At 46.3% G+C, this 135730-nt stretch overlaps 29 protein-coding genes and 1 non-coding gene across 34 annotated transcripts; 17 read left to right on the top strand and 13 right to left on the bottom strand.

The window, feature by feature from the left end:
* Window positions 1–1101: 1101 nt before the first annotated feature.
* Window positions 1102–3072, top strand: E1B28_006907 (uncharacterized protein; the record flags this gene model as incomplete). The annotated part of the gene is made up of 4 exons (XM_043151611.1): window positions 1102–2328; window positions 2381–2507; window positions 2560–2988; window positions 3053–3072. 4 exons carry the CDS (start codon window positions 1102–1104, stop codon window positions 3070–3072), a joined length of 1803 nt encoding a protein of 600 aa, XP_043009691.1.
* Window positions 3073–4409: 1337 nt separating this feature from the next.
* Window positions 4410–6704, top strand: E1B28_006906 (uncharacterized protein; the record flags this gene model as incomplete). The annotated part of the gene is made up of 4 exons (XM_043151610.1): window positions 4410–4549; window positions 4612–5467; window positions 5522–6091; window positions 6165–6704. 4 exons carry the CDS (start codon window positions 4410–4412, stop codon window positions 6702–6704), a joined length of 2106 nt encoding a protein of 701 aa, XP_043009690.1.
* Window positions 6705–7824: 1120 nt separating this feature from the next.
* On the top strand, window positions 7825–8511 carry E1B28_006905 (uncharacterized protein; the record flags this gene model as incomplete). The annotated part of the gene is made up of 4 exons (XM_043151609.1): window positions 7825–7892; window positions 7943–8027; window positions 8083–8293; window positions 8375–8511. 4 exons carry the CDS (start codon window positions 7825–7827, stop codon window positions 8509–8511), a joined length of 501 nt encoding a protein of 166 aa, XP_043009689.1.
* A 1131-nt stretch (window positions 8512–9642) lies between these two features.
* E1B28_006904 (uncharacterized protein) lies at window positions 9643–10576 on the bottom strand (the record flags this gene model as incomplete). The annotated part of the gene is made up of 3 exons (XM_043151608.1): window positions 9643–10065; window positions 10118–10317; window positions 10369–10576. The coding sequence occupies 3 exons, from the start codon at window positions 10574–10576 to the stop codon at window positions 9643–9645; spliced, it is 831 nt and encodes a 276-aa protein (XP_043009688.1).
* A 5001-nt stretch (window positions 10577–15577) lies between these two features.
* E1B28_006903 (uncharacterized protein) lies at window positions 15578–15847 on the top strand (the record flags this gene model as incomplete). Its single annotated transcript, XM_043151607.1, has 1 exon — window positions 15578–15847. The coding sequence occupies one exon, from the start codon at window positions 15578–15580 to the stop codon at window positions 15845–15847; it is 270 nt and encodes an 89-aa protein (XP_043009687.1).
* A 3678-nt stretch (window positions 15848–19525) lies between these two features.
* On the bottom strand, window positions 19526–20033 carry E1B28_006902 (uncharacterized protein; the record flags this gene model as incomplete). The annotated part of the gene is made up of 2 exons (XM_043151606.1): window positions 19526–19743; window positions 19796–20033. 2 exons carry the CDS (start codon window positions 20031–20033, stop codon window positions 19526–19528), a joined length of 456 nt encoding a protein of 151 aa, XP_043009686.1.
* Window positions 20034–21245: 1212 nt separating this feature from the next.
* Window positions 21246–21622, top strand: E1B28_006901 (uncharacterized protein; the record flags this gene model as incomplete). Its single annotated transcript, XM_043151605.1, has 2 exons — window positions 21246–21390; window positions 21444–21622. The coding sequence occupies 2 exons, from the start codon at window positions 21246–21248 to the stop codon at window positions 21620–21622; spliced, it is 324 nt and encodes a 107-aa protein (XP_043009685.1).
* Window positions 21623–26142: 4520 nt separating this feature from the next.
* On the top strand, window positions 26143–28149 carry E1B28_006900 (uncharacterized protein). The gene is made up of 5 exons (XM_043151604.1): window positions 26143–26532; window positions 26589–26935; window positions 26996–27400; window positions 27462–27639; window positions 27710–28149. Exons 1-4 carry the CDS (start codon window positions 26172–26174, stop codon window positions 27621–27623), a joined length of 1275 nt encoding a protein of 424 aa, XP_043009684.1. The 5' UTR covers window positions 26143–26171; the 3' UTR covers window positions 27624–27639; window positions 27710–28149.
* Window positions 28150–33616: 5467 nt separating this feature from the next.
* E1B28_006899 (uncharacterized protein) lies at window positions 33617–33922 on the bottom strand (the record flags this gene model as incomplete). The annotated part of the gene is made up of 1 exon (XM_043151603.1): window positions 33617–33922. The coding sequence occupies one exon, from the start codon at window positions 33920–33922 to the stop codon at window positions 33617–33619; it is 306 nt and encodes a 101-aa protein (XP_043009683.1).
* Window positions 33923–45964: 12042 nt separating this feature from the next.
* E1B28_006898 (uncharacterized protein) lies at window positions 45965–46892 on the bottom strand. 2 transcript variants are annotated; one of them, XM_043151601.1, is made up of 4 exons: window positions 46575–46892; window positions 46334–46511; window positions 46198–46276; window positions 45965–46135 (listed from the first exon to the last, which is right to left on the bottom strand). In XM_043151601.1, the coding sequence occupies exons 1-4, from the start codon at window positions 46844–46846 to the stop codon at window positions 46122–46124; spliced, it is 543 nt and encodes a 180-aa protein (XP_043009681.1). In that variant the 5' UTR covers window positions 46847–46892; the 3' UTR covers window positions 45965–46121. The 2 variants fall into 2 exon arrangements, with proteins under 2 accessions (XP_043009681.1, XP_043009682.1); XM_043151602.1 differs by having other exon boundaries at window positions 46198–46240; window positions 46366–46511.
* Window positions 46893–50627: 3735 nt separating this feature from the next.
* Window positions 50628–52927, top strand: E1B28_006897 (uncharacterized protein). Its single transcript, XM_043151600.1, has 11 exons — window positions 50628–50855; window positions 50926–51136; window positions 51213–51318; window positions 51405–51467; window positions 51528–51540; window positions 51609–51680; window positions 51741–51790; window positions 51858–52001; window positions 52062–52220; window positions 52284–52667; window positions 52732–52927. The coding sequence occupies exons 1-11, from the start codon at window positions 50652–50654 to the stop codon at window positions 52790–52792; spliced, it is 1467 nt and encodes a 488-aa protein (XP_043009680.1). The 5' UTR covers window positions 50628–50651; the 3' UTR covers window positions 52793–52927.
* Window positions 52928–54908: 1981 nt separating this feature from the next.
* On the bottom strand, window positions 54909–55547 carry E1B28_006896 (uncharacterized protein; the record flags this gene model as incomplete). Its single annotated transcript, XM_043151599.1, has 3 exons — window positions 54909–54986; window positions 55044–55218; window positions 55276–55547. 3 exons carry the CDS (start codon window positions 55545–55547, stop codon window positions 54909–54911), a joined length of 525 nt encoding a protein of 174 aa, XP_043009679.1.
* Window positions 55548–57948: 2401 nt separating this feature from the next.
* On the bottom strand, window positions 57949–58995 carry E1B28_006895 (uncharacterized protein). The gene is made up of 4 exons (XM_043151598.1): window positions 58617–58995; window positions 58385–58559; window positions 58202–58327; window positions 57949–58133 (listed from the first exon to the last, which is right to left on the bottom strand). The coding sequence occupies exons 1-3, from the start codon at window positions 58886–58888 to the stop codon at window positions 58250–58252; spliced, it is 525 nt and encodes a 174-aa protein (XP_043009678.1). The 5' UTR covers window positions 58889–58995; the 3' UTR covers window positions 57949–58133; window positions 58202–58249.
* A 910-nt stretch (window positions 58996–59905) lies between these two features.
* Window positions 59906–60161, top strand: E1B28_006894 (uncharacterized protein; the record flags this gene model as incomplete). Its single annotated transcript, XM_043151597.1, has 2 exons — window positions 59906–60023; window positions 60073–60161. 2 exons carry the CDS (start codon window positions 59906–59908, stop codon window positions 60159–60161), a joined length of 207 nt encoding a protein of 68 aa, XP_043009677.1.
* Window positions 60162–61943: 1782 nt separating this feature from the next.
* Window positions 61944–64181, top strand: E1B28_006893 (uncharacterized protein). Its single transcript, XM_043151596.1, has 3 exons — window positions 61944–62115; window positions 62173–63559; window positions 63632–64181. Exons 2-3 carry the CDS (start codon window positions 62195–62197, stop codon window positions 64055–64057), a joined length of 1791 nt encoding a protein of 596 aa, XP_043009676.1. The 5' UTR covers window positions 61944–62115; window positions 62173–62194; the 3' UTR covers window positions 64058–64181.
* Window positions 64182–65293: 1112 nt separating this feature from the next.
* Window positions 65294–66749, top strand: E1B28_006892 (uncharacterized protein). Its single transcript, XM_043151595.1, has 4 exons — window positions 65294–65498; window positions 65548–65691; window positions 65752–66187; window positions 66254–66749. Exons 2-4 carry the CDS (start codon window positions 65667–65669, stop codon window positions 66681–66683), a joined length of 891 nt encoding a protein of 296 aa, XP_043009675.1. The 5' UTR covers window positions 65294–65498; window positions 65548–65666; the 3' UTR covers window positions 66684–66749.
* A 705-nt stretch (window positions 66750–67454) lies between these two features.
* Window positions 67455–68589, bottom strand: E1B28_006891 (uncharacterized protein). 4 transcript variants are annotated; one of them, XM_043151592.1, is made up of 3 exons: window positions 67820–68589; window positions 67646–67770; window positions 67455–67587 (listed from the first exon to the last, which is right to left on the bottom strand). In XM_043151592.1, exons 1-3 carry the CDS (start codon window positions 68532–68534, stop codon window positions 67567–67569), a joined length of 861 nt encoding a protein of 286 aa, XP_043009672.1. In that variant the 5' UTR covers window positions 68535–68589; the 3' UTR covers window positions 67455–67566. The 4 variants fall into 4 exon arrangements, with proteins under 4 accessions (XP_043009672.1, XP_043009671.1, XP_043009673.1 ...); XM_043151591.1 differs by having other exon boundaries at window positions 67646–67748; XM_043151593.1 differs by having other exon boundaries at window positions 67824–68589.
* A 125-nt stretch (window positions 68590–68714) lies between these two features.
* Window positions 68715–70721, bottom strand: E1B28_006890 (uncharacterized protein). Its single transcript, XM_043151590.1, has 6 exons — window positions 70643–70721; window positions 69834–70591; window positions 69658–69782; window positions 69465–69596; window positions 69325–69411; window positions 68715–69269 (listed from the first exon to the last, which is right to left on the bottom strand). The coding sequence occupies exons 2-4, from the start codon at window positions 70564–70566 to the stop codon at window positions 69576–69578; spliced, it is 879 nt and encodes a 292-aa protein (XP_043009670.1). The 5' UTR covers window positions 70567–70591; window positions 70643–70721; the 3' UTR covers window positions 68715–69269; window positions 69325–69411; window positions 69465–69575.
* An 870-nt stretch (window positions 70722–71591) lies between these two features.
* Window positions 71592–72856, top strand: E1B28_006889 (uncharacterized protein). The gene is made up of 4 exons (XM_043151589.1): window positions 71592–71656; window positions 71707–72474; window positions 72534–72658; window positions 72727–72856. Exons 2-4 carry the CDS (start codon window positions 71739–71741, stop codon window positions 72736–72738), a joined length of 873 nt encoding a protein of 290 aa, XP_043009669.1. The 5' UTR covers window positions 71592–71656; window positions 71707–71738; the 3' UTR covers window positions 72739–72856.
* A 728-nt stretch (window positions 72857–73584) lies between these two features.
* Window positions 73585–75665, bottom strand: E1B28_006888 (uncharacterized protein; the record flags this gene model as incomplete). Its single annotated transcript, XM_043151588.1, has 3 exons — window positions 75476–75665; window positions 74066–75423; window positions 73585–73986 (listed from the first exon to the last, which is right to left on the bottom strand). Exons 2-3 carry the CDS (start codon window positions 75374–75376, stop codon window positions 73585–73587), a joined length of 1713 nt encoding a protein of 570 aa, XP_043009668.1. The 5' UTR covers window positions 75377–75423; window positions 75476–75665.
* Window positions 75666–78093: 2428 nt separating this feature from the next.
* On the bottom strand, window positions 78094–80375 carry E1B28_006887 (uncharacterized protein). The gene is made up of 9 exons (XM_043151587.1): window positions 80242–80375; window positions 79840–80185; window positions 79692–79769; window positions 79398–79617; window positions 79249–79347; window positions 79022–79178; window positions 78718–78962; window positions 78574–78663; window positions 78094–78515 (listed from the first exon to the last, which is right to left on the bottom strand). Exons 1-9 carry the CDS (start codon window positions 80305–80307, stop codon window positions 78170–78172), a joined length of 1647 nt encoding a protein of 548 aa, XP_043009667.1. The 5' UTR covers window positions 80308–80375; the 3' UTR covers window positions 78094–78169.
* Window positions 80376–84080: 3705 nt separating this feature from the next.
* On the top strand, window positions 84081–85515 carry E1B28_006886 (uncharacterized protein). Its single transcript, XM_043151586.1, has 5 exons — window positions 84081–84153; window positions 84200–84305; window positions 84363–85092; window positions 85161–85285; window positions 85348–85515. Exons 2-5 carry the CDS (start codon window positions 84270–84272, stop codon window positions 85366–85368), a joined length of 912 nt encoding a protein of 303 aa, XP_043009666.1. The 5' UTR covers window positions 84081–84153; window positions 84200–84269; the 3' UTR covers window positions 85369–85515.
* A 61-nt stretch (window positions 85516–85576) lies between these two features.
* E1B28_006885 (uncharacterized protein) lies at window positions 85577–87625 on the top strand (the record flags this gene model as incomplete). The annotated part of the gene is made up of 6 exons (XM_043151585.1): window positions 85577–85800; window positions 85854–86286; window positions 86338–86567; window positions 86625–87372; window positions 87437–87561; window positions 87608–87625. The coding sequence occupies exons 3-6, from the start codon at window positions 86532–86534 to the stop codon at window positions 87623–87625; spliced, it is 927 nt and encodes a 308-aa protein (XP_043009665.1). The 5' UTR covers window positions 85577–85800; window positions 85854–86286; window positions 86338–86531.
* Window positions 87626–87925: 300 nt separating this feature from the next.
* E1B28_006884 lies at window positions 87926–88020 on the top strand. Its single transcript has one exon. It is a non-coding gene; the product is annotated as a tRNA-Gly (tRNA).
* A 2443-nt stretch (window positions 88021–90463) lies between these two features.
* Window positions 90464–92967, top strand: E1B28_006883 (uncharacterized protein; the record flags this gene model as incomplete). The annotated part of the gene is made up of 10 exons (XM_043151584.1): window positions 90464–90534; window positions 90594–90802; window positions 90860–90948; window positions 91005–91137; window positions 91203–91271; window positions 91330–91411; window positions 91463–91557; window positions 91621–92288; window positions 92349–92375; window positions 92425–92967. The coding sequence occupies 10 exons, from the start codon at window positions 90464–90466 to the stop codon at window positions 92965–92967; spliced, it is 1986 nt and encodes a 661-aa protein (XP_043009664.1).
* A 1211-nt stretch (window positions 92968–94178) lies between these two features.
* E1B28_006882 (uncharacterized protein) lies at window positions 94179–95940 on the top strand (the record flags this gene model as incomplete). The annotated part of the gene is made up of 8 exons (XM_043151583.1): window positions 94179–94263; window positions 94322–94536; window positions 94591–94684; window positions 94742–94792; window positions 94861–95145; window positions 95209–95364; window positions 95419–95551; window positions 95631–95940. 8 exons carry the CDS (start codon window positions 94179–94181, stop codon window positions 95938–95940), a joined length of 1329 nt encoding a protein of 442 aa, XP_043009663.1.
* A 1090-nt stretch (window positions 95941–97030) lies between these two features.
* E1B28_006881 (uncharacterized protein) lies at window positions 97031–101231 on the top strand. The gene is made up of 12 exons (XM_043151582.1): window positions 97031–97415; window positions 97480–99257; window positions 99319–99488; window positions 99546–99685; window positions 99749–99997; window positions 100062–100138; window positions 100200–100303; window positions 100363–100498; window positions 100574–100650; window positions 100718–100814; window positions 100867–100989; window positions 101067–101231. The coding sequence occupies exons 1-11, from the start codon at window positions 97055–97057 to the stop codon at window positions 100948–100950; spliced, it is 3273 nt and encodes a 1090-aa protein (XP_043009662.1). The 5' UTR covers window positions 97031–97054; the 3' UTR covers window positions 100951–100989; window positions 101067–101231.
* Window positions 101232–118969: 17738 nt separating this feature from the next.
* On the bottom strand, window positions 118970–122136 carry E1B28_006880 (uncharacterized protein; the record flags this gene model as incomplete). Its single annotated transcript, XM_043151581.1, has 7 exons — window positions 118970–119898; window positions 120033–120568; window positions 120683–120713; window positions 120996–121481; window positions 121560–121925; window positions 121981–122036; window positions 122111–122136. 7 exons carry the CDS (start codon window positions 122134–122136, stop codon window positions 119684–119686), a joined length of 1716 nt encoding a protein of 571 aa, XP_043009661.1. The 3' UTR covers window positions 118970–119683.
* Window positions 122137–130905: 8769 nt separating this feature from the next.
* On the bottom strand, window positions 130906–131505 carry E1B28_006879 (uncharacterized protein; the record flags this gene model as incomplete). The annotated part of the gene is made up of 2 exons (XM_043151580.1): window positions 130906–131264; window positions 131331–131505. 2 exons carry the CDS (start codon window positions 131503–131505, stop codon window positions 130906–130908), a joined length of 534 nt encoding a protein of 177 aa, XP_043009660.1.
* Window positions 131506–133148: 1643 nt separating this feature from the next.
* Window positions 133149–133942, bottom strand: E1B28_006878 (uncharacterized protein; the record flags this gene model as incomplete). The annotated part of the gene is made up of 3 exons (XM_043151579.1): window positions 133149–133596; window positions 133653–133790; window positions 133860–133942. The coding sequence occupies 3 exons, from the start codon at window positions 133940–133942 to the stop codon at window positions 133149–133151; spliced, it is 669 nt and encodes a 222-aa protein (XP_043009659.1).
* Between the last annotated feature and the right edge of the window lie 1788 nt (window positions 133943–135730).

Genomic DNA, 135730 nt, shown 5'->3' with positions numbered 1-135730 from the left:
GGAAGAAGAGTTTTATTCTTTTGAACTAAACCCGAGTTTGTTTCTTGAAAGACCGTTAACAAGTATGTCCCATATATCGAATGACCCAGTAGCAGCAGGTGCGCCAGATGAAGAAAGACCGATAAAGAAGTCCTGGACGGAGTTCTCTAAAGGTGCTTTGAAAGAATTAGACAAGGATACGTCGAAACAAAGGCTCCCCACATTCAACCGTCTAGATCCTGGAAATCTACGGGAATGGATGGCGGCTATCCTACAATATGGGAAAGTTAAGGGCTGGAAGTTAGATGAATCTTTTATCATTCTAGCAATGATTCAAATGGAGTTCGAGACCTCTCGACTCCTGGCACATCATTTGCCATCTACGAGAGGCTATAGTTGGGCCGCTTTTGAGAAAGAGATGTTTGATTTGTTCCCGTCGATTAGGGATTTAGAAATAGGAGCACTGGAGAATTTAGATCTGTTGAAGGCTAGGTTCTCTGGTATAGGAGAAGAGCAGCTACAAAAGCTTACTTCGTTTAATATGGAGTTTGAGTTTGAAGCAGACAAACTGGCAGGAAGTTTGTCAAATCGAGAGAAGGTACAGAAGTTTGCGGAATGTCTAGACCCGACATTCTGGCGAGAGATCAGTATATCCGAAGAAGCGCTCCACAAGCCTTCCTGTTCACTTAATGGGAGCTATCGGTTTACAACCATCAATCTTGAACACCTTCGTCGACCATTCGTCGTCCTTCACCGAGACCGTGAACATTCGGGCTTAACAGAACCTTCTGAGGATGGCTTGCGCCATACATCCGAAGAAGCGCTTTACCGGTCTTTATGTTCACAGACTTTCAAGGGTTCTTTAAGGGGAAATTTGGACCCCAGTTCCCAAAACGGCCTCACTCTCCCAATCATTTCTGCCCATTGGTCAACACGTGACAACAATTTTCCTTTGTATGACTTGTTCCTTACACGACCCAAAGCTTTGTGAAAGAACCATCCCTTCTCGCCGTTCGAGATATCAAGCGTACACCACTCTATTCTAATCGACTTGCCAGCTAGAGCTCACCAAAGCGATAAGCCCACTTTCATCTAGCCACTCAAGTCCCATTATCACTACCGATGGTCAGCTCAAACAGCTCCCCTCACCCGAAACCAGAAGCACACCCTTCGGTCGGGATGTGTCGAATAAAGGAGAAAGCTCGCCTGGTTGGCAGAGCCACCAAAGTTTTTGCACTGTCCAGCCAAGTCCTCGGATTTTTATCCCTACTCAGGGATGTGGGAGATCACGCGCGTACGGAGTACCTAATCAGTTGGGTGGCTCAAGATCAGTGGATTCAGTTCTTTGAACCCTGGCTGAAGAATTGCTTAGAACACCTCATCATACATCCTACATGCTCGTCATCTGATATGGAAGTTGCACGGGAAACCGCAATCCAAACGATTCCTCAGTTCCTCATCAACATCGTGTACAACAGGTCTATGCCCAGTCTCTTGAGCGATAGTGCCCATCGTGTCGTCCCCGACTTACGGGTCTTGAAACAGATCCGAGATCCTCTGAAAGAACTCATCCTAATCTCCTGGGAAAAGGTCGCTGAAGACAAACCTACTATCCAAACCTGGGGGGCATGGTCACACCTAGTCTTATTGGTGAAGCCAGAAATAGCGGAGCCCAACAGTACTGGCTGCACGCAAGCTAGGGCGTTCGTGGCTCTCGGCACCGATTCTCACTCGAAATTTGCATCAGGACTCGAGCAGCTGGCTCGGGAAATCCCCAGGATGAGCTCTACCGACCTGACTAACGTCAGGGATATCTTTCTCATCCTGGCTGGAAGAGCCTTCGCTGCGAGCTCACAAGGGTATGACGTTATACAAGGAAGCATTCCCCCCCTCGTTCGTCTCATCAGAAAGCTATTACATGGCCACAAGTCTTTCAAGGAACCATATGATATCGAGCTTGCGCTCGAGATTGTAAAAGCTGTCACGTCCTGCTTGACTTCTTACATTCAAGGCGTTGGGTGTGAAGGTGTCCGAGCTGTTGTAGACGCAGGGATCCTGAAGACATTTCTCGTGGCCCATCCATCGTTCACTAGTAGCACACTCTTTCAATCCCTTTGGGCCAATCTACTTGATAATATCACTCAATTCCTTGTTTATCCAGATGTTCTACGCCGGTTTTTACAAGCCAGGAGAAGATTGGTAAAGTGTGGGTTGGACGATGACACGGACACCGTTACCAAGCCCTGCACCCCCTGGGACTGGGCGAAGGTGAAAGCTTTTGGCGTCCATCAGGTACGCCATACAATGAAAGCCGAAGGTACACTGCACATTTGTGCAAATCATACAAAGGTACCTTCCGACTGATCTTCCTTCTGACTTGCTGACACTTTACCTCCTCCAGTGTTTTACAGGAGATTCTCCGATAACTTTCAAGCGCTGTTCACGTTGCAAAAAGGTCAGCTACTGCTCTCGCGCTTGCCAAAAGTCGCACTGGAATGCAATCCATCGAGATGAATGCCCGAAACTCCGTGAGTTGAACCGTCTCGCCTGGCCTGCTCTCTTCCTCACTACTGTTTTCAGGCGATGGGTTGTATCTTACACTGGACAGCCGTCGCTTCTTGAGATGCTTTGCTGCTAGCGCTCTCACACTGCATATGTCCACACTAACACAGCGCATGGTCACCTACGCCTCTACCATGGACCCCACAGTCAACGAAGATCATGAACGTATTCGAATGAGGACTGCGAACCCCTTCCTCTTCATCAACCTTGACCTACCCAGGTTGCCTACAGAAGAGGATTTTGAGGTCCTTAACGCGCGTGGCTTCGTAGATCTGATGGCGAAGATTTTAGAATCACAAAGCCTGCCCTTTCTTCAGGATCTTGTAGCCGAATGGCGCGAGACCACGATTGAGGACGTATTGGTCCTTGCAAGATTTCCTTTGACACGGGAGTTGACACAGGAAGACACTGATGCCTCCTTTGTGGGTTTCATCTGGAGATTGGATGGTAGGTTTCTACCATATTCCGTTCCACGTAAAATCCAGAGAGACTTATTATTCGCCTTATCCAGGCCACATCATATTCTTGTAAGTGACTGGCCTTGTGCGTAGGTGAAGTCATCAAACAGTATAGATATGTAGGAATATTGGTCATGATAGTGTACCAAAGCACGTTTACTGTATGAGTGTTTCATGGAATATGAACTAAACCGTTGCGTTTCGTTTGTGGGCGTGATCACTTCCTTCTGACTATCACTGGGCAGGGGCATACGGTAACAATGCTCATTTTTCACCCGTCCCTTTACTAGTTATTCCTCCTCATTTTGAGTGTAACAATAAACCCTGTGATTCGCCTGCAGGAGAATCGTCGCATGGGATTGTGGTTGCAAGCACTTGATCCAGAATTTTCATCCCATCCTGGTAGTGATTGACTGTGTGTCAATTTACAGGATGGCGGAGTAACAGGTGCATATTCTGCAAGGTCTCGTTAATCTTGTTGGAATATTGAGTGATTCCAAATAAAAGACTTCGCCAGCCGTGAATAGTGAATTAACGTACATATCTTCAGCTTTAGACTGACCTCGACCTCTGGGAAGCTAAGTCCGTTAAAGTCCGTGTCTGATGTGTGACATTCATCACAACTATGACAAACCCCACCGCTTCCTCTCCCCTCATACCACACTAGCTTGCCCTTTATCTGTAGTTTCTCTCTGCGACAGAAGTTGTGCGAGAGTCCCTGGTAGAAACCAGGGACGTTTTCAAGCTACTTCCCCACTGCTTCTTCACCCAGATTTCGACTCGTGCTCGAGTTATCAGTGCGACCTCAGCAGCAGCTGTGTGTTCCTTCCTTGGCAGTAGTCGAGGATTTCCTTCCTTTCGAAAACCTCCTCGATGGATTGTCCCTACTCTCTGAGGCTAAATCAATCTCGAATCTATCCATCACTCCATCAGTATCCCATGTTCCCCAATATTTGTGGCCTGCAACATGTACTCTTCGCTGTAGCACAAATACAAGCCTGGAACAATGTCTTTGCTCAGTAAACGAGGGGTTATCATCTGGTGAGTTCAACTATCGGTAGCCTCTGAATCTTTCTCAAACGAGCGTATACAGGTGTATCAATCCCATCTTCCCAATTACTCTCGTATTTTCGCCACGAGTTCGTGCATACCACTAATTCAATCCGTTGAATGGGGATTATCATGGCCCGACAAAGGACCGCCACGGACCGCGATCTTGGCATCTTTCTTTGTCAACGCTGGTGGTGGCGAGGACAAAGGAGGGGGATATAAAGGACAGACCGGCACTCCGTATGCCACTCGCGTACTTCCTCTTCTCTCCCTCACGTTCAGTCCGGTACTGAGCAAATTCAAGTCTCTTTCTATAATCCAGTCACTCTAATCTTGTCCTCACTCCAAATCTTCCTCGAGATGAGTTCTCAATTGGCACCTGGAGCACCCAAACCATTCGGATCGACCACACAGAATCCTAACTCCAATGGTCCTATGCACCAGCCTCCTTCATTTGGGCCTCACCCAGGTTCATCCAGTGATCCTCAGATTATGTCGATGTATGTATCAAACTTGGTATAACCGATATCGAAAGTTAACTGATGTTTCAATCGTTACTAAGTGGTCATAGTAATGTGCAACAACATACACATCCTGGGGTTACCTTACCCGTACACCACGCTCCTTTATTTGCGAATCTTCCTTCCTCATCTGGCGCTTTTTTCCCAAACCGCAATCAGCCTGCACGTCCCACCCCTTCTCTTATACCTAACCAATCTGAACCTTGGCATTCCCGTGATCTTCCTCCGATCCCTCCTCCTAGTCCTTCTGTCGATAGCACGATGAGCGATGGATCAAACGACACTATCACACCAACACACACAAGCGACGCAGGACAAACAGCTGGTTCTGGCCAATATATGTCACCCACACATTCAGGCTCGGCTCCTCTGTCACAACAACAGACGATATCTTTCCCCTCTCAGTCTCTCAATGCTCAGCATGCACCATCGCTACCGGCTCCCGCCTCTCATCCTTCTCACATACCCCCAAACCAACCTCTCGGCTCCAATGCACAGTTTCATGACCCCTCGAACAACCCTAGCGCCCACCAAAATGGTTCTGCGCCCTACGATCCAAACGTGGGGACTAGTGTCCCTCCCTCTTTCTCGCAGCCCCACCAGACTGCGCCGGAACCGAATGTCCAGGCTGGTCCTTCTGGTTCCTCCTCCAATCAGGATTGCGCCTTGCCTTCGGACCAAGGAAATCAAGGAGCATCATCTTCCAGCAACAAGGGGAAAGAAAAGGAATTGGATCCAACAGAACTGCTGAGAGAAATAGCAGACTCATTCAACCGCCGTCAAAAAGGTACCGGCAAGAGGTCCGAAACCCTATCCAACAAGGTTACGAAGAAAAGTCCAGGCGAACCCTATCGCCTTGTGAAGGAAGATCTCGATTACAACCAAAAGAAGCTCTTGGTAGGTTCTGCTAGCTTGCCTCAATTCAAATCTTCGTCCTCATTATGTTCCTAGGTTTGCTTGTTCCTTTGGGTGCGAATCTTATGGGGACTCTTGACTGTTGACCAATGTCCTACAATCCCTCTCCCCGCTGATTTGGATGTGTTTGATTCCCGATTCTCGACCAAGCGTGAGGTTGAACAGGCTCGTAGTTCTGCTCCCCTTATTGATCCAAGGCTTGTCTCATTGACATCACGTGTCGAATTGATTGCGCGACGCCGTAAAAACTCGACCTCCGTCCACGCAACCACCATTCCTGAAACCAACTTTGACCACATGCGAGTTTTACTTTCACAATTTGGACTCAAGCACTGGCGTGTTCATCTCGCCTCGACACCCGATTCCCTTTACAACAAGGCCTGTGAACTTATCGTGCTCGACTCGTTTCGGCAAGCCATTCTAAGCGGAGCTTTCAAACACATGGACTATCCGTCGAAACTCGCTTCAAGTCGGGACCTCCATCAAAGGTTGTATTATCACGTTGTTTTTCATTACTTCTATGGGATTTGGACGTCGGAGCAGAGTAGCCCAGGCAGGAATAGAACGAGGAATGAGACTAATGCCATCATCAAGAACCGGTTAAGAGTGCGTAATCTCGAGGCTTACACCAGTAATCAAATTTAACTCTTCCCGCTTCCCCACCTTAGCTCGCAAAAAGTTTCTGGTTGACAACGGCTACCCCGAGCGGTATCAAATTCTAGCCGATCCTAAAGCTACGTCTGACGATGAGTACGATCCGTCGACGGAGGAATTCGAGGTCAAGAAGCGGCCAGAACGCTCACAAGCGGCAGTGATTTGGTATCGACACCTTGACGAGGTAATGGGCTTAGGTGGCCAGTTCAAAAGATCGAAACGAAGGCCTCAACACGCACCCCTTGTTCAAAAGCCCACAGTCTTGCAAATGTACCCAACCGGCATGCCCCTTGATTATTTCCACCCCGAGTACTACAACCAACTGCCTGTCCATGCGAGGAAATTAGCTGTCCTAGGCGGGGAAAATGAGGATAACAAGTTGAAGGGAAAGTTACGCCTGCCTTTCCTCGAGGATCCTCGACTCTCATTTGCAACCCAGGATGCACAAATTGAATTCATGGAGAAAAAGATGTCGGACGAAAAATTCTTTTCCGAGCGATTCATGAAAGTGCTTGGTTCCTATGCTTTGAACGGCGAGTATGATTCTGATGTGGAGATGTCCTGATGATGCCTAGATTACATGTAGTTCTTTGAAGTAGCGTCCGACATGAAAGAGACAATATCATTATGGAAATGAAATCTACGCAGTATTGATATCGGAGCTCAACTTTATTGCGCAGAGGAAAGACACCATGTTGAATAAAGGGCTCTTGAAGAAAGCATTCGTATAGATCGGAGCTCGACATGTTGTGCTCTTTGTGATGAAGAAAGATGGGGGTCCTTGGAGAAAGGGTTTGTATTGAAACCGGAGTTCAACTTTCAAAGGCATGTTGCGCTCTCATCAAAGAACGACATTGTTGAAGGTCTAAAGGGTTGGGTCCTAATTGGGTGGAAGAAAGGGATCGTATCAAGACCGGAGATCAACTTCCAAACATGCGCTGCGCTCCTCTAAACACGTTGCGCTCTTTTCAAAGACACGTTGCCGTTACATCGTATCAAAGAAAGGGTCCTTGGAGAAAGAAAGTGGGTGGAAGAAAGGGTTCGGTTCTTGGAGAAAGGAATCGCTTTGTAAAAGAGAGTCAGGTCGCAAAGGAGTTGAAATGTCTAGAAAGATTTAAGGTCTGCCGAAAACTTCATATACACCCTGTTACTTCCCTCTCTCTCCACCTCAGGCTAATTGTTTTGCGCCACTTCAAGCGTCAACTGTCCTTGATCACCGCTCTCCTTCACCCTCTAAATTTCTCTCACCACTACTATGGTTCGGTTGGCTGCGAAGTCGTGCGAACGCAGGCGTTGTCGCAGTCTAGCTCAAACGCAGCAAAGGTCTAGTGGACCTTTATACGTGCACAATACCGGTACGTGTTCCTGTTAGAAAGAATGTTCTCTTCACAGCTAATAACATGAATCACCTTTGAAGCTTTTTCACAAGGGCTGACACACACATCATCCTTTCATGGGTCCGATTGTCCGTGCTGTTGCAAAAAGCAGTGCTCCAAAAAGTCCACCCGGATAGGGGCGGTATCTCTAAAATTGCGGGTACGTTTTCACATCTACTATAAGCTATTCAGGTTGATTTAAATACAACAAACATTGGAAAGGTTTTGGGGTCGCAGATCCGAAATTCCGAATTAACCAGAACCTCATTGCAAACAAGAAAGCGGGGGGTCCGAAAAGCAGGAGAGCCTATGGATGTGGATGGCGTGCCCATGGATGTCGACCAAGAAAACCGGATGGATATCGATCAAACCGATCTGTATGTTAACCAACGTCCGCTATACACTAATTTCTGACAGCTCTCTGCAGCTCGCTAGATGTGTCGTCATTCTCATTCTGCAGGGAAACGAAGCCTTACAAAGCCGTTCCCAACCCTGGCGTTCATCCAATATATGTGCGTTACTCATTGAAGGTTTCTTCCTACCAGCCCAGTCTGATACTTGTTATAGCAAACGATGATCTTGGATAGATTCATGGTGCAGTTTGAAGCTTTCGTTGAGCAAGCTCGACGAGAACACCTCCACTCTCTCTTTCTCTTAACGCAATGTAATAAGAACGTCCGCGAGCAACTGGGTTGCCTCGCAAACAGTCTCCAAACCCTCCCGGTAAGTATTCTCAGTAGGAATTTGTCGAACATGAGCGGTGCAGATCATACTCAATGTGAGTTTACAGGTCTTTTGAAATGATTCGGTGACCCTGCCAACTCGAGTGTTTCACTCATGTATTTCGATCGTATAACAGTACTACAAACCGCCAATTTAATATATTTTGTCTACTCCCACCCTACTCGCCCTTACGGCGGCGCCTTCGAGATCTACACATACGATGATACTCTCAATTATCTCATAAGGTACTCTTCAACTTTTGCATCTTTATGAGGAGTTCGATTCGCAATGGTTGACAACTTGTAAGTGTACATTAGGTCCCTGGCCACTTGGTCCGAAGGGGTTTGGACATGTAATTCCTATCTAATCTAATCTAATCCACACTCGTCCGACGCGCCGAGCCGAGCCTGATTTGTGACATTCGTCGCTAATGTGACAATACCCCGATCTCTCCTCACACCACCATTTTTGCCATCCTTGTAGTTCATCTCTGTGACAGAAGCCATATGAGAGTCTCTGGTAGAAACCAGGGGCGTTTTTAAGCTACCCTTTCACCTCTTCCTCTCCCAGATTCCGATTCCTACCCGAGTTATTGGCACCTTCTCAGCAACTGCAGCAGAAGTCGTGCGAGAGTCTCTGGTAGAAACCAGAGACGTTTTCAAGCTACTCTTCTACCTCTTCCTCTCCCAGATTCCGATTCCTACTCGAGTTATTGGCACCGTCTCAGCAGCTGCGGCAGAAGTCGTGCGAGAGCCTCTGGTAGAAACCAGGGACGTTTTCGAGAGTATAGGTTGTGTCAACCACATCGTCCAATTCTCTCCTACCTCCGCCACAAACCTCGTGCAAAGGTTTAACGGAGTCTTCCTAGGATGGCTTGCGCCATATATCCAAGGAAGTGTTCTGTAAACCTTGATGATGTCCGTTGCTTGTTGTCAACGATCGTCACATTCACTCCATGGCTACCATCTCTTCCCTGAATCCAGTACTGAGAACCTGCGAACATTGAGGCTGAATGGAGTTTCTAGGATGGCTTGCGCCACATATCCCAGGAAGTCTTCTGCAATCCTCCATGTTCTTACGCGTTATCTCAGGTGGATTATGGTCTCTACTTATTGTTGCTATCGAGAGGGGTCACTGAAGCCTTTCTGACTGAGCGTCTGCACTGCAATGCATCTTCGAAATAGTTACGAAATAGTTATCATGGAGCCCAGTACTATCAGGTTCGAAACAGTTATTCCCAGCGTAAATTTAGAATATACAATTAACAGGTGAGCTAAGCGTGATATCTTGTGAGATGTTCCAGCATAATTGACATCTTGTTGACCAACAGCTTCCATATCTCCTTCTGGTCCACTTCTTTCTCCGCCACACTATCGTTCCGCCATTTGAGACATATCAGAAGAGTTATCCATCCGCTGGGTCCCCATCCATCAAGCGTGTCAGGTCTTCATACAAAAACTGAGCCTGATTCAGGCTTCCCTCACCCACAATCTCTTCCCTACGCAAGGGCTGTAACGACTTCCACCATTTCTGGACTTGGGGAGGGAAAGACATCGCAAAGTCCTTATCGATGTCGGGGGATCCCGTGTGGAACCAATTCTCGATTCGTCTATTGATCCATTTCTTGACTTCCGCTGGACATTCGTTGTTCGCAGGGAACCCGCGTCGACCTTTGACGATCGCCACCTCCACTTGGATCCAAACTTTGATAAGCTTTTGGTATTCACTATCTTTCCCAGCAATGTCCAGATAATGGATTGCCTGCAAGATCCATATTTTATTGTGCGGGAGAGTGGCCGCAACAGCTAGTTGGTGTCTGACGGATCCCTGGGTAGAGTGCGTCTTAAGTCTCATACTTGATAGCTCCTGGATTACTTACCAGATTTTCACCTGACAGCGGAGCCGTTACCATCTCCTCGCTATTGTTCTCCGCAGACTGGGGAGCGTGTGGGCTGGACTTGTCGACAGCACCATCCGATGCGATAGGAACTTGCCTGGAGACTTCGTTTTGGACGGGAGAGACCGTCTTCTGCATCCAGTCGTTTCTAAGCAACTGAATGTCTTCTTTCGCCGTATCAACTGTCGCATATCGATACAAAGGGCCTATTATCATATTGTGACTGGTTCAACAAATGTTCTTCCCGTCCTGCACAGTGGCGTGTTCCAGCGTTGAAGCATCCGCTGCTTGAGCTCCATAAATTTCAGACGGAGAACCGTTTTGGACTTCGGCTCCATCGCTGGAATTTGCCTTGAGGTCTGGCATGGGAATGAGAGGATCTTCCAAGGTTACTTGAGTAACAGAGCCGTTCTCGAGGTTCCTCTCGCTGGGATTTGGCATGGGAGTAAGGATTCGGGTCGAGCGATTTGGCATGAGCGTTGGCTCAGTTGAAGGATTTGACGGCGCGGGGGTCAGATCTTCAGGTGAAGAAATGGTCTCTCCAGGCTGCGGTGGAGTCCCTACGGTCTGAAGAAGCCCACTCTTGAGAAATCGACAACAATGCGAGAGAGACTTCACATTACCATTTTATCGTCAAAGTCTTCTATTGTCGCTAGATTTGCTCAGTATCTCAAGTCTCCTTCCACTCGTATGATCCATTCCTTTTGTTTCTCAACGACTTGCTCGAGATAGTGCAGCCTTTCCTCTGCTTGCATTATGTTCCACCCCATAGGCTTCTCGATAAGTTTCTCGAGATACCTCACTTGTTCCTCCGCTCGCAGGCATCTCTCGTGCTACTCGGTTGCGTTGACCGAGTTTTGGTTCACTCTCTTGCTATGGTAGACGATCCTTTCGAGGAGTTGGTTGATGTATCGGGTGGTAGCTGGCACCACTCGGACCTTCTGTTCGAACGCGCCTCGAGTTACACTGTCCACGCCTCAGCGATAAAAATACACTTACATTCGGATGCACAATTTCATCTTTCGGGCGGTCGTTCATGTTGTGAGGGTCAACGGTATAGAGATCGAGTTGTGGGAGATGGTGAATCAGTTCGTCGTGGTTAAATACGGAGAAGATGATCAGGGACTTAAGTCTTTGTTCTTTGATACTCGTGCTCGGAGCAGCGTGACTTCGGGGCTGCAACGTGGTCTGATCAGTAGCCACCCAGGGTATCCCTTTCTTCTCTTTCTTCTTCAGCCCATTCGAAATATCCTTCATCAACGTTATACACACCTGTATGTCTATTCCACTATCTCTACCTGACCGTGATAAATGACATAATTTCTTTTCTTTAACGATATTTCAGCGGACAGACCTCACTGTTTCTCGTAAATCATATGTATATGCGATTGTCTAAAGGGCCCGACGTTAACACCGATTTTCTTCACTGTCTAGGCTTCTTCGTCGATGCCAAAATCAAACAAACACCCTTTGAACTCAAAAAGATCGCCTTCAAACTCCACGAATCCTTTGCCGGACCATGTAGTCTGTGACTGTCCGACATGCATACAGCATGGGACTTGCAAAGATCCGGTCAGCGGTGAGGAACGCGCTGGACGTCTTGTGGTGAAAAAGACAAGGAAGTGACATGCCGCGAACATGTTAGTTTCTGGCATGAATACTTCGGCAGCTCCTTGCACTGGCAGAGAGGTACAAGAGTCTCTACCAAACGTGAGAATGCCCCAATGTAGGATAGTGGACGATGTCCCTGCTCGCGCTGCTGATATCTTTGAGGAGAAAATGGAGGCAGACCCGGGAAATGACCCTGTTAACGGGCTTCAGCGTGCGTCATACCTTAATATTTTGTACAACGTTTACTAATCCGACCTTCCAGACGTGGCTAAAACCTCTACAATGATTGAAACCATGATACGTGTAATAGCTGTTTGGTTGCATCTCGTCTGCAGAGTTAGTCGGGACAGTGTCAACCGACTCCTGAAAGTCCTGTATATCGTCATTCTCGTTGCCGTTGCCCTCGGTCGTGCTACAGAACGCCTCTCTTCCTCAGATGCTGCATTTGTTAGCTCACCACCCGTTCGTGTGCCACGTGATATTCGCCCTGCCATGGATGGGCTGTCCATTGAACCAAAAATAAACAGGACAGTCGTTTGCCCAAAATGTTTCACCTTCTACGCTATTGAAAATTTACCACCGAAGTGCACCCATTATGAGTTCCCAGCTTCACACTCGGCCAAACCATGTGGAGAGACACTTTACCGAGAACGGCAGACTACAGGGGGCACCCTAGTTCAAGTGCCTCGTAGCCTCTATTCCCATCAGGATTTCAAATCCTGGTTGGCCCACTTCTTATCGAGACTGTATATCGAGGATCTAATCGATCAATCCTACGCCCCCCGAAATAATACCTCCGCTTTCGTATCATCTCTCTGGGATACTCCTGGATGGCAAAGTCTGCCAGACTCGTTCACTACGCAGACTGGCAATCTCACATTTGCATACTACATCGATTGGTTCAATCCATTCCATAACAAGATCGCTGGCAAGAAAGTCTCGTGTGGCGCAATCTATCTAGTATGCCTTAACCTCCCTTACGAATACCGATATCGGCCAGAAAACATTTTCTTTGCTGGGATCACACCACCTCCAAAAGAACCCACCACGATCAGCTTAAATCGACTCTCAGAACCCCTCGCCCAGCAGTTCAAAGAGCTTTACGACCCTGGCATGCAACTTCATATGTTTCGACATCGGGAAGCAGAGACTCGCATCCGTGTTGCCATACTAATTGGTATTGGGGATATGCCAGCTATGCGAAAGGCATTCGGTTTCGTGTCTTACACGCACAAAACTTGGTTTTGTTCATTGTGCAACCTGCCTTACTCCAGGTTAGGCGAACTAGACCCCAATCAGTGGCAGCCAAGGCTTGATTCGGATGTCAGAGAGGCTGCAAAAGCATGGTCTCTGGAAGAGCTACCGACAAGACAGAAGAGCATCTTTGACACATATGGTGTGCGATATTCTGTATTGAACCATGCACTTCCTTATCGTGATTCGGTCCAACGCACAATGTTCGGAATGATGCATTACTGGCACGAGGGAGTTCTACAACATCTGACTAGGTACTATTGGGGTCTCGGCAGGATTTACTCATCAGGGCACAAGGACGAAGGGCGGGACCCTTCGTGGCGCCGAGAGCCAACGGAATATCCAACGCCTTCCGAGGATGCGATGGATATTGATGTTAGCGACGGCGAACGTAGTTCTGGAGATGCCACTGATAGCGAAGATGTCATGGCGCAGGAACGGAAGCAGGACAAAGAGGAGAGCACGAAGGCCAATAAGTACTGTGTTTTCACCCTGCAGGAAACGACAGCAATTCGACAATGCCTTGCAAATACTGCAATTCCCTCATGGATAAACCGGCCACCCACCAATCTCAGTGAAGCCTCGCATGGGAAGTTGAAAGCAGACAATTGGCAGAAGTTGTTCTCTGTCTTTCTCCCTATGATCTTGCCAGAAATCTGGTTGTATAGGAAAACGGATCGTGGATTTGCTTTGCTCACAAATTTCTACAACATCGCCACCTGTTGCCAAATTATTGATTCTTACGTGACCTCGAATGAGATGGCAGATGGCTTCACTGAACATTACGTTGCATTCCGATGTGGTGCTAGAGAGCTGTTTCCTCACATCACCGAGCGACCCAATCACCACTTCGCAATGCATACCGGGCAGCTATTGAAGTTTTGGGGGCCACTCGTGCTCTTGAACGAGTATCCCTTCGAACGGTTCAATGGCATGCTTCAGAACATTCCGACCAACAAACGCTTGTGTGAGTACATATAGAGAGATTCCTTGCTGTCGCAGTTGCTGACATATCTGGGTCATAGATGACCTTGACTTCACTATGTTACAACAAATGTGTCGTCAAGCCTGGTTAGCCGCTTTCGCAGCTGACCTTACTCAGACTCATTCCTCTGATAGCAACTTCGGGAAAGTGTTCAGTATTCTATACGATGATTCCCCATATCCTGTCAATGCCTCGACTGAAACAAACATCGTGCTTGACAGGATGCAAATGCGACAACAACTTTCTCAAGAGACGTACGAACTTCTCCTCCAGCGTGTCAACCATGGCCAGACTCCCAAAACAGCGTTCGTCAATTGCCATCATCTCCCAATACCGCTCAGTTCAGAGCAACGTGTATTGTTGAATTGGGTAAAGTGTCGACATCATCTCGAATTTCGCGGATATAGTTATTCGGAGCGGTCTCATGGAACTCTCGCAAACAGCACGATCTCTTTCCTTAATCCGAATACTCATATGCAACAAACGGGATGGATCGACGAGATTTTTACCATTATTCTTCCCGGAATGGTTGAACAAACCTTTCTTGTTATGTCGCCTCATCTGTCGCTCTCTGTTTTGGACAACGGCAAAGGCCCTTACCACCACCTGCCTAATCTGCGGTGTCACATCATCTCCTGCCGGGAATCCTCAGAACGTATCCTCATAACGGTGGAAGAGGTCACGTTTCATGTGGCGCTTTACCGACGACCGAAAGGAACATTTTCGATATCCAAGGATATATACATTGTCAATGATTCCCTCAACCGCAATAGAGTGACATTCTTAAGTAGATAGTATCATATAGGATAAAACCTGAGGGTACTTCTCAGGTTCTATTTACGCCCCATGAAAAATGTAATAGCACCCTCGCTAGATGGAGACCCCAAGAATATGAGAACACCCATGTCCATGTTGTTTATGACCAAAGTGCACCTAGGAATCTGCTCGAACTTGCCAGATCAGCAGGAGATTGCAATACTATCCGTGAAGTCGTTTGTGGTGACATTCTCAACAACATATGGAGAGACATTGTGAGTTGTCCTATCCCTCATGCGGCTATCACACTATAATCCTACAATTACAGGACTATGCGATATCTATTGCAACGATTCACCACCTTGCAACACCTACACGATGCAAGGAGTCGCTTCAGGAGATTTCTTTTTCTTCTACAAACTAGAGTCTTCATCAGAAAGGGGATTGTCTCCAGCAACCCATCCCCCGACTTTCAGCCCCATAGATCGCGACAAGTGCTCTAAATATTTCCACCGCCAGTCAATGGATACTACTCAAATACTGGGAAATATGGACTTGTCCACGGACGATCCAGAGGACTTGGCTTGGATGGACTTGTGGCGAAGGACCCAGAGAGGGGGGGGCCTCGTTAACTCTGATCCAATGATCGAAAAACATCAATCTTCCGAGTCGCTACTTGCCTCGTATTCGATCTCACAACTCCCAGTTAACCGCGTACAATGAAGCTGATGTATCGTTGGCCAAGTATGAGGATGATCCACGTTTAGAATCTACCATACATTCGACGCCATTTGAATCTCAATCCACAGAAACCAAGTTTTCCTACCGATTCAACAATGCTTCAGAAGAAGTTTCCTTACTCCTCCCCAATCCACCACAATCCCGATGGCGCCTCTGAAGAAAGATCATCGTTTTACCCTGAATCTCCCTTATCTTCCCAGCGCAGAATACCCCAAGATCTTCCATCACTAGACATCCCCTCACCGAAATCGAAACAAATCACTGTTGTTAGTCCCGTACCCTCACCAACACCTTTGTCTCCCCCCTCTGCGTACTCCCAAACATCTGCTACAACGCAACTTCAGCGAACTCTGACCGGACTATAGTTGGGGACAGTCAAAGACGACAAGTTCGGTCAAAGCTATAGTTTGGGCTCATAATGTAGATGGTTCAAAAGCAGTCCTACGGGACATGTTCGTAAATATTTTTTAGCCCGATCTATCGAGCGGTTGTTGAGTTGGGAGTAGGGACAACCCCCAAAATTTTGGCCGGTCCCTCAAACATATAGAAAAAATCCGAAAAAATTTAATTGAGCTTCTCTCGACAAGTAGAGTCTTTTCTCAATAGATGGCGAATTTGTGACGAGCTGTTGTGCTAAAAAAAAATGGACGTCACAACTATGTCACACGGTACTCAAGGTCATCCGCTGGCGGTGACGCGTTTTTCATAACACCGTTCTCCATGCCACCGAAGAAGAAACAGAAGAAGAACACCTCTGGTCTCAAGAACCAAGGTGCTTCATCAAATTTATGCCCAGTAGATCGTGCTGAGACTTCAGGTCAGCCTCAGATGCTGCCGCCGAGAGAACCAACGCCGCCTGTGGTTACTGTAACCAACGACAATGGTGACGGCGTTTTTGAGCCTGAGTGCACCACTCAGTTTGACAGCCTACGTGTCGACTGGTGGAAGGAGGATGAAGCTGTTCATTCCTCTGATGAAGATTCTGAGCTGGATTCGGATGATGACTTTGACTTTAATGATGAGAACGGTTTGATTTCAATGATTGAAATGGCCAAAGTTTTAAAAGAAAAGAATGATGATCTGGAATGGTTGCCCCCAAGACAGTCTCGGAAGCAGAAGGAGAAGAAAGGTGAGGTAAACTTCTATGACAAAAAAGATAAAACTAACTGGCATTGAAGAACGACCCAAGAATTACTTGCGAGGACCAGATCAAATGAGCAAATCTGAACGCACCCAACGTCGTGTCTGCAAAGCATGGGCAACTCAAACCCACCTCGACGTTTGGTTACCTGCAAGTACAGCACCACCTTCGACTCAAATATCAACGTCTATGATTGATGTCGATGAACCCGCGAATATTGAAATGATAGAGTCAGAAACACGGTACGGAGAAGTTGGTGATGAGATTTTCGATGAGAATGAAGTGGGACGTGCTGTGGGGGAAATTTTAGAGAGGGAGATTGTGGAAATGGATTTGGATAATGAAGATATCGAAGTTTGGGAGCAAGAGCTGGACGACAGAGTTGCAGATCCACATCATGGGGTTCGTTCATGGACTGAGTTGCACAAGCAGATTCTTGATGATATCAAGAAGGGTCGAAAAAGTTTGCCACTCACTCAACTCAACAAGCTCATGATCCTGTCCAATTTCACCAACCTCATGATCAAAGGCAAGAAGCGGATTGAGGCGAGCGAGATGATTGCTGAGTCGTGGCACGAGAAGAGAGGCATATATTTTGCACGACACGTACGGGAGCTTGCTCGCCATTACCAAATATTCGAGCAACTTCCAAAAGAACGTCGAGGTGGAAAGCGAATATCAAGATCATTCCTTCATCGCGAGGAAGTCCGTGCACCGCTTCTCTCTTTCCTTCGAGATCTTCCGACTGGGGAAGTCACTCCTCGCACATTGCTTAAGCATATCACTGAGGTGATCTTCCCAATTGCTGATATCCAAAACACAAAACCTTTGACCCTGCGAACCGCTCGCCGGTGGTTGATTAAGCTTGGCTGGAGGTACTCAAAGGTGAAAAAGGGTGTCTATATTGATGGACATGAGCGTGCAGATGTGACGGAATACCGACAAACAGAGTTTTTGCCCCGCATGGCCGAGTATGAGAGGCGAATGGTTCAGTACGACGGACCTGAATTGGAGAGGAAGGAGCCGAATTTATTGCCAGGAGAGAAGGAACTTATACCGGTGTTTCACGATGAATCATGTTTCCACCATAACGACAACTCTGAACAAATGTGGCTTCAAAAGAATGAACAGCCACTGAGAAAGAAAGGTTTGCTCACCTTCAACCCAGTTCCCAGCCAAACCTCACATAATTGACAGGTCGTGGTCGCCTCATTCATGTGTCTGACTTCATAAATCCTGAAACTGGCCGCCTCATCGTTTGCAACGAAGATGGTCAAATCACAAAGGAGGCGAGAAAAATAATCTATCCAGGGGCGAATGGCGATGCATGGTGGGACTGCGCACAATTTTTAGTGCAGATGAATGAAGTCGTCAATGTGTTTGAGGAGGCCTTTCCGAACAAACAAGGCTTGTTTGTCTTTGACAACTCTTCGGCGCATGGGTCCCTCTCGCCAGAGGCTCTGAGAGCGTTCGAGATGAATAAGGGTGATGGTGGCAAACAGCGCAAACAAAAGGATACTGTCATCCCAGACACAAACCCGGATCTGCGTCGTCGTGGCAAACTGCAGACAATGACAAATGATAAGGGGCAGCCAAAGGGTCTCAAGACTGTTCTCGAGGAATGTGGGTTTGATGTGAGCAAGATGCGGGCAAAATGTAAACCAGTTTGCCCCATCGAGAATATGGACTGTTGCATGGCACGATTGCTGAGTTCACAGGATGACTTCAAACATCAAGTGTCAATGCTGGAAGAATTGGTCAAAAGCCGTGGACACGAGTCAATTTTTTTACCCAAGTTTCATTGTGAATTGAATCCCATTGAGATGGTAGATTATTTTTACTCCAAGTTTATTCAATACTGACTACAGAATTTTAGTATTGGGGATGGGTAAAGTATCGCTACCGGGAAGTGGAGAAGAAATCTTTTGCCAGTGCAAAAGCTGCCATTATCAAGTACCTTGATGCATGCCCGGTGGAGGTCATTTGCCGCTTTATTAACCGTTCTTGGCGGTTCATGAGTGTGTATCGGCTCGGCTTGACGGGAAGAGCAGCGGAATGGGCCGTGAGGAAGCAGCGCTCACATCGTTCGGTGTCGCAAAGGGCCATGATGGCACTCGATGCCATCATGAATTGAAATTTTGGTCCGGGCATCCCGTCAGAGGGTACCTATACTCTCATTTTCCGACCCAAAATTTTTGGCCGGCCCGAAATCCTCGATAAAAAATCGGGAAAAAATAAATTTAAGCTCTTCTCGATAATCTGAGTCTGATTCTGTAATTAACTAAGCTCTGTTATTGGTTATTTACCGTCTAATGAATATTGTCGTCTTTGACTGTCCCCAACCGTAGGTGGCAGGATGTCTCCACCACCAGTTCCACCTCTTCCTCTACTTCCAGCTTCTCCCACCTCACCCTCCCCGCTTTCGGTACACCTCTCTCCTCTTCCCGAACGCGGAGCAGAATTGAGCCAGAATTGGATCTTCACCAAGTGCCCACTGCGGTATTCATCGGGGGCAGGTCATGTTTGCGTATGAAGAAACCAGTGCCTCTTCTCCTTCACAACCTACGTCCTGTAGAAGACTTTGACCTTCATGTTGTTCCGTCCATATTTACATCCTATCGACCAGGTCATGGACTGCCCCCGAGGTGGATACTTGCCTTGATCTCATCAGGCTCCTTTTTCGTGACTGATTCGAGTTGCAATGCAATGTAGTACAGACGAAGATGATAAAATATTGGTTTTGTTATCTTGGCATATCACCGAACACTCGTAAGGTTTCGGATCGGAATTCATTTCTTGCTGCCAATCATGACAGTGACTACGCAATATCTACAAAGGTGAGTCCACGATATCGGTGTAGGATAAGGACCACAGAAGTACGCTTTCCCCCCCCCCCCCCCCTTCACTCGTTCCTAACTTGATCGATTAACTCCTTGATTTTCCCTACAGCTTCGTCGACCATTTCCCGGGAGCAAATGTATCGTTCGACATGTCCTACGCCGCCTTCCGTCACCCGAATGTCAGCAGAGGGATCTACAATGCTGGAGCCTAACGTACAGGCACATTCGAGCTCGGAGATATGAAAACCGGCCATCTTCAGTTTGATATGTAACAAGGATTCTAAAGTCTGTTCAGAACACGAAGCAATGGTAATCAAAGCGTTGCAACTCACCTGCGCGATTCGCCCACGGAATTTCCACTTTATAAACCTCTTTCAACTGTGTTTCATCTAATTTACACTTTCTTCGATGTTCTTTAATCCGCCGTTCCGGGTTATTCGTCCTGCCGCATTTCAGAAACTTTTCTCCCTCCAGAACATAAAGCCAGCCCTCCTTGTCGCTTTCCGAGATGAGTTGGGCTTTCCAGGCATCGTACTTTGCTTGGAGGGCGTCTTGGAGGGCGTTATGCATGGACTGAGATGCGGGGCGGGCTTATGTCTGTATTTGGGTAGCGTAGCCACTGCAAACAGCCTTCTTCACTCCCGTCATCACAAACAACAACGCGTGCATCAACTTTGGAGCCTCCCTCATATGTTTTTATCCTTGATATGCCCTGTATCTCTTTACAAATACAGCATGTAGGAGGTGTTGAGAATGACATCTACATGCTTAGTGCAAATCTGTCCCGAAAAGGCCATAAGGTGTGTGTACTGTGCCGTGGATGGTAGACTACACTCACTGTATTTCAAGGTAATTGTCATCACCACAGCCAACCGCCAGATCGCGTTGGTATTCGTTGGCTTCTTCCTGGGGTCAAGGTCTACGATCTCCCAAATATCCCAATTGCTTCAGGCGCCACTCTTCCCAACTTCTTCGCTTTCCTTCCGTGTCTGTGCGCTATTCTTATACGAGAGCATATCCATCTCATTCATGCTCATGCTAGCCTATCTTCCATGGGTCATGAAGGGATTTTGCATTCCCACTTTTTGGGAGTACGCACCGTTTTCACTGACCATAGTCTTTTTGGCTTCGACGACGCCGCGAGCATTCTAACCAACAAGTTGTTGGTTGGAACACTCGTTGATGCGGTGATATGGGTCTCACATACGAGGTGGACAATATGGTTTATACGATGTATTTAACAACTTATCTTCATCAGCCGTGAAAACACAGTCCTACGAGGAGAGCTATTTGAGCAGTCGGACGATAATCCCCGGGATTGATGGTGAGGAAAATTGTGTATGTTATTCCGAATGCTTTGGTCGCGGAAAGATTCCAGCCGGGACATCTGTTATCCTCCAACACTAGTGAGTTATGGTCAATTTGTTAGACCTTGGAACCTGACTGTACCCTGCAGTTACCATCGTTGTTTTATCCCGACTCGCGTATCGAAAGGGTATCAACCTCCTTGTTGCTACTGCTCCCCGGATCTGTCAAGCTTTTCTCAATGTCAATTTCCTAATAGGCGAGTGACCTGGCTGCTGCTAGTCGGACCAGGATTATGATTGCATTTACCTTGCTCCAGGTGGCGATGGACCAAAACTCATTGAACTGCTTCAAATGCGTCAAAACAAGATTGCAGGACCAATTCGACATAACGATGTCCGCTCGGTAAGAAACCTGACACTCTTTGCCACAACAACCTACTTATCCTCTCAAGGTACTTATTCGAGGTTCATTTTCATGAATACATCCTTGACCGAGTCCTTCGGGATTGCTATCTTGGAAGCAGCATGTGCAGGGTTATATGTAGTATCTACTCGTTTGGGAGGGATCCCAGAAATTCTGCCACCGGATATGGTCAGTTTTGCAAAGCCAGATGAGGACGGTTTGTTAAGTCTACCATCACTCCAGCTGTCACGCCTTACTCAAAATCCATAGATGTTTTCCGAGCCATCTCAGAAGCTATTCAAATAGTCTCCAGAAATGGACACAATCTGGTTCTTGCCCATGAGTGCGTCAAGACGTTCTATGACTGGGAAAAAGTCGCCGGGAGGACAGAAAAGGTTTATAACACTGTTATGGAATCACCACAACGTGATTTATGGGATCGCATCTAGCGGTGAATACACGAAAACTTTGGACATTGGTTGGCTTATGTTCCGAATCCTTGGAATCCCTAGTTCCTCACTGTTTCAGTCATATTTCTTGGATAAAGTCCTTTTTATTATGCTCAACGCGCCATAGCAGCCTCTATATTTGTACAGGTAGATAATAATACAAAAATGAGACACCGTTCTTTTTCTCGCCTAAGCCCTGTACATGTACATAACCAACTATAACCAACTCTTGTTCTCCAGGCTCAACACCAAAGTTGACGCCAGTTTCTGCGCCAATGAAAAAGAGACCTTCACACCATTGCACCCCACCCATTCATTGCACAACCACAACTATGCTAGGGCCTAGAGATGGGAGGACGAGTCTCTGCCGTGTTCTGTATTCTCCCAGATGTTATCTTTCAACGAACGGCTGTCTCACAGCCGAAGCTCTAGGCATCTCGGCCGCATAATAGGCAGGTGAAAGTCGAGGGGCCGGCGGTCTGCAGGATTGCGATGCGGTAACGTTGCCGCCGCTTTTGTTCAACTTTGGAAAGGGCCTTTGTGCTGGGTTCACATTCTTGGTCTCGCTTATCTCGCATTGGGATCTCGGGTCAGGCGGGTCACAGCATTCCCAATTGATTTGAATGGTGGCTGGACTTCATTATGCCAGATACTTCATTACAGAATTAATACAAAAAACATATTTAATACGAAACTGAACCTTTGTTCCCGTCACATCAAACGTGACGGGATCCGTGTAGGGTCCATTCACTGGCGGCATTTTGCTGTCATGTGGGAACTGTCTTGTCTATGTCATGTAAGCCGTATGTGGAAATGCTTATTGTGACCAAAATGTGACTCAAACAATAAACATTGATGAAATTTAACCTAAAGGAGATTACAGTTTTGTAGTAAAATGTATTAGTTGTTGTGGCCAATGCAGTGATCATTTGTGCAAAAGGTGCCGGAATGCTAACTCAATGCAGGGTCTTTGTCGCTTCGACGTCGATTGTGAAGTCACTAAGTCACGTGAACAGTGACCTTATGTAACATTGAATCAGCATTACAGCGGCTTTTGTGCAAACAATCACTTCATTAGGAACAATAACTAATATACTTTAGTGCAAAACTATTATCCTATTTAGGTTAATTTTTATGAATTTTTATTGCTTGAGTCACAATTCGGTCACATCAAACCCTTCCACATACGACTTACATTACTGCCACATGACATAGACAAGACAGCACTCACATGACAGCAAAATGCCCCCAGTGATTCCAGTTGACAGCAGTGTTGTCAAGGGCGGTGGCATGCCACTGCCTTTGTCAAAAGGCAGCAGGGCGGTGCCTTTGAGGCGGGCACCAGGTGGTTTAGTGCCCCTGAACTGCCTTTCCCACGATGTATGGTGGTCTCCGCGAGTCTGTCTGAGAAAGTACGATCGGTGATGTCAGAGTTCAGAATATCAGATCAGATAAGACTAGATTAGTTGTCATCACGAAAATGCCGGACTCGGCAGGGCACTAAAGGGCAGCTGCCTCAAAATGTGCCCATAGGGCGGTGCCCAAAAACCACCGCCCACGTTCAAAGGCAGGGCACCAAGGGGCACCGCCCGTCCAACACTGGTTGACAGGTACTGGACAGGTTCCTGATGACATCAAAATGTCCCCAGTGAGAGTAAATGACTCTGGAAAACGGCGGCCCGACCAATTCACTTTTGCTGCAAAAGGCCAATTATAACGTTTTTAGTCGCAGATGTCGTACCTCAAGTGACCCAGTTGAGCTACTGTGGCTATCTCAGCTTCGGGAGTATGGTGTTTAAGAAGCTATCTTTGATGCGACAAGCAACCGGGAGATGGTTAACAAGTTTACGGGGGAGGCGGGCTTGATCAGCCCATCAGCCCAATTTATAGAATAAATCATGCTTAACTCACGGAAAACAATGAGTTTGACGCGCCCACTAGTGGCGCCGGGATATTTCCGGTCAAGATGGGAATACGGCACGCTTGTGGCGAGCAACGAAAGTTAAATATATCTCGAAGCTTTCGCCGTGTTGAATGTTTCAAGTTTGATATTGCGTCGTGGCTATACCCTGATCCCCACCCAGCTCCATACACGCTCTCTAATTCAGACATTTAGCACGTAAATTCTGGAGTACATGCTTGGAAGCCACGCTCAAAGTACGTCAATACCCGTGCGAGGTATCACCGGACTTTTGATTCAGAAGACGCGACGAAGGGATTCCCCCTTTCTCCATATCATGATATGGAACATCTGGCACCGTTCATTCTATTGAAGTTGTGGAAGAGCTGTTCGGTGGTCAGTGCCTTTTTGAGTCGAGTCATAAAAGATCCCTAACGGGCTCAAGCAAGCCGGAGTCCGGCAATCCTACATATTTCACATAACCGCCGCGCGGGGGGTTGCGCGGGGGCGAGCGGAGATTCAAAGTAATTTTATTATTTATCTGGATAGAAAGCTACTGGCATGAAAGGGTATATAAGTTCTGAATGGGAAGCGAAGTAAATGACCGCAAGCAAGAGGAGTGACAGTAGCAAAGCAATGGGATGCGACATCAGAGCCAGACACAAGTACAACAATCAAGTCCTGATGTATTCGGAGAAGGAGTCGCACATATACCGTTGGGCACGGGGCCGGAGTTTCCCACGCCCTACTGCACGGGAAACATTAAACTTTATTCTCTTTATATAACCATGACTGCAAGCAACTAAAGATCACTTGCCCCACGTCTGCCCTACCGTGCTTGCCAAACCGCTCGAAGTCATCCTCTGCTTCGATAACTTTTACAAGAGGTATACATACACTCTGAACTTGTCGCTTCTTGCATTAACTCACTTGATCTCAGTTCTCCCGCCAACACCGACGGTCACCGCAACAGTTGCATCACAGGTTCAACAAGGAAGAAAAACAATGGCCCAGGAATACGAACGGGAACCAAGGCTAGGCACCGGGATCAACCTTCTCAATCTCTTTGGACTCGACTCCACCGCTGCCAGAATTTGTGGTACATCCATCGTTATCTTTCTCATTACTTATTCCGTCATTCGCTTTCGATATCCTTGTCGTTCACCCTCGTCACTCACGGACATTGTGGACCAAGCTTCCAAGCTGTTCGACAAGTGTCATGCTACGCACGCATTCAAGGAAGGAGAATATGATGGATACCAAGTGGTCCTCCAGCGGTATGTGTTCTCTCTTTAGCTTAATGCCAGATCGAACGTTTATCATTCAGTTAATCAAACAGAATTACCGCTTGCGCTTCGGAGATTGCGTCTAGAGCACGTCCCAACGAGTCAAGTCCCCGGGCCCCACGGCCAAACTCGAGCCTCCATCGTGATTATCTTGAAAGGGCGTCATTCTTCTGGAAGATACTGAGAGACATCGCCGAGTGTCACTGCGAGGCTCAATTATTGATACGTAACCTGGAGGCGAGTCCTTCCTATCGTTCAATCTCTACATCTTATTTACTGAGGCTAATCAATCACAGATTTGTTTAATGCGGGCCTCTCGTTTCCGTGCGGAAGATGAGCTTCTACGCAGGACTCCGGACCAGGCAGCCAGTCCCCAAGCTTTGACACGCTCAAATTCGGAATTTTTTCGCGGTGGCGATGGGGTTAGTGTTGGTAAGTCCTTCTACCTGGTCTTCTGATTACACAGCATGATGTTGACTTGCCGGAATGCGATAACTTAGAAGCGCTTGTGTAGGCACCCACCTTCGTCTTTCGTCCAATTTTTTCTTCTTCATGTTTTCTCGGATGTCTCAATATTTTTGTTTTTGCTCTGGTAGTCGTCTCACATCTTTTACTAAGCTTAATCTCGCGTTCCATCGTTTCGTTGCTGTAGGCTTCTCCTCTCTTGTTTTCTATTCTTTCGGAACTTATATATCTATGGCGCCGGTGCTTTCTGCTCTGTCAATCTCTCTTCTGACAGGATTCAATGTAAAAATACAAAGTGTTGTTGAAATGTTGATTCGTTGAACTACCAAGTTCAGTATTAGACTGCCGGAGCCCTGATTCGCACCATCAGAATTTCCGATACGATCTGCTTCCTGTTAGGGTTTTCGGCATTAAACGGCGTCAGTGGCGGTGAGAAAGACTTTCGGCCTTGTCCGATCATCCTCGTAAGAAAGAATTTGTCCGAACTACCCGTGATTCTGATGTTCCTGATGCCAAGTGAAAAAAAACTCGGGCCGGACCGGGTAGGGAATCTACAGTATACTTTGCCTTCTAAAATCTAAAAACCTGTTTCTTCTTTCACTGGATAGTCGACATCGCCCACCTTAGTTTCACCATCATCTGACTGATCATTAAATTTCTTCTTTCTTCTTGCCGGGGAACGTCTTCGGCAGTAAGGGAAGTCGAACGCCTGTCGGTGACGGGCCGGGTAGCCGTGTCCCACATGCCGTTGTAGCTCCGGACGGAACTCTTCCTTTCACTATCGCGGACACCTCCCTTTTCAGGTGAAAAACTTCCCGTCAAAAGCGAGGTGACGGCGCAGACGGCGTTCCTTTATAAACCCCGTGAGTTCCTTTTGTTATCTATCGCACCCACCACAATGTCCCCACCCACTTTCGACGTCCAGAAAGCCCGCTCCCATTTCCCATCTCTCGCCACAGGCTACATCTTCGGTGATAACGCTGGCGGCTCTCAATGTACCAAAGACGTCGCCGACAGGATCCACGACTATCTCTGTAACACCAACGTTCAACTCGGAGCAGACTATTCTGCCTCTCAGATCAGTACGAAAAGGGTGATGGTGGATGGACCTGAACATGCAAAGATTCTCTTCAACGCTGATTCGTCTGATGAGATCGTGTTTGGATCAAGCTCGACGTTGAATATTGAGAATTTAGCTAGGGGTTTGGAAGGTGGAATTCGAGGAGGGGATGAGTTTGTGCTTACTGGGGAACATGAGGGTGCGTGGAGGTTTCCTTTGCTTTCTAATAGCTTATTTCCCTTTTTTTTTCCCCAGCCAACGGTGGCCCATGGAAGAAATTGGCTGATCGTCGTGGTGCCATCACCAAAGTCTGGAGACCTACACCCATAAACCCCAACAATCCTTATTCAGTCGGATACAGGATCGATGATCTGATCCCTTTGATCACGGCCAAGACTAGAATCGTTGCGTTTTCTGCGACATCGAACATCCTTGGTTCTGTTATACCGGTTAAAGAGACGATCAAGGCGATACGGAAAGCTGCGAAAGAAAAAGGGGCGAAGAATGTAGAGGTGTCTGTCGATTGTGTAGCGTATGCTCCACATCGTCAGATGGATGTGCAAGATTGGGATGTTGATTTTTGTGTGTTCTCGTTTTACAAGGTGCGTTATTACCATCCTCTGATCTGCGTGTTCTGAAACGGGTTCCTTTCAACCACTTAGGTCTACGGCCCACACATCTCATCTCTCTACGTACGACACTCTTCGATCCAAAACACGGTATCTTCCATCGTCCATCACTTTTTAAATGTCCACAAAACATCTTACAAACTCCAACCCGGTGGGCCAGGTTATGAAGTGGTATACGGAACAACAGGAGTCGTTCCGTACTTACTTTCCTTAACCGATTCAAACGATCTCAAAGCGACTTTCGGAGCCATCGCCAAACACGAACAACAGTTGATCAACCCGCTGTTAGAGTACCTTACTGCGCCTAAACAGGTGGAGAAGGGTGTTAGAGTTGTAGGCGATGAGAATGCGGGGCCGGATAGGGTGCCGACGATTAGTTTTGTGGTGCTTGGAAGGAAGAGTAAGGATATTGTTAGGGTGTTTGATAAGAAGGGTGGGGTGAGTTGGGGGGGTTTTCCTGTTTCCTCGTTCTCTGAGAAGTCTGATTGTCTGTCTATAGATTGGAATTCGCTACGGACACTTTTATGCTTGGGAATTGATCGAAAAGCTGGAACCCAAACTCGATACGGACGATGGTGTGGTGAGGATATCGTTGGTGCATTATAATACAGTAAAAGAGGTGGAAAGGATCATTGAAATTTTGCAAGAGATATTGGATTAAGGTTATTTTGCTTTGGGTAAATAAGTCTTCGATTGCTTAATGTTACTGAACCCGAGTCGATTTTTGATTTTGATTTTTATGAAAAGGCTTTCCAGATTTCTCAGAATCGTGCCGTCTTCAATTTTCCAGGTTCATTTGGGGAGCTGGCGCGCACTAGACAATTTTCAACGGACTCCAGTGAGATTTCGTTTCGACAACGGCAATATCACTCGGCATATCATCATTCGGCATTCGGTATCTAAATCTCAAGCGCAAGCGCAACCAGGCTGACAATCACTAGCATTCGTCGTGGATATCGAGTACAGCAAGCCTCACCACAACTTCCGACGTCATAACGACGCCCGTTCCATACTCTTCCGTCCATCACCTTATCCGAATTACGGTACTCGCAAACGAACGGAGCGAATTGCCGTGTGTTATAGATTTAGGGATTTGACTGGCATCAAACCTAGCGTGTCGCTATGCTTGAACGGTTTCTTTGATTTCGAGTACCGTAAGACCATGAAAACAGGAAATGGGAACCGACAACCGACAACCGTTGGCCGTTTGGCGCCATCGCACACCAAACCGGGTTTTGAGGCGATAGCGAACTGCGTTTTTGGGACTGGGTGGGTTAATGGAACTTACACCGCACACAAATTCGAAATTCCCATCTTTCAATTGAATTCCTGGAAACGAGCAAATAAATAAATAAAACAGACGATATGAAGTTTTGATTTCAGTGTTCGATATGGTCGTTGGTGGGTAGTCCCTATTCCGGAGATTTCCCGTGAAATGTGGCCTCTATGTAAGAGGGGGACTCGGGAGTAACCTTCGGACAATACGATTTCGGTTTATCTGAGGCAAAAGAGAACACTAAACAGGAACCCTGTTGCGCACCAATCCACGAATTTTTCTGATCGGCGTGAAAAATGAACGGTAGAGGTTCTCCATACCAGTGGCTGGCCGATAACGGTCTCCGAAGGCTTCGGGGTGAAGTAGGAGCATCTGACGGTTTAGCGAGCAGGATAGTTGAAAGGTGTGGTTGTCTCGAAAAAGGCGTAGAGCCTGGAATTTCAAAGTTATAAGACGTCTGACACGTCGGATATGGATAGCCAGTGGGATTATCTTTCGGACGTAAGCCGATATCCCAGGATGACCGTTAGTTGAAGTGTTCGATTTATTAATTGCGAGGCCTCTGGACATTAGGAACATCCAAACCCGATGGGATGAGGTTCTGAGCACATATAATGCTCTTCTGGTGCGTAGCTTCTCCTTCAAATCCTAGTGCTCGATACGCGCCGTTTGTGTACGATTTCATCCCACTCGTCGGTTGTTATCCCGGAGCGGAAGTGGGAGGCTAACCGGCAGCAGCGTCTAGGACTTCTCGAGAATACTGGAAACACCCACAATACAGCTTGAGAATGAGTTCGAAGGAGAGAGATGGAAGGGTATAAAGGGCAGACCGTGGACCTTACAAACAGTGCTCGTCTTCTCCTGCTCTTCTTTTGTAAGTATTTTGTAAGTATCTTGGCGGGTGCACTCCCAGGGCACAAAACCCGTAGTCAAGTAAGCGATGGCGTCCCCCACATAACTAGGCCGCCGAAGTTTCTCCAAAATGATTCTTCATGTGGACAGTACATCGGGTGGATGGAAATCAGAAAATTTGTCAGTGAGGATTCGAAGGAACCCGGGGGCCAAAGATATTGACTCACGAATCCTCCCTACGTCTCTCTCATCAACGACAATCCCGCACTGGCTAATCCGTGGATGACATCTCTGTTTTCTCTGTTCGTCTTGGTACTTAGAATGTTGCTCTCTGAACGGCTTTGACTGGAGGGAGATAATAGAGTTAGGCTAAAACCGCGATAGCGAGCAACAAGGAAAGGTAAGAAGAGAGAACAAGCTCAACTCGCTAAAACTCCCGAATACAGGGAGACGATGCTTTGATTCCTAGCCTAAAGAACGAAAAAAAAGGAAAAATTAGAAACATTGACTATTCCTTATCGAGCGCCGCATTCGGAGATTGATACACATCGAGTTTCGACCGAAGACGACCACGGTGCTGGTGGGTGTGGAGATGGAACAATAAAAAAACAAACACCGTGCACGTGGACTCCCACGAGGTGGTTGTGAGAGATGCCGAAATAACTTACAACCGAGTTCCGAGTTCCGGGATGACCTTCTAAAAGAGACATAAAAGGTACAAAGACTATAATGCACCAATGGTATAAACGACTTACTTATTTCCATTCGAGATGACAGATTACCGTTCAAACATGAAGAGCTTTGGCCACGCTCGGACAAAGCCGAACGTATTTCTCACCGCCACTGACGGCGCTTAATACCGAAGCCCCTAACGCGATGCAGATCGTATCGGGAATTCTGATAGTACGAATCGTGATACGCAATATCTCAATTATCGCAATAGATTATATTTTTGATTTTGTTTGAAGGCCATGGGGTCAGGTCGACTCTTGCCCTCTATCAGATTTGTCTCTCTTTGACGGAAAAATGGAAATCATGATAGTGACAGCTTCAGCCTCAGATTTGCCGGTGTACGGTTAGTGTACAGGGTTCAATTGAGTCAGTGCATCATATTTCCATCATGACCGCGAGAAGAACGTGGTCCTATTCAACAACTTACCTGCATCACGTCGAGGGGTTACGACCGGTTACGTTTAAGGCCACCTGTTAAGTCTACACCTACAGGTATCAGATGAAAGGGCAGTGTCCGAGTTTCCCGAGGAATCACTTCGGGAGAAATTAGCGTGAAAGGCTGATGGTTCAATTAAACCCTCCTTACATCGCGACAATTTGTCAGACAGAGACAGTTTAGGGTAGTAATCGTTGGACCAAGCTACACGGTCAGTATTGAGTGCAATTGAATAACCCCACCTCCTCGAAGGTAATAACCTTTTGATGTGAACACCAGGGCGTTCCCGCAAGTTGCGGCGAATAAGTCCAGCCGAACGGCAGTTTGCTTACGGCAGTGGTGAGGATGGGGATGGAAGGCCACAGAAGACTGTTTTCATTCGGAGGTTTCGGCCTGCATCCACCGAGTGCCTACAAACCGTGACTCGGAATAGGTATATTGGGTTTGATGTGAGTGGCGCAAAGGTAGTGGACTCATTAAGGTTTTGGTATGACTAAGATAGTCGCCATCGTCAGACCGCTTCCCCGCTCCAACGGTGAGGCACTAATAGTTCCACGGCCGTCCCGAATTCCTTTTCTAGGCTTTGCTGTAAGCTAGGTCCGAGCCACTGGTCTAATTTTACTGGCCTATAGGACTTGTGAGTGAAGAGACAAGCAAGACCCCCGGCGGCCCAGAACGCCACCATTATTACTAGCACAACGGCTTGGAGCCTGACTTGGACTCCAGGCGGATGATACTGAATTATATAAGTGACTCCTTTGATGGCTGTTGTTCCGTTCGCTCAAATCTTCGACGCGTGCTTTTGGCTGTGGTCAAGTATTTTAGGTCGGTGTTATACATTGACGCTCGTCAAGAGGGTCTTGTAGAAATCAACAAAGCAGTGATGTAAGAAAGTAAAAAGGCAGAGTAAGAGCAAGAGAGAAGGCTAAGACCAATAAAACGATGGAACGGGATACGAAAGTTGAACGCATGTACAACAGTTACTAAAGCAAGTGGAAGGACAAAACATAGTGACAGCAGATTCAACGAAGACGAGAGAACGGGGAACGGGAAAAGGCAAGGACGGCATAACTTCGGAAGAACAGAATACATATTCATGCCTACACGGCGTCTACCACATTCAATCCTTAGGTGAGAATTATAGAGTCAAGCAGAAAGACTCACCGACATCATATCCATCAGCGACACGTAAAGTCTCTGTGTTTGAGTGTGGCAAAGCCTGCGGACTCGCTGAGACAGAAGCCCGCTGTAGAAGCTGGTACTGTGCGTAGGAGTGCGACGCCCGCACTAAACACACCTATCATTCGTCCCGGTGAGTCAAATGTGAGGAAACCAACACCAGTACGGGCTCACCTCTAAGCTTCGTATAAGCAGCCGAGCTTCACGGTGACACTTGACGATATCTTTCAGTCTCTCCCACAAGAATGACGTCTTCTCGAAATAATCACGATGGAAGCTCGGCATTTGTCTTGGGGCGTCGTCAGACTGGTCGGTATATGTTCTAGATGCAATTTCCGTGGCACAAGAAGTGACTCTGTTCATGAGCTTGATATGTAAATCATGGAAGTTCAATCTAGAAAATAGAAGAGAAACGCACAGCTGGAGAATCATATGGTATCTATCATATTCTCCTCCACGAAAGGCGCGCATAGTATGACACTCATCGAAAAGGTTTGAAGCTCGGTCCACAACCTTAGCGAGCGACGACGTCGAGCGACAAGGATACCGAACGCGAATAAAAAAATATGTAATGATCAAGACAGCAATTGATGCACCCCAAACTCTGGCGGTGGTGGAGTCGAGTCCGAAGAGATTGAGAAGGTTGAGGCCGGCACCTAGCCCTGGTTCCCGTTCGTATTTTTGCACCATAGGAAGAGCCCGCTAGTGAACGAGGTGCAGTCGAGACCCTCGATTTCTCCGTAAACAACGGGGGGCGAGACTGTACTTTGCGCAGTGGGGAACTGAGAAGACCAGCTTTGGGAGGGTAGTGGTTGGGTGTGTGGTAGTGTTGAATTACCAGAGCGAAGGAAAGTCAGATGTCGTTGATCCTAGGGCTGCTCGCCGTTACCGTTTGTGACGGGTGACGGGTGCCGTTTAACGGCAGCCGGGACCGTCCCGTCAAGGAAATTTGAGGAATTAAGTAGTGCCGTGCACGGGACGGCCGTGTACCGTTGCCAGGCCTGTAAAAACGGTAATAAACGGCCGTTGACGGACTCCACGGTTGTATCGGCGCTAATCAGGCACTAAGGCATAGAAACCACCCAATGCGGCGACCGTGGCAGGTAGGAACAGTCTCCATATGGTACACATCATATATTTTTATTATTTTAAGCTACTTTTGTTGCTATTTATGCTCAAATGAGAACTTTCGGATCATAATCTGACACAGATTGACAATATTACCTACTTTTGGACTGATTAGAGAGCTACAGTCCCAATTTAGAGCCAACCACTAAAAAGGAGCTGTTTACTAGTATTATTATAAGTTGAATGCATGCAAAATAAATCGAGTTAAAAAGGAAAAAATTAGTACATAAGGGCCTTGCCGACCGTATAACCGTTGACGGCCATTATTTGCCGTTAATCATACCGTGCCGTTCCGAGGCCATGCTCCAAGTACCCGTTCGGCGGGCAATTTATTACGGCCCGGGACCGTTACTGACTTGCTACCGACGGCCGTTTACCGTCGACGGCACGGTGAGCAGCCCTAGTTGATCCTTCCTGGTGGAGAACAGGGACTGCTCTGGAGACGATTAAAAAGAGGTGACAACCAAAGAAATAGCAACATACATGGATATTCTGGTCAATCCAGATACACTGAGAATAACGTGACGGAAGAAGGTAAGCCAGGGCAGGAAAAATCACGCCTCAGACTAGGTGAAGTCCATTATAAGGATGGCATGTTTGAGATCTAGATTACTTCATATCCAAAAGAAAACAAACCATATTTATTGCTAGTCTCGAGCCAGACCTTATGAGTGGTGCATTTGTGTAATTTCCTTTTTTAGTGAATTCAATTGTTTATCTTTTATTTGTACCACGCATCTGGATACACACACTCCTATAAGGTCTGGTGCAGTTTGAGCAGGTGACCCTCCCTCGGTGACCGTCACAACCACCCGTCCCACTGACCGCGCCGCCAACGCGCTTGGTCGTCTATCCTGAATGCCTGAGAATGCCATCCCAATGACCAATTCACGACATCCTCACCTGGCAGAACAATCTCAGAGAAGACTCGACCAAGCACGAGAAACGGCGCAACAGAAGACTGGATACGACTCCGAGGCGACGCGTCAAGCCCTCGTCAATCGATATGGAAAATTGACAATTGACAGGGAACACCGCGTACAGATGGCAACTAGACGTTGCCGAGGGCTTTAATTCTCAAACTCGACTGTGTCGTATTCTTCATCACTCTCACTGCCGCTCTCAGCAACTTCCATTTCCGAGCCCTCTGCATCTTCATCGTCGGTATCACTAAGGTCGACATCACCAGCCCTGTCATCCCTCTCAACTGAGCCAAAAGTTTTGCCCATGCAAGTCCATCATCCCAATCAATGTTGTGTTCAATTTCGTCTTCATTTGGCGGGTCGTGGTGGTATATGTTGGTCCAGTCAAAGGGTTCTTCAAAATCATCTTGTATTTCAGTAGTAGGTAGTGACATTGTGGTGGGTATGATACAGCGAATACATGTTGAGGAACGCAAGGAAAATGTGACAAGCGTTACCGAGGGGGGGTTCCTGGCTCAAATTGCACCAGACCTTAGTCTCGAGCCAGACCTTCTAGTAGAGTGGCAGTGTAGTTTCCTTTTATGGTGAATTAAGCTTGTTTATCTGTTGTTTGTATTATCTGTCAGGACGCACACTCTAGAAGGTCTGGTGCAATTTAGGCGGGCGACCCTCCCTCGGTGACATTTGTCACATTTTCCTCAGCCTTCCATGCAAAAACTGTGTCCAGCTGAAACATCTATGAGTAGTTGGTCATTATGACAGCATTCCCGGGCATTCAGAACTGATGAAAGGTACGACTAAGTGCAAACCAAGAGCATTGGCGGATGGGAGGTTGTGACGAATGTCACCGAGGGAGGGTCGCCCACCTAAATTACACCAGACCTTCTAGAGTGTGCGTCCTGACAGATAATACAAACAACAGATAAACAAGCTTAATTCACCATAAAAGGAAACTACACTGCCACTCTACTAGAAGGTCTGGCTCGAGACTAACCAGACCTCCTGGAACCGATGGTACCCCTGGTAATGAACAAACAAAACAAAACTTGGTCAATTTTCCCAAAAAGGTATCTAGGTTTCACACGGAGGTCTGGATCGAGACTAATTTATTGCAAATTTAGACACAGCTTTTTCTGTGTCCCTATGAAGCATATGAAACATGACCGCTTTTCCCATTTGGAAAATGCTCCCGGCACTCTCAGGCTGTGGGGATCTGATGACGTACACGAAAGGCATTATATCCGAAATATCCACTCCGATGGATATGGGTGGCGAAAACGGAAATTTATTTTTATTTTCCGCACTCCTTACCTGCCATTTTCTGAGGAAAGATTCCAAAATAGTAGCGAGGCTAACATTCATGTTTATTTGTCAATTTCTAAGTTCAAGAATCCTCCCCGGGATGAGAAAAAAGGAAGGAATCCAAATGTCAATCCGTGGAAGCTTCATAATATTGTTGATGGTCTGTGCGTTTGTTTGTGCTGTACCAACGTAAGTGACCATGTTAGGTATAAATGTTGTGTTGGACTTTGAATAGTTGTTTTCTTCATGGTCTATCGAGCGCTGTTTTTTTTTCTGGCTTCCGGTTTAGACTCCCAGAAGCATTTGGATATCAAGCTTGCAGGATCTGTGATACAGAGCAGACAAACCATAACCTACAAAGTGCTTGAATTGTACTGTCGGCTTTGTGCTTGAAGTTGTGCGGTAGGATGCGGTAAGAGTGCGGCATGATCAAAATACTACTGGATAAGGGATGCCTAGGATTGATGACTGATGCGGCCAATCATTCAAAGCTCATGCTATCTTCAGGTGTGTGAGGCAAAAAAGAGCCATGGTAGACATGTTCTGAATGGCATATATGGTACTTAAATGCGTCAAAAAATAAATGTACTTTTTTTGCGTGTATTTTTCTTCCGCGGGGTTGACTTGTGATCACACAGTTGGGAATTTAAGCGCACAATCGAAATCGTCTCGCAGAGTTGGGAATAAGAGTCACAAAGTCGGAAATTCTCATCACAAAGTTGGGAATAATAGTCGCACAGCTGGAAACCTTAGTCGCACAATTGGGAGTGTGGTTCCATCTGCACAGTCCTAAATTTTGCGCAAAGTCAAACATGATCTCGGATTCTTGATTCAACTAAGTAGGTCCTCACTGCTGAGATACCCCAGCCAGCTTGATTTCTTCGGAAAACATCTGACATTCTTATTCAAGCTGTATATAGACAGGTATTCTACTACACATGTTTTACACTGAAGGCATAAAAGGCACAACATGTCTGATGCACTAGAGATATATGATTACTGGCTGACAAAGGGCTTGAGCTGAGGTGCCGGTGCAAGGTGAGGTCTTGATGGGTTACAGACATGTCTGGTGAGCCGCGACACTGAGTAAAACTTGAGTCAGAGGTGGAACTTGTCTTCAAAGGGTGACGACGTGTCTATGATTAAAAACTGGGACTGTACACAGTTGAGACATGGATTTTTTGAGAAAATCACATAGAACTCACCTCAAGAGCCCATGCCATTGCTGCAAAACTAAACTCCTGCAAACAGTTTTCTGCCCTCTACACTCAAATGAATCCTAATTCGGACACGTCAAGAGACCTCGAGATGACTAGTGAGCTTCAGAAAGCAATTGATTCAGTAGGAAAAAGCGGTTGAAATTAGAAAAAACTGGCTTACTCTCCGTGTTTTTCTAGCCTGAACACTGCTGAGTATGGTGATGAAGGTGGAATGAGAACATATTGAGAAACTGCCAACGAAGCATTGTTGTGAATTATTTACTTTAGAGAGCGGTCCGCTGCTAGCCGGTTATGGTGATGCCGGGTACCGTTGATGCCCACATGTTGTGGTGACGGCCGAAGACTGCCGAGATGCTGATCACAGAAAACGTGACCGGCTGGACCGGAATATGATAGCCGGACAGTCCAGACCCAAAGATTCAACATTGTGACGACACAAAGTTGCAAGTGTGCGAATGACAGCGCACAATCCCGACTGTGCGCTGATTTTTTTTTGATTGTGTGATTGAGTCCTGAGGTTCCGACTCTGCAAATTTTAATTTTCCGACTCTGCGACTACTATTCCCGGCTTTGCAATGCAATTTTCATTGTGGGACTAAATCCCCAGCTGCACAATCAAAAGTCAATTCTGCGGAAGAAAAATACACGCAAGAAAATTACATTTATTTTTTGACGCTTTTAAGTACCATAGGCATAGTAAGGTGATGGAGCGGAGAAGACGTTGAAAACTGTGTCCATATAATACTAAAGACGATTATAAATTAGTACGACCGTAACCAGAGCTAACTCATGCAGAGAGAATGGGTAGGGGCATAAAATCAAACATCACTCATAAGGAAGCAGCAGAGAACTCGAAATATTGTGAAAAGTATATTCCAGAAAGACATAAATAATGAAAAAAATGAAAGGAGAGAATCAGAAAGAGTATACAGGAGACCAAAACACAATATTATAGCAAATTAAACGGAACAGATCAGGAAAGCATTCTTGAACATAAAAATGTAGAACGGACTTGGGCCGTTATACAGATTTTTCTGCCGCATTTTGGTGTATAAGGAAATTTCCGGTGCGTAAATATTAAGGACGAATAATTACCGATATTATACCCCACGATGGGGCCGTAACTTGAGTGAGTTAGGGCACTCCCCGCCGGACTCTCTGTAACTCGTGTTCCGCACGAGAATGAGAGGCTCGCATCAAGCACGTCTACCATTCATCCACGGTAAGTTATATGTGACCAAGCTAACGGGAAGTTCGAAGATCAGACTCACCTCCAAACCACCAATGAGCATTTGAGCCTCTCGGTGACAATCGACAATATCTTTCAGCCTTTCCCATGAGAATGACGCCTTATCGAGATAATCACGAAAGAAATTGAATATTAAGCTTCGCCTTGGTAGATCCGACTCCTCCGGACGAGTTCTGTAAGCGATTTCAGAGGCACGGGAGGTAATTCTGTTGATTCGGAGGTCGTGGTCAGAATTCGAAAACAAAATAAGACCAAATAACGGACCACGCACCGTTGGAGTGACACCTTGAATCCATCATATTCTCCTTCCTGAAAGGCACGTGAATACAGGCATTTGTCAAATAATTCTGAGGCTTGGTCTATGATCTGCATTAGAGATGAAGGCGAACGACAAGGGTATTGGTAACGGATGAAAAAGTAAGTAATGACCAGAGCCACGACAAGTCCAGCACAGATTCATGCAGCAGTGGAGCTGGGGCGAAAGAGATTGAAAAGGTTGATGCTGGTGGCCAACTTTGGTTCCAACACTTGGGCCATTGTGCCCTGGGACTTGTGGGGGACTTAGAAGGCGTCAGGAGTCGCATTTTGTTACGAGTTGAAGATGTTGACTTTATTGACTTTACATAATCCAAAAAGGTGATTTTCGTTCGCATTTGACTGTAGCGTAGGGGGTGCGAAGACACCTCACTTCTACAGCGAAAAATCCAATTCTGGAGATCCGACTGCATGGATTGAGGGTGAATTACTTGGTTTTCTGATGAATGAAGGGAACTTGACTGCGCCATCAAATGTCCTGTCGTTCTTCACTCCCGCGAAATGATGTGAGGACAAAAAGCTGTTGAGACTTACCCGTGAGTAAAACCCTTCAACAGCTGGAGATCATCTTGCCTACAGGCCGTCCTTGGAGAGGTAAGTCTGTTTTTCCAACCATGATCTGCATAACTGAAACTTCTGAGCCGTAAATCTCGGAATACCAACACTATGCAGAGATATCTCACCATATCCAACCCATTGATTAAAGCGAACGATTGAGAAACCCAACAACTGAATCCTCAACCAATAGAAAAGACAAAGCTAACGAAGCCCGTAACCCAACTGAAACCAGTAAATGCACGCATTTTGATTAATGATCTCATGTCGCGACATCGCTCTCATCTGGAGACATCTTGAGATCTTTGAGATATTCTCAAGAGATCTCAAGATGTCTCGAGATGAGAGCGACGTCGCGACTCCGTGAGATCATTAATCAAAATGCATGCAACGGCAGCTGAAACCACGACCGCGAAGCAAATAACGAGCGTACAGCATGCCTAAAGGAACAGTATGAAGTTTAAACCTGATTCAAAGAGCAACAATTCGAATTTTCACGCACTTGCGCCCATGATGTTTGGTACAGGAATCGCGAATTTGATGAAGGCCTAAGAGAGAGGTGACACACACAAACGATGAGAGAAAGTAGCAAATATCAGAAAGCTCACCTCCACCATACTAGCGATCCACGGCCAATACTTCCGTCCAAACAGTGGTCTTTTCTAACGGCAAAATCGAGCCTGGTTGACTCCGATGTCTTATGCAGCCTTCTATCTACTAGCGGCATGAGCATAGAAGAAGCGAAGAAAAGAGTTCTATGAGAATATGGTCCCAGCTGTACATGAAGGAAACTGACGTTGTGGATAATGGGGTTATATGTCTGGGTGTGAGGCGGGTCGAGGTACAATTTCACGTTTTGTTCGACAGTCATAAGAAGCGACCAGTCAAAATCAGCAATGTATCAACGGTAATTGCAAGGCGAAGTTCAATGAGGAGCGGCGGATATTGAGGAAATCATGACCAAGGAGGAATGATGGGAGACTTCGGAGAAAGTAGGTGTCGTCAGGATCAAAGGATTTGATGGGGACGTCGCAAAAACCTCTCAATTTTTGAACTGGGAGTCCCGAGAGAACAGATTGTTTGAAGCGCTCATATCATGTAGTAGTGCCAGTGACTCGTACCTAGTAGAACCGACCACTTCTTTCCGCCTAACAAACACCCGCAGTTCCAACATCATAATCAGCCCGAATTTTCATTCTGTGGAGTCCGATTTCGGAAATAAAGACTGGGTATCCATTCTAATCAGAATAAAAAATATGGATATGTTACCCTGATAGGACTGACCAAGAAACCGCTATGCCAGAAAGGTTGGATGTAATCGCCGTCATTCGAGGGGACACATATTCCCAACCAAAGCTACAAATATAGTTCAGTAAGGTCAGAGTTTCAAGATTAGAAGCTCTGTTGAGGCTAAGGATTGCACCTTTACTCACCCCACCATACGGGACTGTCAGCTGAATGTTGAAATAGTACTTCGTACTGTCCAGCTAGTGGTTGGCGTCCATACAGCATCGGAGCGCAGGGCGCTCATGTTTCCTTCCGTCTCCATTCTACACTCCTAGTACACACTCCTATTTATCGTTTACTTCCGTCTACGATCTCGCTTATATACTTTCTGATTTCTCGGGGTCACCTCAGTTGTCGTTTACGCACTGAGGTGAGCCCCATAGTTTCTGTTACTCATTTTCTTTTTACTTATTCTCTTCTTTAGTCTATTGCTTAACAGGTAGTTTATATTGAATATGAGTTGTCGTTTACGCACTGAGTCTATTGCTTAACAGATTATGAGACCTGTGTTCTAATAGGAGAAAAGAACGAATACTCAGCGTACAAGATACAAGTACACCCCGGACCTACAATGTCATCTTCTATTACCCCAGCAGTCCCAGCATTCGATACAGAGAAACGTTTGGATGGCTGAAAGAATTGGGCCGTCTTTAAGCGTGAGGTAGTTCTCCAAATTGGAGCGAAGGGAATGGGAGGCTATCTCGATGGAACGATAAAGAATCCGTCAATTGCCGTCGAAACAGCGCCATCAATTCCTGCTATTACTGTTACAACCACCGATACTACTGGATCCCCACTCCAAACAACGTCAACTACCACACCTCAACCACATGTCCCCACTCCGTTATACAGCATTACGCCTTCACTTGAGGAATGGCGAGCTTGAGATCGTTACGTCGCTACTGTCATTATCTCCAATACAGTTGACCCAGTTGGACTCGGAATAGATGAGACGAAATGGGCAAGCATAATCTGGAGGAAACTTTGCTCAGACTTCGACCAACACTCGGAACAACTTATTTCTATTAGAGAAAAGTTGCTACACACGAAGAAGATGGCTAGTGGTGAAGACTTCGATGACCACGTCAAAGCCATGCGCAACCTCTGGAAGGACGCCCGTGACGTTGGTGCTGCTATCTCCGACGCCCAGTTTCGATCCATTATCCTTGACTCTTTCCCTGTTGATTGGGACGATATCACTACCAATGTTCCGGGAACCACCGAAACTTCGAGTACGTTGAATCCCCCTGCCACAAAGGTACCTCCTCCTGACGCATACAATCCCAGGTGCGACTTCCAGCATCTTGCCTTTCTAGACGAAATGGAAGATGTGATTCAGGATGGAAAAGGGGTTGATGTAGACATACCTCAAGTAAAGATCGTAGCCAAAACTAGTTGTCTTCTCTGTGTGCCGAATCCTGTCCCCATCACAACCTCGTTCACTTCCAGAACATTCATGGATTCTGGAGCTTCAGATCACTGTTGGAAGGATAAGGAGTCTTTTCAGACTTATTGTAAGTCAGAAGGGATGGGACAGACAGCTCAAGCAGGTCCTGCTGGAGAATTTCCGATCCCTGGTATCGGAGAAGTGACACTTCAGTCGAAAAATGGTATCAAAGAGTTGAGCTTGAAAGGAGTAAAGCACACTCCGACCCTTGGGAGTAACCTTGTGTCCATGTCTTCGCTTGATCTGGAAGGATATCACGGCACTTGGGGGAATGGAAGAGTAACGATATGTGCACCTGGTACGAACAGTGTGTTGACATCGGCAGAAGTCAATGGGAAAATGTATGAATTCTTACCGCAGGATCAAGAAGTCTATGCGAACTATTCGAGGTCCCTTGACCGGCCAGTGGGCATCATGACATGGCATCGTAGATGGGCTCATAATGGGACCAATCGAATTCTTCGGTTATCGTCGAAGAAATTGGTTGACGGACTTAACATAACTTCGAAGGAGGTTGTTGGTATGTGTGAAGATTGCCTCTATGGAAAGGCAACTCGGAGACCTTTCGATGAGAAGTTAAAGCACGAGATGAAGGTTCTGGAAAGAGTGCACATAGATTTGTGGGGTCCTTCACGCACAGAGAGTATTGGGAAGAAATCATATCTGATGCTATGCACCGACGGAAGGTCTTCGTACAGGGTTCCATTCTTCCTAGCAAATAAGGAAGCCGTGACAACGCTGGATGCTTTCAAGTCGTATCACAAGATGGCCGAGCGTCAAACAGAGCGGAAATTGAAGATCATCCGAATAGACGGGGGAGGGGAACTTGACAATCACTTGATGCATGAGTACTGTCGAGAACATGGGATTGTGATCGAAAGGATAACCCCGTATTTGTCGGCAGCAAATGGCATGGCTGAGAGAGCGAATAGGACAGTAATTGAAGGGACACGCACCATGTTGGAAGACGCAAATTTCCCTCGCTCCTTGTGGGCAGAAATAACCTCCACTTTCTGCTATGTCGACAATTTTATGCCTTCTGATAGGTTTCCAGATGATGTTCCAGCGCAATTGTGGACCGGGAAATGGCAAGATGTTTCACATTTAAGACCAGTCAGTTGTGATGCATGGGCGAAGTTACCGGAACGACATAGGGATGGAAAATTATCGAAACAGGCTGTTAAGGGAAGGATGCTGGGATATATGGGAAGGCGGGGATACCAATTGTGGATCCCAGAAACTCGGACCATCATGGAGTCGCGGGATGTTCGTTTTGAGGAAGGGACACCTCATCGAACGTTACCAGTGATTGATAAGCGAAGTGATGGGGTCCAAGCTGATGATGATGTCGAGTTTGGAATCCCCCCACAGCATATTGCCGACGTCGATATCCCCGTACAACATCAGTCCCACGTACCCGAAATTCCAGTAGTACCACAACTGCCCCAGCAAGTAGATGATGCTTTAACGAGCCATCGCGAGAAACGTGTAGTTCAACCTTCAAGAGCCCAACGGGAGATGGAGGAGAGTAGAGAAAGGGAGAGGGACGCTAAAGAAAGTGGGTCTGATTGGGCAACCGATACGAGTCAACCACGTCAAGGTGTACTGTACAAACCAGGCAGCAACACCGACACTGAGCGAACCCATCTCCTTATTGTCAACAGCCCTCGGGCGTTCGTGTCAGTCGATAGCGAACACTGGATCCCATCAAACTATGCGTATACAATGAAATTCCCACATCTATGGAGACCGCCGATGGAGGCAGAGATCAATATGCTGATTGAGAAGGGTTGTTGGGAACTGGTAGAGCTTCCACCAGGAGCGAAAGTGATAGGGAGAAGATGGGTTTATGCAATAAAATGGAACGCAAAGGGTGAGGTCGTGAAGAGAAAGGCGAGATGGGTCGCGCAAGGATTTACACAGGTTTTTGGAGTGGATTACGATAAAACCTATGGGGCAGTGGTAAGGATGGAATCCGTACGTATGACGGTTGCCATTGTGGTCATGTTGGGCCTAGTGATGTGCAGGCTCGGGCTTGGCCTGAAGCCCGGGCTTGGGCTTGGCTTGAGAGGGCTTGGGCCTGTAAATTCTCAAGCCCGAGCCCTGAGCCCAAGCTCCGGGCACTAAGCCCACGGCTTGGGCCTGGGCCCAGGCTTACTGTACAAATTTTTAAAAGAAGTATGGCTGTAAAAATATCAAATTTTTAGTACATTCTATGAACCCAGAGCCACCTTCCTTTGTGTCTGTTGAACTTAGTGCCAGAATTTGGCAAAGAAAGCCGTTTGGAAGTAATCGGCAACAGTGGGGCCAGCAGCCGGCATATATTTACGGCAAATTTACAGTCATGTGAATTATTTATATTAAATTCAGAGCCGGCCATTAATACTTCGGTGTAATGGACCATTTTGGTAACCTGCCAGTCCCGAAAAAGATGTACATTGATTACATATTAGAAGCCCGGGCTCAGGCCTAAGGCTTGGGCTTTCCAAACTGCAAGCCCGAGCCTTGAGCCCTTCAAAGCCTTATCCCGGGCTCGGCTCGGCTCGGGCCGGCCTAGGGCCTGAGCCCGAGCCTGCACAACACTAGTTGGGCCTCAAGACCTTCCAAATTGATTTCAAAGGAGCATACCTCAATAGTCCTATCGAGCACGACGTTTACATGCGACAGCCAGAAGGTTTTGAAGTAGCTGGGAAGAAGAACCTGGTTTGCAAGCTGAAGAAAACCCTATATGGTATGAAACAGGGCGCGTATAACTGGTACAAGACACTAGGCGAAACTTACAATGAACTTGGTTATTACCAATCGCGTGCAGATCCATGCGTACGAGTCCGGGATGTTAACGGAGAGTTCACGATCACAAATACATATACGGACGACGTATTCGGGGGGTCTACGACTGGGGACGGAAAACAGAGGGCCAAGGATGAGTTGGCAAAACGTTGGGAAGTTACAGAGCCAGGGGGGGGGAATTTTACTCGGAGTGGCGATAGAGCAGAGCTTGGTGGATGGGAGCATTTCTCTTTCACAAAAGGCCTACTTCGAACGGATGCTGGAGCACTTCCGTCTATCGAACAACAAGCCCAGAGTCATGCCACTGCCATCAAATATCATACTGGTTGAATCTCCAAATCCATTGCCGTCTGACCAGCGACAGTTCATGGCCGACAAACCTTATAGAGAGCTACTGGGTTCTATCCAATGGGGACAGATCTGCACAAGACCTGATATTTCATTTGCGGTCAATCTGTTGGCAAGATTTCAAGTGAACCCGGGGAAGTCGCACTGGAATGCTTTAGTCCACGTTGCGGAATATATTAAAGGGACATTGGACTATGAAATTCGGTATAAAAGAGAAGGGAATCTGAAGCCTGTTGGGTGGGTGGATGCAGACTGGGGAGGTTGTAGAGATTCAAAAAGGTCGACTTCTGGTCACGTCTTTTTCATGGCAGATGCACCAGTTTCATGGGGTTCAAAGCGACAAGCTTAGGTTGCGTTATCGACAGTTGAAGCCGAATATATCGCGCTGGCTAGGGCAAGCCAACAGGCGGTATGGATGGCCTCATGGCTGAAAGAAATTGGGATGGAGGTGGATGGTCCTATTGCTTTGCATAGCGATAACGAAGGTTCTCAGAGCCTAACCGAGCACTCGAAGCACCACGGCCTTGTCAAACACATTGATTTACGCCATCACCATGTTAGGGAGAAGATCTCGAGAGGACAGGTGGTTTTAATCGACGTCAATACAGGTCAGAATGTTGCAGATATATTCACGAAACCATTAGGTGGCCCACAACACCGGAAACTCGTTGGTCTTTTAGGACTGGACAGTATGAAGTAGGGGGAGTGTTGAAATAGTACTTCGTACTGTCCAGCTAGTGGTTGCCGTCCATACAGCATCGGAGCGCAGGGCGCTCATGTTTCCTTCCGTCTCCATTCTACACTCCTAGTACACACTCCTATTTATCGTTTACTTCCGTCTACGATCTCGCTTATATACTTTCTGATTTCTCGGGGTCACCTCAGTTGTCGTTTACGCACTGAGGTGAGCCCCATAGTTTCTGTTACTCATTTTCTTTTTACTTATTCTCTTCTTTAGTCTATTGCTTAACAGGTAGTTTATATTGAATATGAGTTGTCGTTTACGCACTGAGTCTATTGCTTAACACTGAACGATAAAAATCTTCATTCGGCTGAAATTTGTCGGATTGCCCATGAGGTTGGCAGCTTCAGGACGTCCGTTCTAGGCGTATTACTTGAAGATGAGTTCGGGTCGGGTGATGGACAGATGGAACACCGTGACAACACCGTGACATATACGTGGCTCGTGATCGCGAAAACAGTACTTGACCGGCCCTAAAGCTATTCTGCCGCTGTTCGGTATAACGGGCCGGAGGCCAATAAATGAGCGAAAACATTGAAAAGCTGAATATTCGATGTAAGTACTGACCATTGGAACATAGATACATGACTCGTCTTCCCGGCGTAAACCATGATACTCCAGGGCCACGGCTGTTCTGTGATCCAACCGTTACGATGAATCAGGCTTTCAAGGATAGCAAAAGGATAGTTCATAGAAGTCGAGAGAATGTCAGAGCGAGGTTGAATGAAACTACAGATATCGAAGAAACATTGATCAGTACTGACATGTTGGGCTTTGACAGAAAAAGCTGTTGATACCGCTGGTACGCTTTGCAATTGTATCGTGCACGTGGATCACGGGCGAGCCGCGACTCGATATTTATTCGGACAATGCCAAAATGGCATGCTTGAAGCTTGATCACCCAATCGCAAGAGCAGAATGTAACAACAGGTAGGCTATAAGCTTTTTCAGCTTCTATCATGCATTACACCGGAGCGTTTTGTGGTACTAGCCTTATTGGTGTTCCACTCCCCGCCCTGCAGGCGCCACTCCCGCTTGCCCCAGGAAAATTCAAATTTCTAGTTTGTGATACCGTATGCTTTGATACTTCTGATTAAATTAGGAATTGTTATATTGTTACATTTTCAACGTAGCAGATTTTTAAGAACAGAAGAGAAAGAAGTGGCATCAAAAGATAGGTATATAACTTCCGAATGGGAAGCGAAGGAAAATGATCACAAGCAGGATACTAACAAAACAATAGGACACGACGGCAGAGCTGGACACAAGTACGAGATCAAGGAAGAGAACAGAACATTGTGACTGAAGATTTGGCCAAAGACTGAGATCGGGAGAGGAAAAAAAAGAAATGTCAGAGACTCAATACACGGATTGACGGCTACACGACCGCGTCTATTACATCCGTTAGGTCAGGATTATTCTGTGCAATCATCAAAGCAAGTGGAAAATCTCACCAACATGATATCCTGGGACAGGAGCCCTCTGTAGGAGCTGGTACTGTGCACGGGAGTGAGATGCCCGCATTAAACAAACCTATCGTTCGACCTCGGTGAGTCCTGTGTGCCGGGAGTGTGAACGATGACGGCCCACCTCTAAGCTTCGTATAAGCAGCCGAGCCTCACGGTGACAATCAACGATGTCTTTCAGTCTCTTCCACAAGAACGATGTCTTTTCGAAGTAGTCACGATGGAGGCTCGACCTTTGTCCCGGGGCATTGGACTCGTTAGGATGTGTTCTAGATGCAATTTCCGAGGCACAAGAGGTAAGTCTGTTCAAGGAACCAGCATGTAAATTATGGAAGCTTGATTTGAAAAATAAAAGAGAAACATACCGCTGGAGAATAATGTGGTATCTATCATAATCTCCTCTACGAAACGCACCCATAGCATGACACTCGTCGAAAAGTTTTGAAGCTCGGTCCACAACCTCAGTGAGCGACGACGGCGAGCGACAAGGATACCGAAATCGAATGATAAAGTATGCAATGACCAAGACAATGATGAATGCACCCCAGACTCTGGCGGTGGTGGAGTCGAGTCCGAAGAGATTGAGAAGGTTGAGTCCGGCACCTAGCCCTGGTTCCCGTTCGTATTTTTGCGCCATATGAACTGTGGTTGGAACGAACGGGAAAAATCACGCTCTGAACCAGGCGAAGTCCATTATAAGGATGCCATGTTTTGGATCTAGATTATTTCATGTCAAAAGAAAACAAACCAAAATTATTGCAAATTTAGACACAGCCTCGTCCCTAAGCATGTGAAACATGCATTTGGAAATGCTCCGGATGTACCGGAATCCGGCCTTCCCCGCTCGATGACGGGTGTTTATATCCGAAATATCCGCTCCGATGGACTGGGCGCCTATGGACCGAGATGGGTGACCAAAAAACAGAAAGTTGAAATTGTTCGCACTCTTTCGGGCGAACCGTTTCTATTTGTTTTCGTTATTCGCAGGTGAAGTACTTTGTGCTCCACAATCATCCAGACTGACCCATGCTTATTATTTTTATTTACAGGAAGTGAGCGTGTTGGAAGACCTAGGCAATAACGGTAATGTTTATCTCGTTCTTGTTGGTTGCCCCATTCCCTAATATACCTAGTCAAAAGTGTCACTTTCTGTGTTCACGATTGAAAATTTGAAAGTATCACTGATTCCGGCAAACAGCAGGCATCGCGACGTGGAGAAACCGGTGCTCGTTTCTGTTAAGCTGTCACGTTCTCTTCGGCATAGGTAGGGGACCGGTGATTGCTTACCGAAACGTCTGGGTTTGATGTTGGACCCCTGGTCCCTGCCTGACTCGCTTTCCTGAAACGCCAAGCTCCGTGTCAGGAAATAAAATACATTTAGCCTCATCTCACTGCGATTAATCATAACTGGCCACCAATGCACGCTGCAGTCAACGGGTTCGACAACGGACCACACTTAACGAGTATGCCAAGTAGTCTGGCGTTGAAACGCTGCCACCACCGTTTCTTACCCGTAGTCTACATTTAAAATTGTCCATTCAGTGACGGTTTCGACGGTCCTTAGACGCGATTATTTTATGTCTACCGTATAGCTCCGAGCCCGAGTATGGGGCCGCACCCAGAGCCTCAGAGCCACTTCGTTTACAGTCCTCTTTGCTTGCCGAAACCTCTGCTCTGGCGGGGAGGGTCTATTCATGAAAGAAATGCATTCAGCCTCATCTCACATTACAACTGGTCGCTCAATGGACAGCGCTTGATTAGTGCCCCAATGCAAATGGCCTGGTGTTGAAACACTGCCATCACGTCATTGCTATTCCTTTTCCGTCCGTTTTGGGCCCCGGATGTGATTGATTCAGTCTACATATAGCTTCGAGGCTGAGCGCTTGAGCGCTGAGCACCCACACCGAACGTCATTACCCTCCCACCTCTAAGCACCAGTGGTCATTCCGGTTCACTTGCCTACCGGCCGCCTTTACTTCACTCCAGTTTCTGATGAACATGGGCGCTACCATTAACCCAGTTATGTGAGCCCGCCAACTTTTATGGTAAGTGATATGTTTCGGCTAAATATTGCTGTTTAAATGTCAACTGAAGTCAAGTCAAAACATAGTTCGTTCTCGCCGATACTGCGCAGTGTTAGGTAGACTCTGGAATTTGTTCCCATGGAATGCTTCGTAGGTAAGAGCGGGATCAAATGTGAAGCTTTAGATGATCACTTACAGATAACGAGTGTGAATGATCATCAAAGCACTCCGTCCGTGAAGGAGTCAAACGTAATGTTATGATCTAGCGCTTCTTGTTATCTCATTACGGCTTCTTCACTTTTTACTGGTTATACGACTCCTGAATAGAATCCGAGTCTCTACTAAGTAAATGAAGGCTTTCAATATGTTTTTACCAGTCGACGATGGAAAGTTCCTTCGCCTTTCCAGTTCCGGTCGCTGTCAAAATCAGGACTGGACGATGGTGAAAGATTAAACTCGAAGGTAGGCTGGAGCTTGACAGGAAAGCATGATGTGAACCATCTGGTTCGAATGCGAGGCGGGTGATAAAAGCCACTTCCTTTGATGGTCGCGGTGGGCCGAGAATTAGAATCCGTTCAGGCACGAGAAACCAACGGCATTCTATTATCCGCTCGACGATCAAATCCGGTTTTGATGACGGAATACGTTTTTCACCGCCTGGCAATTCGGCCACTAGGCGAGTTAAACATATCGAGCTAAAGATTCATGACGACCCATCGGAACGCCTAATGCAGCTTGCGAGTTTCTAATATTAACAAGTCTGAGGAGCCTTTTGGGAGCGTTTTCCGAGCCGGACGGATTCTAAGACTGAAAGAGGTTCGGGTTTGGGAGGTCACGGGTATGGGGATTCTGGTCCAACAGCTTTTGTCCGCGAAGGAAAAAGTGTGACCATGCTTTGGCACTCGAAGCGACAGCACTGTCAAATGTGTCATCAATATCATTTTTATCATTATTAGGAAGGGGGAACAGGTCCTCATCGTAGTAACAAAGGTAAATAAGACATAAATATCCATCGCATATATATATATATATATGCAACAAGTAAGTTATTCAAGGTGACAATCATTCTTAACATCAGTATCCAACGAAAGAAACCGAATTAAGAGGTGGAGGATCTATGTACGCATCTAGCTGGTGATTTTTGGTGTTGGGTGAGCCGCTGTACACGTTTCTTTATTCTTATCGCAATTGAACGTACTCAAATCTGCTAGCTATCATGATGGCAGGCTAATTGCACGACAAAACTAGGGCGGAGAAGATCACTGGTTTCCATGTGCTTCAGCCCGTTCGCTCTGCGTCGGAGAGCCCGACGTCCATTACGTATACCAACTCGAGTGCCTCTGCCCTCGGACGTTCCCAGGCTCGTCTTTGCCTTACTCCATACCCAGCAACCCACACTTTTTTTTTTGTGGAGCGTTGTCGGATGACAGAGGAAAAGCAACCCACAATTTACCTCCTAGCAAAGGGTATAGCACGTACACAACTCCTTTGGGCCTCCTTCCGCATCTTCGACTTCCCCTCGTCATCGTCAACACCTGAGTAGCCCCTTTGTCCCTCGAGCTCCCTGCGCCTCTCGTCTTTCCCTGTTCTTTACGATACGCGAAGAAGATGATTGAATCCGAAAGAACACAGTCGATAACCTGGAATTTCTATGGATCATTGGGCGATCGGATTGCATCTCCAGTCGGGAGCGGTCAAAGCAAAATTCGGATCTCCTCAGGAAGATATTCCCTTTCCTCCCATATCTATATTCCACCAATATTCCACCCGGCCCGGTTGTCTGACATTTTCCGTCTGAGACGGATGCAATTCTAGATTCAATCGGGCTCCGAGTCATCGTCATCAAATGAGGAGATTAACATTTTCGTGAATAAATTGGAATGAATTGCGATTTGAAGATCAAGATCTTCAAGCCGATGTTGCCGTTCCCCGCTTTGATTGTTTCTGTTCACTTTCCGGGCCTTACTCCTTAGATTGACTTTAGTACAAAATCTACTTCCAACCACACGGATCAAGCGAACGGGGTGGATGAGGCGAATTCCATGTTGAATCCCGTATCTGCAATAAATCGTTGACAGTTTGGAAGTGGCCTCGTGTAGGCCGTGGCATTACCGAACAACTGTTTTTGCGAAAGTTAAATATGGATATGGAAAACTTACCGACACTGATGTTGTTCATTGAATTGCCTGCAACAACGAGAGTCGTCCGACTCGAAGCACATTTCAGCAGACATTTCAGCAGTGCAAACGGGACAGAGCGGTAAGGGACGTGGTAGCCGCCTCACCGGATTGGCCAAGGAAGCGCGGGCCGGGAACCCGTCTCAGCCGACGGCGGCAACACTTTGACCCACATATTACTTCATGACACCACGATGACTGAGCGATTTACATAAGACTTACTTCTCTCCTTCTCTCCTTCATGTCCTCGACATCGTCCTCCACTTCGAATAGCCAAACAGATCCAGAATATCAGACGACGACGCCAAAAAACGAAAGCGATGCAACGTTCGAAGTCAACCTTGAGGAACATGAACACCCTCAAAATTTATCATTATCGAAAAGATGGCTCATCGTCGTCCTCATCAGCTCCTCTTCACTATGCGTTACTTGTGCGTCTTCCGCTGTAAGTCGTACCCATCCTATAGAGGCGCTTCAACTGGGGGCTTCTCACCAAACCACTATCCCTCCCCCAGGCAGCATTTGCAGAAACCGGAATGTCACGAGAATTTCACGTCTCCAAGATTGTGACGATCCTTTCGATAAGCCTGTTCGTTGAAGGTTTGGGGTTTGGGCCGTTGCTGGTTGGACCGCTTTCGGAGGTGTACGGGAGGAACGTCATCTACCGCGTTTCGTTCACGCTGGTGTTCGCGTTTTCTTTTGCTGTTGCATTCGCTCCCAACATCGGTGAGCCTCTTTATCCTTTCTATCTTGGCTATCCATCTTTCGAAATGGATATTCTTATTCTACCACTTATTTATAGTGGTCATGTTGGTGTTTCGATTCATATCCGGATTCTGTGGGTCGGCGTTTCTCAGCGTTGCAGGGGGTACTGTGAGCGATTTATTTGTGAACGAGGAAGTTGCGACGTGCGTTGCGTTTTTCTTTTTTTCACGGCCGAGAGTCGTATTTTCGTGGTCTGACCGCCCTTCCCCCCGTTGATGTACGTGTGTAGCCCGATGGCATTTTACACCCTGTCACCTTTCATTGGTCCCGTTGTAGGGCCACTTTTTAGCGGGCAAGTTGATTCTAAAACCGTATTTCCCGCTACGTGGTTGCTAACGGGTTCAGATGACAGGTTTATCAATCAAGTTCGTGCGCTTGGGTTCAATTCCTTACGCTTTTTTGTGGATGGGAAGCTGAAGGATTAGCAAAATAGAATGTCGATTGGCGATGGACTTTCTACGTCATGACGATATGGAGCTTCGTTCAGACTGTCGCTTTATTTTTGGTGCGTACCTCCTGACATCCCATCGAGTGATTATTGACGCGCGCGCACACTATTTGACAGACCGTGCCGGAGACGTACGTCCCTGTGCTGAGAAAATGGAAAGCGGCAAGGTGAGGAAAGTTGCACCGCCCCGGATTGTTAAAACGTTGAACCCCGTTCTCTCCCCTCTCTTTTCAGACTTCGAAAGCAGCGCGGAGACGATAAATACTGGTCACCTCTGGATCATGAACAGAAGAACATATGGCGATCGATACTTGTTAGCTGTTATAAACCATTTCAGCTAGTCATGTACGATCAGATGGCGCTTTTGTTGAATTTGTGGTATGTTTCCTCGGGTACGGCTGGACGAGGGAACTTGAACTAAGAAATCAACTGTGACAGGTCATCAGTGGTCCTTGGAATACTCTACCTCGCTTTCCAAGCTTTCCCTGTGATATTTGGAGATAACCATGGGTTTAATATGCAAGAAGTCGGGCTTTCATTTCTTGGTATTGGTATTGGGATGGCAGGAGCGATGCCGACACAGTTGTTGTGGAACCGGTACGTAGCCGATCTCTTTCCTTAAAAATCGGAGTCTGAACATCCAACTAATAAAATCCCTAGAATCCTCGCCAAACAAGCGTCCAAACACAACGGCCACCTACCCCCCGAAGCCCACCTCCTCAAGGGAGAACTCGGCGGAGTCCTCGTCCCTCTCGGCTTGTTCTGGCTAGCCTTTACTACCTACCCTCACGTCCACTGGATAGTCCCCATTATTGCTTCAGTACCGTTTGGTGCGGGGAGTTATTACGTGTTCACATCTGTGTTTACGTATTTGGTTTCGGCGTATAGACCGATAGCTGCGAGTGCTATGGCGTCGAATAGTGCGATGAGGTCTACGGTTGCTGCTGTTTTTCCGTTGTTTGCTGGGGTTATGTATGAGAGGCTTGGGACGGTTGGGGCTACGGCGTTGTTGGCGGGGGTTATGACGGTTATGGCTCCGTTGCCGTGAGTTTTTTTTTGTTGTTTTTTTATTTTGGGGTGGCTGATTGGTTTTTTCTTTCTTTGTTAGATTTGTGTTTCGAAGGATTGGACCTAGGTTACGAGCGAGGTCGCGGTTTGCGGTTTCGTAGAATGGATCATGCTGGTTTTTTTTTAGTTGGACAGGGATTGGTTAGTTTGGTCTAGATCGTAGTGTACGTTACTCTAATGCGCGAAATTTGTAATCTATCGGGCTATCTGGAAATCTAAAATGCGGCAGTTACCCGTTGGAAAAGTACTAGTAAACCCTGTCAACTACTTATGTTGATTTTCCAACTCTCCTCACAACCGCAAATACCCCGCTGCGGTGGGAAGTGAATCAGAGTGACTCGATATGATACTGAGGGCTACGGACGAAGAGTGGCTTGCCTATCCAGTATACAGGAATAACTGTTGACCTGTAAGGAAAGCTCTGAGGAACCAAAACGCACACGCGGGATGACTGCATAGAGATGAAGATGTATCCCACTCAAGATCTTTGCAGAAAGAAAAACCGACCCCAGACTGCTGTTCTTTTTCCACTTGTCGTCTCCCGCCGCAAAGTACTATCAGCGCGGCAGATCAAAGTGTCAACCTTGACGTTGAGCGCTGACTCGGAATCTCGTTACGCCCCAAGTTTTGAACATTTTGCAGAACCTGAAAGCTAACAATCGTTATCGTGAACGGTGAGCGTTGAGCGCTTTGAGCTCAGTTGCGCGATGGACGCCTTTGTATTTCCTTTACAAAAAGACAGTGACTCGAATTGCTGTACTCGAACAAGCTTAGAACAAGGCATTTCAAATGCTATTTTAAGCCTACCTGAAAGGTTGGGGAGATCAGCGCTCAGCTTTCTATCGCTACAAACACCGATTTAAATACATTATTGGTATTATGTATAATCCTACTACTACCCTCCACAAATACAACCCACGTGCCTCTCTGATAACTTGATCTTCGTGTCCTTGAGACCGATATGGACACTGTACACTGTACACTGGCGTTTACTTTCCGAGAGGGGGAAAAGGCTTGGAAACGGCCATTAATATTGATCGCCTCCAGATCGCCCCGGGTTCTACCTTCCGATTTCAGTTTGCCGTCAATGGTGGGGTGTGGACAAGATGTGGAATCTCCCCAGATGCACATTACACCAATTCGTGTACCCCGAAGTTTAGCGGTGATAACGGTTGAACGTTGAGGCGGCAGCTCATCAGAATGTTAATATTGAAGTTTAAGAGTCCAAACCTGAGCTATAAGAAAGAGGTACTACCAGAGGAGAGAACGCCTCTGAACAAGTCAATGTACGGCAGCGGGAATCAAGTTGAACAGCCTCTAGGTAACGTGGTTTGCTAGGTAGTGACTGCCGCCGACTCGGAATCGACAACCTTGAAATCAAAGTTCCGCCTTGATTCCGCCACGTGGACGGGATGTGGGTCGGTGGAATCTGGAGCCTCTTGGAACAGCTTTCTTTACCGATGCTGTCATGTTCTTTGGGGGGACAACTGTCAAGCTTCCCGTCGAGCATCTGACTCTTGGTCGGACGATGCCGTATGCGAGCACCTTCATCTGCTCTTGTTCGATGGAGGTTGGATGGAGGCAACCCGGAGGCGCCCTATTACTGACCATGTGTTGTGGAATCGGTTTCCAAGGATTGTCAGGATTGTGATGGTAAGACCTTGAGAACTTAGAACATAGCTGAGGATAAGGAAGGACCTAAGATTCTACAATTGCTGCTACTGCAACCACTTGGGGTATTAAAATTATCGACCCGCGGAATGGGAGGGTATAACTGAACTCAAGGTATAAGTAAGCGAAGGATAGCGAGGTTCAGAGGTATCGTGTGAAATTTCAAAGAAATGTAGGGGGAGAAAATGGACTCAAAGGTTGGTCATAAGACTTATTTCGAGGTTCAACGAAAAGTGGAGTAAAGTTCAAAAAATAAGGTTATCTGGGGTACCAGTGGACAGCTTTGACCAAGAAGATAGGATAGAACACACTACCAGAGCAAGAAAGCACGAAAAGATTGGGAAACACTCGGACTTAGAACAGAATAGGGCAACAGATTCATAAACCCGCAATAAACGGCGACGTTGCATAAAGCCAAGTTGTGGGTCTGTGTTATTTGAGTGTAGCATCAGAATTGGCATCCCGATGCATGAGGCCTGAGGAGTTGGAATGAATACTCACTAGTACTGACACTTTACCCATTAGCGACGCGTAAAGTCCCCGCGCTCAAGGACTCGCCGGGTCAGCAGTCCTCTGCAACAGTTGGTATTGTGCATGCGATTGAGAGGCCCGCATTAAACAGACCTATCATTTACATTCAATGAGTCGGATGTGTGAGAAAGAATGACAGCAAGGACTCACCTCGAGGTTGCGTAGAAGTAACCGTGCCTCACGGTGACATTTGACGATGTCCTTCAATCTCTCCCATAAAAACGATGTTTGTTTGAAATAATCATGGAGACTCAAGCTTTCTCCCGGGGCGTACAACTCATTAGGATGTGTTCTGGATGCAATTTCAGAGGCACGGGCAGTTATTCTGGGAGTCAGATGAAGTGAATTCACAGTTGACCGAGAATGGGGAAAGAGAACGTACTGATGAAGTATTCGCTTGAAATCATCGTATTCTCCTACGTGAAATGCATGTATAGCCAGACATTCCTGAAACAAACTTGTCGCTTGACGTACGATCTTCGTGAGAGACGAGGGCGAGCGGCAAGGGTATCGAAAGTGAATGATGAAAACTGTGACAATCAAAACAGCGATTAATCCACCACAAATCCTGGCGGCGGTTGAGCTGAGCCCAAAGAGGCTGAGAAGGCTAAGACTGGTTTCTAGCCTGGGTTCACTTCCATACGCCTGAGCCATCTTGTTTCTATCTCCCTTGAGGCTGCAAATTTGGTGAAGAACGTGGGTGAACCTCCCAGCCGGCAAATCAAAGGGTGGTGGGAGACGAAGTATACGTATGGTCAAGAGGTCCGTCTTCTATCGAGGTACGAGGATGTTGGAATTGAGCGGGGAAGGGGATGTGCCAGTTAGGCTTATTTATGTAGTGAAAGTATCGGATGAAACTTTTTCCTTAAATGGAGAGGGGGGGGAGGGGACTATGCGGACTATAGACACCCAGGCAGGCAGGCATCCGAAGGGCTCGAGAACTCAAGAGGCACTGTTTTCACACCAGAACCATAGTACGACTAACCAATCAAGTTGCTCGATTTCGATCTGGTATTTCTTTTTCATTCCGTTACCACTGTTGTTAGACACATAGAAAAGGAAGATTGATTATATATTTAAGATCATTAGGACCTGGCAATGCTTGTTCTACACAGCGGGTAAGTATATCACTTGAGCCCCCAAAGCTGGCCTGTGCGCCGTTTCAGTGGTACACCTCCGCAGTGATTGAGCGGTGACATAAACAAGCTGGACGACAACAAAAATGAACATTTTAGGATACTGGCCTGGCGGCGAGTCATAGCCTTGGGTTTGCCGAACTCGGGTGCCATCGTTTTACTAATTAACCAACCGAGGCTGGCGGCAAGTAATCATTACCCCACACCGAATCTGGATATTTTCGTACTAAGCCATTGCTGTGCACGCACAACGCGAATTTCAATTAGCTTGTTAACCGGTATATTTAGACTACAACAATTGAACCGGATCTATATCATTGAAGATGTTGTAGAGGAGTCCCCGTGACAACCGACCACCCACGCTCTTCAACTAACACTTCTACCATTCTTCAGTGAGCAGCAAGCCCCGCCGGGAACGGCGAAATCAGCCTAGATCGGTTCGTGATCGATGATTATACCCATCGTGATTTACAGCTGGATCGTAGAGGGCAGGAACACATCCGAGCGCAGCGAGCGTTCTTGTGTAAGCCCGGAACCCTAGTTAGTATAAAGCTGTCCGTTATAACAAGATGTTCATGTGGTGAGACCGACATTAGTGTCGGATTCGTGGGATGAACTTTGAATGTTCCGGGCCGTATTGACCCCGCGGCATGAGTTAAGTAGGTGCCAAGCCACTGGTCATCCGATGGTATATGCTGAATGTAGATGGACCTGTAAAGAAATGAGCTGAGGAATTGGTACATGGCACATGGATGAGTATATAGAGATGCCTCCTTCCCGGGGAACTCTAGTATCCTCAGACTGCTGTCCTTTTTCCACGTGTTGTCGCCAACACCTCAGTGTCACTGTCGGACGTGGCGTGGGCGTCCACACGAGGATCTATGTAAAAACTTCTGACTGTTGTGGTACTCCAACAAGCGCTGAACGATGTTTCAACGCTGTCATACCTGACAACTCGAGGAGATCAGCTTTCTACTATCTTCATGAATTTGATTACGTTTGTCGGGATGCCCTAGATACCTCTACGAAAGCACATGGTGGACTCGGACTTGCCCCTCTGACACAATTTTCGACAAGGAAATGACATTTGGATGCAGGAGGAAGAGAATAATTAATGCAGTTAATTATGTATTGGTCTCCGATCACCACAATCGGCGGCCATACAAAGCCCAATTTCCGTTCGAATTTCTCCCCAGTGAATTTTCTTCCTTATTTGCATGACCTCCATCCTATATCATTAGGACACCTTTACCTTTCTTCTGATCGTCCGACTCCCACCGAGTTCTTGGTCAACGTTCAAAAGTTTTTTTGAGTTTTAACCCCACAGTCGAAAAGTCGATTCTCGGTTGCCAACGCAGATGTTGAATGACTAGTAGCTTAAATGGTGGGATGCGGATTTCCTCACAGAGACTGTCAACAGCTTTCGTTACCGAGCTGTCATGTCATTTTGGGGCGGGGGTGATTGTCAAGCTCCTGTGTACCATCTGACTCTTGATCCCATCCCATGATGCCGAGTACGACTTATTTCTGACATGGGTTGTGGAATGAGTTGGTTTTCAACGATTGTAATGATAATAAGGTCACTGTTTGAGAGGACTGGTGACAGAAGAGAGCTAAGGATAAGTAAGGACCTAAAATTCTACAATTGTTGGTATAACGACTTGGGGTATCAAAAGTGTCGGCCCGCGGACTCGGGGGGTATAACTGAACACGGTATAAGCAAAGGATGGCGAGGTGCTGGTACAACAACTTGGGGTATTAAAAGTATCGGCCCGTGGACTCGGAGGGTATAAGTGAACATGGTATAAGCGAAGGATGGCGAGGTTGAATGGTATCGAGTGACATTTGAAAGAAATGTAGGGAGAGAAAACGGACTCGAAAATTGGTCGTAAGACATACTTAGAGGTGCGAAAGGTGGAGTAAAGTTTTGAAAACGAGAATATATGGGGTACCAGTGGGAAGGTTTGACCAAAACGAAAGGATAGAATACACTACCAGAGCAAGAGGACCCGAAAAGATTGGGAAACACTCGGACTTAGAGCAGAATAAGACAATGGATAAACCCGGAATAAACGGTGACGTCGCATAAAGCCAAGTTGCGAGTCTGTGTTATTCGAGTGTAAGTATCAGAACTGGCATCCCGATGCATGAGGAATTGAAATGAATACTCACTCAGAGTACTGACACCTTACCCATCAACAACACATAAAGTCCCCGCGCTCAAGGACTCGTCGGGTCAGCAGTCCTCTGCAACAGTTGATATTGTGCATGCGATTGAGAGGCCCGCATTAAACAAACCTATCGTTTACATTCAATGAGTCGGATGTGAGAGAAAGAATGACAGCAAGGACTCACCTCGAGGTTGCGTAGAAGTAACCGTGCGTCACGGTGACATTTGACAATGTCCTTCAATCTCTCCCACAAGAATGATGTTTGTTTGAAATAATCATGGAGGCTCGAGCTTTGTCCCGGGGCGTTCAACTCGTTAGGATGTGTTCTGGATGCAATTTCAGAGGCACGGGCAGTTATTCTGGGAGTCAGATGAAGTGAATTCACAATTAACCAACAAGGAGGAAAGTGGACGTACTGATGAAGTATTCGCTTGAAATCATCGTATTCTCCTACGTGAAATGCATGTGTAGCCAGACATTCCTCAAATAAAGTTGTCGCTTGACCTACACTCTGCGTGAGAGAAGATGGCGAGCGGCAAGGGTATCGAAAGTGAATGATGAAAACTGTGACAATCAAAACAGCGATTAATCCACCAAAAATTCTGGCAGTGGTTGAGCCGAGTCCGAAGAGGTTGAGAAGGCTAAGACTGGTTCCTAGCCTGGGTTCACTTTCATACACCTGAGCCATCTTGTGAGCGTGGGAAACTCCCAGCCCGAAAGCCAAAGGGTGGTGGGGGACGGGATATATGGGTGTGGCCGGGGGGTGCGTCTTCTATCGGGGTGTGGGGACTTTGGGGGTATTGGAAATGGGCGGGGAAGGGGATGTATAGTTAGGCTTATTTATGTATTGACAGGAAGTATCGGATGGGATGTGTCTAAATGGAGAAAGGAGGTGATCTGAGGCTACGTCTCCTCCAGGCAGTTCGGGGACAAGCGTAGGACTGCGGCACACCAAAATGACATGGGATCTCATATCGTGTCAATCAGTTGCTCGGTTTTTGGTCTGATATTTTTCATACCGTTACCACTTTTGTTAGACAGACAGAATAAGAGATTGATTATATCCAAGATACTTACAAGGCGGGATCTGGCAATGCTTGTTCTACACACATCAACCTCGTCTTCCAGCAATAGAAGGATACCAGGATGTCCCAACTTACACATAATCAAAACGTCAATATGTCAGTAAGCAAGTACAGCCTTTTCCATGGCGAGCGACTGAATGATTGGACCTGCCAAACATATAGGAGTCGGATGCGGTCGTGACGCTTGTGATACACGAATGAACCGGCCCTAAAGTTGACCTGTGCGCCGCAGCTGTCCGTTTCGATTGATATTAACACAGGTATTCGTCGGCCGTACTATGACTTGTAAGTATGTATGATGTGAGGGATGGTAGAAGGGTGAAGAGAGCACCCTTATGACTGATCTGTTGAGTTCGCTCGAGATGGCCTGAAGTCGCACGGCCATTATATATTTATAACTTGCTATCCCCGCCAACCGACTGGCGTTCGGGCCGACTCCGGACTTACACAATCCCGTACAAATAGCGTGGGAATACGAGTAGGTTGCTAGCGTTTTCACTCCCCCTTACCATCTTCCTCGCTCGCTTTTCTGTGGCTACGGTGTGTTTTCTTTTTTTGCTGAGATGGCATTCGTTGTAACTTGTTGAATCGGAAGGCTTTTTTGTCTACAGGACTGCACGATGACCTTGATTTGGATATTGACCTTGTTTGGAAACGAATCGTGGGCTTCAGAAGATACCAACCACTTCCACCAAAGCACGTCGCCACCATCGCCATCCTACAACTCGGCGAGCGGAGGTGCGTACCCTCTGGCGTCTCATCCAATCCTTGACTAAATTTCTGTCAGCTTATATGTCTACCTTAGGAAGGTTACCATCCCAAACAGCTGACCACGTCAACGCTAACTCTCACATCCGTCAATCCCCCATATCTTGATCAAAATCCTTACCCTTTGCCCATCGTCAACGAATGTCCACAAACCACTCCTCCAAGCCTCAAGGTTTCGTACACCTTAACCCTTCACTCTGTTTTTCACGTTCTCCTGTGCAATACGTATCCGATCTAGCAAAGGGCCGAACAATGATGTCAACGCCAAAAATGAGTAAACGTATACGCCTCAGGGAGTGGCGCAGGCCACGAACCAGAACGCTCAGGATACACATGTCAGCGAATCCTAATATCAGCGTCCGTATTGGACGTCGTTGCTAGGACGAGTGCGAAGCTGTGGATATACCATTCGGTTGGCCGAGAAGAATGGAGAGAATAGAGTGAGTTGTAACGGAATGCTGGACAAGGGAAGGGTTTGGAACATCATAGGCTTGAGCAGTCGATCCACCTGAGTGAAGCTGTGGAATATATCGGGCTTTCAAATCTCAGGGCTCTTTCTATACCTACACTTCATTTCCTTCCGTTACTCGTGTCCCCCACGACTGCTCCTCTCGAATCTGTTAGTATCTCTCATCAATGGATCAAGAACGTTGAGAAAGACGAGGACAGTGGAGAATGGACCACTAGTATTATAGCCCAGGATCCTCCCCCCGAGGCGATCAGTTCCGCATTTTCTCGAATTTCTGGGGTGAATATGAGAGAAGTGACATTTTTCTGCAAGGAGTGGCATTATGACCTTCTACTATGCGTTGTGAAGTGTTTCCCCCGTTTGAAGGTGTTAAAGATCGGGTATGAGATTGGGTTCCTTAGCGAGGTAAGAATCTGTAAACCGAGCTTTTTTTTTGTGAGTCCTGACCGTGATTTTGGACACCCCCATTTCTCTTTTTCAGGCAGACTGGCAGTCAATGGGCGCTGTACATCTGCAGAGTCTTCCCGAGCTAACGGCGTTTTACCTTTATCAACACAAAGATAAACATCCTTCACTCATGGCCCCGGACGAGAACACCAATACGACTATTTTTGAACCAGAGACGGCAAAAGTCGAGTCAGCACTCGACGTCTTTGCAGCGTGGAACCGGTACACCAAGGTTTTGGATGAAGTCAGTTTTGAATGCGATTCCGTATGGATGAGGAGCAAAAATTTACAAGGCGTATCACCACTGTGCGCAACGCCTGATCGTCAACCAGGATGGAAGTGGTCCGAGTGGATAGTTTCAAAGCGGTGTAATCATCCTCTCGCTGAGGAAGGGAATAGAGAAGTTGATCGTTTCCTTGCGTGATTTGTGTATATATTTTTTTTGGAAGGTAGATGGCCCAAAGTGCCATGCCGGATCCGAAGCTTGAAGGTCGGTCAGATGAGAAGATTGAGCAAGAGGATTCTAATTTCTTTCGTCGTATCTACTTCCCTTTATAGTAATGAATATCCAGAATATACAAAGCCCGTATTCAAAGGAAAATTGGAGTCTTTGTGACCTACTTCTTTCAGCAATCTTTCAGACTGCGGCCGGATTATTCACACGAGGCTGGAGGCTACAATGCACTTGATTTTGATTCGTACGTTGCCGCTGTCCAAGCCTCCGGGCCGCTGTCGGGCATTTGCCTAAGCGGGGAGGGAAAACAAAGGGAAAGAAAGGGAGATGTTAAGTCACACGGTAAAAATAATTTCATTGTTTTTGAGACGACCTGGTGGGCGGCAAGATATATATATATGATGTACGAACAGCTAATGCTGTTTATGGTATGGTGCCGAAATTCCGCCACTCAACACGTGGACGCGCAGTTCCATTTAAATTGTTCGACGCATCGCGTCGTCCTGATTCTTTGCTTTCCCTCTCACTTCGAGTAGGTTCTTTCACGCATCTCTGGGGTTGTCGTCCACTTCAATCCCAAAATACTTGATCCCTCTTTCTGCCAGTCCTATTCGAACTCGCGTCCACTGTACACAGTCCGTCTATTTACATCCGACGGAAGACAAAGAAAAGGGTGGTTATTACAGAGACCTGTGAGCAGTTTTATTCTATTATCTTTAACTCGAATCGTTTATTGTCATCTTCACTAGAGCTTATCAACAAAGGTCTTTAATGTCGAACAACCATGGCGTCCAAACCCCGGGCTGGAACGGAGATAAAAATCTTCCGGAGTCGAGAAGGACGACCCATTACGAAAATCTTGAAAAGTTCCTCGAATCTCCTGATGACGTTTGGGAGGCCATCTTTCACCAGGTTGATCGTCCGAAAGATTTACTTTCTTGCATACTGGCATGCAAACGATTCAACAACCTTGCGCTCTTCCCGCTCTATCACGCTATTCATTACAAAGCGGCCTACTCCTCGATAATGTCTCTCTCCGAAACCTCTTTGTCGCAACGAAAACCCTCTACTTTAGGTCAAATCATTCGCACAGTCGTTTTTACCACGAGCAATGGCCGGTATGAACCCCGGCCATCGAATAATTCCCAACGGCCTCCAATGTTCATGACATCTGCGTTATCAACTCTCTGCGCTTCGTCGTTCGCAGCAAATGTTACCAAACTGGTTTTTGTTGGCGCCGAAGTACCCTTGAAGTTCTATTTTGTTCTGTTCTCGTTGACGAGGCTTCGTGCTCTGTACTTCCACAATTCATGGGACGATGATACAGCGGGTATATGTGAGGATGGCGAACCACTCAGCGCCAGCGCTTCACAGTTGTCCACCGTTGTTGACTTACGTATCTGGAATCATAAGTTCCGACGGACCGGTCTTAGATCCAGAAGAGGGCAGATTCACTACATTTTCGGAGTAGCCACCACTGTCCTCCTTCCCTCTCGACACCTCCACACCCTGCATCTAGACTGGGAACCCCCAGTTGCGTCTCATCTTGTTGGGGGACAGACTGCTACAAGCCACCTCGAATCATTTGTGGCTGAGACAGCACCGCGCCTTCGTGTACTCCATCTACGCCTTCCCTCTTACAACGCGGAACAAAACTCCAGGATTACCTCAGAGATTCGGCGGCTCTACTACCAACTCGGAATCTTCCTACGAGCCTGTTCGAATTTAGAAGAGCTGTACCTCGTGACTGAGGACAAGTATGGAGTTTCCCCGATCTTTGGTGAAGCCTTGGGACATGTAGGGCTCCCAAACATCAGGGTTCTTTCCGTTCCTTCCCTATATTTCGTTCCATTACTCATATCAAACACCGCTCCGCTTGAATCCGTGCATATCTCTCCTCACCGAGCCTTGTATAGCAAGGTGGTCGTGTCTGACAAACAGGTCTTGCGACCTTTACTTCAGGTTCCTGCCCCCGAGACTATCTCGTCTACACTCTCTGAATTCAATGGGTCTAGGATGAGGGAGATTACGGTGTTTTGCAATGTGTGGCATCACGAACTTCTCCTGTTTGCTGCACAGTGTTTCCCTCGTCTGGAGGTGTTGAAGATCGGGTATGAGGTTGCGCACATCAGTGATGTACGTCGCACAGAATTCTTACTGAACGAAGCTCTTACACGATTTTGGTTTTGATTTTTTTTTCTATTTCAGGCCGATTGGCAGTCAATGGGTGGTGTACATCTCCATCGTCTTCCTGCATTGAAGATATTTTACCTCTACAAACACCAGGACGAACAACCTTCACTCGACGCGTCTTCTGGTCCTCAGGAGTCACCAATGCCAGATGAGGTCCAGTTATCTACGACCCAAATTGAATCGGCACTTGACGTCCTCGCAGCGTGGAGCCGATGGGTCGCATTTTTAGATGAAGTCAGCTTTGACCAAGATTCTGTATGGACAAGGGGTAAGATCTATCAAAGCGTACCTTGGGACAACTGTAACTCGGGGAATGGATATTGGACGCGGCCGCCCAAGCCTGCATGGAGGTGGTCCGAGTGGAGAGTTTCGAAGCGATCTAATCGTCCGGGAGATGATTTGATGGAAGGGAGTAGGGAGGTTGATCGTTTTCTGGCATGATTATTTTCAGTCCGTCTGTTCAACTTATCGTTCGATCTTGATTCCTGTACAGCTTACAAGAAGTATTGTATTAGTAGGTATTTCCATTCTCGATCTATGTAATTGAACTATTTGTGCTCGTCCCTTGTCGTTAATGAGCGAAGCATGATTCTTACTGAAATGTCGGGTCGTCGGAGGTTACTTCGTGATTTGAGATCACCTTTAGATAAGATGTGTCGGGAAATGAACGGTGATCTTTATCCGATCCTCCACCAACTCCATCATCAAAGACCTTGGAAATGAAAGGTAGTAGAAAATGAAAGAGATAATCATCATGAACGTGCGATAAATTTGAGCGAAGCATGAATCTTTCTGAAGGCTCAACAAACGTTGGGTCGGAGGTTACGTTGTGAAACTCGCTATTTGAGGTCGTCTTTAGATAAGATATGTCGGGAACGAGATCTTGTCGGGTTCTCCACCACTCCACCATCAAAGAATGAAATTAAAGACATAAATCATAGAGATTGGGCGTAACAGTAGCTCTAAAAGCATTCACCCCTCGTAGGATAGGACGGACGAAGGTAAAAAGAACAAATAGGAAGACCTGTCAGGAATCGTAGCCTCATGGAGCTGAACAGGAAAAAGCCAGAGTCTTGGAGAGATAACCGTCAGGGTAGAGGAAGAGTAATTGTGGAAAGGGCAGAGAATGAGCTAGTTCGGACTCGCTGCGCTGAGTTTTTCCCCCGAAGTTAATGTTTACTTTTGACGGTTCCGTGAGGGCTAAAATTCAAACGTCAGAAATGTCCAGATATAGAAGAAATTTCAGCTTACCTACCTACCAAGTGTTTGATTTGAGAGCACTACCCAGCCAAACCAGTGTCTTCCATCCGAATCCCAGTGTCAAACGTATTCTTATCTCCTACATGATTTCCTGGCAGCTCTCCCAATTCGACAGAACGAGGCAGGAACATTCAAACAAAGTGAACGACGTTGATGGAAACTGCGAGTTGAAATTGTCCGTGGAATCCATATACGGTCCATTCACGTGCGGAGAATGAGTGGACGCATCTAGTGCCATTGGTAGATATGCATTCCAATGGTTCCGTTGGTTCAAGCTTCAAGCTTCAAGCCTCGAAAAGACGAGCGAGGAGAGAATCCGAGAGAATGGAAAGGGGGACTGATTTCGGAGTGTCAATTATTGATACTCCGTCCAGCCGAGTTTGGCACGCAGTCACTGTGGCCTTGTCGTTCCTCCCATTTTTTCCTCCTTCCTCCCACACTTCTCGTCTTGTGCTTCAAGCCTGGGCTCTCCCTCTCGTCGTTTATTTTACTCAAATTTACCTCCAATCTCCATCCGGAAGCTCTAGATCTCTATCCAGGATGGCCATTCATTCTCAGACGCCTCAGGCAGGAACGTCATTGTTTATGAACTGAAGTTGGTGAACGCGATATACATCACTTGGTGCGTAATGATTTGTTTTGGATTTTCCAGAAACTTACTCCAAGACTAGCGTGTTCTAAGTAGGCGTGATGTAATAGGTGAGACCAATGACTCCGTCATGGCGACACGAGGGGCTCTTATAGAACCAACGGAAAACAAAACGGATACCCATCGCACCCACCCCCAACGATGTCTGAAACTCAATTCCAACAGGGTAAACCTTCCCCTTCGGCCACAGTCGCGTTTGAAAACATTTTCATCCGTCGTTTTCTAGGACACTCCGTTCCACCCCAAGATCAAAACCTACCCGGCTCTCAGTCGGCGATGGGCCCCCCTCCTCAATCCGAATACATCCCCGACTGGGACGGTGGTTATAAGCTATACCAAGCCGCTGGTAAACTCGAAGGTCGTAAAGCCCTCATCACAGGCGGAGACAGCGGTATCGGACGTGCCATCGCCATCTTGTACGCTATGGAAGGCGCCGATAGTTTTATCACTCACCTTCCCGAGGAGAAAAAAGACGCGGAGGATACAAAGAAGTTTGTGGAGAAGTACGGGAGGAAATGTCATTTGATGGAGGCCGATTTGACGAAGAAAGAAGTGTGTAGGAAGGTTGTCGAGAATGCGTTACAAGCGATGGGGACTATCAATATCCTTATCAACAATCATGCTTTTCAGATGCAGGTGGAGGATATCAAGGACTTGCCAGAGTGCGTCGTGGCTGGTTTCTTTTTGTTTCCCTTGCGCTCACCGATCCTTGCTTTCGCTTTTCGTAGGGACCAATGGGAACACACATTCAACACCAACATCCATGCTTTCTTCTATCTTTGCAAATATACGTTACCGCATATGAAGAGAGGGGACAGCATCATCAACACCGCATCCATCAATGCGTACATCGGCCGACCCGACTTGCTCGATTACACGTCCACGAAGGGAGCTATCGTCGCTTTCACTAGAGCATTGTCGAATCAATACATCGGCAAGGGAATTCGCGTCAACTGCGTCGCTCCTGGACCGGTTTGGACACCATTGATTCCTTCGACGATGAGTAAAGAAAGCCAGGAGAAGTTCCAAGCACCGATGGGAAGGCCCAGTCAGCCTAGTGAGATTGCGACGTGTTTCGTGTTCTTGGCTAGTATGGATAGCGCTTCGATTTCGGGGCAGACGATTCATCCCAACGGAGGTACTGTGGTTGGTGGTTGATGCTGTTGTTATACGTGTATGTTTCTTGTGTGTCAGTTGCCCTTTAGCCAATCAAAGCACAGTCGAAAACTAGCGTATTCTGTATGACTCATCTCGGTCCTGAGGGAAGCTAGGCAACTGGGAGAGGGTAATCGTTGTCATGGGGTCAATTTTAGAAGAGCGTTGAGTCGTTCAATTCAGTAATTCGGAAGATTTAGGCGGAATAGGCTTGTGCGGGTCAACTGAGGTAGTATCGTCTAGTCGTCGAGTTTGTTCAAAGTGTCGGCGGGCAAAATCGGACAATGTAGCTGGCCACGCTATATATATGTGCCGCGATTCCGACACTACGATAATGAGCCTCCGTGGTGGGGGTGGCCGGTCGGAGTAGTAGAAAGTAAAAGCGCGACGGACCGAGGCTGATTCGTCATTTCTGTCTTTGAGTTTGCATAATTCAGAGGGATCTCGCCTTAAGCCTGACCTCAAATAGTCACCTGACGCTCGTTAGCCCTGTTTGTAGCGTAGAATCATCCATATCCTGCATTTTACCTCTGGCATAGCGATAGCCAGAACGCTGCTCCGCTTCATACTCATTACTTGACATTATCGTTGAAGCTCGTCAAGAGAGCCCATTAGAAAATGACAAAGAAAGCAGTGGCGTGAACATATGTATGGTCTTTAACATCTACGGACTAATAACCCAATGTTGTGGGGTCAGAGGCTCGGATCGAATGTGAGGAGATGTTCGGCCATAACGACTCCACCCGTCTGTGCTTCGGGCGGCATAATGGGATTGATTAGATACATAATGAAGAATACATGTGCCGTACTGAACATTTGTCTACATATGTACACTAGTAGTATCTTTTACTACCTGACAATGGACCATGGCAGTAAAGATGCAACTTTAACTGTCATCGATCGTACGCTATTTAGGATAGAACCCCGATAAGTCCATTAGAGAAAGAACGGAACATTACCCTCACCCTTGTCACCGACCATTCAGTGATGACCTTGTTGAGCTGCTTGTCTCTGAGAGTCAAACAGTCGGGACAGGTCAACCCGGAAGTATGTTCCATAACCTCATTCCTAATCAACGCAGTCGTCGTATCTGAATTTGGCAAATCAAAACCCGAGACCCAAAGCCGAAACACGCTCACCAGCTTTAATCGCAAACAACAACTTGGCCACCGCCAAATTCCACATCCTCTTCAACGTCTTCTGGTTCGTAAAACTACACTCCGCCGTCGGATTATGAAGTCCCACCTCAGCCGTCAACAATACCTTCAACCTCTCCGTCCTCCCCATATGTAATTGGAACAGCCATAAGAGATAAATCGCCCCCATTCTCCTCGACAACTCGGCACTCACCTCGGAAAGGGGGAGGACGAGCGTATGGCTCGATGCAGTCACTGCTATTGCATGTATCTCGTACTGTGCTGCTAGCGCGTATATCTCCAGTGGGTACAAAGGCGCACAAGATAGCATTAGGCGATACATCTGAGATGTAGGGGTGATTTGAGTTTTGGGAGAGAATCCATAGTTGGGGAGATGGTCAATGGCTCGAATGAGAGTGTTGATGTCGACGAGGGAGAACGAAGGGTCTCCTGCGGGGACTTTATAAATTGCTAGGAGCATGATCTGGAGCTCGGATGAGGAGATTTCGGGTAAGGTGAGGATTCTTTCAGAGGGGTCATGCTGAGCAGGCGTTGGGAATGGAAGGAGATTATTGAAGTGGTTGGTAGAAGCTTTGAAAAGGGTAGCTTCGTGGGTGTAGAATACGACGGAGTCATTGGAAATCAGGGTCATATCGGGTGGCAACGTGTTAGGATCTACTGGGCCAAAGGTCGTTGATACCGGAAAACCCGTCTCCATGGTAGTCAGAGACCAAGGGCCTTCTGGAAATCAATGCCAATCAGGGGAAAAAAGCGACACGAGCATCGCCGGTCGTGGGAATGAGACCTCGAGCGCAAAGCGAGGCGCTTTGATCTCCTACGTCACCGGTTTCGTCATTGATAAGGAGGGCCTAGGCCTATATCGGCCCTTTAAAAGCTTGCTATTTTGACCTTGTGATACGTTCCTTCATTTTTCCTGCCAAAGTTGGGTTTGGGGTCCGCTTCGTCATCTCGTAGTGTCCGTATTCCCTTTTTCCCTCCTGATTGAAGTTGAACAAACAGCTCCAGCTGAAAGCTATGATGGAAACGGGTTGTTTGTCGCTCTCGTCGACCTTCTTGCGGAGAAGTACGGGAGGAAATGTCCTTTGATGTTGGCCGAGAAGAAATAAACGTGTAGGAAGGTCATCAAGAATGTGCTACAAGTGATGGGGATTATCAATTTCATTATCAACAATCCATGCTTTTCAAATGCAGATGGAGGATATCAAGGACTTGTCAGAGTGCGTCGTTGGCTGGTATATGGGTGATATGCAGGCGAGGAGAAGAAGCACTCGAGTATCTGAGGGAAGTTTGAGACTTTCACCGAGGACGATGGAGCTCGCGCTTGTTGGCTCTGGGACTTCAAGCTTCAAGGACGGACAAGCCGGATGAAGGACCTTTAGGTGCGCCTTCCTCTACGACGCCTTCCTCTTCTTCAACGCCCAGACAGACGATACTACAAACAATGGAAGATCTCATCCTCACATTCCACGGACACGGACATGACGCACTGGAAGAGAAGGCGAGAGCCACGAGGAATGCAGATGAGATGTCTGACTCGGAAGTGGGCTCTCAGACCGAGCTGTCGCCGAGTGAAACTGTTGAGTCGATAACGTATAATTCATTTCCGAATGGACTAGGTGGTTCTTACTTTTCAGCGCCGCAGTCTGCTATTTGCTTTGCTCGGGGTCGGGTGAGTACAGAATACGGTCCGGGTAGACTGCCTGAAACGATCAAGAACATGCTATCATAAGATACAACTTTAACTGTCACCGATTGTACGCTGTTTATGGTAGAACCCCGATAAGTCGTGCATTGTATTAGGGACGCAACGTTACACTCACCCTTGTCACCGACCATTCAGTGATGACCATATTGAGCTGCTTGTCTCTGAGATTCAAACAATCTGGGCAGGTCAACTCGGAGGTATGTTCCATAACCGTATCCCTAATCAGCGCAGTCGTCGTATCTGAATTTGACAAATCAAAACCCCCGAGACCCAACGTCGAAACACGCTCACCAGGTTTAATCACAAACAACAACTTAGCCACCGCCAAATTCCACATCCTCTTCAACGTCTTCTGGTTCGTAAAACTACACTCCGCCGTCGGATTATGAAGTCCCACCTCAGCCGTCAACAATACCTTCAACCTCTCCGTCCTCCCCATATGTAATTGGAACAGCCATAAGAGATAAATCGCCCCCATTCTCCTCGACAACTCGACACTCACCTCGGACAGTTCGAGACTCAGCGCATGACTGGATACGGTCACTGCTAGGGAATGTATCTCGTACTGAGCTGCTAGCGCGTAGATCTCCAGTGGGTACAAAGGCGCGCAGGATAGCATTAGGTGATATATCTGAGATGTAGGAGTGATCCGAGTGTCTGGAGGGATTCCATATTCGGGGAGACGATCGATGGCTCGAGTAATAATGTTGACGTCGAAGAGTGAGGGTGAGTTGTTGTTCCGGGGGACGTTATGGATCGCTAAGAGCATGATTTCGAGCTCGGAGGAGGGGATTTCGGGTAAAGTGAGGATTCTCTCAGAAGGATTGATGCTTCCGTCTCCATGGTGAGTTGGGAATGGGAATGGAAGGAGATTGCGGAAGGAGTTAGTGGAGACGTCGAGAAGAGTAGTTTCGCAGGTGTAGAATACGACGGAGTCGTTGGAAAGCAGGATCATATCGACGGGTGGCAAGGTGTCCAGTTCGAACGAGACAGGTGTCGGCGAGAAGGAGAAACCTGTGTCCATCGTAGTCGAAAGCCAGAAGGGCCCTCTGGGAATGTGTGATCAATGTAAATCAAGGGGGAAAATAAGAAACACGAACATCGATCGCCAGACGACGGAACAGTATTGAATGTTTGAACATTCAAACTTCTCCGTTTACCTGGCTGGGGAGGACAAAGCGAGCATTTAACATGTTTTGAGCTAGACGTCATCGGTTTCGTCATTTGATATGATCGGTGTTATGGCGGCTGAGGTCACCTGACTTGGCAGGTCGGTACCCTAAGAGTCGAGATGGCCGGCACCGGAGCGCCTGCGCCCTAGTACTGTATTGGAAATGGACTGGACGGGAACTCCTTACCCACCATGATTTCAGTACGGTAAGAGCATGAGGATAGGCAGGAGGAACGTTGGAAACGAGAATGGAAGCATTTGACTGTACAGTGTACACGGTACACCTCGAGAAAGGCACGGCAACCTTCGCCCAGAAGGAGGAAATGTAATACATCGAACCTACGTGCCAGGGTCCAACAGGCACCTGAAGCTTGAAACTTGAAGCCTGGGCCTTGCAACCAAACATACAAAAACGACGGGCCTATGATTTTGTTTGAATCTCGGATGTTTTTGACTGAGTATTCATACATAACAAGTAGAACCCCTGACCCCATCCGGTTAAATCAGGCCAAAACTTCTAGCTTTTCGGACAAAAACTTTAGGACATGCGATAAAGTTGAGATGGCGTCAGCGGTGACCGGTGATGCCGAGTCGCAGCACCTGAGGAATGATGTTTTAAAATTTCGTTAAGGAAAAATGTTTTTTCATATTTAGAGCATACGCGAGTAATACATGCATCGCCCATACAGTGCTGGTCCGGATAAAAATCGTACGGTCCTTGTTTAGCCTCAACAGAACCCCTCCAAATTCGGAAGGGCGACGGGCGAAGCACAAACCGCACAGTAAGCAAACACTTCGTGACAGAGTGACAGTGACCGGTGACGTTGGAGCTAACAGTATTTATAAAGGGTCGCTAATTTGATGTGATACATTCTTCATTTTTCCTGCAAAGTTCGAGACAGTGGGTTGAAACGGTTGGATGTCCGTTTCGTCGTCTGGTAGTGTCCGTGTTGCTTTTCTCTCTCCTGACTTGAATTGACCAAGCAATTCCAGAGCCCTTTCGGTCTGAAAGGCTTCCAACCACGATGGAAACGGGGCCTTTCTCGGTCTCGTTGACCTTCGGTCCAAGAGCCAAGCTCGGACAGAACGCCCCACCTGTTGACATGATCCTGCTTTCCAACGACTCTGTCGTATTCTACACCTGCGAAACTACTCTTCTCAGCGTCTCCACGAACTCCTTCCGAAATCTTCTTCCATTCCCAACTCAGCATGGAGACGGAAGCATCAATCCTTCTGAGAGAATCCTCACTTTACCCGAAATCCCCTCCTCCGAGCTCGAAATTATACTCTTAGCGATCCATAACATCCCCCGAAAGAGCGCTTCAAACTCCCTCTTCGACGTCAACACACTCACTCGAGCCATCGATCGTCTCCCCGAATATGGAATCTCTCCAGACGCTCGGATCACTCCTACATCTCAGATATATCACCTAATGCTATCCTGTGCGCCTGTACACCCACTGGAAGTATACGCGTTAGCAGCTCAGTACGAGATACATTCCCTAGCAGTGACTGTATCGAGTCATACGCTAGGTCTCGACCTTTCCGAGGTGAGTGCCGAGTTGTCGAGGAGAATAGGTTCTGTTTATCTTTTACGATTGTTCCAATTACACATGGGGAGGACCGCGGAGTTGAAAGATTTATTGGCGACCGAGGTGGGGCTTCACAATCCAACAGCCGTATGCAATTTTGCGAACCAGAGGAAGTTAAAGGACATGTGGAACTTTGCGGTGGCTTCGTTGATGTTTTTTATCAAACCTGGTGAGCCTCGTCTTTCGTTACGGGGGTTCTTAGAGTATTGATTGTCAAGCACCAATCAGATATGACGACTGGGGCGATTAGGGAGATGGTCATGGAACATACATCCGAGTTGACCTGTCCGGACTGTTTGAAACTCAGAGACTCTCTGCTAAATCGGGTGATTGCGGAATGGTCATTGGCAAGGGTGAGTTGTGTGACTCGATCTTCGTCATACAGCCCACTTACCGAAGTTTTGGTTCTATACCATAATAGCGTACGATTTAACGTTCTATCTATATCGCCGGGGTCTAGTACTGGTACTAGAGTACCTATGTAAACGTTTGGCATGGTACGTGTATTCTACGTATGATAGTAGCAATCCATCTTCGTTGAGAGTCCGTCTGAATCGATTCATTCTCTTGACCTGGGTACGGCGGAGAGAAGGCTGCTTTGCAGGGTAGTAAAGTGATTCGCGATTCGACCCACCCTGAAAAGGATTTTTCTCACCCTCGCCACGATCGCCTTTTGGGGTGCCTGGGGAAAAAACTACTGGAGTCCCATCTTTTGTCACCGCCAATAATGTGGTCTACAGTATTCGGTGAGTGCTCAAGCGCTCAAGTACCCGTCTTCGGTTATCCTGGCACAGGGTGATAGCGGAACACGCGGGAGTTATGTTAAAATTTATGCAAACCTGTAAGTATGCAAAATTTGGGAGATTCCGTTAAAATTATGCTAAAATTTGTCAAAATGTTAGCGTAAATCTCGACATAAAACACCTGTGTAACGCTATTCCTCACCCTGTGTGGGAGAGAAAAAGAAAAAGACGTCGAAGCGCTTCTGGAAGCTTCAGAATGGGGGTCGGTAACTGTCGACGTTTTCGTCCGAGTCGTTGAAATATATTTCATCCAGATTCCAGAATCCACCGCGGCTTGCCGTTGGGTATCTTTATAAAGGTAAATGTATAGTATATATGTCCACCAAATTTAATAAAACACCCGTTCGTCGATCCTGCGTTTCTTCATTACCCCTTCAAGACCTTTTTAGACTTTCATCCACTACAGTAAATTGCAGCGTTCAGAGTGACTGATCATGTTATGGTAAAGTTGAACGGGCGGGCTGAAATACAATTAATCATGCAAGAAAACGATCAACCTCCCTATTCCCTTCTACCAAATCATCACCTGGACGATTACAACGCTTCGAAACTCTCCACTCGGACCACTTCCATCTAGGCTGAGGCATCGGACATTCTTCATTCCAAGGTATGCTTTGAAAGACCTTACCCCTTGTCCATACAGAATCTTGGTCAAAGCTGACTTCGTTTAATGCTATGACCCGTCGGCTCCACGCCGTGAGGACGTGAAGTGCCGATTCAACCTCGGTCGTAGATAATTGGACGTCATCGGGCGTAGAACGAGGACTCGGATCAGTGGACGTGAGTGAAGGCTCTTCGTCCCCGCGTTGGTAGAGGTAAAAAGTCGTTAACGCTGGAAGATGACGAAGATGTAAATCACCCATTGACTGCCAATTGACCTGAAATAGAAAGAAATAAAATTTAAAAAAAAAAACACCGTGAGGGAAAAGGTCAGTAAGAACTCCATATATGACGTACCTCGCTGATGAGTGCAATCTCATACCCAATCTTCAACACCTCCAGACGAGGGAAATGCTGTACAGCGAATAGGAGGAGTTCATGATGCCACACCTTACAAAAAATCGTAATGTCCCTCATCGTCAATCCACAGAACTCAGAGAGTGTGGACATTATGGTCGCGCGGGAAGGAACCTGAAGAAGAGCACGAGAGAACTGCTTGCCAGAGATGCCCCCCTTGCTATACTTGGCTCGGTGAGGTGAGACCTGTAGGGATTCAAGCGGAGCGGTGTTTGATACGAGAAATGGAAGGAAATGGAGCGAAGGAACGGAAATAACCTTGATGTTTGAGAGTCCTACATATGCCAGGTCTTTGCCAAAGATCGAGGGAACACGATACCTGTCCTCAGTCACCAGATGCAACTCTTCCAAATTCGAACAGGCTCGTAGAAAGATTCCGAGCTGGACATACAGACGCCGCATCTTTGAGCTAGCACGGGGGTTTAGCTCTACATCCTTGGCGGAAGGAAGGCGTACGTGCAGTACACGAAGGCGCGGTGCTGTCCTAACCACGAACGATTCGGGGTGAGCTGCAGTAGTTTGTCTCCCAACGAGACCATGCGCAACTGGTAGTTTCCAGTCTAGGTACAGGGTGTGAAGGTGTTGAGAGGGAAGGATGACAGTAGCGACTACTCCACAAACGCGGTAAATAGGTTGCTCGAGTCCTCTGGATCTGAGAATGGTCTCTCTGAAGTTGTGATTCCATACGCGTACGTCGACGAGGGTGGTCGGCAATTGTGATGCGCTGGCACTGAGTGGATCATCATCATTATGTTGACTCGCTGGATCGTCCCATGAACTGTGGAGATACAGAGCCCTAAGCCTCGTCCACGATGCCAGAACAACATAGAACTTCGAGGGTAGTCTGGCAGAGATAAAAACCACTTTGGTAACATTTGCTGCGAATGATGAGTGGAATAGAGAGGCCAGGGTATCGGGGTCACTCGATGCGAATGTTGGAGGTAAAGGCTGATCACCACTAGGTTTGTACCGGCCATTGCTCGTGGTGAGAACGACTGTGCGAATTATTTGACCTAGAGTAGAGGGATTTCGTTGCGCGAAAGAGGTTTTGGAGAGAGACCTTATTGATGAAAATGCCGGTTTGTAATGAATAGCGTGATAGAGCGGGAAGAGCGCAAGGTTTTTGAATCGTTTGCATGCCAGTATGCAAGAAAGTAGATCTATCGGACGATCAACCTGGTGAAAGATCGCCTGCCAAACGTCATCCGGAAATTCGAGGAACTTTTCAAGAGATTTACATTCGGCAGTCATTCTCGATGTCGCAGTTGGTAGACAAGGAAGATTTTCGTTGATAAGCCCTAGTGAGAACAATAAACGTCGAGTGAAAGATAATAGAATATAATCACTCACGGAGCTCTGTCGCGACAACCTTTTCTCGATTTCTGATTTCTGTGGACCGACTCGGGAATTAGTAGACAGACTTTGTACAGCAGATGCGACTTCGAACAAGACTGGATGTTTTTGGATTGAAGTGGACCAAAACCCTGGAGATGTCGTGAAAGAACCTGCTCGCAGGAAGAGGGAAAGGAAAGAATCAGAGACGAACGCGAATGCGTCAACAATCTGGAACTGCGCATCCACGTGTTGTGTGGCGGAGTGCTTTGGTACCATACCATAAACAGCAGCTTTTCGTATTCGTATACAGTACTAACCCGCCAGTTCCTTCTTTTGAAAATAATAAAAATTCTTCCCACCGTGCGAGTTATAGCGAGAAATCCTATCCCTCCCTTGTTTTCCTTCCCGTCCGGAGCCCGCTCCCTTCGGCCCGGCAGGGTTTCTAGCGGCCCGGAGGCTAACCGGCACCGACCGTCTGCCACCCACCAACAATAAACTCTAAAGTCGAGGTCAACATCGGAAGTCTTTGTATTCTTTCCATCCCAAGGCAAGCCTGTGTGCTCTGCATAAACTCGAGGTATAGGGCAAGTTCGAATTCCAGCCGAACACACACGCTGGCCCATCTATCTGAAAGTCAAACCGGGTCGTTTGTCTATGCTGACTAGCGACGCGATCCCTTAGTGCATAGGGTGAAGGTATGTTTCGTTGCCTCTAGTTTGGTGAACATTCATTGTAGTGTAAGACAGGAAGCACTGGTTGAACAGTACTGGGATTGTCGCGGAATGGCTGTTGTTGGTATTGACAATAGACAGTGGATTCCGATGGGTGAATGAGGTCTGGGGGAGATGTCGTCAGCGAGTATGTGTTGTAATGGATAGAGCTCGCAAGGCCGTTGAATCTTTTGCATTTCAACAGGCGGAAAATTAGTTCAGTCTGCTGAACACCTTGGTAGGCGATATCGAGCCCAAACGCTGGGAAAATCGAAAAATTTGAGTCAGGCATGACGCACGAGTCACCAAGATGCGTTATTTCCGTACTGTAGGATCACCAGTTCGAGACAGGGAATAATGACGTTCACCAAAGGTCTCTGTTCCTTTATATAATATGTGGTCGAACTTTGTAGGTCGGGCTGCGTCGAGGCCACCAGATGCCAGGTTGTCGTTAAAGGATGTGAATCGAAGAGAGCGAGAGAAAAATCATAACTTGAGGGCTAATTTCGTAATTTTATTGCTGAAGTCCGGAGAAAAACAAGTCCTAGGGATCAAAAGTCAACTTTTCGTGCAGTTGCGCAACAGAGGTCGGCTGCTGTTGCTGGAAGAGAAAGAACTTGAAGGAATGGCAAATTTGCATGAAATGTGTCATCGTACTGATCCAAACGTGATTGTGAGAGCTTCAGTCACGCATCCGACGCGTACGCGCAAACGGCAAGTTCCGTGAGTAACATTCAGGACGTTCAGGACTGGGCCGTCATTTGAACCATAACCCAGGATTAAAGGACTCCTGGTGGGTACTACTGATGAGCTGTAGTGTCGTGCCAATGGCCGCTGTAAACACGCTGTAAGGGATTACTTAGTAGGACTCAGGATGTGATAGTAATTTCAATACAGTGAAAGAAATGCAGTGGGTAGGACACGGCGTGCTTCTTAGGAAGAGACCCAGGGTTATCCAGTGTCAATAGTTCGAAGTGGTAACATATGATCCGAGAACGTTGAAAGGAAAGGGGTTTGGCGGGTAGAAGTTCTTTGCTTTGTGCACTCCTATTAACGGAGTCACAATCTATACAGTTATACGGCACGGTATCAGCACGCGTTCGTACTTGAGAACCAGTATCGATCGGAATGTGACAAGTGGCTAGTTGATTGATCGAGGTTCTGTGAAAGAGTCACCGCAGTAAAAGTTCTTCCATTTTTTGGCGTCGTGGCACCAGCCCTTGTCCGAGCTAGTCGCGCCACAGCCCATCTAGAAACTACATTCGTGATTCATCAGAACTTAATAACAAGAACATGGCATAGGGAGATATTCCAAGTTGCTTAACAGTATCTCACTTGTAGCCTCATAGTTCCAAGTGGACCTCAGCTTCATACGTGTTTCAGTGCCAATTGCTTGCCTGACTAGACTCTGGCCAGAAACTGTTAGGGACAAGTTCGTTCAAAGGGATCCGAACGGACGGTCTTTGCCCACGGGCGTGTTGCCATTCAGTAAAAATTCAAATTTACAGTAATGCCATTGGCTCGGGGGTGAGAGGATGTAAATTCCGAAACGGCGATTGCCTTCTTTTATCTCCGAAATCGTTCTTCTCAAACGACCTTTCACAGAACCCCCAGGGAAAGACATGGGCGCTGTTCCATGAAGCGAGTCTCTTGGGAGATCGACATCCCGAAGCTGGCCTAATGAATACTACCGAGATATCAAATTTATGGATGCTCCGTTCCCTTCCGCAAGAACTGAGTGTTGGACTTGGTTTCATTCAAAACGCCGCTGCAAAGGTTAACTTAATTGCCACTTCTCAGCGGTACCAGAACGCCTGAATGCTAATTACCTGTCGGGGCGCTCGGAGATACTTTTTCCCAAAACAACTTTCGGACGTGAGAGACACAGAAAAAAAAAATCATAAAAGTTACACAGTTTCTTATCCCGCTTAACATACAAAATGGTATATCCAAGGTATATCAATACAAGCAAGAAGTCAGAAGGAACACAAAAGAAAGATCACATCCTCGGAGTGATAAACATATGTAAAGGCTCTCGTGAACATACAAAATAGTCCTTCATCTTTCGTGGCCAGCTCTCCCAGTCAAAATCATCTGCGAATCTGAACTCCAGGTTCTGCATCAACAGACAGATAACCATGGTCATGACGCGTCGTGCAAGGTGCTTTCCGATACAGTTTTCAGGGCCGAAGGAGAATGGAAGAAAAGCGTTGATATTGGGCGTTTGTGAGGATTCTGTTTCTAGCCAACGGGAAGGAAGGAAATCGTCTGGGTGGCGGTAGTTTTCTGGGTTTCTGTGGACGGCGTGATGGGGGACGTGTACTTGGGTTCCTTCGGGAATGAAACTGAGGGATCGGAATTAGAATGGAGGCTGGTAAAAAAACAGAAAGGAAGGAAACTGACTAGCTTCCGATAAGCTTCCCCCCGCTACCCTTCGGTACTTCTCGTAAACCTCCGGTTGGCAGAGGTGGAAACATTCGTAAACATTCGTTTCTGATCGACATAAAGTCAGTGGTTATGGACGGAAGGCAGACAAATCGTACTTACATGCAAGCATCCAGATAGGTAAGATCATTGTATTTGGAAGAATCCATTGCATCCGCTTCAGGGGGATACAACGAGTCGATTTCCCTCTGGAGTCGCTTGTAGCACTTGGGATTGGCAACTATCAGGTAAAAAAAGTTTCTCAGTGCCGCTGACGTCGTATCCGCTCCTGCCATGACAGCTAAGACACCATCGCTAGCGACAGCGCCTCCTGAAGGCTTTACTTTCTCCAGTCCTTCCTCGTCTGTCTGGGATGTGGTTCAATATGGCTAAATTCTTCAGGATAAACGAAAGAAACGGGACCCACAAGGTGATACCATAAATCTTTTCTTCTTGGTCCATCTTGTATTCGTTTGGTAGCTAATTCCAATCCGAGGTTTCGTATCCGAAGTGCAGGCTTCGGTATTGGCAGATCGCGGAATAAATTCAGTAACCAGGGAACATGGGAAAGGAATTCTATTCCGCTGTCAAACGTCCGCGGACTCATGGTTAGCACTCAATCGAGCGGAGGAAAAGCGGATCAGAAAGACTCACTATGCAAATTTGTCCATCGCCCCACACAAATCGGTCTTGTCACCCTCGTTCAACATGTAAGACCCGCTCCCAAAGGCGACTTCGACAATAAAGTCAAAGCTAGGAATAAAAGTCAGTTGAATAACCGGGGTTGAAACGATGATACGTACGAGAAATAGTTGAGCCACTCCCCGAGCTCCACGACCTTGTACGTCCGCTCGTAAAGGCGTTCGAAAAGCCTATTTGCCTGTTGACGGACGACAGGCTCATAGTCTCGAATCGCATCAGCGCTCATCCCTCTCGCCCAAACCCGTCGACGCTTGACCCGCGCCTCTCCCGTTAAAGCCAACAAACTTCCTTCCGTCCGATCATCTCTTCGAGTGGAGTATGCTGTGGAAAAAAAAAGGTTTCGTGATTAAGAACAACGATGTCGTCTCAACTGCCAAAGTGGCGGGAAATCGGACCTTGGCCTTTGATGCATCCTCCCGGTCCCAACACTGCTTTCATGGCGTCTAGATCAATGACGGATATCTCGTTGGGCGCTAAAAAAAAAGTAATGGAAAATAATCAGACCAAAAAAGATATATATTTTGGAAGTGGCCGAAAACTCACCGATACGAATGATAGGACCGTATTCTTCATGCATCTCTTTGTATCGAATATGTCTTTGCCCCTTCAACCAAATCCAAACCCCATAAAGTTTCGAAACCTTAGCGAGCGCTGGTCCAGGCACATCGGCGAGCGGGTGGAATGGTGAAAGCCGGTAAAGGACTATTGAGGCCGATAAAACGGAGAAGAAGTTGATGTAAGCCCAGAGGATAAGCCGTATGTCCGAAGGGGAGGACAGGAATGGATAGTTGAATGCGTAAAGGATCAAAGGTTCAGCAGTCAAGAGAGCTATTGTGCGATATAAGCTCTTTTTGTCTGCTTCGTGACGGTTGAAGAATAAATGATTGGCCTAAGTTGGGACTCCAGTAAGGATAGAATGAAGATGGTAAAAGAAGGAGCACATACCAATGCAAGACCAGTTGCACTCAGAGTGAGTCTCGTATACATCGGGGACATCGTGGTGTGGAGCATGGCGGACTAACGATGATACCGGGAGGACCAAGGCGTTCGAACAGCAGCGGACGGGTGGGCTGTCAAAGGGAGCACAAGATGCCAAATCATGCAGCGCTCTTTATATACCTTCTGTCTTGAGCGGCCTTTGTTTGAAATGATAGTAGATTATTCGGGAGAGGTAACGGCATTGAGTTAGAAGAGCGCTCATAAGTAATAATTTTCGAACTTCCGGGGTGACCGTCCGCTCCGAAGCCGCCCCTATTGAAACTTCTCCCGCTGGGACCAGGTCAACTGGTGGTGAATGGGCAGGTCTTCAGCAGCTTTTCAAAGACTCTGTCTTTTCAATAAAAAGTTCAAGAGGTCATCAGTGCATCAGAATACCTTACAATTTTCAGATATTCTCCCGCGCGCGGGAAATTTTCAGCGCTCTGCGCTCAGCAGTTCTGCAGGCTGGCTTTGGGCGGTATCTCTGAGTTATAACTGGGACGCTGGCGGGAAATGGCCTGCGAAACAGCTTTGGGGTGCCTCGCTGTAGAGTGCGCTTAAACAGCCAACAGCAGATTTCATTTAGGCGCTATTGCCGTCTGCTGTTACTACAAAGTAAGCGCTATACGCAGGGGGATTCTTTGCCACTGACGGTTCCAACAGGTCATGGGCGCCATGACACTCATCATGCGGTTGACCTAGCATAGCACATAGCATACGGAGGTAACTAACCCACCGACTTGAGGGGGATTGTCATGGCTGCTATAGGGTACCTGACCGTTCAGACGTCACGAGCCTAGCGCAATCCCATGCGCTAGTGAGATTCAATCAAGCAGCATGGGTAGAGTACAACTTACATCTCACCGTTCCGACTCCCGATTGAGTTCAGTAAATTGAAACCATCAATTTATTATTATTGGATTGACGTGGGTAGAACGGGCAACCGCCGGAAGTGATCATTTTCCAATTGCAAGAATATCACCGCTACACATATCGACGACGACGATCATAACGGTCACCCTCCTAGTACTGAAGATATGGAGCGAAAGAGGATGTACACTGCTTCAAGATGCAAGACGTCTTTCAGTCTTGACAGAAAACAACATTTTACCCTTTTATTCCGCTTTTGGGCAAATGTGTCCCCCTCGGACATCTGACTTCCGTCAAGGCTTAACATAGCGGGTTCCTCAATAAGATACTTTGGACAAAATTGAATTACCCCGAACATTGGGCGGAGAGTTTGAAGACATTCGGTGTGAAATAAACTGTCACTGAATATATTCAACAAATTCCTTTAGTACCATTCGTATCCCATGATTCTTTTTTAGTGCCATCGAAGTGGGAAAAAAAAAAAAACTCCACCAAATACATCCAGGACAGAGTTAGGAGGGAAAAAATAAAAATAAAAAACCGCATTCACCCGATCTGTTTCCGGCTGGTGTCTGAAAGCATTCAGGTAGTCATTACATTAAGGAGTTCCTGGTATGGTGTGGTCGTAGTCTACTCGCCTCACTTCGGGATCAAAGTCTGATGCATAACAGGAACTTCCCGAGAATCAAGACGTGCAGGGTCGACCCCTCTACGAGATACTTGTAGAGCCTAGTCGACGGGATGGTTAGAACAGGAGGGGGGATTACATACTGGCGCTGTACATCGAAGATCTTTCTGTCCGTCGCCAACGGTCATCTCCACGAGATAGGACGTTCGGAATGAGGTGCCCGGTGTTGAAGTAGACCGTAACGCACGAGGGAAGAGAGTATAATGATCGGTAGATTGAGTTTGAGATCAGGCTTTGACCGACATCCCCAGCTTTAGGAGGGCTGTCTGATGTAAAAAATCAAGTCGAAAGCTGCCTGAAAGAGCGATTTGGAGAAAGGTGGTAGGTAGAAACCCGCCCACATTTGAGGATCCCAAGGGTGTACAACGGCGGCACTAGTGACATTCTTTGCAATTGAACGGGCTCATCACCGAGGTGCTTCATCTGGGGTTCACGGAAGGAGTAATCTTAAATTGCCGACCTGGACCTTAGGAAAAAGATATTTTCCGATGGACGCGCTTTCCCATCAAATAACAGCCTTGTGAGATCCTATGTGATCGTGTAAGTTCCTGGTCAGTCGAAATCAGAGACGAAATGGTTACCTGGATACATGGTAAAGGAATAAGCGACCTTCCTAGCCGTTGGGGCGGACCTTATTACGATGGACAGACCGAGGCAGAGATTCATGGAGGAGGTCTTCATGAAGTAGCAGTATCTTTGGGCCATGTTACCAGTAGCGTCCCAGCTGGCGAAGACCCCGCATCGGAGTACATGAACCTCCATTTGGTACGGATTGAACACTTATTCCGAGACATTCACTGTTGGGGTGCATACCGTTCCAGGAGCACTTGATCAGATGCATGGGACTTAGAGTGAGAAAGGAAGGGAACGGCGATTACCAAATTGTTGCGAATGAGTGACAATAATTGAACAAGGACAATTGTTTGATCTCCGAATCCAAAGGGCATAAACTTATAGCACGCCGCTGGAGAACGCAAGGAGAAGTGGGGCAGTGAAGGTGGCTGTTCAAAGAAAAAAGTGAACCAAAAGTCGAGTTTGGAAGTGAATGTCCGGGGGTATCCGTAGCAAACTTGATTCCAAGTCATGGCAGCAGAAATGGAAGGTTTGGGGTTAACTTTGATGACAAACGGTCTTAGCGCTTCACAAACGTCTGTGTGGCGGGCCGCCGGACACGAGCAGCAGGCAATGGGCGCCTTTTCGGGCGCTTTTGCCAAACTCCAACTGATTTATTTACGGCTGTTACATTGCGATAACGGTCATCATTAATATTTCCGAGATACTATAGTAGAAGTTGAGGTGGAGTCATCTCCTTAGCATGAGGGTTCTGGCAGCATTGATCTTTTGAATAACGTGTGAAACTCCGAGGGTCAAAGTGTTGCACTGATATGGATTGGAACGATTTAGTCGGAACAAGGCGTAAATTGAGCCTGTACTCTACGCCGTACAGAACACAAGAGTATACAAACGACACAGGTATTGTACAGCGTTCAACAGACGGTTGGAGCCTGTGACTCAGTATACAGAACTTCCATCAAATTTCCGACTTTTTCGTCGTTTCTTGAAACGTCGAATCCGATGCCAGGGTGCTTATTCTTTTGAAAGCCGAAAAGCCGGACTTCCTCGCCGTTGAATCTTGCGTCGTTTCTTTCAGGCCAACTTTGTAACTAACTTCTCTCAACGTGGGATTCTTGCACAACTACACACATAAGTACGACTTGATAACTTCTGTTTCATTAAAAACTGACCTGTTTTTCTGAGTAAAAAACCACGAGCAGAATTTGACTGGTGCTGCAGTCATGTGATGGCCCACGTGCGGATCCCCGGGCCCGAGGCCTAGGGCTGTTTTCTCGTTCTTCGGCTTTAACTCGGGCCGACATCTCAAAAGGCAACTTTAAGCTTTCGGCACAGAGGATACCTCCGATGGCGGCACTTCAAGATGCTATCGCTTGCCATTGGCCGGCGCCTTTTTCACACTGTGCCACACTTGCCGTTATTGGTAGCCCACGCCCGGCTAAACTTACTTAAGCCTGCCTTACAGTGGGGAGTTGGGACGTTCGCTCCCGGCCCGGTCCTGCAAAACCACTGTCCGATCCGTGAACACTTTCTCACGATGCTCGCTATCTGTGGGGTTGCACAGGTTCAAAGAGGGACGAGTATGGCAAGCAATTCGCAAGAGTATTGAACCGTTGATCGGGCCATCGAAATTGCTGGTAATTAGGTGCGAGTTTAACCGCCTCTTCTTGAACTTACTTGAACTTACTGGCCCTTTCGAGTTGGACTGGTCCCACCACATCATATTGTGCAAGTTATCGATCCGAACGGTATGACTGCCTCCGTGTCCCTACTATCTTACAAACCCTGGTCCAGTTATAGTTAAAAAGTCATCCGACGTGCTGAGAACCCTGATCCCCTCGTCGAAACTCTCTTGCAAGTGTGGATGCCCAGCGAATACACCCTTCCTTCCCCTTGTGATGTTCGTATTGTGTTTCTTTCTCTCTCCGATTGACTTAACTCACTAACTCTGTTCTAGAGTCGTCTTCATTCACCTTTCAATCATGGTGAGATCGCTTTGTCGGTCTCGAAGACCTTCGGTCGAACAGGCGGTCGCATTCCCATCGATATAATCTTGATTTCCAGTGATTATGTCCTATTCTATACCCATGAAGCGACCCTCCTTGCAGCCTCGAACAACTCCTTTCGAAACTTACTTCCACTTCCAAATCAGGGTGATCCTTTGGACAAAGTAGCTTTCGTACCCGAGATTCCCTCACCAGAGCTGGAGATCATGCTTTACAGCATTCATAATGTTCCAAAGGAGGACTTTTTGGTGCATCTCGATATAGAGGCTGTCATGAAGGCCGTGGATGGGCTTTCGGAGTACGGGATTCCGCCTAGTGAGTGTATCACGCCATCATCTCATCTCTACCAAGATCTGTTATCCTGTGCACCTCTTTATCCGTTTGAGGTCTATGCACTTGCTGCTCAGTATGGCATGGTCTCCCTCGCAGCGACAGCCTCGACTCATACCCTTGTGCTTGACCTTGCACAACTCAGTGAGAGCCTGTTGCAAAGGATGGGAGCGGTTTATCTGCTACTCCTTTATCAGTTGCATATGGAGCGCACGAAGACGTTGATGAAATTATTGGGTGGAGAACTGGGAATTCATAATCCGACTCCTCGATGCGGTTTTGTCGGACAGAGGCGTCTGAGGAGGAAGTGGAGCATGGCTGTGGTTTCTTTGGTATTTCTTATTAAACCTAGTAAGAGTTTCCACTTTCGCTACCGATTTGAACTTTGAACTGATATTCAGCTCCCTCGGTATTTAAAGATACAACCATCAGCTTGATTCGGGAGAAGATATGGGAGCACACATCGGACGTGATGTGCCCCGATTGCATCAGACTCAGAGATTATCAGCTTGATAAGGTTGTTTCTGAGTGGTCGATGACGAGTGTGAGTCTGTTTGTGGATATCGAGTTCTACCATCGAAGTGTTCAACGTTCATTCCTTCACAGCGTACGATAAACTTGCGATAAACGTCTGACACAAGTCTGACAGGTTTCACCTTGCCTTGAGGGTTCAACAAATGATACAATTACTGTGGTCCGGATTCGTTTGTGTAACTATTTTATGGTCAATATACGAAGACGGCGAGATTCTGGGGGGTAACGTGGGTAACCGTCTAAATTTATCAAAACGCTCGGCCTGCCCTCAAGCAGTCACATGACCTGGTTGATCGTTCGTCGTTGCTTTGATAGCAAGCAAAGCACGACTATCTTCTTTGCTCAGTACAGATCGGCTAGCCAGGCTAGCCGTTGCTCAACACTCTTTATCCAACGACCGATTCCAAATCAATACCCTCTGCTTGGATCTTAGGTTGGAGCAGTTGAAGCGATACTTGATCTCAATTTAAGAAGAGATGAGATGGAAGAATTGCAATTGGAAGGATGGCTTGAAATCGAGCGGCGGTCCGTTACTCTTCTATTCTACTTTTCTCAGTGACTTCAATTACTTTTTTTAGTGGGCAACTTTGACCTTTAGGAAGATTTGAAACGTATATCATTTCTTTGCCTCAGCTTCAAAACATCGGATTCGAGTAGGAATCTGAATCCGAAACCATGAAAGTTTACGACTTCTCGATACATCGTCGTCATGCAACTCCAGTCTCTGGGTCAAACACCGAAAGTCAGGAATCGGCAGATATCGTCGTATACTACGGTGCGCTGCAGAATAGAGATCAAACGAATCGTTTAAAGTTTATAGGTTAACGTATAACTCTTCCAGGCATGGATGACTGGACTGGAGTTGGCATGTACCTTATTCCGAAAAGCCGAATTTCGGGATTTGCGGGCCTTGACTTTCCATAGTCTCTCACGCCGGTTTCGTGACTCATAACCTCAGCCCTCTCTTTATCGGGGCTTCAATGACGAACTGAAGTTGTTGGGAACGGTCAGGTACGTTTTGGTCGTCTCTGTGGTTTTCACTTATGGCTTACTTATGACAAGGTCAATCAACCTGTAGCCGGTAAACAGGATGCACGAAAGCTAAATGCGTAACCAGTGACGTATCCAAGCGTTATCTGACGTCCTCCGTGCTTGCTACACCACATTACACACATTACCCCCGCTTATACAGTTAGAAAACTGAATTCCTGAAAAATCTCCCCCGATCCTTTCCCAAACTTGTCCCCCCAAGTTGAATGTCCAGCGAGGACAACGCTCCTTCCTCTGGTAACGTTCGCATCACTTTCCTTCCCTCCCCTTTTACCTTGATTCAGGTGTTTCTATTCCAGAGCCTTCCCCTGCCTTTTGATCATGGGAGCGGTAGTTTACCCGTTTCGTCGGTCTTTGGTCCAACAGGCGCTGTCACAGGTACGGGTGATAACCACATTCCCGTTGATATGATCCTGCTTTCCAGCGATTACGTCGTGTTCTATACTCACGAAGCCACCCTCCTCACCGCCTCGAACAACTCTTTTCGGAACCTACTTCCACTTCCAAAACGGGGAGATCCCTTGAACAGGGCAGTGTTCGTACCGGAGATTTCGTCACCAGAGCTGGAAGTCATGCTTCAGAGTATTCACAATGTTCCGAGGGGGGGGTTTTCGGTGGGTAGCGATATAGAACCTGTCATGAAAGGCGTCGCTAGGCTTTGGGAATGCGGGATTTCGCCTCGCGACTGTATCACGCCGACAACACACCTTTACCAATATCTGTTATTCTGCGCACCCATTCATCCGTTGGAGGTTTATGCTCTGGCTGCTCAGTATGGCATGGTTTCTCTCGCAGTGACAACCTCGAGTCATACGCTTGTGCTTGACCTTTCAGAGATAAGTGACGAACTACTGCGAAGAATGGGAGCTATCTATCTACTACGTCTTCATCAATTGCACATGGAGCGCACGGAGACATTGAAGGAAATGCTGGTTGGGGAGTTGGGGCTTCATAATCCAACTGCTCGGTGTGGTTTTGTCGGACAGAGGCGTCTGAAGGAGAACTGGAACATGGCTGTAGCTTCTCTGTTATTTCTAATCAAACCTGGTGAGGTTTTGTCTTCCGTCATTGATTTGAGTTTATGGTCATTTGACTTTCCGTCACCTGAAAGATACGACGACGAGCCTGATTAGGGAGAAGATATTGGAGTACACTGCTGATTTGCCGTGTCCTGATTGCATCGGACTCAGAGACAGTCTGCTTAGTAAAATTATTTCTAAGTGGTCGGTGACTAGGGTGAGTTGATCTCAAGCTCTTGTACCGGTTTCTCATCGACTGATAGCGTACTATCAACGTGTAACCGGTTTCGCCTTGTTTCTTATTGTCTTGGTAGTTCTTAGGTTGTTCAGCAACTGATACGATTACTATGGTAAGGATTTGTTTGTATAACTATCTATGCCCAATACACGAAAGGCGGCAACATCTTATCATCGTTTGACCATAATAGGTCCGATGGTTAAATCAAAGATCCGTTTCGCAGCCCGAAACTACTAAACTTCATGGTCTCCAGCCTTTTTTCTCTCATTTCCAACAGTCTCAATATTAACGTTTCCCACACCTGCCGATACCTATGAAGGTACGCCTAAGCCAAGTTATCGGTGCATCAATGGGGTAGTGGTAACCTGGGTCGTTGCCAGGTAGAAAGTACTTCAGGGTAATCTCGACCCGCCGGGGGTTCGATTCCCTCTTAATGCAATAGATAGGGCATTGGCTCTTGGGTAACTTTTCTTCATCTGAATTAGCAGATCTAGAGTATTTTATTATTTCTATCAAGCTCCATGATTAATTACTTTCACCATTGGACTAAGTCACTGACTTTGACCTTACCCTTACCTCGATGGCACAGCATTGAGCCAAACACAGTACAACACTTCAGTCGCTTCACGCCTGTCCGTGACTCTGACGGTGTCAGGCTTCCCACGCGTTGGTTTCTTTACTCTCATGCTTCCAGAAATACGCAAATATCGCCATCTTTCGATATAACTTTGAGTCGAAGTTCCGGAGTCGAGATGGAGGATCCGAAAGCCCATTCCATGTGGAGCACGAGTTGGAGTTGAAGCTGAAAAACAAGGTGAACGCGAACGAGGTTGGTTTGGCCGGGACTGGCTGTACGGCGGTAAGCCTGTAAATTTGTACATTAGCCCGTGCCTTTGGCTTTTCATGCTATACTTACCGATGTCAAAGACGAGGGAAAACCGATTTTGGCCGTCGCCTGTTCTCTGGATATGTGAAGCTTGCCAATCTAGGTTTATCGTTACAAGTCTCTTATACAAAGCGGCCAAATGTTTATTCGTCTTCATTGTGAAGCTGTTTGTAATCGCTCTTCGCTCGTCCCCCTCCCCAACGACTAGTGTCAACAAGATTCTTCAGACTGGACGATAGACAGCAGTCAAAGCGGTACCTCGAATCGGAAATGGTGTCGTTGCAAGAAACCCAGATTTGGCTTTCAATTCAAACGGCCGTCCGTTACCTACTCTTTTCTCAGTGCGTTTAATCCCCGTTTTCATACAGGCGACTGTCGCCTTTCGGAATCTTCGATAATGTATGTCTCCTTCAGGTCCGAACTTCCAAACCTCTGGCAGAGTGAGGGCGTCCCCTTAGCTTCGAGTTTCTTTCCATGTTCATCCCACGCGTCTCCGAATAATCAACCCAGGTCAGCTTAACGCCAGAGTCTGTCATGAGGAACGGGTGCCCAATGATGTATCGCTCGATAGCAATGCCCCAAACCCACCTTCCGCGGGTTACCGCGAAACCGAAGTTCCAAGGGCCGGGTATGTTAGCTATACTCTGACGAATAACGAACTCGAGAAGTTGGATTGTTTTCATTGTTGTTCCATCGTACCATCCGATAGGATGACGTTTCAACTAAGGCCCTAGGTGAAAATCTGTCGTCTCGATTCCGTTTCTGGTCTTCAGGCTATCGATTTCGTTCTATCAGCTACAGCCACGACCTTGACTCACAATCGTAAACTTGCTTCTAGGACCTAAAAATAGGCAAGCTATAAGCCGCTTGTACGGTGCTCTCTTTGAACCAATGGCGTAATCTCAACCGATACTCACGATGATTGGACCCTAACTGTTGGTTGGATCTCTGGTACGTTCCTCACCATCCTGATGCAGAATATCATCTTAATCACGTTCATATATCACTTCACAGCTTCGCCTCGCGATCTCGCTGTCACCGAACCATGATTTCTACAGCTATATTTTTGTTGTATCTCACTGACGTCGTCAGCTGGGAGTCACCTGGACACCTAGAATCGAGAGACTTTGACGTTATGATGTTTCGTAGCGGCGGCCCAGCCTACCACATGTAATCAGACCTCACCGCTTTCTGCTGGTTTTTGGTTGGCGAGCCCACGAGCGGCGTCCATCTATCAAATTTCTGTTGGAGTGCTGATCTCTGATGAGAGAAGACACCTGGTCTCACAACGTGTCGCGAGCAACGATCTCCGGATCCAGTACAGTGTGTCATAGTTCCCTTCGAATGATACGATATACTCACGCTGCCCCTTCTTTTCTTCTGGTAGCCATAGGGCGAGTCACGCTCGGCACTTGCGCCCGACGAAGGGAGCCTCCTCGCACAAACATTCTGAGCTAAAGCGAGTCAACTGTTACTTTGATAGTGCAACATTTCGTTATCGGACTGCTTCAAATAGGCATATATGACTCAGAAACTGAAGCAAAATGGAAGTACGTCGAAGTTAATCACCTGTCGAAATGTTTGTACCTGATACCGTCTCGCCTGACCAGATCCACAGTCGTCGACACGCCTTTCTGCAATAATCATTTGATGGTTCAACAGCATCTCCTACCCTACACCTTCACGGCTCCCCGGCAACTTTGTCACTACCGTTGAAGGTTTTTTTCTGTTCCCTATCGATTTCACGGGCAACAGACAGTGGGGAAATTTTCAGGTTTGCTAGGCGAAACACAGCACCCTACAGCATCCCGGGGACCGGATGGACCTTTTGAGAACCCCTGGTTGATATACTCAAGGCATATCATTGTTGTAATGATGGTGTCGGTTCTGAGAAAATCTCTTATTTATGGAAGGGGTATCTAGGGTCCAGGTTCCTCGATAATCGGGTTACGGATATGATTCTTAACTTCGAACATGACCTGATAATTTGAAAACATGTCGTCTCTAAACAGCCCAAACAGCCCTCAGCCTCCCAATCACTACCAAATGCCGGGCTCTTCTACCAGGTGAAGACACATTCGTTCGTTGTCGGTCACGTAGCATTCCTCTGATTCTTCCAAACAAGCCACAGTGTTGTTGCAGAGGATAGACCTCCAACCAAAACCAGGCCCTCCCGCACACCCCTTCAGAATTTAGTCAAATTGGTCAAGCTTCTATGGATGACACTATTCCTTCCAATGGTGGCCTTTGGGTATCTTGGATTCTGCTACGCTGCTGCCTCGCGCGTCATTCCTGTCCGAGTGCACAAAGTTGATAATCCAGCAGACCATCTCAGTAAGTGCTCACGATAATTCAAAGGACGCTGCTGATGGACACTTTCCGGGTTCTTAGTTGTCATCAAGGCTGGTGTCACGACAATCAACATTCTTATTATTGCGATAGCTCTGTTGCCCCTACAATCTTTGCTCGGCGACCTCAAGGTGAGTCGCATTGTTAGCGAAGATGGTGCACCGTGACTTATTTGGAACAATTCAAGAGTGAAGAGTTCTTCCGAGTCGTCAAGAATTCAAATTTGAAGGGCGCCCCTCTGAAGTCGGTCAATGACGTTTCGACACCATCGTATGGCTTGTTTCAAGGCTTGAGCTCAGTCGTTAGGAAGAACTCGTCGGGTGAGCTGCCAATACGGTGTACCTGATGGGGCGTGGTGGGCTGATGATTTTTGTTTTATTCACAGGGTATTACTCTACTGCAATTCTGGCTGGCTTACTCGCCACTGTCATATCGTCTTTCGCCCCTGCAGCTTGTAGGTATTAGCTTATATCTGCGACCATTCCAGACTGAGAATCATTCCGGTGTTTCAGTGTCCGTAGAGCAGACCTTCGTCGAAGAGAGTAGTGTTGTGGCTATTCAAGTTGGGGCGCTTCCCCTTGGTAGTGTTTATAAGTAGGTTTAGGCAAGGCCCGTCTATACTTCCAATATTGACACGTGCCCCAGCTCAAATGTCATATCGTTTACTACGGATTTAAACGATAAGTTCAGCAGTCGATTAATGGAAGGATCTTCAATGGCCTGGGTACAAACTATCGTTGGTAAGCTTTTGACTCACCTTGATTCATACAATTGTCCTGATTTGATTGTGGCTTTTATTTCAGGTAAAAACACCCCATTCCTTCCTACCTCCCCTCAGTATGCTGTGCCAGTTCCGATAGGATTCTCTCCTGGAGTGCGAACACGTTACCTCACTGATGTTATTGTCATGGATCCAATCTGCTCCTGGGAAACCCCAGATCCTCCTGCCTCACCCTTTCTAGACGATGGTATTCAAAAGATCAATATCACTCTTCCTTCACAGTCAATTTTCAATTCATATCTTCTTCCCCTGGGGAGGACTTATTCCAAGGATATTGAAGTCATCGGAGGAGGCTTAATCCTTGATCTATCAACCTGGATAAACACAACCACTCAGGATCCTATTACTGATGGCACTATGGGGTGGTTAATCTCACAAGTAACTCCCACCTCTGAAACAAAAGTGTTGCCTGGGCCCGACACTTCTATAATCAACTTCACTGGGATTCCAACACAAGAATTGACATTTGACTTAAATGGTGGTTTGAATGCTATTAAAGATTCAAATTTTACAGAACCACAGAACCTCACAACAATACAATTCACTCTCTTGGTCTGCAAACCTAGGGCTTCTGTTGTGACACAAGAAGTGAGATTAGATGAAATGGGAAAGCCAGATGTCTATGAGCGGACAGGGCTTAGAAGACAAGGAAATATCAATCAGTTGCAAGCTCAATTGATGCTTGAAATGGTATGTACATGCTTGACCTTTCAGAATGTCTATAAGAGATTAATGTTTTTACTGTATCAGAGCATTATTGAATATACAGCTGGTTCGGTATGAATAAGCATCAAGACTTGTGTATCACTCTAATGACTTTTTCCAGGGTCCAGACACTGGTTTTAAAGGAATTGGCAATGCAGGTCAAGTAAAACTCTTCTTTGGGCCAAGTGTTTGGAACAGCACCTCTTTGCCAATCACACCAAGAAAGAGTTTAGCTGATGCTCAAGTTCTCAAACCCCTTCCATTATCTAATATTACATTGGCTTATCAACAAGCAGTCCAAGCATCAACACTTTCATATCTATCTGGGCAAATAGCCAGCACATATGTGCCAGGACGAATTCAAACCATGCAGTTAATATTCACCTGTTCAATCCCCCATGTTATCCTTTCCACAGTTCTATTTGGGATTATAGTAATTTGGATTATTTACTGCTACTTCCGACCACATGCTGCCCCATTTACACTTATTTCCTTGGGTATAGCTATGGAAGGGTCTAATATCCCAGAGGTTTGTGAGGATATGGGTACTAGAGTTGGAGGTGACTTTGACAATGAAGTGGGGCTTGAGAAGTTGAAGAATCGTGCTGTACTGATGGTGGACAGTAATGGACCAGGAAGTCGTACCAAGCTGCATATACTATAATTTTGACTTGGGCTTTATAAATTCTATTTTCTACAAACACACTACATAAGGTTACTGTCATGAAGCATTCAACCAGACAAGCTAAATGATAAACAAAGTTGCTGCCAGAGTGACAAGATTTACTCCTGGCTCACTAGATACTTATTTTAAATAATACTGAGGGAGAAATTGAACAGGTTTAAGCAGGCTTGGAAATCATGATAGTTGCTAGAATATTGGCACTAACTACTGTGCAGTATTAGATCTCCATCACAGCTCAGTGTCATGAATTCGCTTCTCTCTTAGATTATCTTTCTTTCATCTTATCATATCATAGCTATCTTCCATCTGATCTGATCTATATCTTATCAACTCACGTGTACTGTACACATTGTAGCCACATGTTACATACATGCGGTAGACACATGTTTCTCCTGTTTCATGAGTCATCAACATGCTGTAGCCACATTGTAGATACCACACCGTAGACACATGTTAGACTAGAAAATAGTATATAAAGAGTAACTAGTAGCATGTATTTCCTTAGTCTTGAGCTGGTTTATTCTTGCCAGTAATAGAAATCTCTTTCTTCTCTCTTCTCATTGTTTGAAAGCTTTGTGCAACGTCGTCACCAGGTCAGAACTGGTGATTGCTAACACTCAGATGTTAATCACTCAGATGCTAACCACTTCAGGGCAGACTTGTATGTATTTTGAGCAATTGATTATATTAAATTTAAAAAGTTTATATATGAGGAATGAAGGTTGTTGAGTCTTGAGTCTGCAACCAAAGAACTGTTTATTCTGGGGTTTTAGTCTAGTAACTAAGAGCAAAGAAATCAAAAGAGACTTATGAGGATCAGTCTAGGGGAGATTCACATTTAAAGTCTAATGGATGACAACACACTATTTATATTTCAAGCAATGAATCAGAAGTTTCCTGATAGATAATTTAGTAAAGACTAAAGATATATTGATTTGATTCTGACCCTACATCTTGAATTGTAACAGTTTTCACTTATCTGTCAATCCTCTCATTGACAGATTAAGGAGTGTCTGGGGGGAGTCTCTACAGCTCTATTGTTGCTCATACTTTCTCACTATCAAAAATAAGGCAATGTCTGATGTGATTGATTTTTCATGCTTTCCAGGGGCTTCAACAGCAGTTAACAGCATATTGTAAGAAAGCTATCTGGCTTAAAAACCATGTGGTCAATATTTTTGCTACTCACAATGTCTCCTCCAATAATCCAGCCATACAGGTTATTGCACAGAATACTACTTCTACCATATCTACTATCTGTTTGCATTGCCAAAAGTAAGCTTCAGTTTGATATACTTCATATCACTAGTACTGAGTAAAATCTATCTTTAAGACTGGGTATCACTTCCAATCCATGCTCCACCATCTCTAATAATCAGTGAATCTTTTTCTCATCAAGCTGATATTGCTATTGGCACTCCTCCTCAGAACACCTCCTTCCAAATCTCAATAGACGATTATCTCTCAGCTGCTGTGATACCTGAGTGTGATTTTTGTCCAAGTGCATGGATGTATGATCCAAGTTATTCCTCAAGCTTCAATATTACTGTGGGTTGTTGACTCCATTCCCAAGTTGAGTAAGGATAACCTCATTAATTTTAGCCTGAAAGAGTAGACAGTATAAACCTTGGAGGAGCAAGAGGAACTGAAACAGTGACCTTGGGAGGTGTTTTACAGGACACTAATGCTTCTATAGGTGAGGTTGGTTATCAACTATATTCACTTTCTCTACTCAGTCCAAGTTGCTCTGTAGTCTTCATTGATCATATGACTTCTCAAGTGTTGAACAGCCGGTTCATTGGAGGTGACGATGCTCAATTATTTGATATTGGTGTCCACTAATGTCTATCTGGTCATGCCATTATATTTTAGGCCGTCTGGGACTTTCACCAACACTCAACACCACTCGGCGTTCCAAGAACCTCCCCCTGAGACTTTATGAAGAAGGTCAACTTCTAAATCCTGTATGGGGGCTCCGCATGGGAGGAAGCAATCCTCGGTTAACCATCGGAGCATTGGATCCTACCGAGTATCAAGGGGAGATTAACTGGGTGCCAGAATTGGGGGATTCCTTAGAGATCCAAGTTGATGCCTTTAGAGCCTATAACCAAAATGTGTTACCGCTCCAATATCCCATCACGGCATCATTGTCAAGTCGTATGTATTGGATCTTTTCTTCTGCATTATTGGCCGTTTAATTGATGAACTTCTGTTTGGCAGAGAGCAAGGAAATTTATCTAAGCCCAAATATCGTGTACTTTTTTTTGAACGAGTCTCTTACCGGGCCGCTCCAAGAAGCTACCCTTCATGAGGATGGATGGTTTGATATTCTATGTAACGAAACGTCAAAATTCGAATTTTCGGTCGATATCAATGGTATGTATTGCAATGTGGTCCTGCACGAAGAACTAGGGGCTCAATCTGCCACAGGCGTCAACTACCCCGTGAGGGAGATCATTGAAGAGTCCAGTCCCGTCATCAACGATTTAGGGTTCTGTCGCGTAGCTGTTGGCCCGTCACCGAACTTCGTGCTGGGAATTCGTTTCCTGCGAAGTGTTTACATGTGGGTGGTTACAGTTGACACTCCCGTGTTAGCCAAATGTTAACGTTATTCATCTTGTTGGTCGGATTGTGTATTCCAGTGCATACAGATTTCCAACTGGAGACTGTCCGGGCTACTACGGCTTCGCGGTTCCAAAGGGTGTGATTTCGAAGACGTTGACAAATCAAAAGCCAAGGACGACGCCTACTGATGCTGCAAGATGTCTGTCCTTTGTTACGCCGACGTCAACTCCGATTCCAACGATCTCAGTGCATGAAGGCCCATTCCAGATTTCGAAGGAGAAGTACAAGGTTTATGGACAGGAGGAGGATCAGTGGGTTGAATTGAGAGGTGTGGAGGATCTTCCGATGCTTAAGACGAAGGGTAGTGTTACCGATCTGTTCGGTTGATGGCCTTAAGCTCAATTCGAGCTACTTCCTTTATTATATAAACCGAAGCCATTATGGTCGGGTATTCGTGGCAAGAATGAAAATGTATGATGCACCTTGGAATTCTCAAAAATCTTTTATACTATACGCTTCCTTCCTTTTAATCTCTTCCCGCAGCGCCGCCATGGAATTATCGAATCCCTTTGACAAGTTCACCGGTTGCGGAGGTGCGGAGTTCTAGAGAACTCGATTAAAAATAAATAGTTTGCCGTACAGGGAAACTTCAGATAAATTGATATTAGATGACAACAAGACGCCATCTCGACGTTACATACCTGAGCAGTGCTGAGCTCGGAGAGCCCTACTGCGAGGAAAGGTGGTTGAGGGACTCGATGGAAAGAAACAGAATCACGTTTTGACGACGGGTGATAAGCTGGATCAGCTCAAATTCGGATGACTGTTTTTTCTGGCTCTGTTCAATGTAGATTTTATAACAAACTCCGCTTAAGAGACGGTCCGGGGGTACGTACGTATTGGAGTATCGGCCGCGCCCCGCGAGGAAGCAGTATTAGGGACTGAACTGTGGAAGAATAACCAGCCGTTGCGATCTTTCATCTATGCAGGGGAGAGAAGGCTAGTGATGATTCAAACATTCAAGAGTGATCTTTCGATCAGTTCAAGGAAAAGTATAGATCCAAAGGTATTCCGCACCTTTAAACCGAGGTTTCCACTTCATCAGCCAAGTTTGATAATATTTCAGAACTCTCTTCGAGAGTACGTAGACAAAAGGATGTTCGTTGAAATTGCGGTGGCACGGAAGGCTGCATGAGGACTGGTACTGCATGCTCGCCAAGTCCTGGTATAATGTATCGGTCCCAATTGAATGCCGCTATCCAACTTCTATCCCTAGACCGTCCTCCAGGTCTTTTTCTCGTCGGTGTTTCAATGGATTCATAACCCGGCGACTGTGGTGGGGTGTAAAAAGAGATGAGAGTGGGATGGATGTTCGCGAAACGGACGCGGAACAGTGATCTCGGGAAGGTGTTGGTCAACAGGTGCAAATAGCTGACGAACGCGTCACGGAAGCCACGGACATCGACAGCTCTTTTCACCTCTATCTTCCATCTATCGTTCCATGCTCCCTCTCTTCAACGGCGCCGATTCTTCTAGACGAAGACAAATCAACTTGGGCGGCACTTCTACAACTAATACAGCTCAATCAACATTAGAATCTGCGAAAGCCCGTCGACATGAACGTATAGAGCACAGACGGCGGGTCGACGCTGCTGTGCGAGTGCAAGGGTGGTGGCGAGGAGAGTTGGAAAGGAGAAGAATTAGGGAGAGAATTTTTAGAGAGATTGACGAAAGGCTTTCGGCGGATTTACTCGAGGTTGGTATCGTCAGGCGGGTATGTTTTGTTGGAAGACAGAATGTGGATGAGAAACATAGAGCAGTGTTGGGAAAATGGAGCCGAGGAATCGTTGGACGATATTTGGGTAAGTTTTTGTCTTTTCATTACCAAATTTACTTCCCTTTTGTTAACCCCGATACTCTTTACAGAACGCTTATCGACCGTTCCTTCCCTCAACCTTAAAATTATCGCAACAATCCTGCTCTCTTTGGTCTCGAAGGACGTCCTTTCGCCATTCACCCCATACCACATATCCTTCTTAACCGCGTTAACATCTATCTCGAAATTGCCACCGAGCCCCGATTTCTACTCGTTACTCTCAGACTCTCTTCGAGAAATCACCAAATCGTCACCTGCACTACCAAACCTGATAACACTTCTTTTCTCACCTCCAACGTCAGACGAAAACATCCGTTTACTCCTCATCCACATCCTCACCATCCCTCTTCTACCGAATAGACTACCCCTTCAAACCTTGACGACCTTTTCAGCGTCACTTCCTTTAACTCAGTTATCCCCCCGTATAGTCAAAACCATCGTTTCATCATTAAAGCTAGACGATCGCGTCCATCTATTGTCCAACCTCCTGGTCTTCACACCCCCACGATACACGAAATTACCAAAACAAGCTCTAGCTGGCTACCTGAAGCTGGTAGCCGACATCCTCGATGGCCTACCGATCAATATATTCGATCCAGAAGCAGCCAAAACACCAGAGTCGGAAGGCGAAGACATGACGATGAACGGCATCCGAGTTACCGTTGTCGATTCCTTCGACTCACCCCCTTCGATTCCGCCGCCAGTCGACGGGAAAACCTTGAAACGCGTTCAAACGCTCGTTTCTTCCACTCATATCAGCTCTTTACTCACCTCGACATCTACCTCCAATACCACGTCTCCTGTGCGGTATCAGATGCTCCGTGTACTATCCGCGATCTTGCGCATCTGGCCGGGAAAGAGGGATTCCCTTGTTTCCTTGATTTGGAATAACACTGGAACAGGAGGAGGCGGTCAGGTCGGCGGTATTGTGAAAGAGTTGTGGAGAGGGTGGGTTCGGTCGTCTGGTTTGGGGAGGGAGATGATGTCGTCTTCGTCAGAAAGTCTTCATGGAGGACTCGTACCACTTGCTCAACCTCGTAGTCGACTTTTAGGGGAATCGGAGGAAGATCAAGTTCAAGATCCGTGGCCGGCGTTGTTGTTATTATCCGAGATTTACACGCAGGCATTGGGTACGATGGGCGATGATGAGTTTTTCGGCAGTGGTGGCGCAGGAGGGTCAGGGAGAGGGAGTACAAGTTATGCGAAAGCGTCAGCGTCCTCGGTAGCGGCAGGGATGAAGAACCAGAATCCGTTGACGCTGGACGACTTGACGCTTCTGTCGAGGATGGTGTTGAACGTTGTGTGGGTGTTGTATGCTTATCCGACGCCTTCTACCCCACCTCCTTCCTATTCATCATCATCATCATCATCTTGGAATTCGATACGCATGACGCTAACGCGGATGTTACGTGCAATACATGCACGAGATGCACGCAGATCTTTCGTTACCCCTTCGCATTGGATCAAATTGGGGGGCGGAGAAGATGGATGGAACGGGTTTGTGGAGGCTGCGTTAGCTGAAGAGGAGAGGTTACGTCTGGCCGAGGAAGATTCAGAGTCTTATTCCATGGATGTGGATGGTTCCGCCCCTCCCTCAACGACGTATGGATCTCGAAGGAAGGCGACGACGGCGAGGATGCGACAAAACAGACGACATGAGCATTTAGCGAAGCATCAGAGGATCCTGGAAGATATACCGTTCGCAGTACCGTTTGAGTTGAGGGTTAGGGTTTTCAGAGCGTATGTTGCATTGGATGGAGTGGTTAGGAGGGATACTGCGGGTGGGGTTGGGGTGAGTCGAGTGGCTGGGTCTGCGTCTATGGTTCAGGTAAACCGCCGCCTTATCGTTTATTTTTCGAGACTTACGTTCTCCTTTCTCTTTTGATAAGGCCATAAACGATTTCAACCGATCTGGAAGATATCGAAGCCGACGAAGAAACCGGGTTGAAATCCGACGAACCCATCTCTCTCAGGATGGGTTTGATAAGCTTGGGGCCGATACTCTGGATCTTAAAGATCCGGTTGAAGTTGTTTTTCGGGATCAGTGGGGGGAGGAAGAGTGAGTACTATGAGTCCGTGGCTTTCCTTTCCTCGGTCTGACGAACCATTTCTACAGGGCAGGTATAGACGGAGGAGGTCTGTTTAAGGAATTCTTTACTTCCCTTTCGAAGGAGGTTTTTGACCTTTCGAGGGGGCTTTGGAGTGTTAATAAAGAAGGGGAGCTGTATCCGAGGGCTGGTGGGTGGAGTGAACAAGGTTAGTACTAGTATGATATCTGTGCCCTCCTTTTCTATTTTGACTCACCTTCCTCTTCGACAGCCCACTCCCTAGCATGGTACCGCTTCATAGGGCGAATTCTGGGTAAAGCCCTCTATGACGGTATACTCGTCGATGTTGTCTTTGCCCAGTTCTTCCTGGCAAAATGGTTACATATTCAGAGTCCTACGTTCTTTGATGATTTGAGAAGTTTAGATGAGGAACTTTGGAACGGGTTAGTGTTTCTGAAGAGGTTGGAAACGGAGGGAGAGATTGAACAGTTGGGGTTGAGGTTTTGTGTTGATGTTGAAGGTTAGTACTTTCTTCTCTTTTCGTTTGCGGTCGGGTTCTGATTTTCTGAACCGGTTTACTCTAGAATTTGGACAGGCGATAACGAATGATCTTATACCGAATGGCTCGCAAGTTGCGGTTACTAAGGATAATCGGTTGCAGGTGATTCCCCGCTATCGACCGTTTCTGTTGAGGCCACTTGTTGAGATCTTTGTTTTCTTAGTACATCTACCTCTTAGCGCATTTCAAGCTGTCAAAGCAGATACGCAAACAGAGTGAAGCGTTCTTTGAAGGCGTTGGAGAAGTTATTGAGGAAAGGTGGATTCGGTGTGTTTCTTTTTCCGCCCGCGTTCGTCTTCTTGCTGACCTTTCCTCCGCGACGCCAGGATGTTTACGCCGAATGAACTATCGCATCTTCTCGGGGGCTCCTCCCAACCTGTTGATCTTGAAGATTTAAGACAACATACGAATTACGGAGGGTTGTATGATGAGCGGGATCCTATTATTAAGACGTTCTGGGAGGTGAGCTGTCCTTCCTTTTCTTATCTTTCGAAGTCCGGCGGGGAACTGACGTTTCACTTGCTTTGATGCTGGAAGGTTGTCAACGCGTTTACGGAAGATCAACGTCGTTCGTTGTTACGGTTCGTAACGAGTTGTTCACGGCCACCTTTGCTGTATGTCTTCGTCTCTTTTTTAGCTTTTTGGTTGTATGGACTTCGGCTAATATGTTTTTCGTCCTAGTGGCTTCAAAGAGTTGTATCCCCAATTCGCTATCCGAGACGCAGGAGAAGATCAAAACCGGCTGCCTACGGCCAGTACGTGTGTAAACTTGTTGAAGGTATGTAGCCACCTTTCGTCGCCTTTTGTTCTCTCTGACAAAACACGACTAGTTACCGAGGTACTCTTCACCTTCCGTACTTCGTGCCAAGTTGTTGCAGGCGATTAATTCTGGTGCTGGGTTTGATTTGTCGTAGAATCGAGTTTGACTTTCGTCGTGTTGTGTTGCATTGCTGGTACACGTTTTGCTTGTTTTCTTAAACTTTGATATTGTTGATATCGTTTTTTATGTTTTTGTGTCGTTGTTTCCCAGCCCCCTCACCTTCATTGGAGCGTGAACGAACATGTTGATGTATAGTAACCATTACACCCTACCTAGAGTTGCGTCTCGATTGTTTAGTTGCCTGTTTCCTTTTGGTTAGGATGTCATAGAAAAGGGAGAAGGCTCGATGATTCCGAGACTCATTCTGGTTTCAAGCTCCAAGGTTTTATATCGGGTCTTGGTTATGGCAGAGTTCCGAAACCAAGATTCGACAGTGCCAGAAAGCGGGTAAGCCTTGTTGGAGTCCCCCTACTTCACGAGAGGAGTCCATGTAACGTTCTCATAAGAATGGTCAGTAATACAAGGGGGGGCGGTTTATAAGCCAGATTAATTAAGGTCATCTGATAGTGGGCTTGTAGACAGATCCTCATCATTCTAATAGGACACTGGGCCCAGCCAGTTTATAGGGTATAGATAGCCACTGTTCAGGTCATCAGATATCTGCTATCTAATCGTAAATTCGCTTCTTGATACTGTAGTTCTACCGGCTTACGGCGTATGTCTGTGGAGAAATCGAGTTTTTCAGTACTCACTGCCAACAGCTATAAAAAACAAAGCTAGGATGCTTCGGACCAGCAGGGGATTTCGGTGAGGCTTGTAGATATGTAGGTAAACAGACCGTACCCTAGCAGCCAATGAGCATCTTGGGTCTACTGACCCCCCACACAATAAAATGATAACGAAAAAAATGGTACTCAAGATGGTAAGAAAATGCAAAGAAGTGTCAGTATCACTTCAGGAAGGTACATCTTTATGTCAACTTTACGTGCATTTCATTCTACTTATTTGAATGTTTTTAGTTGAAAGATATGTATGCTGATGTAAAATAGCTTCACTTGAAGAGTGGTTTTGGACCAGTTTGACATTTCCAGGAACCAGATTCAGGAATATATCGGTATCACGATGCAATATGGGAGTGTAGGACTAGGGTGAGTCCAAACTACTAGTCAAAGTGCAAGCCTCTATGTGAGACTTTAAACTGTACAAAAAGTACAAATTCAGAAGATGAGAGACTTTGTGAGGTTTCAGAAACTGTAGAAACTTCAAGAAGCAGCCTCTTAAAAACCTCCATATTTTGATTAGAAGGCCTCATCTTACTTGTGAAATGCTTGGAGCAAACATAGGGAATTTATTGAACACTTTACTTTGACTTCGCAAAGTGATGTTGGAGTACTCGGACTTAAAGGAATTATAATAATGGACATATCAGATAAAGGATCTACATGCAGATTTAGGATAGAAATATCTGAATCATATGTAGTCATAAGGAAGGATAGGATCATAAACATATAAAATAAAGGAAACCCAGACCCCACAAAGTTTACATGACAATTGTTGCTGGGGACAGGAACACAGGAAAATGTCAGAAACAGTGACTGGACCTTTCCCGATTAAGGGAGCAACAAGATACAAGTGAAACAGGAGAGATGTTTCCAAGGATATGTGGAGGACTTGGAGACTTTGGGAAGTCTAGACTCTGTCCTCATAACATGGATGCAGATAACAATTCTTGGTTTATTATTATTCTTCATGGTTTTTGGCACAATTTCTTGTATTATACCTGATTAGGCGAGTTTCTGTTCGACTGAAAGGGATTTTATTATTATCCTTCAGGTTTCTTACATATAAACTTTTATTATTTTATTTCAAAAAGTGTATATAAGGAGGGTGTCATGAACTGAACTAGGAGTAGTACCTGCCGCCGACTTTTCCTCCTATACGGTCAACTGTGGTTGAACTCGGCGTATGATCAAGGGAGATATCATGTGAAAGAGGTCGATTCATAGGAGAGTACTCCTAATCTTAGAAGGGGCCATCGGTATAGGAGTACAACCCTTTCTACTAGATAGATATATAAGGAGTACTTAGTGGTAGATATTTCCCTAGAATTTGATCTTCTTTGTCCCTTGTCCTTTATCCTTTGTCTTCCTTTATATCCTTTCCTATCCTTACCTTTTGCCTCTACCCATTCATTCTGTTGCTCGACGTCGCCCAGGTCGCCTTTATTAGGGGACTCACCGTCTAATCGTAGTTCAGACTTGTCCTAGAGTCCCTTCTCCAGTGTTAGAGTAGAGGATGGGGTACACATAGATTAGGTTACAGGTATGTGGTACACTACACTGGTGTACATTGGGTACCGTCTATCATATGCTCTCGTTGTCATTGGAGTACTGACCTGTGAGGGTACGGTCCTCATCATAGGACACTCTCATCGCCAAAGGTCTGCTCTCGTTATAGGAGTACAGTTTGTTGTACGGCTCACCACACAATTCATGGATATTCACAATACTGGACATCATTATTATTCATTCTCCTTGGTCGCCAGCTCTTGTCATCCTCTATTGCTGATAGGCCCGTAGGATGGTCCGTCAGCATTAGTCTGGAGTATGATCTCGTAGTAGATTGGAGTACCGGGGTTTGCTACCCCTCAGAGTACGCCCTACGTGGGTGTTGGGTTGTTTTAGGCATATGCTATCCTCAGCGTCAGGGCTCGAGGCCCGGCATATGCATAGGCAGTTCACCCTCCTGACAGAGGGAGGGTTATAGGGATTTTTGGTAGCAACCTACAAGTGGAGATGTAGTTCACTTACTAGGAGCTCAGGATTTGACCTTTGCCCCTCACTTCGCTGAAGTTTGGTGTTCTGTGTTTGGATAAAGATAGATTGGACCTTTTGCAATTGGAATTTGATTGGACTGTTATTGAAATTGAACTTGGATTTTGAAGTTGATTTTGGACTTATATTGAATTGGAATTGCATTTGGACTTGTTTGAAATTTGAACTTGAACTTGAACCTTGGTGAAGTCTTGGTTAAAAGCTTTGTTGAATCATTGATATTGAAATATTGAACTAGTGTTTTGTCTTGTCATTTTAATAAGAAAAGATAGACCCTTGATTGAATCTTAAAGACTGAATAGCCCTATATTCTCTCTTTCTTAGTGCCTCTTAGTGCAAACTAAAGCCCTAGAATACCAACCTCTATACACTAAGGATATTATTTTGATGTGGTTGGTTTGTGCACTTCGTTAATGCGACTTAGTTGACTATGCTACAAGGTTCCTTTTGCACTTTAAACAGTGCTATGGAGCGATATTTATTGTATTAAGGACTAGAGTGAGCCCGAATTGCTAGTTAAAGCTAGTGCTGCTAGTAGAATGTGCCATAGGTGCAGCTAGACCAGTTAGAGAGAGCTGTAGATCATGTCAGAAAACTGTATGACTGTTCAAAACCTGTAGAACACTATGAGCAGAGGACTTAAACGGTAATTCACCGAGTTCTGCTCTCTACATTCCACTATGCACTGGCATATCAAGGGATTGTACTATTAGAAGACTTGTAGTCTTCACAGAACCGTTCGTAGCAGAACTTAAACAAAGTCTAGAGACCTTCATACTAGGAGTATCTACTTCTACGGGGGATTTAGTTGACAAGAAATTGGACATAAGACCACACAGACTAGGAGAAATTGGATATGACTGTAGATCGAGTCCCGATCTGAGGAAAAGACAAAAAGACATGATACAGATCCCAGATCACAGATAGAGTACCTAGGAACCAGGCAGGAATGAACAATGGATCTCGGAGTCGGTGCTGTTCATGTGCTATGGTGATTCGAAACTCCGGATCCATATGCTGGAACCACTTGGACACACAAAGTCCATATGATTTGATAATGTCGAAATGCAGGATAAGGTCTGTAGGCAGGAAATACCATATGGTATGCCTATGTAGGTCCATTCTACATGCTGAAACAAGAATGAAGAATGGTCCAGACTGGTCCAAAACATATGATTTGAACATGGGAAAGCGCTGTGGACAAGATTCTGCACATGTAGCAGTCCCTAGCAATAAGATTTCGCATGGATTTGTAGCTACAGTGCATTATATTTAGAAATGAGGCAAGTACTGATAGGATTACTAAGCTAGCGTAGAAATAGTATAAAAGCAGCCCATGTATCCATAGATAAAAAAAGTACTACCTGTGTGTAGGAAAGTCCTGAGTGAGTTGCCCGTGAGTAACTACTCTTGACACCAATAGAGAGATTTTGCCCTGTCTTTGTGCAGTGATTTGTCATCATCATCTCTGTCCTCTAGATTGGGATCATCAACCAATGGAGGTGGAAGGTCTCTATCAGGAGCTCTCTGAGGAGTCAAGGGTGGATTGAAAAAAGGTAAATCTTTGTCACTCTCTTCATCAAGGTTGGGAATAGATGGAATAGGTAAAGAGGGTTTTTTCTCCTTAATATCTGTTTTAAGTCTTGAAAACAGGTTTTCATTAATGGAGTATGATTATAGATGTGAACAGCTGTATGGAATGAAAATTCCCACCAGGATTCAGAGCAGTCAGCATGAAGTCACATATCTTCTGATTTATCCATTAAGATGTGATGAATAGGTTCAGCATGTCCATTCTGTTGATGAAAATTAGTTGCAGAAGTTTCACAAGTAATACCAAATTCTGCCAATAACTTGGTGAATTCATAATTGATGAATTCTTCCCCTCAATCAATGTGCAAGGTTTTAATCTGAAAGCCAGTTTGGTTTTCAATGAAGGCTTTAAAATCCTTGAATGTCTGAAAGGTATTAGACTTTCTGGCAAGAAAGAACAAAATTGTAAAAGAGGACTTATCATCCAGAAGAGTAAAGACCCATTTTTATGATAAGATATGGTCAGTAACTCAAGCAAGTCAGCATGAATTAATTCCAGTGGCGCTAATGCGCAGTTATCAGAATTGTGGTAATGTTTCACAGGTAATTCACCAAGTGCACAACCTGAGCATGGTACATTTCAATTACTTGGAATATTTACTTTAGGAAAACCATTGACAGAATCAGGAATATGTTGTAAGACAGTATCTGACAGGTGACACATTCAGTTATGCCAGACATTGCAACTAGCAGAAGCAGTCAATGTTAGCAGGTTCTTTTCAGGCTCAATTATAGTTGTTTTAAGCCAATGGAGAGTGTCTTTCTTATGCATTGGATGTAGTGATAAGACTAATGAATGATTTTCCTTGGACCAGATAGAGGTCCCATCTTCAGAGGCTTGTGAATAATAGCCTGCCTGGTGGATAGTTCCAATGGAGAATAGTTGGTCTGAGCAGTGCAGTTGATAATACACAGGATTAAGGGTCATATGTTGAGTAATTTCTTCATCATTTATGTGTTGGATAATTACTGATCCTACACCTTCAAGAACAATGTGTGCATGTGCATTGGCTACCATTACTGGTATAGGGACTTCAAGCTTTTTATAATCAGTGAAGTCACTTATTTGTGGAGTTACATGCACAGAGGCACCAGAATCTCCAATCCAAAAGCCGTTTTCAGTGGGGTTGTGTGCAGCATACTTAGAAGTCTTAACCTTACTTGTTTCACATATTTTGTTATCACAAAATGCAGCATTTAATTTAACAGATCAAGATATATCTGGATTAATTATATTTAGACTACATTTTAGACTAGCTAAAGTTTGTATCTTGAGTCCATGAGTGATCTGGTTCAATTTGTTAGTTGGGATTTTAGACTTTTGAGGTTTAGAAGGTTGATCGTACCAGTAAATAAGTTCTTCTTCCATGCCTTCATTTAGAACTTCAAATGTTTCAGTAGCATCATAGAAGCCATCCTCATCAATTACCATGTTGAGAGGGGATGTGAAAGGTCCTTGAACAAATTCCTGTGAAGGAACTTGGAACTAATTAAGTTCAACAAACCGAGGTATCTCCATCTTGGTAGCTACTTTGATCTTAGTTTCTTTAGAATTTTCGTTCTTGGCTTTTCTGCCATGTTTTCCACACTTCAATATTTTCTTATTTGTAAGTTGGGGACTCTATCAAAGATATAATACTTTTTAGGTCCATAATCGACTTCTTCTTCTTCTTCTACAAGCTGATCCAACTTGTCTTTTGACATATGAATGAGTTTGTCTATATTTTCTGGTAATTCAATGGGTTGATAGTGTGTGACATGTGGGAGCACTCTGAAAGCGCGCCCTATATGGGTGTTGGGTTGTTATAGGTGTATGCTATCCTCAGCGTCAGGGCTTGATGCCTGGCATACGCATGGATGGTCACCCTCCCTGACACTATCCATTTCCAAGTGTCTGATAAAGTTGACCCAACCTTCTGCTTTATCTTTGTTGCAATCTATAATTGTGCGATTAGACAGAATGGGACTTACATTAAATGAAGCAACAAAATGCATGGTTATTCTTGTTTTGCTTCCTAAGTTTTGGGATCACTTGGCTTCTTCTATACTAGCCAATTATCGCTTGGAAAATATGTCTGTTGCCAATGTTTGCTCTGTTGTACAAGACAAATGTCGGAATAATACTGCTTCTGCTTTTGCTTCCTAGATTTCTGGTGTACAACGCCACAATAATAATCCCTCCTGGAACAACCAGAAAAAACAAAAAGAAGAAAAATCTTCTGATAGCGCCTTAAAAAGGTAGCAATCTAGAGAATCTGGTGCTTCATCAGAAGGGGGGATAAACAAAGAACAGTTAGACTTTGCCGAAGTCTAAGAAATTGAACAGTTTTAGTTGGATCAACAAATGGATCAGATTTATGGGTGCATCAAGCACTACTAACACGAGTACAAAATTGTCCGACTAAAAGTATGGAAGTTTTGTATTTTATAAGGAAAAGAAGGAACGTTGTGGATTAAGGCGGAAAGATTGCAGATTGACTCCAATACACCTAAGACGGACTGGGGACAGTCTTTTCTTTTGTTAGGGGGAGATATTGCGATATAAATCAGAAAAGACCTTAAAGATGCATATTTGTACACATTTTAACACTTATGAGTTATAAATTATGGGATTAATAGGACTAGAGTGAGCCCGCACTTCTAGTTAAAGCATGAGCCTCTACAAGAGACTTTATCCGTACAAAATGTACAAAATTAAGAAAGATGAGAGACTTCGCTGAACTTCAGAAAACTGTATGGACTTCAGGAAGCAGCGTTTAAAAACCTTCGTTCTTTTATTGGAACGCCTCATCTTACACCTGGAATGCTCATAGCGAACATAGGGATTTTATTATACACTTTATTGAAACTTCAATGAAGTCTGGTTGGACTGCTCGGATATAGAAATCCAAACAAAGATAAAGGAAGGAACATCTGATTCGTACAAACAGAAAACGGAAAGAATAGGGATTTCTCAGAAAACCAAGGAAACACAGACTTCAGCGAAGTACACATGGCATTTGATTTCAAGAGAGAAACCTTGGAGACAGGGCCTAGAATCGAGGCTAGATCTTCTCCAAAAAGGAATAGAACAGGAACAGGAAGAATGGATATGCCTGAAACAGGGACTCATTCTCTAGGAAAACAGGAGAATGCAGATATTTCGGGTACTTTGGCAAAGTCAAGTCCCCACATCACAACCAGGAAACAAGGAACAGATATTCAGTTTAATAATCTATTTGGCACTTCTACACATAAATCTCTTGTATTATACCTGATTAAGCGAGTTTCTGTTCGACTGAAAGGGATTTCAGTATTATTTATCAGTTTCATACATATCTTGGACTTTTACTATTATCTCTTAGAAAAACCATATATAAGGAGGGGATTTTCCCAGCAACCTACGAGTGGAGATGCAGTTCACCTACTAGGATTTGCTCGAGATTTGACCTTTGCCCCTCCTTCACTGAAGTTTGGTGTTCTGTGTTTGGAAAAGATAGATTAGATTATTGCAATTGAATTTGGTATTGGCATATTGTCTTGGAATTGAACTCTGGATATTGAAGTCAATTTGGACTTATATTGAATTTGGATTGCTATTGTCTAGTTTGAATATTGAACTTGGAAAACCGAACTTTGGTGAAGTCTTGTAAAGCTTTGTTGAAAGTCAGATATTGAATTTGGGATTTGTGAATCATATTGTCACTCTTGTAGTGAAAGAACCTTGATTGAAACTTCTATAAAACTGAAGACCCCCTAAATTCTATCTTTCTTGGTGCCTCTTAGTGAAAACTAAAGCCTTAAGAATACTGACCTCCACCCCTTACACTTGTGTACACTCTTCTTGGTGTGGTTTTGGTTTGCGCATCATGCTTGAGGTGTGTTTGCTAGCCATATTTAGTGGTGTTACACAGTGTTATTAACGAGTGACAAGTCCGGACTCACAACTCAGTGGTGAGTACCCCTACTACAGATGACCAGAAAAGCCATAGAGTGACAGGAAAGAGAGGGCATAGGCAAAGGGACAGGATAATAGGATGAGAACAGGCAAGAACAGAGGAGATCAAATTCTAGGGAACTACCTACTACTAAGTAATCCTTATATATCTATCTATGAAAAGGGTTGCACTCCTATACTTGCTACCCCTTCTCCTAAGATCAGGAGTACTCTCCTATGAATCGAGTCTTTCATATGATATTCCCTTGATTGTGCGCCGAATCTGATCGTACTTGACTCCAAGAGTGGTCGCTCAAAGGTAGTACACCTGGTTCAGTTTGTGACAGATAGCCTCTCAAAAGTCCATAAAGACAGAGGCAGGACCAGGAGATCCAAAATGTATTTTAAGTATTTCGACCATCTCAATGACCATGTTGCAGTTGTTAATTAGATGTTGCATATGTTGGGGCAATGGAGTTGAATGGTTCCCATGGCTTTTTCCTCCAAATCATTCCATTCTTTGATCTCTTCTGAGTTCATCAGATTATTTCAATGGCTACCCTGATATTCACCTTATTTATTTTTCAATGCTGCAGAAACCAATATAAATAAAACACAAAAGATTCAATCATCACAATCACAAGCTAGGATCCCTTAACAAGGAACAATTGGAGGGCAATGTCGAAATCTTGTCATGTACATACTATATTATGATTTATGTCTTCTAATGGTTCAATTTCCTTCCTATTACTGTTCCGGGCCATATTGAATGTGGACTTTTGCCTTTATGGAGGACAGCTCAATCATTTGATGGTTGTATGGATGAAAAATTCATGCAAGTCTATAGTCAGACATTCAAGTCTCATCCTTTCTGAAACTGAGCTCATGGAGATTTCGCGACTTTGACTGACTTGGTTTGTCCTGCCACCATACAAAGATTTTTCAGAGCCTCTGCTAGACAGCTTCAAATGACAAACGACTACAAATCAAGTTTAATCGACCGATAACATCATTGAGGCAATGAATTTTAAGATTATTTCTACCCCTGGCCTGTATCTGTCGAACCACTAAACTATATTCAGGTTTTCAAGATTTTACGGCCAGCACCAATCACCCTAATGGCGGCGGTCTGTTCGCTAATCCGATAATGAATTGGTTATGGTACGGCGGAACGTAGAGTCTACATTATAATTGGGTGTACGGCTTTGGATACAACAGTAAATCATTATCAAATTATTATAACAGGGAGGGAGAGAAGTAGTGGGACTTATTATCATTGTCCTACATGGTCTACGACGGGTGTGCGTGGGCTCAGAGAAGGAGAATCACGGTTTCAAAGGAGAGTTAAATTATCGCTGCGTTCTAAACACGCACTTTTATCCTCCCCCACAAACTCTTTGTGTACATTGCCCTTCCATCCGACCATAATCGAATAGGAGCAACTTGCACATCACTTGATATCAAACCTTAACAACGCTTTCGGCGCTGTTGGAGGCGGGACGTTCTTTCAGTTCGAGTGGTAGCCGGAAAGCAAGGCTATTTTCCCGTCGATCTTTTTACTGGTGCGTCGTTATCGCTACTTTTTCCGCTCAGGATCAGACTTGCTTGTTACGGCTTTTCAATACGGTGCACCCGTTGAATCGAGATATGTTGACCCGAGGCGGGAGAAGTTTGGAATGCATAGATCGGAGGCTGATCGTGGCTAGTGGGATGAAGCCTAGGGTCAAGACCTTCCCGGTATGTGAGTCGTGCCCAATCTTCCTTCTATCAGCGTTGTATTAGCGACATCCGTTCTCATATAGGGAGGAACGCGTATAGGCGGCAGTGTTTTCGCTGCCACTTTCCGCTTTGTTGTGGTACTATTAATTAAATTAACGGGCGCTCGGACTTTCTTCATTAACGGGATTATCATGATGTGATAAATCTCTGCTCAACCATTGCTATCGACTTGATGTACTCAGATAGACTTTTCGAGACCATCGGATTGCCATAATTCTGGTTGCGATCATACCGGTAGATCGCCTCAAACATTCCTCTTATTCTTTCGTGGATTGAAGGTGCCAAGCAGTCGTACAGGGAGCGGGGTGAAAGATCAGAAGTTAGATTCCGAAGATATCAGTGTTCATCTGAAAGATCGTACAATGTTCCGGATATAGCTATTCATAATACTAGCGGGTCTGGAACAAGTCCGCGTCACGTATCAAGTCCGTTTTCGTGCTGTCCACAGCTTGAATACGCTCAAAGTGAGAGTCAAGTAGTAGAGTAATTCTAAACTCATTAATAAAAATAAATTTAAAGAAACCAGCCTCTCTACCAGCATTTTCTGTCTTGATCAGTAGATTAAATTTTCAAGGCGCCTAGAACTTCATGGTAGGTTATAGGAAATAACTTCGAGCCACAGAGGTCGAAGAGATTATAGGACGCGGGAAGTGGTGCTCTCTTCGATAATGCGTCTCCATCTCCTGGAAAGCTGGTTTATAGTATTCATCAGAATTTTCACGATCCCGGCTCGCTTTCCGGTGTATGTTGCTCGTAACTCGGAATTTCGGAAGATGCAACGCGCCTTTGTAAAAAGGCGCCTGCAGGAAGCAACACGGACCTGATGCCGAAACACCGAAACGGAGGTATGATATTTATGGAAAGCAAATGGTTCAGAGTTCTGTCAATCGGCTTGGCTTCGCACGGAAAAGCATTAAAAATAAACGCGGACCTAAATGCAAACACCGAATTCCCAGAGACGACCCCACCGGTTAAATTACATTTAAGACTACATCCAGCCAATCGTCTTGAGAGCGATTTTTTCGTCGTTTTGGTCTAGAACAACACCGAACCCGCCTGTCAATCAGCGATGTACGGTAACGAACGAACGTAAGTAGAGAGCTGCAGAGGTACTTAGTAGAATTGTTGCGCGTGCGTCCTGGCCCTTAGTATCACCATGTCGTCTCAGCCCCAGTACCGTACCGTACCGCCGCCACTGGTCACCCATCCGGACGTCGTCTCGACGGGAAGGGTTCAAGCTTAAACGCAGGGTCGTCTATGACATGTCGTATAACGGCAAGATGAACTTTGGTGGCGTTTTGTTTTTATATTTATTTTATTTCGGTTTGTTTGAAATACACCAGGTGATTAGAGGTGGAAGTTAGATCATCTGTCAGGGATAAGTACCACCGTCAGTCCCCCCTCCCGACTGATGTTTCACGACGTTGTCAATACGGATAGACAGACGTACGACTCGTACTTCCCACCTGATAAAACTTAACGGTGCGTCTCGACGAAGGCGATTGGGGTAATGTAGGCGGGGGGTTTACAAAAACGAATAGTTGATAGGGATTGTGATCCAAGAATGCCTTCATGAAGGATGATGGCTGAATGCGAGGGGAGTTAGAACTGCGGCGCCGAGGGTGTCAGGGGGTTATCCGTACGCCCGAGATGCTAAGGTGCGATCGAGTACTAGACGTTGATGACGGCCTCAGTTAGCAGCCTGGATTGATGGTCAAAATGAAAGACGTTGAAAGGCAGTATTAGTGCATACCTTGTGACATCGCGACTTCAAAGTTACGATCGACGTCCTATCCTCATGTTAGTTGGTGATGGGATACATGTATAAGTTATGACGCCGAAAAGCTCTGAAAGTAGTTGGTAGATTTGGTACCGGTATGGCTATTGGAGACGTGAAAATATTAATCGACAATAACCTGCGTACGCAGCCGTGAAATTGAGATGATACACCACGTGGATAAAGGGTTGTAAGTCCTATAAGTGTCGAGGTGAAGCTCCACGAGGCAAGACACATACCGAGACTCTTCATGTTTTGCGGCCTGTCAAAAGTTGGATGTATTTGACAAGAACTAAACTTGACGACGAAGAATACATAGTAGAACGTTCTGGCCTTGTGCAGACTTCGGTATTGGACGGATTTGAAAGGGCATTATCTCCATTAAAATCTGAACTTGCGGCTTCTTCGACTTTACATCCCCTCAATCGCTGTCCACGGGAACTCTAAGGCAGCTAAAAGGAGCGTTTGGTCTTATGATCAATGGGTAGTTTTGAATTGAGATATGGCTGTATATCTGCATTGTGCTGCGTATCAAAACAAGAAAGAAATTCACAATCATACAACTCACGTTGTTCCCAACTATCGTACTAATCAACCCCTTCCCAAAGCTTTGATTTTGTACTTCAATTACCCGTTCTACCGGAAGATGAAGGTAGTCGGTGCTTCGATGCAGAGAGGTAGGACGTACTTTGGAGAAAACACATGCCCTCTATCATACGTGATCATACACGAGTCGTAGCGACAGCAATGCTTTACAGGTCTAGCACCATCCATTTCCTCACTGGCCTGCCCCTTGGAGGATGCCAGAAAATCCAGGCTCAAAAACGGACGTACAGTCTCGAGGTTGATAGGCATTCATTAACTCCTCTCTTCAGATACATCGTATAGTCCTTCATAGGATCTGTGGAGGAACATTGTCTGCATTGTGAGTGAACATGACCTCGCTGGGTGGGAATAGGGAGACGTACCATATCCACAACTTTATAAGCTGATACTGAAGTCTGAACACCGGTATCTTCAAGTTCTCGAATCTCAACCGCCTTCTGGCCCTGGAAGGCTGCATTCGAATTTCAAGGTCATGTTACGAGACGAAAAGTTTTTTTTACATTCCCCAATGATCCAGGAAACAATACTGTGAAAAAGTGGATGAGCGGATAGAAAGAACACAAGGATCTTTTCGAGCTCACTAGGTAGTACGACGAAAACTAGGTGCTCCATGAGATGCTTCTAACCCCGGTTAGTAATGATAGAAACGGCTAAAAGGAAGATCGGATGACACAACAAGACTAGTTATTGGAACGAAATTGCGCGAAAATCGCAACTCACAGTTTTCCATTTTTGACGAGGGCCCATAAGCGCCGCATTTCCACCTCCAACCTTATCTCATGATAATCGTCAGCGCTACTTGAGGCAAAAAATGAATGCGGAGAACGAGGACGGGCGGGCGAGGTCGTGTTCGTGGTGGGTAAGTGGAAGGCGTTATGATGGATCTCGTGGATGACTGCGGCATACGTGGCTCGCGATGTCGAGGATGCCTTCCTCGTGGTCAGTGGCGACGATGAGCAGTACAATACGAATATGACGGTCAGGACCACAAATTAAGATATATTCGAGAGAAAGGAACGAGAAAAATAAAGTATAATTGATCAAATAGTAGATGTATCTCCCATACGGGCCTCATCCGATACGAAAAAAACTCGGTGAGATCTAGGTGAGAGAAGAAATCTACTCTCCCTCGCAGAAATAAGTTCAAGAATCCTCCCTGGGATGAGAAAAAAAGGAGGAATCCCAAATATCAACTTGCGAGGTGTAAACTTTCGATAAAGAAAAAAAAAGGAAGAAATCGGAAGGTTTGGTTTATAATCTTTGTTGATGGTCCGTGCGTTTGTTTGTACACGTGACTATGTTGAGTATAAAAGTTGCGTCGGACTTTCAATAGGGTTTTTTTTTCTTCTTTCTTCACAGTCACCTCGAGCGCTGTTTTTTTTTCACTGGGTTCCGGTTTGCTCGGAGCTCGGTAAACTTTGGTGCTACGAGAAGAAGAAGGGAACTTAACCGTTGGAAGCTGGGCATGCCGTCTCTATCGTCCTCTTTTGCTGAAGATGAGGTGGCTAATCAGCTTCCTGTACAGATTATATCATACACTGTAGCCATCGTATATGTTGAATTCTATGATAACATCCCTTGTCCCTTGTCCCTTTCCGTCAAACATGCTCATTAATGTTAATGCTAATGCTAATGAACATGCGAGTCGCAAAAACCCCGGCGCGTCCCTTGGCCTTATCGATTATGGATCTACATGCAGGCAGGGCGCTGGAGAAACGGAGAACACGGAATGAATTGGAGAAAACGACGTCAAAGATCTACCTTGTAGCATTCGGATATAGAAGCTTGCAAGATCCGTAAATGCTGCGCAGACAAAAAAAAAAATCGGCCTTCACGGTCTTTTCAAGAATAACCTAACCCACAAAGTGCTTGTTATCGGACCGCACCGCACAGACTCGGTGCTTTTGCAATTTGTGCGGTAGGATGGGCGGTAGGAGTGCGGCATCTATGAAACTTTATTGATACCGCTCCGTCGACGGTCGGTGGGGGGTAAGATCCTGCAAGATCTTTCGGATATAGAATCGGATTGCCAATGTTCGCTTTACATTTGACAAGTTATATCGGATAAAAGGGATGACTAGGACTGACGTGGACGACTCATGGTGTTTAATTTACAGAGCCTCACTGCATATTCGCCGTCAAAAAGCGACATGAAGCTGGCGGCCGTGCTCCGATTTCTACCTCGTCTGTGATGCATGGTACATGATGATTCACAGGACTTCGGAACATACGTTGTACAGTGGCTGAGCTAAGGTCACTTGAGCTACGACTAAAACCGTTACAATCTCCGACCGAGGGATTCTTTCGAAAGCTCAGGTTGATTATAATAAAAATCCCGGTCTTCACGCCCCGTCGGAGCTGAAGAAGATTACGGGCCACAAGAAACTGAAGGCCTTTCAATCATTCAAATTCGACTGCGGGTTCCTTGTAATTAAATAGCTCAAGCGGTGGTACCTTTATCAAATTCGATAATAGGTTGGGTTATTTTCTGTATATTTCCTTGGACAAGACTAGTACCGCTGGGGAAATGGCGGGCCGGGGGCCATTTCTGGTTAAGTTCTGAGGTGCTTACCACGATTTACCGAGTCGGGTTGAGCCTAGGATTCGGATTCTTGACTTTAGAAGAACAAAGGAGACACTTAAACCCCGGCATTCGTCCTTGGCCGAACGTACAGCGCAATGGCTAATTCGGTGATCACTCGCGAAGTTGTATTTGCCGTATCATGGCAAGTACTGGATATCTGGTTCTGTGTCTTTGGACAAGACTAGATACCGTCGGAGAAACAGGCCGGGTCGCTTCCGATAAGCTCCGGGGGAGACTTTGCCGTCTCGACCGTCCTTGATTCAGGATTACAAGGACACTAAACACGGCATTAGGCCGCACTCTGCTCTGAGCATGTCACTTAGAGGCACCAATACCGACGGTATACGCATTCTAGAAACAAGCTCGGTGCCTATCAATCATGTCAGTGTTCCGACTTGTCGAATGAAGGGTTTCTTGCTTTGTTTGTTCGAAGAGTATTACATCAAACGGAGATAGTTTAAGATCCGTCGCTGGGACTGAGTACTGCGCACTAAGTGGCGGGTTTCTCGCTGTTATTTTGATTGGGTTAGTGGTACACTCTCTCCGTTTGTCCAGCTCAGCTCGTTAGCTGTGGGATGCGCCCTTGACCTCGAGGCAAAAGGGTGAATGGCGAGCCAAGGCTCTAAAGCACGTTCGAAGCCTACATTGGACTAGGCTAGAGATGGCGTTAGCGCTAACTTGTCAACAGAAGTATATGACTTGGTCGGACGTTAGCTGATTTCTTTGTGCACCTAGCAACGGAGGCGCTGCATAGTGTAGTGTAGTACATCCAAACGGGCACTACGTATGTCCGTTCTGAACTGATTTGGATAAATCGTTCTTCCCTACCGATCCCACCCTCTGCAACACCCACTTGTAGCAATTAGCAATTCACGGTTTTCGCTTGTTTTCCCGTTTGCTCCCGTCTGAAGTTGAAGCGCTTTTGATATTGGAATTTAACCGATAAAATAGATCCTGAAAATTTCCGAACAGATCGGGGTATCGCCGTTCGTTTCAACATTCCTGGTTCCCTTGGAAGAAATCCTGAGATCTGATTAGGATACCACTGGCACGTACGCGAGTAAGAGAAATCGATAAGCTTCAGCTCAGTCGCTACCTATTAGCTCAGTGTTCACAGATTCGGCGCAGTTCAACGAGCTTTCTTTCTATATCCCGAGCGAGCGACATCGACTGTTCCTTGAAGCTGTGTCTTGAAAGCGTTCCTCCCGTCTTCTACGCGTATGTACTGTATGCTCGGTGAGATGATTGAGTTCCCCCCTCCGGGGTAAACTTTTCTGCCAACCCCTGTTGTCCGACTGTCGTCGGGACCGCTTCAAAAGCTAAGTATTGTCATACTACCTCTGCATTCCTGCGGATTTCATGGGAATTCTATGCTGTCTCGCGCGTGAGAGGGGGATCAGAAGAGTGTAGGTTTGGTTTGGACGCCCAAGCTCTCTCGCATTGGTCCCGATGTGGGCCAAAGGGAATGTTTCGATCAGCTGTTCATGTTAGGTCTCGACCCACTACTAGGTGTGCCCTCGCACGACCGCAAGTATTGGTTTTTTCCTTCTTCTAATCTTGAATTGACCTTGACCCGGACCGTCGCCTGAGAACTTTTGAACTTTGAACTTGAAGTATCCACGGCACGAAGGGACCGTCGACCTCTCAACGGTTCTCTGTTGTCGACGTCAACCCCAGATATAGGCTTGTAACCGACCCCTCACAAGTAAGATATGACGGCCGGATCCCTCCTTCCATAGGCAACTCTAGATCTGTGTTTGTTCTCTCAATATCTTTTGTTTCGGCCGGGTTTTTGACCCGATCGCCTAAACTCGGGTTTCACGTCGAAGCCTCAAGCTCGCAAGGGCCGTCGTGATTTTTTTTCATGATGTATCATCTCAGGGGTTCCATCTTTTGGGAAAAAGTCTAAGTTGGCTCAACTGAGGTTGCGTCTTCTGACCGCTTTTACCGTCCAATGTCATTCCGGGCAATTTCCTATATTCCGTCCATCATGACTGGAATGGTACTTGAGCTATAGTATCATAACAGGTACATTAAAAAAAAAAAAAAAATGGGCCGCCAACGCCGACGTCGAAAAAAATATAGTTCCGGATCTAAAACAAAAAAATGGGGAACGGTCGGCTACTACACTCCGGACCGGACTGAAAATTTATTACGGGCGCCTGAAGTTTTGAGGCCCTTCTCTCCCTCGAAGCCCGCTTCCCCCGGTCCTTCTTCTCCCACAGTAGCCACTGGAATGTTGATCTTTAATCCTGGAATGGGACGTTCCAAAGGGGAGTTAATTAAAGGAGTCATTCCAGAGTCCAGACTTTAAAAAAAAAACCTATGCAAGGGGACAGCATGAACCGAGGCCCTAGCCCTCGAATACAGTGACAGGGTTCGATTCGATCCGTTTCCGTTTTGGAGGCGAACGTCGTGGAAAAGTGAAACGAAGAAACGTCAACAGTACGACAAATCAAAATTCTACGTGGAACTTTCTCAAATGATGACGGAGTTAAAAGAAAGAGAAGAAAGGGTGGGGCGAAGAGAAATTTAGCGTTTTTGCGTTTTGGAAAGAATGTTCTAGAGGGAATTTCTGTGTGGCGGGGGTTCTGGGAGATCGCGTTTATTAAAATTATTCAGGAAAATTGTGGCGTTTTTGGCTAAGTACGCTACAACTTTCAATAAGGCTCTGGACCCGACCGGATAGGCCTCTTGGAGTTCTTGAATAACGAATCCTTCGCGAAAAGCGCGGCATGTCCCCGTCTTTGAACTGCTAAAGTGTGTCATAGAAGTTAGTGGCACCCGTAACTGCACTGCAGGGTCGATCCTGGATGATCAACTCGTTGCCTGACGACAAAACCCTCTTATTCAACTTGAATTCCACTAATGTTCAAGTTACCTGCAGCGCAAAACTTGACTTTGACCTCGAAATCAAAACCGGGTCCAGTTTGCGCATTTCTTCGGGTAGGTGCGTGTGTGTCGCAAGCATGGTTACACATTTCATATATCAATTCACTCAAATGGGTCAGTAGTTATGCGAGTTCGAGCGATACATTCAACCTTGGATCACGCAAAACCGGACAATCTACCGAGTTCTGCCCAACTGCTGAACGTTGAACATTTGAAAGACGTAATGAAGTGTGGCTATATACAGGGATGGTTATAATTCAGATATACACGTAGTATGGAGGATGTATGTATGATACCGCTACATGGAATTAGATGGAGTATTGAGTATTAATGAGATGATTTATATGATTAAGAATTGGAAAAAGACAAAAAAGAAGGAAGGGGGTCAAAAAAGACAAAATAGAGAAAGACGTCGGGTAAAGTATCGGTGGAGAAGACTCCCTTGCATCAAAACACGAGAGATAGTACATCGGAAGAGAGAAGAGAGAGCGGCTAGACCAAAAACAAACAAATAAACAATTGAAAAAATACCGCGCACCCAGGGTTGTGAAACCGGAAACGAATGATAAGCCCATCCAGTCCCCCGCCGCCCCGTTCCGCTCCGTCATTCCCCCATCCCGCAAATAGGAAAATGATGGAATGAAATCCCGGTGAACAAAAAACAAGCCCTCCTCCGACTCCTCCGACGAATTTAACTCATCTCTCGTCACAAAAAAAAAATAATGATGATGGAGGGGAATGTTTATTCACCCCTGAATATGCATGACGAGAACCACCCCCCCACACACCGCTTGGGAAACGCGATAACCCCGAAGGTCAAGAGGAAACAAAAAACGTTTTTTCTGACTACCTCGGACTCCCACTCCTCCTCCGGCCCTTCATCATAGGTGTCGAACCAGACGGGGAATTCCTACTGCCTGCACCACCCTGTCCTTGGCTTGAAGAAGACACCGAACCCGTGCTCAAATTATGTTGATGACCCGAAGACCGTCTACCAGCTAGCGGATCGGTTAGTACGGGTACGGGTACGGGGGGTAGCGGCGATACAGAGGTAGTAGATTCTGTGAATGGAGGATAAGGGAGGGAACAAAAAAAAAAACAAAGAACAAAAAAAAAAGTTCGGTTAATTAGTATCGTATTAAGATTGCCATAGAAACGGTGGAAAAAAGAAAAGAAATTTGATCAAGCCACGAACCTTTTCTTTCCCTCGGAATCGGAATGGCATGTCCAACCACCGGTGAAGACCTAACGTGTCTGAGCTCCCGATCTCTATCCATCATCAAGTCTCGTTGTAACCTCAACACTGGACTCCTCGGACTAGGCGATGGTGCACCGCTTAACAAGTGGTGGATACCTGACGTCGGTGGGTGTGGTGGAGCTGGCGCGGGTCCTGGTACTCCAGGGATTGCGGTATGTGCTTGCGGTTGCGGTTGAGGAATGGGTGGTGGCGGTGGTGGTAGATGAGGGGAAGGGTAAGATTGTGATTGAGATTGAGCAGGTGGAGGATACCCACTGCCAGATTGATGGGGAGGAAGAGGAGGAGGAGGAGGGTAAGACGAGTAGCCACCCTGACCTCCACCACCACGGAGAATAAGACTCTCGAGGTATTCAACTCGCATCTTCAATTCGTCGAATTCATGTCGAGGGATGTACTTTTCCACCGGTTCGACGATGTGCCATTGACACTTGGATTGTTCGCCTCGACGTGTGCACGGTGCGCAGGGTTGGGATCTAGAAGGAGAAAACTGTCAGCGAAAAGAGTCGAGTAGGGTAGAGTGAGGATGGAAGGTTAAGGTGGACATTATGCGGCGATGTCAGTGGAGATAGCTTCGATGGAAAGCCTACCTGTCACATTTGATCTTCCTTCGCTTGCATTCTGGTTTAATGATTGGCGATATGGTGGTTTCATTGAAGGGAAGTTTGAAAAAGTAGGATTGAAGGATTTCGTTGCGGTTCGGAGGAGTTGCGGGAAAATAGAAAGGGGGGAGATCGTCAGCGTTCAGATGATATAACGAAGAGAAGAAGAAGCGAAGAAAATAAAGTTGACAGGGCGAACAGTCAGTGTTCTGGAAGGCATACCACGCGGCAGAACCCATTGTGGTAAAAAAAAAGACCCCTCCAACATGTGAAAAAAGTGTGTAAGGCGAATATAACAGACCTGTGCAGCTGAGTGCTTGTCTCCTCCTTTTCTTCTTAGGAGGCCCCTCCATATCCAAATCACCACTGCCAGAACCGCGCTCATCTCCTCTCTCTCTTTCGTAAGCCTCTCTTTCGGGTCCTAAACCACCTCGTGACTGGCCTGGGGTGGAGAAACCACGATGCCGACCAGTACTGGTCCCAACCATGGGTTCGTCGTCATCTGAGTCATCGCCTCTGGAAGTTGAAGCATACGGTTGTGGTTGCGGTTGTGGTTGCGGTTGTGGTTGCGGTTGCGGTTGCGAGTATGGGTAGCCTGCTCCTGAGGGTTGATGCAGTGGTGGTAATGGTGGCGGTGGGTGAGAGTATGTCGAATATCCTATGCCTGGTTGACTCGGGTGTGCACCATAGACTGGTTGATGGCTGGGAACGGTTGCGGTTGAACCATAAGTCTGATAAGGATATCCACCTGCAAATCCTGGCGGCACGGATGACGATGCTTGAGGTGCTGCAAATAGTGGCGATTTGGCGACGAGGGTAAATCAGAGTGTCCAAAATCGTATGGAACAACGAATAATTGACTTACCTGAGCTCGATGCCCCACTCTCCCTCTCTGGCGGTGCTACAGGTGGTAGATAAGGGTGCAAATGATCACGTAGTGAAGGTAAGCTCTGAGGGGGTTGTAAGGGTGGAGAGCCCCCTGGTGAATGACGTGCACTCGACGCGCTCGCTTTCCGGGTTAATAACGATGGTGATTCTTTACTTCGCGATGAGAGCTGAGAAGATGGTGATGGTTGCGTTCGTGATGGCGGAGTACGACGTGAATTCATCTGTCTACGGTTTCGGATGGCACATAAGAAAGGGTTACGGAGATTGTATGGGTTCGGCGTCGTCAATGACAAGGATGAAGGATTGGATGTCGTTGATGTCGGTGAAGGACGGAGGAAGACCGCTATAGAGATGATTAGGCCAAAAAAGAGATGACAACCAAAGAAATAGCAACACACATGGATATTCTGGTCGATCCAGATACGCTGAGGATAACGTGACGGAAGAAGGTAAGCTAGGGCAGGAAAAATCACGCCTCAGACTAGGCGAAGTCCATTATAAGGATGGCATGTTTGAGATCTAGATTACTTCATATCCAAAAGAAAACAAACCATATTTATTGCAAATTTAGACACAGCTTTTTCTGCGTCCCTATTGAAGCATATGAAACATGACCGTTTTTCCCATTTGGAAATGCTCCGGGTGTGCCGGCTCCGGCATTCTCCGGCCGCAAAATTCTGATACTGTGTACACGAAAGGCATTATATCCGAAATATCCGGTCCTACGGACTGGGCGCCTATAAGACCGAGCCCAAAACGGAAATTTGAATTTGTTCGCAATCCTTCGCCCGTCGAAACCGTTTCTTGTTATTTGTAGGTGAAGTACTCCTAGTCAGAAAAGTGTCACTTTCTGTATGCACCATTGAAATTTTGTAAGGGTCACTAATTCCGGTAACTAGCAGGCATCGCCATCAGCATTGAACAAGACACCAAGGATCCAACGCGACCTGTAGGAACCAGTGCTCGTTCCTGTTAAGCTGTCACGTTTCCTTTGGTACATATGTAGGTCGTGTAAGGGACCGGAGATTGCTTACCGAAACGTCTGGGTTTGATGTTGGACCCCTGGTCCCTGCTTGACTCGCTTCCCTGATGTGCCAAGCTCCGTGTCATGAAAGAAAATCCATTCAGCCTCATCTCACTGCGATTAATCATAACTGGTCACCAATGCCACGCCGCAGTCAACGGTTCGACAACGAACATCGCTTAATGAGTATGCCAAGCAGCCTGGAAACGTTGAAAAGCTGCCACCGCCGTCTTTTACCCGTAGTCTACATTTAAAATTATCCATTCAGTGACGGTTTCGACGGTCCTTAGACCCAACCATCATATATGCCTACCGTGTAGCTCCGAGCCCGAGTATGGGGCTGCACCCAGGGCCTCAGAGCCGCTCCGTTACAGTCCTCTTAGAAACCATGTCGCCACCTCCAAGTGTCGACGGTAGCCCTCATTTCTGGTCACTTTGGTTTGTTACCGGCCGCCTTTGGTTAATTCCAACGTCTTCCCTTCCTTCGTTCCGTCCGTTCTACCGAAGAATACGGGTGTTACAGGCTTACCCCGGTTTGCGTGAGCCCCGCCAAGTTGTACAAGTTATAGTATGTAAGGATTGAACGTTAACGTTACTATGTAACCAGAGATGGCGGCGAAGCATCGTCCAAACCCATCATTCTTTGACTTTCCATGCCTCCTATCCAAACACAAGGCAGACCATTTTAGATAGTGCGCTATCTCGGCTTCGGGAGTATGGTGTTTGAGAAACTATCTTTGGTGAGACAAGCAACCGGGAGATGGTTTACGGGTTTACGGGGGCGGCGGGCATCATCAGCGCATCAGCGCAATTTATAGAACAAAGCTTACTATGCCTAACTCACGGAAAACAACGAGCCTGACGCGCCCACTAGTGGCGTTGGGATGTTTCCGGTCAAGATGGGAATACAGCACACTTGTTGCGGCGAGTAACCAAAGTTAAGAATATCTCGAGCTTTCGCCGTGTTGAATGTTTCAAGGTTGACGTTGCGTTGTGGCTATACCCTGATCCCCACCCAGCTCCATACACGCTCTCTACTTCGGACATTGAGCACGTAAATTCTAGAGTACATGCTTAGAAGCCACGCTCAAAAGTACGTCAATACCCGTGCGAGGTATCACCGGACATTTGATTCGGCAGACGCGATGAAGGGATTTGCCCCCTTTCTCCATATTATGATATGGAACATCCGGTACCGTTCCATTCCATTGAAGTTGTGGAAGAGCCGTTCGGTGGTCAGTGCCTTTTTCGAGTCAAGTCATAAAAGATCCCTAACGGGCCGCTGCTCGGACACATCGTTGGTTTGACAGACATTAGGACAGACATTAGTCTCCAGGGGTAAGTCGGCATCAAATGGCCTTCACTAGCCCCTCAGCTAGTCCCTAAAGTCCTAGTGTATCATCATGGCGAAAAGCGCGATCAGAGACTATATAGGGTCTCAAAATCGTGTAGGGGAGGGCTGGCATCAAATCCATTGCCGTCTTCTCGCTTTGTTTCAATATCCAAGCTCAAGCAAAGCCGAAGTCCGGCAATCCTACATATTTCACATAACCGCCGCGCGGGGGGCCGGGCTCGGAGAAGACGGGGTAAGCGGAGGTTCAACATGATATTATTTACGGCTGGCATGAATTTCGTAACTCAACGGAACCAAGAGGTTACTTGGTAACTTGGTTCTACTTGCGGCCTTAATGACACTGTGCCAAGCGAAGACAAGGGTCGAAGCGTACGCCTTCGTACTCGACTAAACATTTATCCTATCGATCCGAAATCAACATACCTGACAATCCCATCTCTCACTGCCCTACAGGTAAAGCTAATAAAAGCCGACCTCGTTCTAGAATTATGGAAAGGTTCATTCATCATTAATACGCCTACATCGACGTCATGATCTAGAGAAGTTTCATTCTATCGGACTCTTATCAACATCTTCACGCCGCATGCTTCGCAAATCGACGCTGTCCATGCGATCTTCACCTCTCTCTCTCCCCGATGGGAAAAAAGGATTTACTTAGGAGAAAGTCTATCTTGGAAGATCTTCTCTCTAAACTACTCGAGTTTACTCGAAGTGGTCACGATCGGAAGGACCGGAACGAATCGTGGAAAATGGTTTATGCGTATGTATGTGCGCCCCTCGGACATAGGTGCACGGGGGACCGCTTGATCCTGAACCGGGTAAAGACTCCAGCGAAAATGCGCTTCTCCACGCCGTCGGAAAAGCTCGGACAAAAAAAGTGATCCGTGGGCGTCTATATGCTGTTTTCGGGGTCAACTCACTCTCTAGGTGGAAGCTTCTTCCTACTTGCTAGGTTTGCGGAGTTGCTTTTTCTGTAAACCAAAGACGAATAATGAGGCCGGAGAGGGGTAGTAAATGAATTTGCGAAAGATATCGTAAAGAGTCACAGTGGCGTGTATTTTCATGATGTGTATTTATGATAACATACCTCCTGTCAATGACTGCGTTTCAAAAGTTAAGTCTGGCTGTGGATGTGATTTGGTTGACGCAAATAGATGCGATTTTGCTGACTGGGATGACGGGAACCTGGAAACATTCACAACTGAGTAATTGACACACTAGATTGACCGAGATACCGGGAAATGACTGAATCAGTTTGCGCAGCGACTATGATAACTTGATCCTTTCACACACGGACTATAATCTCCATCTCGAGCACAGGTTCCTATTTATTGAACGACTCGGATCCATGGAGATTCGAAGTTCCTAAAATTTATGGGGTTATGTGACTCGACTTCTGGTCCTGATATGTGAGACATATGAGTAAAGTTAGTATGAATAGAGAAATTTGTGCCGAATCCAATGTCATCGCGGGAAGTCATCTCTGTACGACGGCCATCATTCTAGTTTCAACCGTTCTGCAAGCAATCTGCAAGTCTGTCTGCCTTACTTACCTAACCAAGACATTGTCAACAACATTGTACTTCCTTTTTCAAAGTATAACAAACAGCTAAGAAGGACTCTATCAACGGTGGCGTGACGGAACCTACTGAGCTCCAAAGATCCTTTCAAAGATCGTAACGTACATTCAAAGACGGGAACTTGACTGGTATGATGCACCATCCTGTTAAAACAAGTTTGTTGCTACCGTGTTGTGATTTCGTAGGTCGCGTTGTGTCGGGCAAAGGTTACTTGAATTGGGGGTAACTCCGAATTATACCGAAAACGACTACAAGGGGGACTACAAGGGATTAAATTGCCACCGGCGACACCTTTCAAACGATCCGGTCTGTGATCCTCGTGGTCGAGAATGGTTTTACCGGTTCACTTCCGAGGTTACCTGGATACGTAAGTCGTCTCGACGACTCGAATTCATGTCGCGCTGGTTTTCTTCATGGATTTTACAAGACTAAGGAGTTCGTGCAACCCCGGCGCCACTGTTCGTGAGCCCTACTGACAGCTTGGGATTTTCAAGCCCGGTGCACGGGAGTCATGTCTGTTGAGTCACTCACCGCCACCACCGCCACTTGTGGCATTTCTTTCCAGTGGCGTCTTAAGATGACGAAGCACCTCCGTGAGACGGAAGCGGTGATAACGGCCCACGGATATAAGCCATCCTGTGTCAACCATGACTACCGTTGACGCCGCCCACCGAGATCCGATTATCCGTATCGCACCGAGGGTAAAGGTTAAGGCGTTAAGTTCACTTGTTAAGTCCACATCTACAGGTATCTAGACGAAAGAGCAGTGTCCGAGTTCGCCAAGACCTCACTTCGGAAGAAATCAGCGCCTTGAAAGGCTGACAGTTCAATAAAACCCTCTAAATTGCATCGCGACGATTTGTAAGACAGAGATAGTTCCGATTAGTATCGTTGGACCAAGCTACATGGTCAGTATTGAGTGCAATTGAACAACCCCACCTCGAAGGTTATAACCTTTTGATGTGAAAGCCAGCGCGTCCCGCAAGTTGCGGCTAATAAGTCCAGCCGAACGGCATTTTTCTTATTCTTTCTAAATGGTGGTGAGAACGGGGATGGAAGGATGCGAAAGATCGATCTCAATCAGAGGTTTGGGCCTGCATCCAGCGAGTGCCTACAAACTGTGAATTGGTATATATGGTTTTGATGTGAACGGTGATCGTAAAGGTCGGGGAATGACCTTTCAACCCAATAAGGTTCTATTCGTACTAACGAAAAGATGGTGTATTGGGAGCCAAAGAGTCACATCGGGATGCAAGATAGAGTTAGAAAGGAAGAGGTATCGGTGACTACGGATTACTATTCCAAATATCGTGAACTACGGTAGTCTCTGAGGGATTCGCCTGGTCAGCTATTCGAGGGTGAAACATTTATTTCTTCCGTTCTCACCGTAGGTTTATTCGGGGACCGTGAGTAAGTCATACATTTCCAAGGGAAAAGGTTGGCTGTGTGGTGTCGTCCTGAAAGTTTCGACATGGCAGAGTACATTTGAGGAGATATTATCAATGTGGCCTTAATTTGAGCTGACGTGCAATTGATTGCGTTGAACCGAAGTTGATACCGTTCGGTTAAACTTCGGAGTATGAATATTTCGTTCTCCGACAAGAGTAGCTGTGCCAGTTGCTTCACAACGTCGATACGCACCAGAAGTTCCACCATCCCGAAATCTCAATTCATACGCATAGAAGCCTTCTAGCAACCCACCTGGTTACAAAGTGCGCTATATTATTTTATTCTGAAGTTACGTACTGGCTCGCCGTACTAAATTTTCCATTCAGTCCACGTTCGTTGCTTTGATGATCTTAATGAATGAACCTTTTTCCTCGTACCCACGCGTCCCGCAAGTCCGTTCCATGATTATAGTCTGATTTCCAAAATCAGTCGACAGTTAGCGCACGAGTAAGGTCCTTATTCACGATCGTGCCCTCCATGTTGGCCCTCTGTAGGTATCTTTTCGACCTGTGTTTTTCGTCGTTTTGCCTAACTGACACTCTAGTCAAGACAGGAAATAAACGGAGCACCTTCCTGAACATACAGTGTTCTGTGTTTGCTCCGAGCGGAAGCGCCTTCCTTTCTTTTACCGACATCTTAGTAGAAGATGAAACTACTTCTTACTGCCCTTCGCGCTTTGCTGCTACCAGTACCCACCGCCACAATCACCTCTTTCCTTCCTCCATCATCCCTATTTGCTATTCATCCTGTCTAAACGGTCAGCACAACTAGGTCCTTTGTTGAAGGTTCGCGTGTGTGATTATGATCCTGGAGTGGCACTCAAATTATCAATACTAGTACGACAGCGTACGACGAAGTACGTACTCCTTGATTCCTACCAGAGGGATGGTGTGTTGATGTGATTCGAAGCTCGACCACATCAAACCCGCGCCTATCCGTAGGCTTCTGGTCATACACCACGAGGAATGGCGGCATTGAAGGCGGAAGGCAATCCAAGGCAAATTCAAGGAAAATAGGTTCAGGAAGGACTTTCACAGCAAGCGGACAGGATGGCTTCCATCAAATTATCGATTTCACCATGAGAAAGGTGTATAAGGTCTACGGTGAAGCGGGCTACGGGTCTGGCAGCCGTTCTTTGGCAAGTATTACAGCCGAAACACCGTGGGGCATGTGATTTGGGAGTTAAGGGCAGGCTCAAAGATCATCGATCAACCCCCTTTCGTTTCGTATAGTGGTCCGGAAGCGAAGAAGGTTTGTGGTGAGTCATTAATCATTTCTTGTCAGTTCGGTTGCGACTCGAAGAAGATTTTAAATCCCTGCAACCATGCAAAGACGTTCCACGGACCACTATTATACATTAACTTCCTCAGGGTGGTTACCTCTTCTACTCGCCATGGGAGAGGAGCTAGGATGCAGCTGTTTTTTAGTTCGCTTAAATGGGACTCGACGATGCAGGTTCAATGCAAACAGCGGTTTCAAAGCAAAAAAACAAAGCGCTAACCCATTTCGAGCTCGGCAGAGGGGGATGGATTCGGCTACGGCATGAACGGTCCGACTGGGACAAAAAACGTTCGTCAAATCTTGATTTGAAATGAAACGTCGGCTTTTGATTTTATCTATCGATCCAAAGGTTCGATCCTGGAGTTCACCGGCGCCACCGACTGTGAGCTCTATGGTTGTGCCTGGCTCTCACCGGCTTTGAGTGACTTTCATAAAGCTGTCGCTGGCATCTCGATGGAACGAACATCTCTCCGAATACGGTGAGTTTAGTTTACTGATATCATTCCATTAATAACTAACCAATACCTTGAACTTGTCTTGAATAAGAGCTTGCTCAGATATTTTGTACTGATGGGAACAATCGAGAGTAGGCAACGAGCACAGAATGACTGGTCCGTATGCTTCACCCTCAGGCTGCCTCCGCTCTACGAGTTACCCGTCGGAACCCATGAAATGGAGCGTGCATCCGGACATGTCCGACCTCCATTTCTGGTCGTGAAATGGAACTGGACAAAACCCGACAGATCTTCATGCGAATACCTCGGTCTACCCGCGCAGCTTGTAGGATTAAAACATACGAGGTCGGAGGAGAAGGCGCGATGATCCAGGATGATCCCCACCTTGACGGTCGCACACAGGGCCAACCGAGGTGTCCGCAATGCGAAATGATGTGCAACCGTGCAACTGGCAGGTTGAGAACTTGAAGGGTTCATCGACATCCATCGCTGGTCACCTTATCCCATCTATGAAGTTCCAATTCGCGAAGTGGACAGGCTAATTAACATTGAATTTTGACAAGATTTTCCCTCCTCCGAACCGGCTCACCTGAACTGCTCGGAAATGAATAACTGGCTTTTCCCACCCTTCAAACTATTGCTTATTGTCAGGTTCTCAGAACCCTCGTTGTGGTCCGTGTTAAATAACGTTAGCTGAGTGCTAAGCGACCTGACAAGAGTGGCGCTGGTTTACTACCTGAATTGGACTTTGAGAAATTTTATACTAGGCTACGGCGTAAAGCGTATCACTAGATGATGCTATTTAGGTTTACCTACCAAGCACTACATCAATCATATGCTTCATTTATGCAGCAACGTTTCCGGCCGTAATAGAACCTAACCTCTAAAAGGACCGTGACTACCTATGAAACCGCTGGATGTCTTCCCTATGAATAGAACACGGAGCTTAAATCGTCCTATCTCCAGCAACACAGGTTAGCTCGTGGGGGAGAAAAACGAAGCGATGCTTCCAACTACCGCTTCAGCAAGAAGACCAGCTGCCAGTTGGTAAGTTATTGTCATGATAGTGAGAATTGTTTAGCCATGGTTTACTGGCAGCACCCACTATGGCTTTACGCACATTACCTCGACTGGCCCTTCGGAGAAGATAGAGCATTCGGGGTACGGATCAGGAATAGCAATGTGCTTGACCTCGCCAAATAATAGTGAAGATCTGAGGCGGCCGGGGATAGTACGATTAACATCGAACGAAGGTAGGTTTTCTCATCTGTTGTCGCGTTACCCTGTACTACATTGGTGGATGATCTGTCCTTGTACTTGTAGTGAGGCTGGGTGACATCCATGATACCCGGTTAAAAGCAGGTTTCTCAGCTTTAATACAATTGATTTATCGATGTTCCTTATCAAGCTAAACCCATACCTATATTACGTGTGCACACATATGGGATGGTGCGTATCACGACGGTACAGCGACGGTATTATTGAGCCCTAAACAGGATAGCGCCAAAACGGAAAAATAAAGGAAGGTCTAAATAGGTCAGAAGAGATCCAAGAGAACCCGGCCAAAAATGGTAACGACGTAACTTGAGGTAGTACGCATACGGACAAACTGGTTGGAACGTATGATACCACAACCTTACTGCGAGCTCGGGATGGAAGGTCCACTAGAAGCCAAGCATTCACTGGAACGACGGGATTATAATCGGCGATAACTTCACGAGGATTGTCACGATCTCGAACCAAGAAGCACATTAAACCTTGGCAGAATCCTCCGGTACTCATGGAAACTCGTACTGATACTCGTCTTGCTCTTGTGTTAAAAATTCATCACACCCCATTGATAAAGAAAAACTCTTTGATCAAACCAAGGGAACCAAGTAAAAGGGTCCGCCTGTACACATTGACAACCGAAGTATGGCTGGGAACGAATGTTAACGAAAGGCGATGTAAAGTGGGTGCAACCGTGACTTGCATCTTTTTAACTAGCCTTATGGTCCATCATAGATCAATCACTACCACCTCTCAAATACTCATGATGCCGTGGCCGCCCATAGCTCTCCATCTACGACTTTAACCCGTGACTTCCCATCCTAGTGCATATGTTTTTCGAAACTCCCTTTCTTTCCGCAGCCTCCTTCATCATGACGGAATCAGACGCGTGATTCATGCGTTCCAAGAAATCACAATCCAGTATGCCGGAATACGAACCGACCAAAATCCTCATGAGCGATGCAGCCTCCGAGGCGGCATATTACATGGAAGACCGAGCCCTTATCCGTGTTTTGAGTCCCGAACAAGGAAACTCCCCTCCGTTTTGCGCCAGATCGCGGCTTTGACTGCCACGTGATTTTGAAGATTAAGTATCGTTTTGGATACGAAGGATCGGCGGCTGGTCGATGTTGGAGAGGATAAAGCGGAGGAGATATGGAGCGTTTGTTGAGGTGGAGTAAGAGGAACACAAGGTCTTCCCCGGACTTCATGTTCTTGCTGTCCTTAAGCGTGAGTGCGATGCAAGTGCGATGCGGCTTCCGTTCACATCCTGAGGCAATTAGACATAGGTTCATTCAGTTGAAAGGTCGAAGTACGAGGCGAGGGAAGCACACACCTTGCGTTTTGGTGGAGATTATCCTCATGACCCTCCATTTGAGCTTCAGTCCCAAGAACAAGCAAAGCAGAACGCCACAGACGAGCAAGTCAACAAATTGCGAAGTACGATGCGCATACGTGTAGCGGGGAACCATGATGGCATAACAGGTTTTAGAGTCATGTAGTACTGTCATAGTCGGTTCAGAGTCAGTTTTGAGGCATTGAAATTGAATGGGAGAGACCACTTTCCTTACCAGATCCGCCGAACACAACTCGCCTCGAAAGCTCGTAGGATATCGAAGGTGTATTGATCGTAGTCGCCCAAAAAGGCCGCTTCAAGTCTTTCTCGCGACGAGTTTATCCTTTTACATTTTCTAGGACGGAATATCGCCTATGGTCGTTTCTTCTTCTGATGCGTACACGGAATACTCGAGGAGTTTGAGTGAGATTTTCTCAATTTCATATGGTATATCAGACAACAGGTGCACCATATTAGAACAGGTAATGTTCTGAAGCAAAATTAGCGACAAAATAGTTGACAAAGCTATCGATACGCACTATACTCCAGCAGCACGGACTGCGCATATGCATCCTAAGTACCTGCATCCAGGTAGTCCATTCTTCCGGAAAGGAAACTCCTGGCGCCAAGGATCGTATCTTGAATTTAGAGAAACAGGGAGAAAGAGTTCTCCACCTCAATGAACCTGACAACGTACAGTGTTCGAACATCTCCATCCTATGCCTGCATGTGTAAGAACATTGATTCTTTATTATGTAAAGGGTTTGAGCGAGAAAAAAGAGGTCCATTGACGATGAATAGCGTTCTCGCCATTTCCGCCGATCTTGATAGCACTTTTGAGAATGGAAACGGAACGTCGTCATGGTGGTCTAGTAATAAGTACTGTAGCGCCGGTAAAAATGAATCAGCAAAATAACGTAACGATCTCGGTTTATTTTCGGCTTCCAGACCCATGCTCTTATACCCAGCGACTTACCTCCTTGTTGTGTTATCGGGCATCTACCAATAAACTAAGAGCTCACCCACGCAAAATTAGGTCGAATGCGTATCTACCTAACTTTCCCGGGGGAATGCCCATTTCCGGCAAAAGCCGGACGAGTCGGCGAGCTGACAATCGGCCACACGGCATTACGGCGTCTTGTCTAAGCCCTTTGCCTCAGTTGTGGCGGGGAAAACGGATAATTCGGCGCCAGTCCCGTTAGCGGCATCACGAAAGAAATGCAATTTCCAAATTGGCCCCTTTCATTGCTCTTGATATTACTTACCATGGATGATTGATTCGGGATCAAGTTACAGAACGTAGGCACAAAATGATAATGGTCAGAGGAAAGCGGCTTGAACTTCGAATACTTGACGACGCAACCCAACTGTGGCGAGGTAGATTGTACCTTTCACCTACCTTTCACCTTCTTATAGCAATCTCTGATCCCCGTACTAGTGACTCACATTCCTCTGGTCTCCATTAAGCAACAATTAGTATCGGCCTTGTGAATAGTCATATACCATATATCATATCTCGGTCAATATGTTCGCGGATCAAGATTCGAGACCCCTACTACATGTATTTTATTTCTGCCTCTTTCCGCCGAGAGAAGCCTCGTGAGGCTCACCACCATGATCATCGCATCGGCAATCGTGGTAGCACACGGAAGATGAGGTTTCAAGAGTATAACTAGTTTAAGTTCTAGGAGCATTCGTCCGAATCTCTCCTCTGCTCCAGAGCCAGCGAAGGCTTTATAGTAAATATGATTGTATATTGACATGGTTGGCGTCTAATGTTTTCGAACCTTCCTACTACCGTTTTCATGCTAACACCAACTATACATTCGAACCGTGGTGCATTTCCAGACCGGGGCCATGTTGTGCATGAAACACAGGCCCATGCTCGTTCGGAAGCGGGATACTATACGAAGACGGAGTAGAGTGGTGGTCTTCGGAAAGTGGACGATAGCTCTTTTGCATCGTCTCTTCAAATCCAGGTGGGACATCCGAGCGTCGATTTGGAGCTAGAGGCAGAGAGCTCGTAACCATTGGAGGAGATGTGAAGCGTGGAACCAGGGTATTAGCGCCGGTAGATGAATGAAGCGAGGGTGGAGGTTGTTGTTGGAGGAGCATGTGCTCTTTGTGGAACTGATTGAGCTTTCGTTGATATCTGAGACGTCTGTAGAAGAATATAAGAAGGAGGAGTAGGAGAATGAGTGCTACGCCTCCCACGACGCCTCCCACAATTGGCGTAATATCTGGGCCTTTATGATCATGATCATGGCTGTCGACCCGCAGGTCAGTAGCGTATCACTTGTCAGCAGAACGTAGATATTATACCTTCGATCGTGCGAGGAGCCTGGAGCCGGAGAAGCGGTGTTGGAGGGCGTCGCGTTGGGAGAAGATGTAGAATCTGTTCCTGCAGTGACATCGAATGTGTTTGACTGACCAAGGAATACCAAAGAACGAAAGAAGGCCCTAAAGATGATATATGATACGTCCAGTGAGCATTGGCCAGGATCTGAACATGGAGTGAAGTTGTCTTACTCGAACTTCGATGGATCGATCGGTCCATCGTGTTGATTTCCGGAGGAGAACCGTTTACTGCTGTCATTGGTGTGGGCCGTCATCGCATTAAACGAGACATTTCTACCAGTCGATGTGATGATTCAACGGCTAGCTCTCCCATTCATGAATGTCTAACTGCTTCCTTACCCATATGAACAGATAAAATGCGGTCTATTATCGAGTACCGAGTCAGGATCCTTGAGCCATTCCGTATTTCTACATTTATCACTCACCCTTCAATTTTTGGAGTAAAAAGGATGTTTCCCGATGCTTCAGTATTATTATTCGGATTTCTGGCTGTAGCAAAGCTCTCGAAAATCTTGAATATTGTGTCGATCCCCACTCCAGGATTATCCGCCCGAACAGGACATTGAAAATTGATATTGTTTGGAAGTCCAACGAGATATGTCACAAACACCCCTGAAGGACTTTGTTGCAAGTCTGAGATATTCCAATTCCACTGAAAGTTTGCGACATTGCCAGCAAAGACCGGAGGTGGTGGTAACGTCAAATTAAACCCTACGCAGGACCATGATAGCGCAAGAAGATAAAGAAAGAAAGTCCTGCAAAACCAAACGAAGTTCGAAGTTCATGAGAGGCAAGACTAAAGTTGAATAAAAAACGTACCTCAGGGTAATATGCATACCAGCCTGCTGGAACGTAAGGTAGGGAGGAGAAAAAAGGTAGGCTGCAAAGGGGTTGTTATACCCTGTAATATATTCAACTATCTGAGTGGCAGTGGAATCATGATCATCTGCTACAAGCTGTAGTACATCACAGACTCTCCAAGGAAAGGGACCGGACTACGAACAGATCATCAAGATGATGGAGTCGCGTGCTGTGGTCCATCCCTGGCGCTCTCGTGCATCGCCTTTTCGTTCAAAACAAGCTTCCGTCGTAAGCAAATCTGGTTGGATTATTCTGTACCATTTCCCCCCTCCCCCCCATTATCTAGCGAAGCTCTTGGTTTATGACTTGCTTGTACATGTCTTCCAAGTTTCTTGCCGGGCGTTCTCTCGGGGAGATATACATCATCACCACATCCAAGCCGTTCTCGCACCATCTCGCTGCCTGTGTGCTTCCTTTAAGTTTGGCATAGTCAATAGAAGCGTTCCTATTTAATTAAGAATTCACCAATCTCAAGCGGAATCAATCAGGCAGGAGAAGCTTGATGTACGATGTACCGAACCGATGATTGTGTTCTGCTTTCTCCACGATCAGCCTTTAAGGGATTGACATGGAAAGATTGGCGATGAGATACCAGGAACGTCTTTTCGCGGTCCCTATCTATGCTAGAGTTGGAAATAATGGCATCCATTAGTACTTCTCATGGGAAAAAGAAAATCACGCACGATTCCCTCGCCTTTCTATTCTTGTCAAAGTCTTGTCGTCGCCATCAAGGGGACTCAGAATCGGTGCTTGTTGCTATAACGAGAAGCAAGCTAATCATAACCGTGGGAACGTTTGTGGTGTCTATTAAGAGGTAACCTCCAAGTCGATGGCCACTGTTAACCAGGTACCCCTTTTGTCTGGCGAGGATGGGCTGGAGGCCAGCGCACCTGGTGAAAAATTAACCAAACCATAAAGCGTGATAATGTGTACAGTCGGCGTTCGGAAGATGTATTAAATGTCGGGGGAAATTTTTCTGCTTTGATGAATCTCGTTGAGAATCTTTGTGGCAAAATACTGATTTTTTAGTCTTTCTTCCGCTCTCTACTGGGCCACGTCTTTTATGCTAAAGAAGGCATTTGAGTGGCGAGACGCTAATTATCGAGTCACATTCAGTAGTGCAAAAACTGACGGAAAACATTAACCACGCACCTGCCCTCCTAGAGATCCGGGCTTCCGTT

This window comes from Marasmius oreades, chromosome 4 (assembly GCF_018924745.1).
Source record: "Marasmius oreades isolate 03SP1 chromosome 4, whole genome shotgun sequence".
NCBI lineage: Eukaryota > Fungi > Basidiomycota > Agaricomycetes > Agaricales > Marasmiaceae > Marasmius > Marasmius oreades.
The sequence above is the reverse complement of the archived record's forward strand: the minus strand, read 5'-3'. Positions and strand labels throughout refer to the sequence as shown.

Excerpts from the sequence above, each read along its gene's own strand:
- E1B28_006900 (XM_043151604.1), top strand. The coding sequence starts at position 26,172 with ATGTCCCCACCCACTTTCGACGTCCAGAAAGCCCGCTCCCATTTCCCA. Across the intron at positions 26,533-26,588 it reads GCTTACTGGGGAACATGAGG|CCAACGGTGGCCCATGGAAG; the intron begins GTGCGTGGAGGT and ends TTTTTTCCCCAG. Across the intron at positions 26,936-26,995 it reads GTGTGTTCTCGTTTTACAAG|GTCTACGGCCCACACATCTC; the intron begins GTGCGTTATTAC and ends TCAACCACTTAG.
- E1B28_006898 (XM_043151601.1), bottom strand. The coding sequence starts at position 46,846 with ATGGCGCAAAAATACGAACGGGAACCAGGGCTAGGTGCCGGACTCAAC. Across the intron at positions 46,512-46,574 it reads TACCACATTATTCTCCAGCG|ACTTACCTCTTGTGCCTCGG; the intron begins GTATGTTTCTCT and ends TTCCTTGAACAG. Across the intron at positions 46,277-46,333 it reads TGCTTATACGAAGCTTAGAG|GTTTGTTTAATGCGGGCATC; the intron begins GTGGGCCGTCAT and ends GTCGAACGATAG.
- E1B28_006897 (XM_043151600.1), top strand. The coding sequence starts at position 50,652 with ATGTCCTCGACATCGTCCTCCACTTCGAATAGCCAAACAGATCCAGAA. Across the intron at positions 52,221-52,283 it reads ACACAGTTGTTGTGGAACCG|AATCCTCGCCAAACAAGCGT; the intron begins GTACGTAGCCGA and ends TAAAATCCCTAG. Across the intron at positions 52,668-52,731 it reads ACGGTTATGGCTCCGTTGCC|ATTTGTGTTTCGAAGGATTG; the intron begins GTGAGTTTTTTT and ends TTTCTTTGTTAG.
- E1B28_006895 (XM_043151598.1), bottom strand. The coding sequence starts at position 58,888 with ATGGCTCAGGTGTATGAAAGTGAACCCAGGCTAGGAACCAGTCTTAGC. Across the intron at positions 58,560-58,616 it reads TTCAAGCGAATACTTCATCA|AATAACTGCCCGTGCCTCTG; the intron begins GTACGTCCACTT and ends TCTGACTCCCAG. Across the intron at positions 58,328-58,384 it reads TACTTCTACGCAACCTCGAG|GTTTGTTTAATGCGGGCCTC; the intron begins GTGAGTCCTTGC and ends TGTAAACGATAG.
- E1B28_006893 (XM_043151596.1), top strand. The coding sequence starts at position 62,195 with ATGTCGAACAACCATGGCGTCCAAACCCCGGGCTGGAACGGAGATAAA. Across the intron at positions 63,560-63,631 it reads AGGTTGCGCACATCAGTGAT|GCCGATTGGCAGTCAATGGG; the intron begins GTACGTCGCACA and ends TTTCTATTTCAG.
- E1B28_006892 (XM_043151595.1), top strand. The coding sequence starts at position 65,667 with ATGTCTGAAACTCAATTCCAACAGG. Across the intron at positions 65,692-65,751 it reads TGAAACTCAATTCCAACAGG|GACACTCCGTTCCACCCCAA; the intron begins GTAAACCTTCCC and ends GTCGTTTTCTAG. Across the intron at positions 66,188-66,253 it reads GATATCAAGGACTTGCCAGA|GGACCAATGGGAACACACAT; the intron begins GTGCGTCGTGGC and ends CGCTTTTCGTAG.
- E1B28_006891 (XM_043151592.1), bottom strand. The coding sequence starts at position 68,534 with ATGGAGACGGGTTTTCCGGTATCAACGACCTTTGGCCCAGTAGATCCT. Across the intron at positions 67,771-67,819 it reads GTTGTTTGCGATTAAAGCTG|ATACGACGACTGCGTTGATT; the intron begins GTGAGCGTGTTT and ends TGCCAAATTCAG. Across the intron at positions 67,588-67,645 it reads CTGAATGGTCGGTGACAAGG|CGTACGATCGATGACAGTTA; the intron begins GTGAGGGTAATG and ends TATCCTAAATAG.
- E1B28_006890 (XM_043151590.1), bottom strand. The coding sequence starts at position 70,566 with ATGGACACAGGTTTCTCCTTCTCGCCGACACCTGTCTCGTTCGAACTG. Across the intron at positions 69,783-69,833 it reads GTTGTTTGTGATTAAACCTG|ATACGACGACTGCGCTGATT; the intron begins GTGAGCGTGTTT and ends TGTCAAATTCAG. Across the intron at positions 69,597-69,657 it reads CTGAATGGTCGGTGACAAGG|CGTACAATCGGTGACAGTTA; the intron begins GTGAGTGTAACG and ends TACCATAAACAG.
- E1B28_006889 (XM_043151589.1), top strand. The coding sequence starts at position 71,739 with ATGGAAACGGGGCCTTTCTCGGTCTCGTTGACCTTCGGTCCAAGAGCC. Across the intron at positions 72,475-72,533 it reads GATGTTTTTTATCAAACCTG|ATATGACGACTGGGGCGATT; the intron begins GTGAGCCTCGTC and ends AGCACCAATCAG.
- E1B28_006887 (XM_043151587.1), bottom strand. The coding sequence starts at position 80,307 with ATGCTCCACACCACGATGTCCCCGATGTATACGAGACTCACTCTGAGT. Across the intron at positions 80,186-80,241 it reads GTGCAACTGGTCTTGCATTG|GCCAATCATTTATTCTTCAA; the intron begins GTATGTGCTCCT and ends GTCCCAACTTAG. Across the intron at positions 79,618-79,691 it reads AGGATGCATCAAAGGCCAAG|CATACTCCACTCGAAGAGAT; the intron begins GTCCGATTTCCC and ends TTTTTTCCACAG.
- E1B28_006886 (XM_043151586.1), top strand. The coding sequence starts at position 84,270 with ATGCCCAGCGAATACACCCTTCCTTCCCCTTGTGAT. Across the intron at positions 84,306-84,362 it reads CCCTTCCTTCCCCTTGTGAT|AGTCGTCTTCATTCACCTTT; the intron begins GTTCGTATTGTG and ends ACTCTGTTCTAG. Across the intron at positions 85,286-85,347 it reads CTGAGTGGTCGATGACGAGT|CGTACGATAAACTTGCGATA; the intron begins GTGAGTCTGTTT and ends ATTCCTTCACAG.
- E1B28_006881 (XM_043151582.1), top strand. The coding sequence starts at position 97,055 with ATGCTCCCTCTCTTCAACGGCGCCGATTCTTCTAGACGAAGACAAATC. Across the intron at positions 97,416-97,479 it reads AATCGTTGGACGATATTTGG|AACGCTTATCGACCGTTCCT; the intron begins GTAAGTTTTTGT and ends TACTCTTTACAG. Across the intron at positions 100,304-100,362 it reads ATTGAGGAAAGGTGGATTCG|GATGTTTACGCCGAATGAAC; the intron begins GTGTGTTTCTTT and ends CCGCGACGCCAG.